Genomic DNA, 130,324 nt, shown 5'->3' with positions numbered 1-130,324 from the left:
GTCCTGTCCGGCCCGCCTGAGCTCCCGGTTGGGGAGGCTCCCCCAACCCCTCCCCCGCCTTCCCCCCTCTCGCAGAGCCCGGCACCAGCACTCTGGAGCGCTCCTAGGCAGCTCGGCAGCTCCTGCCACTTTGAGCAGCATGGTAAGGGGGTGGGGCTGCGAGCTCCAGCGGGCCGCGCGGCATCCATACACGCTGCCCTGAGCAGCATGGTAAGGGGGCCGGGCCGGGGCAGGGAGGTGGGGTTGGATATGGGGCAGGGAGCGGTTGGAGGGGGTGGAGGTTCGGGGGGGGTCAGGGGATGGGGAATGGGGGGGTTGTGTAGGCGCGGGAATTTCAGGGGTCTGTCGGGGTGGTGAATGGGGTCGGGGCAGTCAGGGGACATGGAGTTGGGTAGGGGGTGGGGCCCTGGGGAGCAGTTAGGGTAGGGAGTCTCGGGCTTGTACTCACCGGGCGGTACTTAATAACCGGTTCCCTACCGGGTCGGCAGCGGCACTTCGGCGGCGGGTCGTTCACTCGCTCCGGGTCTTCAGCGGCACTGAAGGACCCGCCGCCGAAGTGCCGGCGAAAACCCAGTAGGGAACCGATTATTAAGATTTTGGAAGCTCATCACTGTTCAGAGGTGCTGTGGACCCAGAGGCAGTTGTGGGTGGAAATCCATTGGTGGCTATGTGGGAGCTCTGAGAAGAAAAAGCTTGTGCTGGTAAGCTTCTGCCTGGGAGTGTTGATCCAATGCCATGTCTCAATCAATTTACTCATCAGTAAAATAGCGATAATACTTCTCTATAGTTCAAGAAGGGTTCTGAGACTTAGGCTATGTCTACACTATAAATAAAAGGTGTCATCTTAACTTGGGTTAGCTAAATCCTTATTAGCTAACCCAGGAATGGTGGCAAAGACACATCAACTTAGCTAATAACTTGGGTTAGTAGCTTGAGTTCAACCACAGGCTGCCCTGTAGGTCTCAATGAGTTAAAAGCTATTTTAACCTGAGTTAGCAAGCCAGGTTACATAATCTGATTTAAGAACACACCTTTTTTTGTTTTTGCAGTGTAGACATATCCCTATTTGTAACGTACTTTGAGCTCCTCTGATAGAAAGGTCTATAGAACTGCAACATATTATTAACAGTTGTTAGGTAGAGAATGGAACTATTGTGTAAACATCTTTTGGGCCTACCTTTTTTTGGTTTGTTTGTTTCCTTTTATAATGAAACAATATCCCTAAACCAAAACCAGCATCATCCCAAAATGATTAAGGGGTAAATACTGCCCCCTTCCTGCAATGCAGAGGGCCCTTGTCTGCTGCAGAACAGATGTGGTTCCATTGCACAGGGAGAGAGCATGAGAGACTTTTACACTGTAAATTCTCTCTATAACTGTTTGTACAGCACCAAGCATAAGCAGTGCTATCATATAAATATTTATTAATAATAATAACAACCTATTGTCCCCTAGTCTAAGGTTCTCATGGGTGATTTGGGAGTTATTCTAGCCCTAAGGCTGGAGTAGAAGCCAGAGAGAGCAGCTAGGGTAGGAAGAGAATCCTTTCTGCACAGTAATCCTATAAGCTGCCTTAGTGTGTGCTACCAGTAAAGGGTCCTAAAATAATTTTGTTTTAAATATCCTTACCTATGTTACAAATGGATCTTGGGATTACTGCAATTTAATCATTTAGGCAAATGTTCTCCTAAACTAAAGGCACTGGCATCCCAATAAAGGCAGAGTTGAGAGAGGTGTGAGAGTGAGAAGCAGAACTTAATGGAGCATTTCCTGGTTTCTAGAAGCTTGTGGGTGGAGTTTCTTATAAAGCCAATGTTCTTTTCAGGGATCTGTAAGGAGGCCTTTATGGAGCATTTCCTGGTTTTCTAACGTTTGAGCTGGGTGTTTTGAAATCCCACTTTCCAGAAAAATATGGGGAGGGAAAAAAGTTCTACCACAGTAACTTTAAGTCTACCCTAATTTTTTTTTTTTTTTTTTAAAGAAAATGTATATGGTACATTTAATTCCAAAGATTCCTAAAATTGTTCATTTCAGCTTTGAATTACAGGAGCTGAAGAGAACCACTGACTTCATAGGTATATAAAAAGACAAAGGAACCATCTGTTTTCCTACTGTTACATTTAAGAAATGGATTATTCTTCCAGCAAAGAAGCAATTGCTTCTTCTGCCAGCTACTCTATTATGGTAAACATAGGTATTTTCCCTTACGTAGTCAGCCAAGGTAGGTTTTTCAATTTATGTCTTCTTATAATTAATAAGTGCCATTTGTGTAGTTCCTTGCATTCCAAAAGGCTTTGTGGACCATATAAGAATCCTTTTACCTACTACTGAAATGCAGTTCAGACACGTTTAGGACTGAATGCCAAGGACATTTTATTGATCTATCTGCTAACTTAGGATCCTATCTCTGATCTTACACCAGTGTAAATTCACTAGATGAAATTCTAGCCCCCTGAAATCAGTGGCACACTGTCATTGACTTCAATAGGGCCAGGATTTCACCCATTAACTTCAATTGATTTACAGTTGATTGACATCAATGTGTGAATCAGGCCTAGAGACCAATGAGTGCATAGGGACTGATTGTGGGGAGTGGATATAATTCTCTTTTGGGGTGAGGATAAGCTACTTTTATTATTTATTACTTAGGCACTGATCCTGCAAGGACCTCTGCATGGGTGCCCATGTAACACCACATCTAAGTAAATGAGGGTCTGCTCATGCAAAGCTTCTTGCAAGACTGGGGCTTTATACAACACAAGAAGTGTTTCACACTTTATAGAGAGCGATCACTTGCCCCAGAAATACAAGTTAAAATGGGAAAAAAGGAAATAATGACGTAACACAGAGGAGCCCTGGTAAGAGACTGATCTTTGCTTTTTAACCCCAGGCACCTGACATGGGCTAGGACTACAAAAAGGTTAAATATGCCAATAGCCACTGACCAGTTACACTTGGTACTTCAAAAGACTACTTCTAATTTTTTTTTTAAAAAGCCTCACGCAAAATTTCTGTAAGCGTGCATACCTATGTATGAACAATGTTATCAGTGCTTGCTATTTGGTGCTTTTCCTAAAGCCCCCATTGCTTGAATAAAAAGAATTGCATGCGAATCTCAGCTTTCTGTTTTATTTTTTTCAAGTAAGTTTCTAGCCCTTATGGTTGCAGAGAAAATCTTGATAATGTGAAGTGAGGGTACCCTAACGGCTCAGAAATCAGAAGGCAAATAAAAAGACCTCTGAATGGTTTAAAAAGCATGAGATTTTCTTTAAAAAATCATACAATCTTGTGATTTTTTGGGGAGCCCTGACTTATGTTTTTCAACGATTGAAGTTGGCAATATTGTACACACACAGGCTTAGCTTTCCATATGGGAGTAGTTCCAGAAAACCCAGCGTGACACTGGCAGACCAGATGTCAGCTCATGCCAAAGCCCAGGTCAATTCCCTTGTGTATTAGTATAGATCAAACTAACTGTTAAATGTATATGAATGTTTTTGTTTTTAAATGTCATGAAAACTAAGGGGATGTTACTTGCATTGTTTGCACTTATCTGTATCCTGTTATAATGTAGTAGCAAACATTTACATTGTGTATATCCCTGTAACTAAATAACCCATCAAACGAGCCATCAAATGAGAAAAAAGCCTTGTGAAATGCAAATTAAGAACTTTAACAGAAAAATGTTAATGTCAAAGCAAGTGGTCACTGTGAATGATGATCGGCAATCAAAGACTCAAAATCGTCAGTCAAAATTCCTCACTCTCCATCATCAAAGGAAAAGCCCACGTGGGTAGTGACACTGTCAGCTTGTTTTCTGTGAGAAGAAGCTATAAGAATGGATTCAAGGAAAGATCCCTTATCTCTGGATTACAACGAGGAGTCCGGGTGCACCTTAAATACTAACAGATTTATTTGGGCATAAGCTTTCATGGGTAAAAAAACCCACTTCTTCAGGTGCATGGAGTGAAAATTACACATACAGGCATAAATATACTGGCACATATATCACTAATGTGATATATGCCATCATGTGCCAGCAATGCCCCTTTGCCATGTACATTGGCCAAACTGGACAGTCTCTATGTAAAAAGAATAAATGGACACAAATCAGACATCAGGAATGGTAACATACAAAAGCCAGTAGGAGAACACTTCAGTCTTCCTGGACATTCAATAACAGATTTAAAAGTAGCCATCTTTCAACAAAAAAACGTCAAAAACAGACTTCAAAGGGAAACTGCAGAGCTACAATTCATTTGCAAACTTAACACCACTAATTTGGGCTTGAATAGGGACTGGGAGTGGCTGGCTCACTACAAAAGCAATTTTCCCTCTCTTGGTATTAACACCTCCTCATCAATTATTGGGAGTGGACCACATCCACCCTGACTCAACTGGCCTTGTCAACACTGGTTCTCCACTTGTAAGGTAACTCCCTTCTCTTCATGTGCCAGTATATTTATGCCTGTATCTGTAATTTTCACTCCACGAATCTGAAGAAATGGGTTTTTTACCCACGAAAGCTTATGCCCAAATAAATCTATTAGTCTTTAAAGTGCCACCGGACTCCTCGTTGTTTTTGTGGCTACAGACTAACACGGCTACCCCTCTGATACTTGGTATCCTCGCATGATATTCTTATCGATAAACTAGGCAAATACAATTTAGATGGGGCTACTATAAGGTGGGTGCATAACTGGCTGGATAACCATACTCAGAGAGTTGTTATTAATGGTTCCCAATCCTGCTGGAAAGGCGTAACGAGTGGGGTTCCGCAGGGGTCTGTTTTGGGACCGGCTCTGTTCAATATCTTCATTAACGACTTAGATATTGGCATAGAAAGTACGCTTATTAAGTTTGCGGATGATACGAAACTGGGAGGGATTGCAACTGCTTTGGAGGACAGGGTCATAATTCAAAATGATCTGGACAAATTGGAGAAATGGTCTGAGTTAAACAGGATGAAGTTTAACAAAGACAAATGCAAAGTGCTCCACTTAGGAAGAAAAAATCAGTTTCACACATACAGAATGGGAAGAGACTGTCTAGGAAGGAGTACGGCAGAAAGGGATCTAGGGGTTATAGTGGACCACAAGCTAAATATGAGTCAACAGTGTGATGCTGTTGCAAAAAAAGCAAACATGATTCTGGGATGTATTAACAGGTGTGTTGTGAGCAAGACACGAGAAGTCATTCTTCCGCTCTACTCTGCTCTGGTTAGGCCTCAGCTGGAGTATTGCGTCCAGTTCTGGGCACCGCATTTCAAGAAAGATGTGGAGAAATTGGAAAGGGTCCAGAGAAGAGCAACAAGAATGATTAAAGGTCTTGAGAACATGACCTATGAAGGAAGGCTGAAAGAATTGGGTTTGTTTAGTTTGGAAAAGAGAAGACTGAGGGCTAGTCTACACTTACGCGGTAGTTCGACGGCTGCGGATCGAAGTTCCGAGTTCGATTTATCGCGTCTGGTGTGGACGCGATAAATCGAACCAGGAAGTGATCCCCGTCGACTGCGGTACTCCAGCTCGGCGAGAGGAGTACCGCGAAGTCGACGGGGGAGCCTGCCTGCCGCGTGTGGACCGCGGTAAATTCGAAGTAAGGTATGTCGAATTCAGCTACGTTATTCACGTAGCTGAATTTGCGTACCTTACTTCGACTTGGGGGGTAAGTGTAGACCAGGCCTGAGAGGGGACATGATAGCAGTTTTCAGGTATCTAAAAGGGTGTCATAAGGAGGAGGGAGAAAACTTGTTCACCTTAGCCTCTAAGGATAGAACAAGAAGCAATGGGCTTAAACTGCAGCAAGGGAGGTCTAGGTTGGACATTAGGAAAAAGTTCCTGTCAGGGTGGTTAAACACTGGAATAAATTGCCTAGGGAGGTTGTGGAATCTCCATCTCTGGAGATATTTAAGAGTAGGTTAGATAAATGTCTATCAGGGATGGTCTAGACAGTATTTGGTCCTGCCATGCGGGCAGGGGACTGGACTCGATGACCTCTCGAGGTCCCTTCCAGTCCTAGAATCTATGCATCTATGAATCCTGGATTGTTTGGATTCTAATAGGGCAGAATGACTGAACGAGGAGACAGATCCCCAGAGTTATTCTGGGTAGCCTTTACATCGCTGCTACCATTTGGAATTACAAACTGTGACTCACCTGTGCATATATTTTACCTGCTTTAACTTCTCAATAACACTCACTTCCTTTTCTTAGCTAATAAATCTTTAGTTAGTTTACTATAGAATTGGCTGCCAGCGTTGTCTTTGGTGTAAGAGCTAGAGTGCCAGTGGGTCTGGGGTAAGTTACTGGTCCCTTGGGACTGGAAGCAACCTAAATGTGATAAGCAACAGAGGGTCCTCTGTTGCTTTTTACAGATTCAGACTAACACGACTACCCCTCTGATATTTGACTAAATGTGATGTGATCTTTGGTGTAAGTGACCATTTATCACTAAGTCCAGTTTGTCTGGGTGGCAGGATAGACTGGAGCATCTAAGGGGACTGTCTCTGATGCCCAGGTAAGAATAGTATAGTGATCCAGGAGTTCACATTTGGTACTGGCTTGGTGAAATCTAATTATAGAACATACCACTGGTTCGGGGTGTCTGCCCTGTTTTCTGGCAGTCTTCCTTGAGCTGAGCCACTCCAGACAGCCTGACACCAACAGGACTATTTACATTTCTCAAATTATTCACAAGACAGTGCAGGTTTGGGGGCATAGTATGCATGTGTCTCTATATACATATATAGAGGAACTATCAACATGTGAACATACTAGCCAGCCTTAAGTATCTGCATGATACTATATTTTTAAACTTTGTCCATCTCTCCCTCTATTCCTACCCAATTGTTGCTATCACTAGTTGAATCTTTGTCTGTATTATAGGTCCTGATACTGCAAACATTTACACACATGCTTAAATTTATCCAGTGGAACTACGTATGTGCATAAAATCAAGAAGTGTGCCAGCATTCTCAGGATTTGATCCCTTGACTAGAAGCCCTTTGAGTCCCTGGGTCCACATCCCTTTTTATTTTCTGAAAGCTGTCTGTATGGTGTTAGCTCATCTTTGAGCATTGAGTGTATAAATAATATAAAAAATAATAATCATAACATACAGAAAAGACAGGGAGGATGAGGACTGAAGGCAAGATGATCATACAGGCACTTGGGAAGCTAATGGAGGTGACTTGAGGGGTAAGTTTATCTTTAATGTTGTAGTTATAGAATATATGTATTTTTTTTTAAATTCCGGGCACAAAGTTGCAACACTAAGTAGGTGAGTATTCCTTGAAGTCAGTGTGATCACTCTTTAATTAAGATTTGCAGGTTTGAAATATTAGTAAGCTTGATTATAAATAATTAGTGGTTAGGGCACTAATCTATGACTTGGGAGACCTGGGTTAAAGTCCCTGCTTTGCTATCTGGGCAACTCACTTAGCCTTTCTCTGCCTCAGTTCCCTATCTATAAAATGGGGATAATAATATTTCCCCATCTCACAGGGGTGTTGTGAGGATTAATTAATTAAAAATTGTGAAGTGCTTTGAGATCGACTGATCTATATACGAGCCAGGTATTATTATTTTAACTAATTTCAGAATGGATATTAAACCTCATGCTTCAGAGCTCACACCAATCTCTAATCGTAAGACACAAGGGTGAGACCTAATGTATGGGGGCAGGTTTTCCCACATCTGCCTACTGCGGGGTTCTCACACCTTCCTCTGAAGCACCTAGCACAGGCCACTATTGGAAATAGGGTACTGGACTGGACTAGACTTTAGGTCTGATCTAGTCTGGCAATTCCTATGTTCCTAATACATTTTGTATACTTTTTAGGCCCCGATTCTGCCCAACACTGAAGTCAATGGGCTTACTTATAGTTAGGTATCAGAGGGGTAGCCGTGTTAGTCTGGATCTGTAAAAAGTGACAAAGAGTCCTGTGGCACCTTATAGACTAACAGACGTATTGGAGCATAAGCTTTCGTGGGTGAATACCCACTTCGTCAGATGCATGCGATCTGACGAAGTGGGTATTCACCCACGAAAGCTTATGCTACAATACGTCTGTTAGTCTATAAGGTGCCACAGGACTCTTTGTCGCTTTTTATAGTTAGGTGTACACTTAAGTAGTTTGCTGAAGCGGGGCCTTAGTTTTCATGAGTGCACGTTGGGACTGTGAGATCATATAAACCAATAACGCCGTAAAGGGGTCTGAGATACTCAACAGCAATAATAAATAATGCAGTAAAGGAGTACTAAGAAGATACTAAGGCTTGGTCTACGCTACCAACTTACGACAGTGTAACTGCGTCACTCAGGGGTGTAGATTTTCCACACCCCGAGCAACAGCGTTACACTGATCTAACCCCCAGTGCAGACAGCCCTGTGTTGCCAGGAGAGCTCCTCCCATACCTACTGCCTCTCCAGGAGGTGGCTAAACTACACTGACAGGAGAAGCAATCCTGTAGCGCTGTAAATGTAGCCAAGCCCTGCGAGGGAGTTGTGGTTCCTCCTCCCTCCACAAGGCACTGGAGCCTGAAACAGGTGCCAGTGGGAGGCATCCCCCAGTCGGATTCGTGCCGCAGTTCATCATCATCGTCGGCCTTTGCTAGCTCCAGGGCTTGTGACTAAGAGAGGGGGAAGTGCAATGCAAAAAGGTGGGGCAGGGAAACAGGAGAACCCTTTCCACCCCCCCCCCCGCACTGTCAACAAGCTTCTCCCCGGCTGCAAGGGCCACTCCGGCCAGGCCCACGGCGGGCAGGGCGCCAGCGCGAGCCCCGCCTCCCGGCCGGCGGAGGCGGGTTGGCTGTCTGCGGCAGCCATCTTTGTTGATGTGTCAGCTCTTAGCTGCGCTCGGGAGCTGCCGCAGGAGGAGGAGGAGGAAAAAGGGGGGGACCCCGCCGCAGCCATGGAGGAGCTGCCGCCGCTGCTGCCGCCCTGGCTCCCACCCTCCTAACCAGCTGGTAAGAGGCCGCTGGCTGGGGATGGGGAGGCTTTCCAGTCAAACTCGGGAGGCTTTGGTAATAATCAATGGGCTTGAGGCACGGAGGGTTGAAATGTAGGTTGGCTCGGGGCATTTCAGTCCCCTGTCTCCCTCCCCAGCTCTCCGTAGGGTGCCGGCCCTGCCTGATCGCTACACCCCCGTTATGCTCGCTTCGCTAGTTCCCCTCCCTGGTTTGCTGCTGGAGAGTTTCAGTCCCTGATGTTTAGGGCACTATTCCCCCTCCTAACTCCCTTTCAGGAAGTGTTCACTGGGGATGCCTGGGGTGGGCAAGGGAGACAGGATCATACTGATGTGTTATGGTTGTCCAGCTTCTCTTGGCTAAGGATCTCGCAACACTTTATTAACGGGCTGGTTATTGAAGTTCCCCTCTGCCTGGGAGTTAGGGAAACCTTACTATAGCTCATCTCAATTAATTGGCCTCTTACAGTTGGTATGGCTACTTCCACCTTTTCATGTTCTCTGTATGTATACATATCTTCTTGCTGTATGTTCCAGTCTATGCATCCGATGAAGTAAGCTCTAGCCCACGAAAGCTTATGCTCAAATAAATTTGTTAGTCTCTAAGGTGCCACAAGTACTCCTGTTCTTCTTACTATAGCAACTGATCCAGGGACGCATACAAATAGAGGTCACGCAGTGACTGAGGAAGAGAGAACCTAGGAGTCCTGACTTTCTTGCTAGTCAGCATTCTAGAGATGCCTCTGTATACGTTCTTGAATAGGATCGTCACCGATGATGCTGGTGTGCAGCTGTCTACTGGGTTGTCTCACAGTTTCGTACTTTTATTCCCTTCTCCAATGTATCTAAAGTTATTAGGTAATAAACCCCTAAGGAGCTTTGATGTTTCTCTAAATACTGGTTTCAGAGTAGCAGCCGTGTTAGTCTGTATCCGCAAAAATAACAGGAGTACTTGTGGCACCTTAGAGACTAACAAATTTATTAGAGCATAAGCTTTCGTGGGCTACAACCCACTTCTTCGGATGGATTTCTCTAAATACTGAGAGCCAGAGCTGCCCCTAAATGTGCATTGAAAACTGATCATAAAATGGCAAGATTTAATTATTGCTTTAATAATAATAATAAATTATAAACTGGTTATTCTGTACAGTGGAAACTACAGCAGACAAAATTTACTTTGGGCTTTTGTGTGTGGTCTTTTCAATTGCTAGTTGCTATGAGATTTCAATGAATCTGTTGCAAAGGAATCCAGGTAGCTGTAGTTGGAGTGACATCCGTAACTTGTGGCCTGTGGGGGAGAGGGTCAAGTTTAGGAGAGGGAAAAAAGCAAAATGAAGTTGAATACAAGGAGGTTAAAGTCCTGACTAGGCAGCTTCATACCATTTCCTCATTCAGAAGCTTTAAAATGTATAGCTCCTGCTGTGTATTGTCTGCTTTTTTCCCCCCTCATATTTGTTTTTTTTCCTCTGTGGAAAATGTTGATTATATTTTTACTGTCCTAATGCATCAAGTGTACAAAGCCTTCCCATTGTTTCTGCATTTGGTGCTTCTATTATACAATTGCAGTTTTTGTGGTAAAACTATGTGAAGGCTATGGGATAGCTGACATGAAGGGATTTTTTTTTAACCTTGCAGGATTATTGCAGTACAATATGTATTTTCCGCTTTTACTTATAAGATCTGTCTGAAGTTCCAGGTTTAAAAATGGGAGGTTTTACTGCAACACAGGCGGGGAAAAATTCTGTTTGCATAGTTCCATATTTTTAGCTCTGATCCTGAGAAAGCAATCTACACAGGTGGACCCTTTAAACCCACACAGAGTTCCAGTAACCTCAGAGACATTGTGAAGACCTGGGCAGGTTGCTTTGAGGGATTGATTTTACACATGAAGATCCCAATCTGCCCTTTTGTTTATTTTTAATACAGTATGCTTATTTTTGTTGTCTTGTTTACTTTTTCTTCTAGTAAAATTTCCTTTATGAAAGGTAAAATAATACAGTATAATACTAATAATGCAGCACTCATTACAAAAATCCCAGAGTGCTTCATAATATCAAATTTACAGATGCTAACTTTAAAGGAACATTATCCAGGTGAAATCTAGTTGGCTTTATAAAAATAAAGAATTTTAAAAAGTAGTTTTATTTCCTTTGAGTCTTCCCTGCTAACTTCTGGAATAGAATACAGTCACATTTTCCTGCTTTATTTTAAAAAACAATGTATATTTCTGTGCTGTTGCTCTTTGGAAGACCCTCATGAACAGGGGAAACTGATAAACTGACTATACAGGGGGAACAGTGAAACTGGCTATACAGAAGTGTGGACAAGTGTGCACTCAGTAGTTGCTTTTAAAATGTAAAATCTCATGCGCTCGTGGGAATTAGGATCATGTTTTCTTTCATAGGTTCTTATAGTTCCTAACTCCTGGGAGCACATGAGATTTATATTTTAAAAGCGAATATTGTGTGCCCACTATACTACTCATCTTTAACAGACCTCTGTTAATGAATTTACCTTTAAAGCTTATTCACTCATCTGGGTCTCCTGAGCACTGATATTTTGGTCCCATCCGCACTTTTAAAAGTTTGCAGGGGGACCTTGTTATAATATAGTAATGCTCCAGCACAGTTAACACATGAGTCTGACTGATCAGTATATATGGAACAGTACCATATTTCAACTGTTCTGTAACTTTGGACTTGCAGGGTTGTAGCAACTTTCGGAGACTCCTTTAATTAAAAACCCATTTTAGTACACACTGGCTCAACCCATGACTTAATCCAGTGGTTTTCAACCTGGGAGTCTGCAGACCATGTCTAAGATTTCCAAAGGGGTCTGCACCTCCGTTCAAAATTTTTTAGGGGTCTGTAAATGAAAAAAGGTTGAAAACCACTGACTTAGCCAACTCAGGATGCTACAGTGTTGTAACTAGCAATGGTGGGGGGGAGCTCTCACCTAGACAGGTTACTAGGGGTTAATTGGCACTTCAACAAGCGAGTCATCCACCCCTGCCCAGAGCAGGTCTGGATGACATGGTAGCTAAAATGCTGCTACTGCAGCAAGGCTACACTAGGGCTGTTGCCAGTGAAGCTGCACTGGTTTCAGACATGGGTGGCTGAACAGTATAGAAAAGACCAGATTTGGTTAGGAATGTGTCAGTTTAGCTAGGAGGGTGCTAGGTCTTTTCTACACTGGGAAAATTAAGAAATATGTTTCTGCACTGCTGCAACTCCCCCAATGAAGGATTATTTATCTGATTGTCCCTCCCCGCCCTTTTGTATGCAAGCCCTTAGAGCTTAAAGGCTGTTTTCAAACCCTGTTTAAAGATTACTGTTTTTGGGCCCTGGGCCAGTCCCCTTTCTAGGATTGTAGGATTTCTCCCCCTCTCCCCCCCCCCCCCACCCGACAATTATGAATAGATCCACTTTGACCATCACATGTACACTAACCTTGGAACCAGATAGACTAAATATTAACAGACTCTGGTTGCCCAGTGACTTGCATTGTAATTGTAACAAATCCAGCCCCAATGGTAAACCTAAACATGTTCAAGTTTATCTTCAGGTTGAGCTGTGATTGGTTTCACTGCCAAAACATCAGTCAGATCACAATATGATGCCTTTGCAAGATATGGGGAAAAACTCAGAGGTACGTCAAAGGAATCATGTAAAAAATATACACTAAGGTAATGCACAAGTGACACAAGCAAAGAAAACCCGGTTAAAGGAGCATATCTTGTTTTCCAATTCCTTTAGAATGAGTCATAGTGCTTTGAAGATATACAGTACTGAGTTTTGCACCTCAGCACTGAAATGGAGCAACCTGCAACCATTAAAATATATATAGGATTAAAAACAATTAAATAAAAATGATAGTCTGATACTCTCAATTTCCTTGCTTTTATGTACGCTGCCAGTCTACCCTTATCCTTTCCATCTGTTGAAGCTTAGTGCTCCTAGCACAGTGAGGCCTTGTCTACACAGAGAGCTGTGTCAACTTATATTATTGTGTTTAGCGCACTGTTACAGCCTTAATATACAGTAGACTTTTCCATTCCTGTTACAAACAGAATTGTGCCCTGACCATGGTTACAATCCTCTTTGACTTTCCCTGTGTAGACAGGCAGCCTGTAACACAGTTTGGCTCTACCTCCATGAGCCAAGTAAGTGATGTTTGGAGTAACTATGATTAGGACCAGTGTCTTACAGTAGCAATTTTTGAGAAATCTCCCACTTTTGCCCTACCACTGAAGGGAATGCTAGTGTAGACAGAGCTCAGGTGGTTTTACTGCCATGTTGCCTAGACCTGCACTGTCTAAATAGTAATAATGGTAATAAACTACTTATCTCAATCAAACAGGGAAATAGAAAGTTATACTATATTAAGTAAAGACCTTTAAAACACAGATATTAAACATGGTTTAGATCAAGCCAAACCATGTTAGAAACCATCTTATCTGTAATCCTGTTGAGCCATGTTTGAGTTGAGCTCAAGCACTTTTCCTTAATGGTGCTTAAATACATGTATACCAGTGCGGAGAGGCGCATTCTACTCCTGTTCCGTGCATGGAATATATCATTCGTATCTTATTTAGTACACAGAACTAAACTACAACTTTATTTTACATGGTGTCTTTCATACAGACTCTGCTCTGAAACAATGGGATGGAACTTAGTACAGGATTGCTGGCTTTATGTTGGAAATCAGCAAGCAAAGTGAACGCTGCCAAGTGGTACAATAATATGATCAAACTAGCTGTCCTGGAAAGAATTGCATGAAGCGCAAGAGGCGTCAGAAACAATTCTTTATTTTAAACACACAGGTTCTCAGACTGCTGTTCGTGGACCAGTGACTGGTAGCTAGTTGATAACAGGGTGATGTCTCTGTATCTTGTTTCGAGCTTTGAAATTCCATTAAAACATCACTAAAATACATTAAGGACTTTTCCCCATATTATCCTTCTGTGTGAGCAATCGCTCTAATTGCCACAGGGATGTTACACAATTAGGGCTAGGAATAAGTGGTCAGTGCAGTTTTTGAGTGAGCAGGGGAAGTGGTCCATGTGGTTATAAATGGGAAAGAATAATCAGGGGAAATTCTGCGCCAAAAAATAAAAATTCTGCGCACAATACAGTATTTTAAAATTTTGCATATTTTATTTGTCAAAATAACACTCTATAATCACTCCAGTTTCAATTTATTTAAAAATAAAGTCAGCAACTATGTAACAATACAGACACACAAAAAATTGTCCCCCAGGAGTAGAGAGTTAAAGAAACCCATATAACAACCCAGTTCCTGGTTCTCTGCCACCTGTCCCCCGGAGTCTAGCTGGGGGGCCAGACAATTGCACCCCTCTTGCCTCAGAGTCCAGCGGTGGGGTCCCACCCCACTCACCCCCCCCAAAGCCCACCTGTAGGCCCCTTCTCCCCAGCCCAGATACTTGCATGCACCCCCTACACCCCTAGAGCCCAGGGAGCCAGAGGGAGAACAGTCTGATGCTGGGTCCCAGGCTTGTGTGCAGATTCCTGCATGCTGCCTCCTTCCTTCAGGGCGTGTCAGGAACTGCAGCTGCCCAGAACCCTTGCAGCTCTTACCCCGTCCCTCTGGCAGTGTCTTCTATTTGTGAACTGGGGAGCTGGGTGCTGGCCAGGTCCAATGGCCCCTAGTGGCAGCCATCCCGCCAGCAGCTCATTTCCGGGGGCGGGGGGAGTAAATTCTACACAGAACATTAATTTCTGTGCAAATTCTGCATTGTGCAGTGGCACAGAATTCCCCCAGCAGTACAAGAAGGAGTGCATGAGACTCTCTATATTATTAAGCTGTCCATGCTACAAAATGACTGGTCTGTCTAGAGCTTTATGATTTAATGAAGTTCTCAGTCAGAAATGGGTGGCTCAATCATATCTATAATAAAAATATTGTGCATTATTAGGTTAGCATATTTTATTATCTCTAGTATGTTTGGAGTTCATTATATTTTCTATAGAGCTCACTATTGTGATATCATTGGTAGCTGCATAATTTGGGTCACAGCAACTGATCTGCACTAGCAGTATTACTGAGTAGGGTTTTGTGCTTGTTTTATAAAGGGCAGAAGTGTGGGGGAGGGGGGGGAATCTTGAACCTACAAGGGAAATTTTAGACTGACAGAACATAATTTCCCCAAGATGACAATTGGCTAGAACCCTAGGAATCTGTACTGCTAAAAAGCAGTTACTACTTTTACTTAGATACTTAGGTATCTCTCTGGAATCATTCATCTATCTTACCAACCAAAATCAGTGTTGAGACTGGGGCAGATGCAAAAGTGCATGATTTTGCTGCTGAAAACGTGCAGAAAATTGAGCCATCGCACTGATGGGAGTTGCTGGCCAGTCTAAATGCAGAGTTTGTTGGTATGATAGTTAACAAGGTTAGGGCAGGTCTTCACTACGGGGGGGGGGGGGGGGGTCGATTTAAGATACGCAAATTCAGCTACGCGAATAGCATAGCTGAATTCGACGTATCGCAGCCGACTTACCCCGCTGTAAGGACGGTGGCAAAATCGACCTCCGCGGCTTCCCGTTGACGGCGCTTACTCCCACCTCCGCTGGTGGAGTAAGAGCGTCGATTCGGGGATCGATTGTCGCGTCCCGACGAGACGCGATAATTCGATCCCCGAGAGGTCGATTTCTACCCGCCGATTCAGGCGGGTAGTGTAGACCTAGCCTTACTGAAGACAAAAGCCAGTCTAACTTTTGAGAAGCCAGTTGGCAATCGAGCAAAACTCTCCTTGACTCTGACTGTCAATTTGCTTACACTTCTGTAACCTCATTGCTATTTGGTGTCTATCACCGCTACCACCACAATGATGCCTATACAAGTCACTGACTCAATTCCATCTTACCTGAAAGTATCCCTTTTTACTCCCCTCTTCTTGACTATTGCACAGTCCTTTGCCCTGGCCTCTCTGAGTCCCATCTCTCCAGATTCCACCTGCCCTTTCACATGTACCAAAACCCCTCATGATTATATGAGCATCATCCTCAAACAGTACCCACTGGCCCAATATTTATTTAAGGATCTGATTCCAACCCTCCCTTTGTTGTTAAAATCCTCCATAGACTTGTGGTAACTGACTTCATGGACCTTTGTTTCTTCTTTGAACTTCTAGCAGCAGTCTCTTCTCTGTCAATCTGCACATGCTCTGACCATAATTGTCAACTCTATAGCATGCAATATATATAAACTAGCAACAAGCATATTAGAGAGAGAATAAAATATGCTAACCTAATAATGCACAATATTAATTATAGCCATAACTGATGGACCTGTATGAGAGGCTGCTCCTCTGTATTTCTAGTCACGTAGAACACAATTTCTTTATTTCTCCAGTTAATTGATTCCCCATCTCCTTATGAATCTTGGTTAAAAACACATTTTTCTCCCTTGCCTTTACCACTTAAATTCTCTCTCAATTACCTCTGGTAGTATTGTTTAATTCAATAAAGTGTGTTGAGATGCAGCTTGTATGAAAGACACCATGCAAATTAAAGATGTGATGCATTATTGACTTGGAAATAGAACAGGAAATCTAGTTGTCTTGATCTATGCAATGAACATAAAACAGTAACTGAAGATATCCTGTTCTATTAAAAAACAAACCCACCCCCACCCCCAACTGGTGGAACTACTGAAGTACAAAGATGTGTTCAGTCCTTTTACTTTCAGCTGAGTGAATGCTTTGAGATTTGGGTAATAATGTAGCTGTCTTATAGTCTAGCTGCAAGAGCTCTCTGTTCAATTTTAATTGTTAGACTGTAGTACGTGTACAGTACATGTGTCATAAAGCCTGCTCTGATGACAAATGCATATCTATACATTTCATAGACACTGATTGGACATGCTGACCTGTTTCTTTTCCTAATTGATTATAGTTAGTGACCTTGACCCAGGAGACCCATGGTTTTAAATTAAAGTTTGATTTTTTTTTTTACCACAAATCACATAATTATATAAAAATTCAGAATATTTTGTAGTATCAAATCATTAATCCTTTAATACTACCCTAGTGTAAAACTACTACTGTGTGATGAAGTGTAGACCATGCCACATCGCATCAACATCATGTGGGTTTGTTTTTCTAATAGTAACTAAGTACACCTCTACCCCGATATAACGCCACCCGATATAACATGAATTCGGATATAACGCGGTAAAGCAGTGCTCCGGGGGGGCAGGGCTGCGCTGCGCACTCCGGTGGATCAAATAAAGTTCGATATAACGTGGTTTCACCTATCATGCGGTAAGATTTTTTGGCTCCCGAGGACAGTGTTATATCGAGGTAGCGGTGTACAATAGATTGAATTAGTAACAAAGTGACAGTTGTAATTACAAGTTTCCTTGTTTCTATCAGTTGTCAGATCCTTGATATGTATTTTAATGCAGTTTTTGTGTATTGTAGTAGAGTAACTTTTTAAAAGATAGTGGAAAATATATTTTTAATTTTACAGTAGCCTTTCTAAGGTGTTGATAACAGGATAGTGTAAAGGACATGGAATGATATTCGGTACTATGGTATTACTAGGAGAAAATTTCTACATATCTGAACAGTTATGGGCTTGCTAATAATACTTAGTGCTGTTAATGAAGGTCTTTGCACATAATTATTTCCAGTCATATTTTGAATTTTCTAGCTACTGTGTATGTTCATCATCAAATTCTAAACAATCTTATACACTTTGAATACTTTCCATCCAATTAATCTTAACAATTAACACTTCCCCCTCCCCAATAAACAAATCCTTCACCCTATTCTATATTAGGCCTGGTCTACACTGGGGGTGGGGTGGGGGGGAGGAGAGGGGAATCGATCTAAGTTATGCAACTTCAGCTATGTGAATAATGTCGGTGTCTTCACCGCGGTGAGTCAACTGCTGCCGCTCCTCCGTTGACTCTGCCTGCGCCTCACGGCGGTGGAGTACAGGAGTCGACGGAAGAGTGCTCAAGGGTTGATTTATTGCGTCTAGATTAGACGCGATAAATCGATCCTTGCTGGATCGATCGCTACAAAGACTAAATTATCTTGTCATTTGTTCATATTTCCATTTGGAGTAGGGGGGTTGATTAAATCGGTTGTACTCAAGATTTTTATTGCTCAAAATCCTTGAACATAGAAACAGCTTTATAAATAAATTATCCCATAGATACTTATATGCAGCTTTTATTTTTGGAGGAGTTGGAAACTACATTGATAGGTTTTCCTGGTGATGGAAGCTGTAGTGTAGACAGGTCGTAGGAGTTGGATGATCTGATGTGGTAAATACTTGAACCCTGTCTACCCTGCAACATCCACTCTAGATTGTATTGCAGCAGAAAAATGCTTACAAATGTTCCCAGTGTAACTAAGATCACTGTTGTTTCATTAGCTTTAACAATTGTTTCCTTGGCAGAAAAGTGCTTTGATGTAGGGGGCCCATTTGTGCAGATCGTCTTAGTAGGCCTCAATCCTGCATCAGAATGGAAGAAACGAGTGACGCTGGCAAATGATAGGGGAAAAAGAAGGTGGGAGGAAAGTAAAGGGTTAGTTATAGCAATAAGACCAGTTACTCAGTTTAGGCATGTGCACACCTTAATGGGACAAAAAAGAATTCATAAAATAATTTATAACCGGCTCTTGTTGCAGACATCACAGTAAAGAATAATTTTAAGGAGAGTTTGCAGGTTCATATAGACTTATAAAACTGACGTATTTTAACATGCGTTTTGGAGAATTAAGTCAGTAAATGTACAGATAAATTATTTTCTTAGTGGAACAATATCTTGATAATATTCAAAGTGCAGCTTGCAGACATAGATAAACTACATTCCATTTTAACAAAAAGAGGTTGAATTTCAGCTGAGGATGCATTTGGAATCTTGTGGCCTGACTTTCAGAGGTACCGAGCAACCATAACACACTGTGAAGTCAATGGGAGCACCGGGTGCGTAGTACTTTTGAAAATCAGGCCACTTAGTTCTTTTCTCTAATTAACAAAGGTGACGTTGTTTTGTTTATAACAGGTGGAGCAGAATAAGTCAAACACATCTGGTATGCTTTACAGCAATCCTCAATTTGTGGGTGGAGTTCGTTCTCTCTCTTTTTTTTTTTTTTTTTTTCATTTGGATTAGGAAATTGTCCTGCAACACCATATGACTGTAACCATGAGTTTTCAAAGTAAGTGCAGTAATGCATGCAATTTACTCATGGAAAAAGAAGTCATATTGCTTATATTTGCTAATGGAAGAGTCAGGAAAAGCCATGGATTCTTGTTGGACCAGTTGCCCACAGCTGATGAGTTCCTGTAAGAGTGAAACCAGTGACAATTGGTTTCAACTGCTTTGAAGGGTGTACTAGTCCTGCAGTACTGTGTCAGAAGCAACGACGCTGGAAAAATATTGAGAAAAGTATTTTAAAGTGTGGTGAACTGTACCATAGCCTACACATAATGCAGCTGATTTTCCTTCTTGATTCAAGTTTGCCATCTGGCTTCAGGACCAGCTTCTGTAAGTCCCATCCAAAGCAGAATTGTACCATTAATTTTACATCACAAGCCTGCCTTAAAGAATGAGTAACTTTAATTTTTGTTGGTGTGTTACTTGATTACCAAATATATCTAATAAAAGAAATCATGCAACCCACGCTCCAAGAGGGACTCTGGCTTCTGTTCTTCAGCTCAGTAAGGCTAGGTCTAGGCTAGAATTTCTTTATATTTCCTTCTACCACTGTTGCAGCTCTGCCAGTAATAATAACAGCTGGAAGCACTAGCAAGGACCAGGCACATGTCTTTTAACCACCTTCTTGTCTAACCACTAAAGGCTGATGATATACTTTTTGTACCTTATCCCAGTAGCTTGTTTTCTAAAAGTGTTTTATGCGATAACTACATCCATGCTGGGGAGGAGAGGGAGGAGGGCTTGTACCAGTTTAAGTGCACTGGTGTACTTAAAGTGGTACAACTCGTGTGGTTAGAGAATTGTGCTCTGGATTCAGCTTCGACAGTCTTTGAATGATATGCAGGTCCCATGCACCTAATATCTTTGAGTACCATTCATGATTCACGTAAGCAGCATGAAGATGCTATTCTTTCCCTGCTGGCGATTTGGGGAAAGGTGAATAACAATAACCTTATTATTGGGTGCTGCTGGCCATGTGTGCTGATGGGCAGTCTGCCTGAGTGAGTGTTATGCAGACCAAATGAGCATTACTGGAGTTGGAGGAGCAAATGGACCTGACTTTATGGGGTTCCTTTCACAGAAAGGAGAGAGAGTCTGCACCACGTAGAACAGACAACCAGTTCTTTGCTGTGGGGAAGACAGGCTGCCCCACAACCCTGGCCACTAATAATAGAGAAAGAGAAGAAAAAGTAGATCTTTTTTCCACTCATCAGTAGGAGGTAGAGGAAGAGAAAAACAGAGGGGTAACCCCCCCCATTTTTTCCAGATGCCAGTAGAGAGGAAGGACCCTACCAACCAGGAGGGAGAGAAGATGAATAGTCCCCTCTCCCGGTGACCAGCAGAGCAAGCTACACATTAATTTACTTTTATTTATTTTATGTGCAATTCAGGTTTAAAAAAAAACTCTTATAGTCTGTCCTCTAATTTCTGAGCTCGTGGGGTTGGCAATATGGAGGATTAGTGGAAGTTGCAGAGCATTTGAAGGATTACTGCTTAGAGGTGTTTGCTTCTGTATTTTATGATGAATTTTAAGGGAATTGACCTTGACAAAATGCAACCTTTAAAAGTCACAGTAACAGTACTGGAAGATTTCTACGTTGTTGGTCAACACAGATTTTGAGAAGGGACCATGAATATAAACAAAGGATCTAAATAGTTTAAGGACTTTGCTGTTTAAAATTGGAGGGTATAAATTAGTCCCTCTGAAGAAATCTTAAGGTAAGGTCTGATCTATGCACAGTTTTTGTACCACTTTAACTATTTTGGTTAGGGGTATGAAATAGTTATCAGTACAACCCCTAATGTAGATGCAGGTATTCCTTTACAGAGCATCTTTATACTGATATGATTTTATCCCTGCTGGGGGGAGTTGTACCACTTTAACCACACATAGTTAAAGCAGTACAATTTGTATTTAGACAAGGCCTAAGCGTTTCACATGAAAACCATAAACCGTCTGCTTTATTGCCATATCTAGAGTGAATAGAATATATGGAAGGGTTGCAGGGGAATGGCGTCTGTTTCCTGAGGAGTAGAACATACCTCTTACAGGAAGTGAAATAGTAATCTTGATATCTTCACATCTCCAGAGTTTGAAAGCATATTGTATTTTAGCTGACCTGTGTTCTGAAATCTGTATGGTCGTTGCATGATGGGCTAATACGTTTGGTGACAAAGAATTAAAAATAATCCTTACTTTACCATTGCAAGTTAAAGTTGAATCTCTCACAGGCTAGTATGCCATGCATTATTTTGGTTCTAGAATAATAAATTAATCAGAAGTTTAATTTGAAAACATGTTAAAACAAATGCTATCTGCATCATCTAGTCTTCAGTGAGTGAATTTCCTTAAGCTTATTATTATTTTCTGCAGACTTGAAAAATAGTTTTTAGTTCAGGTACTGACATTTAACATGTGATCACAGATACTTTCCTCGTGTAGTAATTCAGCATGATAAACGTATTACTATGATCCGTCACATGGTTGTGCAAGCATATAACTTACTCTTGTGCTCTTCCTTGTTATTTTGTAGTGAAAAATTAAATCATATTAAAAAATCAGTGTCTGACAGACATTGTATAAAAAAACCACCAAATCCTTTGCTTATTACATTTCTTAAAGTGAAGTTAACAGGGTGCTGTATAGTTGGTTGTCAGTTTGCAAGAGTATGGGAGTGAACCTTGGATAAGAACCAAAGTTGAATAATTACCATGGGGTAGATGAGACATAAACGGATAAACAAGTTAAGGGCTTGATTCTGCAGCCCAGTAGGGCTACCAACATGAGAGACTTTGCAGATCGGGTCCATACTGTGCGGATCAAGCCCCTACTGTATTAAATTATTCCAATAAATATATTAAACTTTTTTTAAAAAAATTCCCAAGTGGATTTGAGGGCACTTCAATCTCAGCAAAAGTGCTCTGGGTCAGACAAAAGACTAGCAGAAAAATAAATATTTTTACTTAAGTATTTTCTAAATCGACACCTTCAACTTGAAATGACATTGTCTGAAATTTTATACTTGGTAAAGGCGGTGGTCCTGCAAATGCAGAGATGCTTAACTTTAAAGATATTGATAGTCTAGTTAACTGTGGAAGCAGGGCCATAGTTAACAACACACCTGTAAGATTATTGACACTGAAAGACACTAGCAAAACAGTTTCAGTTTGTGCATTTCACAGTATCTTGTGTATCATCAGCTTCAGTGTTTTCCCATTTATATAGTCAGTTTCTTGCTTGCTGAAAAACCCTTTAACTTTTTTTAAAGGAAACTTAAAAAAATATTGAGCATACACTCTGCAAAAGGCAAAAAAAGCATTATTTAAATATTCATTTCCAAAATATTTAAGTTGACAGTTTTCCAGCTTTAAAAGTTTTCCAGCTGAAGATCAAAAGGTGACCCTAAGATTTTAAACCAGTTTACTCTGAATATTGTGTCAAATGCTGAATCTTAAGAGGCTATGTAAGTGGTAATCATAACATTAGTCTGTATTTTTATGATCCAATTTAAAAGGAAATAATGAAAAACAAGGTTCCTCTTCATCAACCTTCAGAGCAGAATTAATAATACACATCCATCAGCTTTCTAAGACCTTGTCATTGGCTAGATCCATCTTCCCTTCACCCACTTCCAGGTCTGCTTTTCCCCTAACATTCCTACAGCAGAGTGTGTCATGCACGCCAAAAAAGTGTTACTCATTTTAGCAGGCAATACAGAACTTATAAACGTAGGTATGATTCTTGTCTCGTGGGTGTGCACTGCTGTGTATATTGAAAAATTCAGTCCTGCACACACTTGTGTAGTAGAAATTCATATAGACCCATTTATCAGAAAACACGTCAATGAAATACAGGACTCAGTATAAACCCCTAAACTGCTAAATCTAAACCATGAGATTAAACCAAATTAGTACCTCTTTTCCTCCCCTTGCTTCCCACTCTTTGTACCCACAAGGAGTTCAGATGTCATTGTCCTCCTTGCTGCCCTCACTATGTTGCTCCTGCTGGCACATGTTACGTTGGAAGATAATACCTGGGATTACTATCAGTAACAAAAATTGTCACATTCTTGCCTGGCCATCCTCTGGTACTAACAAAACAAAAAAACTACATGTCTCCCACCTGCTGCTGAAACTGCAGTTTTACTGCCTCAAAGTACTAAGGCAATATTTAAAACATATCTGAATTGTGCTGCCCTGCAAAATTAAATTTTAAAGTTTTGGAAATACCATCAAGTGGCAGAGGAAAAATATTTGCAAGTCATCTCTGGTGCATGCAAAAGATGTTGTAGCATCCCCACGAAAGTAATAGTTTGCAACGCTGAGTTAGTAGTGTTACCAACCCTCTCAGTGGTTTTTTTACCTTAAAGCTCAAGCTCCTGGAATCATGTGATTATGAGATTCTCTGCTTTCATTTATACAAAATAAGCCAGTTTCTAGTCCTTATGCTTGGAGAGAAAAGCTTTCAATGTGAACCCTAAAATCTCAAAAACCAGAAAGCAAAATAGAAACTTAAAAATGATTAAATCATGATTTTGAAGGCCTGACTTTTATGGTTTTTGACTGCTTGGATTTGGGAATACAGAGTTAGTACTTATGGCTGTGCTATCGTCTGTCAGTATGATGGAGAGAGGGGTGTTTTACTCCTATGCAAATCTTATTCATTCTCTCTCTTGTCCTGTGCCAAACTGGTGACTATTACCTTATCAGCAGGGCTATGGTTTTGAAGTGGAAGACTTAGACTTGTCCGCACTCCACGTACCACCTATTTTATTTTATTGTAATTAGTGTCTGAAACTCTCATCTGGTCTGTTTACATCAAGTCTGGTTGAACTCTGTCCATGCAATGGTCTTCCCCTTCTCCCCCCACTGTGCAGCCCCTTTGAAAACCACATTTGTGTATCTCCACCATCCATGCTGCTTAACCCTGTATGGGCTGCAGCACAGAGGCAAAGGTGCTGGGAGGATATGCCTGGAAAGCGAAATGTTGAGACAATGCACTTTGGAATGCCCTACCCTGTAGAGAGCTGGGAGGAAGGAGAACTGGTCATACTAGTGGTACAGGCATGCTTGGAGGGTTCTGCTGGAGCACCGAAGTGTCATGGGCTAGTTACAATATCTAGGTATCTGGCAAAGTCAAAACATGGTTAGCTGCCATGGTTACTAATAGACTATTAATCATGTCGTGTGCTGACGCCAACTAGAGATTAACCACGCCACTTGCTCACACAATATATAAATAAATGCCACCTCTATCGCGGTCGATAAAATATTTTATCTTGTCATAAGTTTGTGTCAGTGTTCTGTTTTTCCATAACTACGCTGACATCTGACAACCTACATTAGGGCACAGTAGACAGCATCATAGATATTAGCCAAAATGTCAGGTTTGATTTAAGAAAACTGCTACTGCTAGGCTAAGTTTTATTGAAATTGCACAAGCTGCATCATTACCAACACACTTCAGTTGACAAAATGGTGACTCTCTCTTACCTTAATTTATAAGACCTGTAGCAAGCAATTGCTTGAATAATTGAAAGAGTATCTGGTGCATTCTGCCGTATACATGTTCAAATATGTTGCTTTGTTCTATTCATTTGCAAAAGCTATTTTACATAAATATCAAAATAGAGCTGGGATGGCCATCCATGCTTATGTAAACATATTGGATGGAAATTTCTGATATGAATCTCAGCAGTGAAATGGTGAAAAATGTTGGCATTTGTTTCTATTTAAATGTTAGCAGTTGAAATGAAAAAATTAGTTACCACATCCTATTGAGATGGATGAATTTCAGCCCCACTCCTGTCCCAAAGTCAGTCTGTTTATAAACTTAAAGGGATCGCATTTCAAACATGAAGATTCAGTACAGTCTTCACTATCAGGAAGACTAGAAACATTCTTATTTTTTAATAAGTTATGTTTTGGGAAACAAATTTGCAGGAAACCCTAAAACGTCAGAATTTGCTGTTTTTTTTTTCTCCTTTAGCATGTTTGTGTTTGTCTCTGTATAGTTTCCCTATATGTTTAATTGTTGTGAAACATCCACGGTACCCATGGTTATCATTACTCCTGGGGGAATTCTGCGCCACTGCGCATGTGCAGAATTTATGTCCCCTGCATTTTTCTCTGCTTCCCCGCAGAAAATGACTTTCTGATGGGGAAGCAAAGGGAAGCTACAAGAGTGATCATACAACCCTTCCCAGCAGTATGTTTCGGGTGACCAGGGCAGCCAGCAAAGAGGTAAATCAGTTTGGGGCAGGAGGCAGGACTGGGGAAGACCCGGCTGGTAGCTCTTATCCTGCGCCGTGCTCATCTGCTAGTCCTGGCTGGGTTGGGGAGGACGGGACTTCCTCTTTCCCTGCACGGCATCTGTTACTGTGTCAGACCCACCCCCAGATTTCTCCCCCGGCTGTAGGAAGCTCTGCAAACTGCCTCCCTCTCCCCGCACTTCCTACACCCATCGCTCCTCAGCTGCAGGTGGAGGGATCACTGTACAGGGAGCTGCTCCCCCATCCGCCCAACCCCCATGCATCCAGACTCCCTCATACCCAGACCCTCCTGCTGAGCCTCACTCCCCCCACACCCAGAACACCCCCAACAAACCCCACTCCTGCTGCACCTGGATCACCCCAACAAGCCAGCTGGATCCCCACCCTACCAAGCCCCAACCAGCTGCACCTGGATCCCCACCCCACTGAGCCCCATTCCACCAGCATCTGGACCCCCCCACTGAGCTTCCCACACCCAAACCCCCACCTGCTGAGCCCCAGCCACCTTCACTTGGACTCCCTTGCAGAGTCCAATTACCATTGCACCCAGAACCCCCCAACAAGTCCCTGTGCATCCAGATCCCCCCCCCCACATCCAGATCGCCCACACCCAGATTGCCCCACACAGAACCCTCTCAACCTACACCTGGATCCCCCCCACACTAAGCCCCTCCACACTTGGATCCTGCCTGCCCATGCCTGGTGCACCTGGCATCGAGGGGCAGGGCCCTGGGGTGTTTCTGGGGCAGTCCTTGCACTGTGTCAGGGTTGGGTGCAGCCTCACCGCTGAGTCTGTGTCCCAGGGGGAGCTGCACGGTGATCTCCCACCTCTGCGCAGCCAGTGTCCTGTGCTCCCTAATGCTATGCTGCAGCCTCCACATTTATTTGACAAATAAAATATGCAGAATTTTGAAATACTATGTGCAGAATTTTAATTTTTTTGGTGCAGAATGCCCTCAGGAGCATACCATGAGGCATAGAATAGGAGACCAAAGTTATGTGCCAAGGTGGTGGTATTTGTTGCTCTTATAAACAAAATGGATATTATTAGTCTCTCTCTTGCTTCCATTTTTTTGTAAAATAAGGACACAGACTAATGTTAAGAGAAAGTGACCCCATCAAGAGAATGAGAATCTAGAGAACCAGTGTGTGTCACAGGAAGGCTGTAGTAGCTGGAGAGTGGGTATTACTTGTTAAAGCATAGTGCTGTTTTCACATGAGGGGTGCGTGTGTGTGTGCGCACGCATGTGGACCCTGCAAGTGTGTGCTGAATGCACTAAATAGCAGGTGTCATTAGGAACACAAATTATTCTAAACCTTTTCTGTTATTTTTTCATAACTAAATGCAAAGTTTAAAAGCAAGAAAATAAAATAACAAAAATGGAAAGGAAATTCAGTTTGAACCGACACTAAATTCAAAAAAATTTCAGTGAAATGAAGAAGTTGACAAATTTCAGGACATACTAAATGGTTTGTTTGACCCGAAATGAAAAATCAAATAAAATGAGGGGTTAGATTCACTGCCAGTGCTTTGGGCACTCACCTGGGATATGGGAGATCCAAGTTCAGTTCTTCCATCCCCTCTGCCTGATGTGGAGCAGAGATTTGAACTTGGGGGGGTATGTCTGCCAGGGCCGGCTCCAGCATTTCTGCCGTCCCAAGCAAAAAAAAATAAGTCGCGATCGGTGGCGGCAATTGGAAGAAAAAAAAGAAAAAAAAAAGCCGCGATCGGCGGCGGCAGTTCAGCGGCAGGTCCTTCGCTCCTAGAGGGAGTGAGGGACCTGCCGCCCCCGAATTGCCGCAGGTGCCGCCCCTCTCCCTTGGCCGCCCCAAGCACCTGCTTGTTAAGCTGGTGCCTGGAGCCGGCCCTGCCTACAGGGCGGCTGGAGCGGAACAAACAAACAAAAAAAGCGGCCGTGCTGCCCTAGGATTGGGCAGAATGCCGCCTCGAACAATCTGCCGCCCGAAGCACCAGCTTGCTCAGCTGGTGCCTGGAGCTGGCCCTGTTGTCAACACTACAGAAAACAAAAAGAAAAAAGCCATGGCAGCAAATTTCAGAGCCTTGGTCTGCAGACTTGGGCTTGCACTCTGGTGCTAAAAATAGCAGTGTAGACGTTCCCACTTGGGCTCTGAGACCCACCCCCCTCACCAGGATTCAGAGCCTGAACAGGAATGTCTACATTTGCTATTTTTAGCTCTGTAGTGCAAGGCCTGCAAGCCTAAATCTATAGACCTGGGTTCTGAGACTCACTCACGCCTTTTTTAATTGAATTGAAATTTTTTTTTTTCTCAGTGTAGACGTAGCCACGGTTTCACACACTGCAGGAGAGTTCTTTAGCTACTGAGCTATAGAATATTCTGATGTGGGGCCTCTGTCTCTCCTGCACTAATCTGGAAGGTAGGAGACCCAAGTTCATGTCCCTTTTCCAATGACTGACTGACTATCTATCTCCACACCCACACCCACACCCACACACACCCCTTCAACAGGAGGGATTGAAAGAACCCAGGCATCCCACATGCCGGGTAAGTGCCCTAACCACTGGGCTAAAAGTTATAAGTCAGTCTGGGCAGCAGAAGCACCACCACCTTCTGTTTTGTGAATAGCGCCTAAGTCCCAAAATCTTTCTCCTGTAAGTATTCAGCAAATTTGTGTCAAATTCACAAATAGTTTCTAGTTGACTGAAACTGCATTTTTGGGGGAATGGGGGACAAAAATGCAATTTATGTAAAAAATTGTTTCCAGTTCAAATCTGAGTACATCAGATTTTCTGAATACACAATGTAAAACAACATAAAATTGCTGCAGAAGTAAAACAATGATGACGTATCAGTGCAGACTTGGAGGTAGATTTTTTGTGTTCAGATGCTGTAATGCAAGATTAATAGAAATGCAAGTGTGTTACTTTGAACACATGGCACTGCTTCATGTTCTTTTTGTTATCTCAGAACAGAAAGCATTGATAATGTTGTCTAGCAAGACGTTGCTTTCATAAAGCCAACTGTTGCACCATAAAGATGTTCCCCAGTGCAGAAGTGTGCTGAGAAAGACAGCTGAAACACATTTGTTTCTGGAGTTCATATTAAGATGTACACCAAAATGAAGAGTTCCATAGGTCTTGGGCTTTCTAACAGGTCACTTGCTGGTTTGAACTAGAATAAGTGGTGGATACTCTGAAACTTGAAGTCTTTAAATCAACATTTGAGGACTTTAAATAACTGAGCCAGAGGTTGTGGGCCTATTGCAGGGGTGGGTGTGTAAGGTTCTGTGGCCTTTGATGTTCAGGAAGTCAGACTAGATGATCATGATGGTCCCTTCTGGTGTTAAAGTCTGACTCTGAGACCTGGGTCAAGGAGTAAAACTCCTTATGTAGACTGTTATTTTGGTATGACTTCCTTTTTTAGGCCTGGTGTAAACTACCAAGTTAGATTCACGCAAGGCGACTTATGTCAACCTATTCGTACATATGTCTATGCTCAAATTTGTCTCTCGCTGATGTAAACGCCTTGCTACAGCAATGCAGTAACACCATCTCCCCAAACAGTGTTGAGCCATGGTCGACCTATTGAGGTCAATGTAATGTGAGTGTAGACACCGTGTGACCTATGTCAACCATAACAGTCCTCCAGCAGTTGTCCCACAGTGCCTGTCAGTGACCACTCTGGCCACAGTTGTGAACACCAATGCCAGGGTCATGGAGATCATAAGTCATCCCCCCCCCCCCCACACACACACGTTAATGTTTATTTTTGAAATACTTTTTCCTGATTGCCCACCTAAGTGAGCGCATCGTGCAGCTCTCCCTTGTTGTGAGCAACTGACCATGCCAGTTACATGCTTTAGATGTGCAGTTGCCTGGAGTAGACAGAGGTTCTGTCTGTGAGGTTCTGTCACAGAGGTTCTGTCACAGAGGTCTGTGGGGAGATGAGACTGTGCAGACACAGCTTCAGCCCAGTCAGAGAAATGTGAACATCTGTGAAAAGATTGCACAGGGGATACTGGTGGAAGAGTACAACAGGAATCAGCCCCAGTGCTGTGTGAAAGCAAAGGAGCTGCAGCAGGCGTAGTTCACTTTTTCATAGTGCAGACTACATGGTAATAGTGTCTTGTACACCACCTCCATTCAGTCGTGACGGCACAGATTATCTCCCCGCCTGTTCCCGATGATTTTAATCTTCAGCAGCTCCAGCGCATTGCATCTTGCGTTGAAAGTGACGAGAGGAAAGTGTTTTGCGTCTCTTTTAAAGGGCCTGAAAAGTGAGTTGTCCTTTTTGAAAACAGCTGTTGTCTTCAGTATATCTTTTCTCCTATGTGTTCTGTTCCTGTAACTTCTATTCTCCACAGGCTTCCCTATCCATGTTGCCCAGGCATCTGATGCTCTCCCTGGCATGCTCCTCCTCCGATATTGTCTCTGTCTGCCTCACTCTCTGCTCCCTTGTACGTTTTCCTCTTGTTCATGGCTGGCAGCTCCCGGGCAGCTGCTGGCTACCATCCCTGGGTGTAGTTCCTGTCTCCTCCTAGTAGAGACAGCTGGGCAGGTGGCTCCACATTGTTTCTAGCTGCATTTACATATTATAGTGGAAAGCATTAAGGGTGGCTATGGATCACAGACCTGGTAAAGTTGATGGGTGTAGTAAGCACCCTTAATTCAAGCTAAAAGAGAAACCACCTAGATGTCCTTTTGTTTAGTGATAGCTGAAGCCATACAAGCTACTGCTCAAGGTGCTGGCCAGCATGGCAAGGGCTGAACAGAAGCTAAGCCATGTGTAGCCTGAGGGGGTTCCTTGGAGACTGACTGACTGAAAATACAGTAGCTGGGCATTGATCGGTTGCAGCTGCATGTGGGGAAGAAGGTGAAAAGAACCCCTCCAGTTTGCTGGGTCTAGAGACCTCCATACGTACTCAAGGGTCACAACAAGCAAAGAACTGATCAGTCAGTACTTTGTGATGAGAAACTAGTGTACATATGTGCACTCACTGACTGTGAAAGAGGAAAAACCTGTGGACTACCTGAAGGATTGTTATGGATGGCTGGTGGTTTCCAGTCTATAGCAAGAAACCTTGTACTCTAAGGAATCATTGTTGTGAATCTTTAAATCACCTTCATTGGCAATCTTAAAATAAAACCTTTACAGTATTTTATTCTTTGGAAGCATTGTTTTTGCTATTTTTATCTAAAAGCAGGAAGTGCTTCGTTTTTGTTTTTAAAAAACACAGTAGAATGAACAAAACATTTGCCACCTCTACAGTTTCCTGCAAGAGTTATTGAAAGGGAGGAAAAAAACCTCCACTACATAAAAATTAAGTTAAATTTCAGTGTCTGATATCCTCCCCCATCCCCTGAACTTCTTTTTTTAAATAAGAGATTTATAATTGTTGAAACAGAGAATGTTAAAATGTTTAGCAGACAAAAACATTGGCTAACCATTGGCAATGTAAAACCAAATTATTCTCCTCCCTCCAGTGTCTGAACTTCCAACCAAGTATTTCCCCCCCCCCTCTTCCCCCCCCCCCATTTTAATCTTGACTTTTTGAATGTAATATATTGTCCAAGTTTTCTTTCTAGATTCCTAAAACGGAAGGATGGAAGAGCGTTTACCGGAAATGCAGAGCATATTGGAGCCAGTCAGCCTATCAAAGGAAGACAATACACCTTCCGGCTCATCAAGTAATGAGAGCACAAGCAAGACGTCTGAAGTGAAGGACTGCTCAGATGTTGGTTATACTGGTGATGAGGATTCCAGCTTGGAAAGGGAACCTAAATCGTTGGCATCAAACTACAATGTAACCGCTACTGACATAAGAAGGGAAGGAGCCATAACTGAAGCACAGGAACTGCCGCTTTCACCTGATTGTAGTGAAGGTGGGGACTGCTGTGCTAATACATGTTCTGAAAGACAAGTGGAAGACTCTGTGAATGCAGAACATTTGCCTGGTGAAGTTTTTGAACAACAGGTTTCAAGAAGTAATGGCACAGAACAATCCCTAATGGAAATACTGCAGGAGCTAAGGGAGGAGTCTGACTTCACGAAAAAATCTAGCAATAGAATCTATTCAGAAAGCCCTTATGACACAGACTGCACCAAGAAACTTATTTCCACAATACAACAATCATCAACACAGGAGGCTTTGCTAGAAGAAATAGAATCTGAACTATTATCTACAGATTTTACGAAAGAGCGTAAGCTCCCAAATGGAATGCGGAAGGGTGAACACGCCTTGGCGACGTTTGAAAAATGTGTGCAAGATAAATACCTCCAACAGGAGCAAACTATAAAGAAGTGAGTATCTAGATTAACCTCAGGACAAATAAGTGTGTACAAGAGTATCCTTACTAGGGTGACCAGATGAGAGGGAAAAAATATCAGGATACAATTGGGGGGGAGGGGGTGGTCTCCAGCGGAGCAAAAAAAAAAAAAAAAGCCGAGTGCTGCTGGCAGAGCAAAAACTCTATAAACATTCTAAATTTAATTTACAAATATGTACAGTGAGTACAGCGAGACTTCTAACTTCTTGTTGAATGTGGCAGGAACTGAACAGACATTTGCTAATCCTTAAGCTGAAATCCTTAGTCAGTTAGCCTACCATTAGTTAGAATTCCTTTTTAAGTCCATCAAAGTACTGGTGACATGAATCCTTTGTCAAATATGATAAATTAATCCGCTCTAATTTTTATTCAGTTTCATGCTTATATCTCCTCCAGAAGAATTTCATCAGCTGTCCCAATTGTTAAACCAGTTATGATTGTTAACTGGAAGTTTCCTCTGCCAGTTTGAGATGGCCGAGTTTGGATTTTAAAAAGAAGGCTTGAAAAGGAAATCTTTAATTCTGTTCTCATAAAAATAAAAGCCCTTAATTGCTTAATACTTTTATGCATACATCTTCAAGCATCAAATAACATTGAAATAACATCTGGTAACACAGTAATAAGTTACAGGAAAGCTTTTGAAAGTCATAATTTACTGTATATGTACAAAGTTTGCTACAAGAAATTTTTGCACTAGAATTGTTAACTCAGTTTTTCTGAATGAAGATTGTTCAAACTCTCTCTCAGCTCACTGTTTGAATTCTTGGTTCTCCTTTTATCTTTCATATTGCTTTCTCTGTATAACATGAGGGGTATTTGCTCACTTGAAAAACCTAACCTTCCTCTTTAAACTCTTTTCTGCTGACAGGGCTGGAAGTGAAAGTGGCTTTTATTTATCTATTATATATTTATTAACTTCTTGTGGGAGGAACTGTGTTACCACAGTAATGGCTGACCACATTTTAAAAAAAAAATCTCCCAGCGAGAACTTCCCATTCAAAGGGTGGGATTCTGGAGAGTTCTGCTATGATTTTGGTAACCTTGCTCTACTAAGTGGGGAAAAAACTGACTTTGTGAGTTTGGCATGTGTACATTATGCATAAAGCAATTACAAAGAATTTGGGAGTGTTTCGGGGAGTGGGAGTTGAAGACAGTGGGTGTCTAGATAGCAGTAATTCCAGGGTATTGTGTACAAACAAGTTAGCTGGGTTTTACCTGTTTGTTTACTGTGCCCCTCATTTGTAAATACTTGATTATAGCAGATCAGTCTTGTGTACTGATCACTGTCTTAAAGAGATGCAGACAAACCAGTGCTGCTTCTCTTCTGCCTTTTATACCCTTTCCAAAACAGTGAGCCCTGCAACTCCCTCCACTCCCTTAAGTGCCTTGGAGTTAGCTAACCTGTTTAGGTGCTTCTGAAAATCCCCCTTGGCGCCTGTCTGCATCTTTAGACTCCTACGTGCTTTGTAAATGGGGCCCTAAGGCACTTTTGAAAACTTTACCCCTGAGTTATAGGTATAACTGTCTTCTGCATCACTTCTGAAATGCTGCAGTATGTAGCCATAATCATCAACACAAATATGCTATCATTTAGGCTACAGCTTTGATTCAGCCTTCAAACTGCTATCCTGTAAAGCAGTGGCTCTCAACCTTTCCAGACTACTGTACCCCTTTCAGGAATCTGATTTGTCTTGCGTACCCCCATGTTATACCTCACTTAAACTACTTGCTTACAAAAAAATCAGACCTAAAAATACAAAAGTGTCACAGCACACTATTACTGAAGAATTGCTTACTTTCTCATTGTTTCGAATATAAATATTGTACTTACATTTCAGTGTATAGTCTATCGAGCAGTATAAACAAGTCATTGTCTGTAATGAAATTTTAGTTTGTACTGACTTCGCTAGTGCTTTTTATGTAACCCGTTGTAAAACTAGGCACATATTTAGATGAGTTGATGTGCCCTCTGGAAGACCTCTGCATACCCCCAGGGGCACATGTACCCCTGGTTGAGAACCACTGCTGTAAAGGAACAAACTATTTTAAAACATTTGAACTACCTACGAGTGGGGGAGAGAAAACGATCTTGTGGTTAAGGGACCTGACTGGGTTCGATTTCTGGCTGTGTTGCAGGCTTCCTGTGTGACCTTGGGCAAGTCCTATCACTCTGCACAACCGTAACGTGAAGATAATATCTGTATGTTTACATCCATTGTTGTGACTCTACGCTTACGGGTTGGAAGTACTGTGGTGTCATGGTGATGGAGACCATGCAAGTAATCACTTACGTTAGTGCCTGCCACATTGTTAGTGTAGCATCAATTGCTGCAGTGTAGCTAAGGCTCTGTCTGCAGTTTTGTAAAAGCCTTGCCTATAGGGGAGTGCAACAAAGCTGTTCTGGGTTAAAAAGTACCTGTGCCCAATTGTTTGGACCACTTTTCCTTGTTTTCCACACAGACACCAAAGCAAAGCAATTTTATTTCATCTTTACAGATTGATTAAAGAAAACAAAAAGCATCAGGAACTGATTTTGGATATTTGTTCAGAAAAGGACAAGTTAAAAGATGAATTGAAAAAACGAACAGAAACAGAAAAGCAGCACCTCAACATTATTAAACAGGTACAGAAAACAAAAGAGCTGACTATGCTGTCTAACCTTTCATTGACATGTACATTTAACTGTCATTGATGTTAGTAGGCGTTTCTAGACGGCATTGTGTGCGAGGGTGGGAACAAACTCCCAATGCTAATGTAGCCCAGGCATTTATTGACTCGTTCTTCCATCCCACAAAGCCTTATTAGTTTGTTGAAAGCACTTACTCCTATCTTTGGGTTCAAACCACTGAAATGTTAAGCATCTAAGTCTATTGAAGTCAATGGGAGTTGCACATGCTCAGCATCTCTGGGTATTGGGCTCCTTGGGCCCAATCCTGTAAGTGCCTTCAGTTCCCATTTGAAGATGACTGGATGACTAAACGGTAGCACAAGGTCTCATACTCAAATTGCAAAACGCAACCTTGGCATGCACTGTATATTGCATTTATCTGAAAATTATATTACTGCCAATTTTCTGTAGCGTGTGTGTGAGGCCACCTTTAAGGATTATTTATTTGTTAGTTTAAATACTGTACTATGTACAAATTGCCAGCTACAGATAACTATATATAATCTCAAGATTAAAAGCTAAAGTTATAATTGAATCTGGGCATGCTGCAGCCGTTGACCACTTAAGCAGGGGTTCTCAAACTTCACTGCACTGTGACCTCCTTCGGACAATAAAAATTACGACATGACCGGGGGCCAAAGCTGAAGCCCAAGGACTTCAGCTCCAGGCAGGGGGCCTGTAACCTGAGTCCTGATGCCCGGGGCTGAAGCCCTCAGGCTTTGGTCCCGGACCCGAGTAAGTTTAAGACAGCCCTGGCAACCCCATTAAAATGAGGTCGGTACCCACTTTGGAGTCCCGACCCACAGTTTGAGAACCGCTGACTTAAGGCATTGTTGCAATTGGTGACATTAGAAGAATCTTAACGTATTAAAGAGTTGCACTCCCTCTTAGGACCAGGTATTGTGTGTAGATAGACAGAAGGAGGAATTTTCTACAGATGTCTCCACGAATAGCTTACAGAGATTCAGAAGAAATCTAAACAGTAATCTGTCCTCTTTCCTTTTTGTTAGTGAAAATGAAAAGAAACCCCTAAAGTTGAGAGATTAATTAGAAAAAGGGAGAAAATCTCTGATATATAAATATACTCTAGAATAGACACTCTCTTCAAAAGAATGTTATTTAGGTATATATGCTCCATACAGATAAGAACAAATAATGTGTGGTACTTCAAGTTACTGTATATGACCCAGGCATTTTCAATATAATAGTTATTGAGAACTGTGTCTAACCAAATAAACGTTTACTTGGTGTTTACTGGTGCAAAATATCACTAGTGTGGCATCCTACTGAATGTCATTACACATTTATAGGATTTGTTTGCTAGTGCTACTGCTGTAAGGGTTATTTAGGCATGTGTTTATAACTTGATATTGAACTTGTTCTGTGGTGAAATAGTGTCCAAACTAATTTTTATATTTTAAAATCAATGTTAACGTTTTAGTCATGCCATAGATCTGATTATTAATTTCTATGCCACACAGATTAGCAGGAGACATTCTCAAGAGCTGTGTCAAAGCATTTTTGAATGCATTGAGGGTACAGAAGCTTTGTCTGTTTTCATTTTTGAAAGTACATAGCATGGATGGAAATGGAAATGACATTTTAAAAAACATTACAAGCTAAATGGAAACAAACTTCTGCATAAACCAACAAATGCAGCTCACTCACTGTCCCTTGCTCATATTCCCCAATATCACTCAGTGATTGCATGAGAATCTTGGCTTTGCTATGTGATATTTCATACCATATGTGCTGTAATGGAAAGTGCTAATGATAAGTGGGCCTTTCTGTTACTACTGTTTAATTCCATTTGTCAGTTAAGTCAGATCTTTAATGCTTTTACTATTGCACACTTTGGGATGATTCCAGAAGAGATTACTTTAAAGAAGTTATTCAAGTAGCTCTTTGATATTGCATCTTGAAATGGAACTTGGCAGCAACTAGATTCCTGGGTCGCAGTAACAGATTTAGGGGTGGGTTTTTGTTGTTGCTCAATACATTTGTGAACAGGAAGTCCTTAGATAAGTATTTCCTTAGCTTGTCTGACATTCGGCAGAGTAAAATCATACAGCTCTAAAATGCGTTCACAACCGCAAGCAAAACCTGCTACCGTATGTGCATGCTTACACAAGTGTATTACATGTTTGTTTGTTTTCATGCTCACAGCTTTAGAGGGCAGGACCAAGTCCTTGACATGGTGACAAAACTGTTTTGTCTGATTCTTGCCTTTTGGACATGTATATCTTTATAGGCAACAGGGGCGGCTCCAGGCACCAGCACAGCAAGGTGGAGAATGGGGGTGGGAGGTGGTCGGAGTTGTGGGGGAGGGGGGCTCCGCGAGCTGTACTTTAACTAACTGTAAAAGAGCCACATGTGGCTCACGAGCCACGGTGTGGCCACCACTGGTTTATAAGAACCTCAAAATTTGACCCATTTCTCTTTACCTTTTCACATAGTAATTTATTCTAGTCCAGAGGTTATGCTTAATACAGACGCTCCCCGACTTACACAAGCGTTCCGTTCCAGAATGCCTTGCGTAAGTCGGGAACGTATCTCCAACAATTACGCAAAAAAAAAAAAAGCTTACAGAATTTTTTCTGTAAGTGTGGAAACCTGGGGAGTGTCTGTATGGTGCAATCAGCCCTTGACAGATGATGATCTCAGTTCCTTTCATCTTTAGTATTGTAATACAAAAGCTGGGCTGTTACTAGTGATTGTTGCAGTTTGATTAGAGTTTGGCAAGTGCAGTATATATTTTAAAAACCCTGTAACATCTAATTTGTAAGAAATGTTTGTACAAAACTTGATGGAATCTTTATTGACTTTTCTGTAATTATCTGCTAATGTTTGCTTTACAGTTAGAATCAAGAATAGAAGAGCTTAAAAAAGAAGTTAAAACTGCTAAAGACAAACTTGTAACACAAGATGCTGCAGTCAAAAATACTATTCAGCAATTGCATAAAGAGATGGCATTTCGTATGGACCAGGTAATTTTGAATTCCTTTGAAGTTTTAATAATTGAATCTCTCATTAAAGAATTAGCTTGCTGTAGGAAACATTCAGCAGCCTGAGCGTTGCAGTCAGTAGGTATGTTGAAAATTGATACACCAAGGCTTCCAAAATGTTTTTTAATTAATAGGATTCAGTTACTCAGGCATTTTCAAGCTTTCAAGTATTTGTAACCTTTTGTAGAGCCACTAACACTCACATATGCTTGTCTGGCCATGCTCTTTCATTTGTGTATTTATATGTAAAATAATGAGCCCTGGAATGATAGTTTCCCTGTAAATTTTGATTTGATTAACATTTACGTTGCTTTTGAATGGAGGAACAAGTCCGCAATTATGTACACTTACCAGTGAAACCTGATCTTTTCAAGCACAGGTAAAAAGATACGAAGAAATAATATCTTCACCTCATTTTATGTTGCTGGAAGGTCATCTGTTTTCTCCTTAAGATTTTGCTAAGCCAAAGGCTTTCTCTGTTACAAGAATTTTTGAACATAATTTTTGTTTTGTTTTCTTCAATGAAACAATAATAGCAATATCTGGACCACAGAGTTTCTATGTGAGAAATGATGTACAGCTGAATAGTAATTGTTAAATTATTTGTTAAAATATTTACAATAACTGAGGAATGGAACTGGATATCTGCAAAAATATTTTTCCACTTAGGAGTTATCAAATATATATTCTCCATTTAGGAGTCATCAAATACATTCCAATAGCACCAGCCTGCTGGTTATGCAGCTAAAGTAAAATATTTAGTTTTTAGCTTGCAAATACTTAAACACATACCTGTAGTTACAACTCTGAGTAGTCCCATTTAAATCAGCGGGACTGCTCATGGTAGTAATGTTAAGCCAGTGCGTACCTTGCTTGCAGAATTGGGGACTTCAAGACTTGCCTTCAGTTATGTTTTAATTACTGTGTTGGAGTATTGTGAGTATCCATTGTTCATGTATAAAAACTATCATCAGTGAAATGTAAACTTATGGCTGAATTTAAATTTTTAAAGGCAAACAAAAAATGTGAAGAGGCACGCCAAGAAAAGGAAACTATGGTGATGAAGTATGTTCGAGGAGAAAAAGAGTCTCTAGATCTCCGAAAGGAAAAGGAGTTACTGGAGAGAAGACTAAGAGATGCAAATAAAGAAATTGAAAAGCATGTGAATAAAATCAAGCAACTTTCTCAGGAAAAAGGAAGATTGCACCAGCTCTATGAAACCAAGGTACTTTTAAAGAAATGGTTAAAAGCACTATTTAAATAATCAGAAAAGCACTTATGTGTCACCTTTCATGTAATAATTATGATATCTTATTAAGTTTCCTTTTACTGTGTGCTGCAAAAGACCCATTTTATGTCAATATTTTTTTTGGGGGGGGAGGGGGGATTGAGCTCCTATTGTCATCTTCCAGAGATTCTTGTGTGTTCTTCTGAACTGAAGTTTGTAGCGTGCTAACAGCACCATTTTTTTGCAGCCATTATATTACAGATAATCACTTTATAAATCTTCACTGCTTGTAGAAAAAACACCGTAGAATTTTGTTATATGCATTTTTTTTCTTCCCCTATGGCTGTCCATACTGGTTTTTTAAAATTGGTTTTTAGAGAATCAAGTAAATAAATAGGCCAAGTCATCAAAGCCTTCACTCCTTTTTGGAAGTCCACACACGTGCTGCAATAACTATATCAGGACCTTTCCCTTGTACTCTTCCACAGGATTGTTTGACTGAATTTGAGGCATCTGTGCAGATATGTTCCTTACAGTACTAAGGTTCAGCAAATTCTCATGACAAGTGCAGTGTCAAGGCAAGAGACAAACATTTAAACTAATCAGCAGTCTCAACATTTTAAAATGTAATAACTGTCTAAACTATTTAAAAAAACAACAACTGACTTTGTGCTCCTGAAAGATCCAGTATTCTCCTCACAACAGAGAGGGTTCAGACTACTCTGATGGATTTGATCATGATCATTGGTCCAAGCAATCATTGTTCACAAGAGGAAGATAAAAAAAAACATCTTATTGAAACTTGAGAACTTTGGTTCCTGGAGCATAGTTTTTATGTATGTCGTTGCCATTCCTGCACCTAAGAATTAAACAGATTGGAATGGACAGCGTGACCTGTTCAGGTCGGCAAAACAGACCTACCAGCTACGTTTTAACTTCTGGCTTAACAGTCAGAACAACATTGCTTGGAGACTTATATTAGAGTTCAGAGTGGTAGCCATGTTAGTCTGTATCGGCAAAAAGAACAAGGAGTACTTGTGGCACCTTAGAGACTAACAAATGTATTTGGGCATAAGCTTTCGTGGGCTAGAACCCACTTCATCGGATGCCTACAGTGGAAAATACAGTAGGAAGCTTATGCCCAAATACATTTGTTAGTCTCTAAGGTGCCACAAGTACTCCTGCTCTTTATATTAGAGTGATTCTGCTGCCCTCACATGGTGCTTTTGTAAACCTGTTTTAGTTAAGGTAGATCTGTTACTTCAGAAATACTATTTGGCTGCTGGGATTATATTATAATGCACAGGTTTTTGAATTGAAAATATTAGTTTGTAGCTGTTGGTATCTAAGGTTATCTCAGTAATATGCTTTGCTGATTAATACCACTTGATGTTCACTTGAAGAAAAATAGAGTGGTGGTTTGTGTGGTGTACATTTATTGGCCAACAATCACTGTTGCCCTTCACCTTGTGTAGTCATTTACATCAGTGCAAAATGTGTCAAACAATAGCAGTCTGATTCGATAGTGTTTTACACCCACTTTGGACTGATGTAAATGACTATATTTAGGTGCAGCCTAATGGTACCCAACCCATTATATCTGAGCAGTTGGCATCTCATTATTTGAACAATTTACACTTTTCCCCCCCAATAATTGTCCATTTAGTCAAATATCCAATTTACACAATGCTTCTGTCAGACTACCCACAAAAGTTAGTAAACCTCACATTTTCTGCTATATCTTCCTACAGTTTGACTCCCCTCCGGCCCCAAAACCTGCATCTTTCCCTTAAGCCTGCAAAAAGAAAAAGGGGCTTTGCCATTTGTCCAGAAGATCAGTATGTCTACTCTGTCACGGATCTATGCAATTCCAGTCAAAAGAGTCTTCCTGGAAAACAGTCTGCTAGAAACTGTCTCAATTAATCAAGGTTGCTTCAGCTAGAGCATCTCTGATCACAAATGTGGCAATACCGCACGCTGACAGAGAGGCAGTCTCTCACTGGGAGTCCAGACATAGACAATTAAGGCTTTAAGACCCAGTCCTGTAAACCCTTAATGTGGCTAACAGTATGCAGTTTTTTTGCAGGTTCGGGGCTTTATAGATGAAAATCTGTACTTATCACTCATGTCTGAGTCTAATTCTATAGCTGTATAAAAATCGGGATTTAAAATCAATAAAATGTAATCTGTGGATGTTTGTTTTTGTTTTTTCTTTTTTTAGGATGGTGAAGCCACTAGATTCAACCGAGAAATAGAAAAATTGAAAGAAGAAATCAGTTCTCATACCATCAAAGTAAAATGGGCCCAAAACAAATTGAAAACTGAAATGGATTCACACAAGGTTAGTAAAGCAATACCATGAAGTCAGATCGTAATGAGTCCAATATAGTTGCTATGCCATTTTCTTGCTTAGTAGCACTAAAATCGATAAAAAATCGTTGTTTATTTTTTAATTTGGTAATCTACAGATGGATTTTGGAATAGTACTTTAAAGATAGTGCTATTGAAGTGGAAAATGTGAAAGGATAGAATATATCAGTGTTTCTCAACCTGGGATGGGTTTAGGGTGCAAGTGCAGGGCCAGTGTTAGGTGGTGGCAAGCTGGGCAATTGCCTGGGGCCTCATGCCACAGGGAGCCCCGCAAAGCTAAGTAACATGCTTCAGTCCCAGGCAGCGGGGTTTGGGCTTGGGCTTAAGCCCACCACCCAGGGCTGAAGCATGTAATTTAGCTTTGCAGGGCCCCCTGTGGTGTGGGAGCCCGGGGAGTTGCCCTGCTTGCCACTTCCTAATGCTGGTTCTGAGTATTATTAATAATTTACTTAATTATATTTAAGGTAAGGGGTTACAATTTTTTCAAGTCTTAATAGTGAGGCCACTTTTATTTTATTTATTTATTTATTTTTAAATCCAAGGGGGTTTGCCAGCACAAAAGATTGAGAAACGCTGGAATATATCCAAGGTGATTTCTGCTTTACTCTGATTTGCAAGAGTGCTTTTAATTCAGTCTGTCATAACACAGTGTGAGTGACACAATCCTTGCTAAGAATTTCTTCTCTCACTTCTCCTGAACAAGTCAGTTCAGAATGTGGGCACGGTCTAAATCACAAACTGTAACAGTCTGATTGGAAAAGAGGACAGCAACTGGACATGGTTCCTTGCACTTGGTTCTCTTTAAATATGTATATTGCAGAAACAGAGAGAGCTGAATTGCCATAAGGACAGAGAGATATGACAACTAGATCCTCGCTCTGAAGAGCTTACAGCTGTGTTAGTGAATGAAGGATGGGATGGGAAGTAACAAATTGTTGTGATTGAACAGTGAAGTTTTCAGTTACATGATTTTTGTTTGGAGATAATGAGTCAGCCACTACAGGCCACTTGTTTTTTCAGTGTTACCAAAGGAGCCTTCAATTTGGCTCATGGTAATATGGCTATAGGAACACAGTGGGAAAAGCAGATTTTTCACTCAAAGTTTTTGAGATGTGGTGTTGCTGTTCTGGAGAGCCATAAACAGATGATTTAACAGTTGGTGGTGCAGCACTTTCTAAGCAAATATTATGACTCTCAATAAAATCATGAGTTGGAAACTCTATTAGAATTGAAAACATTTTGGTGATCACTCCCTTTTTTCCCTCTAATTCAGAATCTTGCTCTGTGACACTCCGTAGGTTCAAATAGTTATTCATGGTTTATTTTCTAGGAAACCAAAGATCGACTCAAAGATGCAACCACAAAGTTAACTCAAGCAAAAGAGGAGGGAGACCAAATACGGAAAAACTGCCAAGAAATGATAAAAACATATCAAGTAGGCATACTTTCTCATGAGGTGAAATTAACATGTTTAACATCTGATTTTTTTTCTTATTTTCATCTTAAATTGTAATAAAGTGAAAAATTATTGCTTGCATGCTATGTGAGATGTCATGCCATTAAATTTATAAATGTCAATGATTAGAGATAACTAAAAAAGAAATTAGGAAAAAAGTGAGATCTTGAGTCAGGTTTCGCTGGAGTGCAATGTGTTTTTATATGTTCAAAACTACTATCTATGGTAGTACAAATTACAGATAGTGATAAGAATGTGTGTCTTCTGTGTTCATAAAATACATAAAGAGGTTGTTTGTTTAAAATTAATTTGAGCTTTTTTTATTTATTTTATTTGCATTTCTTCCAATTCAACTAGGAGTCAGAAGAAATTAAATCAAATGAATTGGATGCAAAGCTCCGAGTAACAAAGGGAGAACTAGAAAAACAAATGCAGGAAAAGTCTGAGCAGCTGGAGGTAAACTGTTGTTGTTATTAATTATTATTATTATTATTATAATTATAGGCAGTACGACTAGGATCTGTTAACACTAGAGTACACTCCCTTTCAGAATCTGGCATTAAACCTAGGATTCCACAGGCCTTGTCTACACTTACCGGGGATCGATGCTGCTGCGATCGATTCAGCGGGGGGTTGATTTAGCAGGTCTAGTGAAGACCTATTAAATAGACTGCAGAGCACTCTCTGGTCGACTCCAGTGCTCCACTGGAACAAGAAGAATAAGGTAAATTGATGGGAGACTGTCTCCTGTCAATGCAGCATGGTGTAGATACCACAGTAGGTCGACCTAAGCTATGTCAACTCTAGCTATATTATTCACGTAGCTGGAGTAGTGTAACTTGGGTCGACTTATCTCAGTATTGTAGACAAGGCCTGAGTCTTAACATTCCTTTTCTGTCTAACAAATAGCTATGAAACCCTCTGACAAAATGTCTCATCCCCCTCTAGTGGCAGGTCCACCAAGCCTAACAGCTTTCAGCTGCTACCATTTACTGTTAGCTCAAGTGGTAGAGCACTGTTTGTGGATGAAGATATCCCAGTCCTGTTTGATGATGCATCTTGGAGTTCAATGTGATTCAACATGATGAAACATCTGGGGTTTTTTTTAGTTTGCCTTTTGAAAAAACCCTAAGAAATTACATCCCCAAAAAATGATGTTAAGAGAACATTAAGGTTGCAAAGTCAAGCACTCAAAAATTAGGAAATGCCAGGATTAAGGTTGTCTGTGCAACTTTAATTTGGCCTGTTGTGCACATGTATTATGATGCAGTCATTAGTTACATGATCACATACTATTTTTTGCACAGGACTCTGGGCTGATATTTATTAACTTTTGAGTGCTTGCTTTTGTAACTTTAAAGTTCTTTTAACAGAGTTATTTTGTGGATGTTACTTCTTATTCAGTTGGAGTTAATATTCTAGGCAAATTAACTAAGGATAAATACTTCTCTCCATGTGTAAGTGTGTGTATAATGTCTTACTGTTAGGGTGACCAGATGTCCCGATTTTTATAGGGACAGTTCCAGTATTTGGGGCTTTGTCTTATATAGGAGCCTATTACCTTCCACCCCCGTCCCGATTTTCCACACTTGCTATCTGATCACCCTACTCACTGTTATGAAGTATACATACTCTGATACCATGGTGATGGGCATGGTCGACAACCCAGGCAGTTAGGCAGGCAGCAAATAAGTTCTCTGTTGGTAGGTGTAGTCTTACAATGGATGAAGGCATCCTGTGCCCCCTAAAATGACAGTGTTGTGATGCTTTCTCCCTTTATAAAGGTACACTATGCCAAAATAAAAGAACTTGAGGACCTGAAGAGAACATTTAAAGAGGGTATGGATGAGCTGCGTACACTAAGAACAAAGGTAACTAAAGAGTTCTCTCTTGCCACGGTGGAACATAAGGATTTTGAAAACAGATCCTATTGTATCTGGCTAGTTTATATAAAGAGCAAGAATACATCGTGATCTGGTGTAGAGATTTGTCAGCATGAATTCAGGATGGCTGCATTACTCCTAAGTAGGGCTCCATGTCTGTCACGGAGGTTGTGGAAGTCACAGATTCCGTGACTTCCTGCGACCTCCATGACTTCTGCAGTGGCCAGTGTGGCTGACCCCAGGGCCACCCAAGCAGCTGGCCTTGGGACCAGATGCTCAGGCAGCCCTGGGGACAGCCACACCAGCTGCTGTTGGAGTTCGTGAGAAATCGGCCTTTAAACTTTCATTGGTGCAGGACTGAATAAGTAACGAATCTGGGTCTTAGAGCAGTATCCGTTGGGAGAGCATTGTACATATTGAGGCTTTGTGTTTGTTTTGTTTTTATTTTGTTTTTTAAATAGTGGCTAGTATTCTTGGAGATTTGAAATGTTAGCATTTGTCCTGGTATAGGTAGGTCAGTGTGCAGAGTATAGGTTTGGAGGCCAGAAGTGAATGATAGATAGATCACTACCATCTGTGTGGGGGTGTTTCTGTATGTACCTCTAATTGCAATATACGGATCATTGCACACAGATTTTTTTTCCCTAATGGAGCTGGCCCAGAGGTGTTCTGCCAGCACAATATATTGCCATGCAAGAGATTAGAGTACAGCTGCATTTTGGGAGTGTACTAGAGGCTGCACACTAGGCCTCTGAGAGCACGTGAGGAAGTGCCACACATCACTGATGAGCAACCTGTCTATCAATCTGTTGGCCAGTTCAAGAGCATCATGGACTAGCTCTGTAGGGAGAAGCATTCAGTTCTTAGACAGAAGCATGGTGACCATGACGTGGGTTGGCCGTGGTAACTGTAGGAAGATGAAACTGCAGCTTGGCTTGGGTCCACCCATATGTGTGGGTTTATGAATCTTTTGAAGGGGATGGTATTATCCCTATTTAAAGCTTGTATGACGTGACCATTTTTAGAAGCTAATTCTTATAGCTGTTATGTTTTTATGTGACTGAACTGCTATTTTAGCTTTTGATCTGTGAAATAGTTTTGCATCTGATTTTATACATTGTTCAAAACCAGTACTACCGTAACTGTGGTTAGAGCTTTAGACCTATTGGATGAAACTTACTATCTTCTGAAGTTTGGCAGGAAAATAACCAATTTACAATTAAGATTATGTTCCTTTGCACTTAGGTAAAGTGTCTGGAGGATGAACGGTTGAGAACAGAAGATGAATTATCAAAGTACAAAGAAATTATTAATCGGCAGAAGGCCGAGATTCAGAATTTACTGGATAGAGTGAAAATTGTAGATAAGCTGCAGGAGCAACATCAAAGGTATAAATTAAAGATTTTAAAGAATGTATTTGATCATACAGATTTCTGTTTTGGACCTGGAGCATTTCTGTGCTTTAAAAGTATTGCTGCCTTTACAACGTACTGGACCTGGGGGTGTACTCAGAGAATCTGTATCCTCTCCAAGCTGTGGCGTGTTCCTCGTAGAACCTTTATAAATTATGTAGTCTTACAGGCACCCAAGAGCAATACTTTGAAACCTGACAGTTCTAGGGTTAACTGATAGCTGTAACAAATTATCTTTGAAATAGTACGGGGCAAAATTTAATCTCTGTGGTAACTCCATTGACTTTGGTAGTGTTCCAATAGGGATGAATTCAGTTGCTGGTCCCTAATAATTTAACTAGATTTCAGTAAAAGTGACAGATATGGTGTAGGGTGGATGGTAATAGGTTGTGTAACACTGCTCATTCTACTGCTGACTCTGGACAGCCTCCATTCAGGGAAATCAGCCAATGCTCATTTTATTGAAGGGATGAGAGAAATGGAGCCAGTGTCCCCAGTATTTTGGAGATGGGAAGGGGAGAGGTTGCTGAGCTGGGAAGATCAGCCCTCTCTGAATGTGATGGATAAATTAAAGTATTATAAAAATACAAACTTAACAAATCTTCTTTAACATATGATGCATTAATTTATTATATTAACTAATACTTATGAGCATTTGTGTCAATAAAAACCCTAGCATCAGTTCAGCTGTAACAAATGCCATTGCTTCAAGGAAGTGAAGGAGCAGACAAGCTGATTCTCCTTTCACTTGCACCAGTTTGACAGTGGTGTAGTTTATTTCACTGCCATGTAGCTAATACAGATTTACACCCCTGTAAGTTAGAGGAGACCATCTGAGCAATGTCTGAGCATAATCATATTTCCATACGGTACATGTGAACTAGAGCAAAACCACATACTATCCATTTTAATGGTGTGACGAAGTGGGACTGTTCTTAATGTTTCTTCTGAATACTGTGTGGGTGCCTCAGTTTCCCCTATGCATTTCTTAAGTCTCTAGGTGTTGGGATAAAGGCCAGTATGCATAAATGGCCGGCACTCTGTCTCCTAGCAACAAATGGCTGGGGCCCTTCCTCCCTGCAAGGGGATAGCTAAAGGTGAACAAAGAGATCAGGTGACCTCCTGGCCCGGGAAAGAGACAAAGGCCAGAAAGGAGGGGCTGGAGGGGTTTTCAGTTTGGAGCTGGCTGGGGACGGGGAGTGAGTGCAGACGGGGTTGTCTGGCTCGCTGGGCCCTAGAATGGACCCAGCTGAGGGGTTCCATTCTCTGGACCTACAAGCTCTGTTTTAGACCGTGTTCCTGTCATCTAATAAACCTCTGTTTTACTGGCTGGCTAAGAGTCATGTCTGACTGCGAAGTGGGGGTGTGCAGGACCCTCTGGCTTCCCTAGGACCCCGCCTGGGCGGACTCGCTGTGGGAAGCGCACGGAGGGGCATATGCTGAATGCTCCAAGGTCAGACCCAGGAAGGTGAAGCCGTGTGAGCTTCTTGCCCTGAAGACAGTCTGCTCCAAGGGAGAGGAGGCTCCCCAAAGTCCTGACTGGCTTTGTGGGGAGCAGTTCCAGAGCATCGCCCGGGGACTCCATGACACATGGATTCTGACAATGTTGCATAAATGGAGGCAGATGACCATTGTTTAAACAGAAACACCCACTTGTGCCTGTGGAATTTGTAAGCAATTTTCATTTGAAGTTGAACAGCATTTAATCAATTATCTGCTTTCCTTACGGTTTATACAACTAAACATTTTCAGTTCCTTATATAGACCTTGGTTCCCATTAACATCATGGCATCAGTCTTTTCTAGAAAACTTCAGTCAGTCTGACACCTTCAGTTTACACCTTGAGCAATATCAGTTACTCATCAACTACAGGAGGGCTAATACATTTTCCTCCTCCTCTGCTGATGTTTGAATAAATATTTGACTAGGAATTTCATTAGGTTGGGTGGGAGGAAGAATGGAAAGCAGGGCTTTCTAATTCTTTGCATTTTAATTTACATTAATATTTAATGTATTTTATAGATACACAGGGCAAAATACATGTTGTTCGGTGCTATTAGTGCTTGATCTAGAAGAGGCCAACCCTGCAGTGACAGAAATTGCAGGCGGATGGCCAGTTGCAGGATAGGGGGCATCTGCTAGGATAAAAGTAGCTAGAGAAAGTTGTAGCTTTGCTCTAAATTTTGTTTTAATCACCTTTGCCGGTGTATGTCTGAATGGAGGTTGTATAACCACTGCTCTGTTTTGCGAGGGTAGTGTTTTAAATAACACTTGCATATTCTGTAAAATGAAGTTGCTGGATGCAGGGTATTCTACCCTAACATGCCCAAACTGCTTCCTGCTGGCTTGTGGCCTTTAGGATTTTTGTTGTTCTTGTTGTTAAGCCTAGTGAAACAACACAGTTAGAAATGTGCAATGGGAAAACAGCCTCCTCCAAAGGGTATGGGAGGAACTGGAAATATAAATGGGGTTAGTGTAAGGAAAATAGCTGACTTCAACCCAGTGTACTGCTGTAATTCATTGTACGTTTTTCTAAAAGGGCAAACAAGATACTTGGCTGTATTAGCATAGAAGAGAATGAGACCAAGGAGGCAATAAATGATTTACATTCCCTAGCTGGAATACAATGCCAACCATACTTTTTGTGGCCACCAAACTAGCAATATGGTCCCCATGCTACCAGTCACCATACTATGGCCATAGAGAGGGTGCAGCTTATATCAATGTGGATAATGCCAGGTTTCAGCTATCTAGTTTTATAAGATTTGGGCTTCATTTTCAAAATTATGAATAGGTGTGGAGAATACATTTGAGTTCATCCAAAAATGGATAAGCATGATGGCCTAGTGATTTTATTTCTTCTTTAAATGCAGTGTGACTTGAACATCTTAAAGTTACCTGCAGAGAATTTTTTTTAAAATGGGCCTGCGCCTTTTTTGCGATATAATAAGTACATGTAACTTGGTTTGGGTTTTGACTTGCTCTTTTCTCCCTTACTGGGGAGAGTGGTGGTATTTTTACATTAGTTCGGGTCTTGTCCAAGCTAGATTTCTCTATAGTGACTGGAGGACTTGTGAAATAATATCACAAGTGCAACTCAGAGGGGAAAGGGATATTTAGTATGTTCCTAAAACTTGTTTTTGGCATCACTTTAGCCTCAATGTCTAACAGGACATCTTCACTGAAGATTCAGCATCGTGCCCCTTCCATTTAAAGTGTGATTGCACGCAATACACATGACCTACTCAGGGGTAGGGACGGGGAGGACAGTGAAGTTCTCCATAAAAGGCAAGAAAGAGCAGGCGTGACATTATTCATATTTCTATGGTAGAAAACAAAACAAAAAAATCCCAAACTTTCAGGCTGCCTTTTTGTATACTAAACAAACAAAAATAAAATAAAGTAGTGCAACCCCATTTAAAAAAAAAAATCTTTTTGAGGTGTCCTTTAACATTGTGGCTTAGATGCCAGTCTCCTGTCGGGATTCTCCTGAACATTTGTATGTTGTAACCTTAAATCTAGTTTTGTAGAACTGAAAAAAAATCACAAATTGTATTTAATCTGGCGTTCTAAGAAAAGCAGCACGGGCAAAGAACGTTCCTTAATGCTGAGATCCAATTCCTGGAGGCAGGGAGAAGGAAACCAATACTCTGTTGCAGAAGTGTCATGTTATAATTCTCTCCGTGCCAACCTCCTTCCTACCAGCAGAGGCCTTTGTACTCTCATGCTTGAGGAAGTCTTCATTGAGTATGGTGGCGGTTTCTTCCCTTCTTTTTGTAAGGGAAGTAAGTATGTGCTGCTGACTGATGAGAAATCTGCCCTAGTAACCTGGAAAGACAACTCTGCCTTGTTTGAGGTAACTACATCAGAAATAGAGGTCACACTTTACATTAAGATTCCATTTATAAATATTTTAAGTATAGTACATACCGGAGTAATGTGTGTCATAGGTGGCTTTATAAATGCATCACTAGAAGGTATTCGATAGTTATAAGCACCCTTTTGGACTCTAAAATAGTCTGACAATTAACCATGTATTAACACATCTAATCATTCATTAACCTTCTGTAAACTATTTATAAATCAAACCTTTGTAGAAAATGTGATCAGAATAGAAAAGTGACTTCTCCTGTGAGAAAGCAAAGGTGTTTCTATTAAATATACCTCTTAAGAGCAAGTTTTTTCATCCCCTTTATATCAAAGAAGAAAGAAGTTATCAATTTGGGACAGGATGATATAGTGCTGTGACTTTTCTCCATAGAGGTTAACTGGAATTTGGAAACTCTTGACTAATCTACCGGATGGAAGGAAAGCTGTCTGCTTTGAAAAATCATAATTCACTGTTAGATTTTTGCTTTAGTTGGGATTAGAATGAAATGAAATACTTGACCATGTAATAGTCGGTGACCTAAAATTAGGTCTATCCTAATGAAGAGAACAGCTGATGTCTTAACTAGGTTATTGTGGAGGATTGTTATGGTAATACCTGGGTCTAAAAGAATTGTCAAATACCATATGAACGTGTGGCAACAAATCACTTAGGTAGGATTTAGATGTATTTGCGGTAGCAAAAAAAGCATGAAAAGATTAGGGTTTTTTTATTTACTGAGGATGCATTTATGTAGTTACTAATATTTCCCGAAAGTTTGTGAAGAAGTTTTGTTACCCATTGATTACAAAGTAATGTGACAAAATGGATTATACTGACATGGCAGGCAAAGTATTGAATTGATATAAATCAGAATAGCCCTGTTCCTAATACAGGTTCTCTGCTTCCATAAGGAGAAAGTATGAAAACATTCCTGTAGAAAATTCAAGCTAGTTAACTGGGAAAGACTGGCAAAAGTAGTAGTTTATGGGGCTAATTCTGCAAGTTGCTAAATGCCTCCTGCAAAATTCAGAGTGGTTTCACTTCATATTGACTTTAGATCAAGCCCTATGACTTCACACAAGTTTTCAAATAGATCTTCTCATGCTATGCTTTTTATTAATGGCGATTGATGGGTACTCAACCAGCTAGCAGTTGACATCTTCATTACAAATGAAAATTAAATGATTAAAATTGATAATGAACAATTAAAGAAAAATGCACCACACCATAGTCCCCAAAGACTCTAAAGTTAAGCCCAATAAATTGGTTAGAATTGAAGTGAGCTACAAAATTTGGATCCAGATTTTTTTGAACCCACCCTTCCAGACTTCACAAGACACTCAGATCTGGGATTTTGGCATAGTCTTTATAAAGAATAGGGGTCAGTTGCAAAACTTGGATCTGAATTCAGATTCTAAATCTCCCCAAAGTTTGGGATATCCCGTTCTAAGGTTTTGGTTTAGACATGTGCACGCAAACCTTGCTGTGCTGTGGCCTACATAATAGGCAAGGCTAGTCATGGGAGCTAGGCTAGGGGTCATGGAGAATGCACTGGCTTCATCTTATCTTCCAGGCATCCTCCACCATGTTTCTTATGGAGCCCCTGCGGTGCTTTGAAACTGGTAGATCACTTTGGCAGGGGGAGGCAGCCACTTGAACTCTGATGGGGTGAATCCCCCATCAGGGTCGACTTAGTATTGTATTACTGTTATGAAATGGAATTTTCAAATTCATATAGCATTCAGACTCCTATATTTACTAGTTATTATCAGGAATATTATACTCCTGAGGGCATTCTGCGCCAAAAAATTAAAAATTCTGTGCTCAATATTTTAAAATTCTGCAAGTTTTATTTGTCAATAAATTAAATGCAGAGGCTCCAGCATGGCAGTGGGGAGCACAGACCACTGGCTGCCCTCTGCGCCAGGCGCACAAGGTGTGGGGCAGGCAGGCTCAACCAGACAGGATCTAAGTGTGTGGGGGGCTCAGTGTGGGAGAGCCAGGTGTGGAGTGAGAGGATTCTGTGTGGGACAATCTGGATGCAGGCAGCATAGTGGGGAGTCTAGGTGTGGGAGGATCTGGATGCACAGAGGCTCTTGGGGGGAGGGGGGGAGTCCAAATGCAGGTGCAATGGGACTCTGCAGGGGCTTCCAGGCAAAAGTGGTTGGGGCTCAGAGGAGGGGTCTGGGTGTGGGGGTCTCAGCAGGGGAGTCTGGATGTGGGGGCTCAGGGGGGTGGGGCTCATCAAGGTTGGGGTTTGAGTGCAGGGAGCTCAGTGGGGGGTGATCTGGGTGCACGGGGTTGAGGGTACAGTGCGGTGGGGTTCGAGTATGGAGGGCTAAGGGGGTTCTGGGTGTACGGGGTGAGGCTTGGCAGGGGTGTCTGGGTATGGGAGGTCTGGATGCATGGGGGTTGGGCGGATGGGGGAGCAGCTCCGCGTACAGTGACACCCCCCTCCCCCCCCGCAGCTGAGGAGTGATGGGGGCAGGAAGCAGGGGAGGATGCTGAGCTTCCTGCAGTTGGGGGAGGTTTCTGGGGGTGGGTCTGACACAGGCCCAGCTGCTTCTTGCAGGGGAAGAGGAAGTCCCAACTTCTGCCTCCAGCCCAGCCGTGACCAGCAGCTGATCCCGGCTCAGGGTAAGAGCCACTGGCTGGGGTGCCCCAAACTTGCAGTGATTTACCTCTCCACCGGCTGCTCCAGGTGCCTGAAATGATGTACCTGTTGAGCTAGGGAGTGGTGCGTGACTGCTCTTTCAGCTTCTCTTTGCTTCCCTGTTAGAAAATCATTTTTCTGCAGGAAAGCAAAGAAATTTGTGGCGCAGAATTCCCCCAGCAGTAATATGGTTGGGATCACTAACAGCTTGGAGATAAGAAATATCTTTCAGATGATGTGACATATATGAAATGGCTTGGAGTTTGAAAGCCATTTCATATCTGTGATAAAGATTTAGTATTTTCACAGTTGATGTATTTAAGCTCAAGTCACCCCTAAAACATACACTTGTTTTGGTAGAGATGAACAAGAAATCGACACCTTGAAGGAAGAACTGGACAGTCTGAACTCTCTGATTACTGATCTCCAAAAGGACATTGAAGGCAGTCGGAAAAGGGAATCTGAGCTGCTTGTATTCACTGAAAAACTAACTAGTAAGAATGCACAGCTGCAGTCTGAAACCAACTTCTTACAGACCCAGCTCGATAAGCTTACCTACAGTGAAAGAGAGTTACAGAATCAGCTGGAACATGTGAGACAGACTAAAGAGGATCTGGTGAGTACGACATGCAGATGGATTTTGTACTAATAGGTTATCTGATCAGGACTGGATTAATGCAAAGGCTCTAAGGTCTGTGCCGAGGCTCCAGCTCCTGCTGTGTCATAGTGAGTGCAGAATTTCAGCTTTCGTTTAAAAAGTTAGTTTCTAGCCCTTGTGGTTGTGAATAAAAGCTTGGAAATGTGATCTGAATGTAACCAAAAACTTCTGCCTGAGCCTGCAGACTCCATAGAACCATAGCTCTGATGTGTGAACTGCCCTATATGTGTCAATGGAAGACCCCTGCTCTTGGAGAGGGACCCTGCTGCTTCTCCTGCCTTTCTAGGAGGCGAGAGTTGACTTCAGCCCTCGTCATTTAGGTAGATGAAGGATGGGGTCTCAGCACAGAAGTAGGGCAGTGGGGGGTGGAGTCATAGCAGGGGGCCAATGTCACAGCACGCCTAGAGCCCTGGACTGCCATAATCCAGTTTTTATACCCAGCAGGATTTAATTTACATGTGAAACTGACTTCTGCAAATCCATTCATGTTTAAAGAACTTGTTTGTCATATGGAAGACTAGAATTATTTTAGGCTCCTCCCATTGTCCAGAGGTACTCCTGTAATATTTAACAGTGTAATTTAAATAGCCCCACTTTGACTTCAATAGGACTACTCACTTGTGTAAGCATTTGCAGGATTGCAGCTTGATTTTGTGTATCAAGTGTGCCACAACTGGAGGTCCTTTCGTAAAATGACTTTTTAAAATCAACCTGGAGCAGCCTTTGTGCTTGTATCTGCTTTCTCCCATCAATTGTAAGAATAATTTTGTGGCTATAATAAAAATTATTACTAATAGCCTCATCATGATGATTCTATTACACTATGTTCAGATAGGTTGTTTTCACATATATTTTGAAAAGTTACAAACTGGATTATTTTTGAAGCTTAAATCTTATTCTGTACTGTGCTAAATTCTGGAATAAGTAGTACACCCTGTTTACTGCCTTGGGCTATCCCGCACTGGTGGTATTGGGCTTAATTAATGGTTCATAAAACGCTGTGAGATTCTCAGATGAAGGGCAGGTGCAAAGCGCTGGTGATGTTGATGTTCAGCATATGGTTATGTCTAGTGACTTTAGATGTTGTTGTTTTTTTATTGTAAATTTAGGCAAACAAACTGCAAAAGGAGGAAGAGCTACGCAAACATGAAGTCCAGACCCTGCAGACAGAGTTGGCTTCTCAACAGAAAGTACAAACAGCACTGAACACCCAAGTAGACGAATTAAAAGACGAGTTAGTTACTCAAAAGCGTAAACATGTGGCAAATCTTAAAGACCTCACCAAGCAACTTCAGCAAGGTTGAAACTTTTTCCCCCCCCTCAGATCTAGTCCTGTGTCCACTAGAGTAGTTGTTCTCAATCAGGTGTCCGGGGGCACCCTGGGGGACCGCAAGGAGGTTTCAGGGGGTCTGCCAATCAGGGCCAGTGTTAGACTCGCTGGAGCCCAGGGCAGAAAGCCGAAGCACCACCTCATGGGTCTGGAGCCCAGGACCCCGAGTCCCGCCACCCGGAGCTGAAGACGAAGCCTGAGCAACTTAGCTTTGCAGGGCCCCCTGTGGCGTGTGACCCCAGGCAATTGTCTTGCTTGCTACCTCCTAATGCCAGCCCTGGCTTTTATATGCAGAAAACTAGTTGTTGTTCGTATAGCATGTTGGGGTGGGAGGCTCAGAAAGAAAAAGATTGAGAACCCCTGCGCTAGAGTGTACTAACGTAGTCTTCACTCCCAGCATACACTGTTAGAGAAGGATTCCTGCCTGCATCCGTATATTCTCTTAGGGTGCAATCCTTGCAGGCCTTCTTTGTATCAAATAGGAGACTTGTGGATGGAGGGCTTGCCGGATTGGGCCATTAATTGAATCTCATAGGCACTAAATTGCTTGCATGTTACGTGTGTAATTTTCAAATGTTGACTTGATTAAAATGTAAAAGTACTGGAAGGGATCTACACATTCTTGGTATTCAGCTAAAAGGATATTCTATAAAGTCAAATGGCATCTGACAATTGAGACTTCATCCATGGTAACCAGATACATGTGATTCCTGATCACTACACAGAAGGCTATTCAAGACGCATCAGAAGCTTTCTAAATGCCTTCTGTAGTCAGAATTGTCGGTGGTGGCATTTGTTATTTAATTTTAAGGAAGTGCTTTATCTTTTTTAATATATATATATATTTAAAAATATTTATATATATAAATGCATACAGAGACTGATTATTAATTTTGTAGTTTTGGGAAGTTAACATTTATAATTCAAAAGTGCACGTGCTCTGAATTTAGAGTGCAGTTTGGCTTAATGAGGTGTTTGGAATTTATGTGAAAACATAACTGTTGTGTACTATTCATATATTGGGAGAGGAAGTTCTGTTTACCTTCTTATACAGGTATGAACACATGTGCTCATACTTCTTCTCCCAGCACTATTCAACATCTGGGCACAGACACTGCTGTCGGCTCCCAGTAGTGATAGCAGTCACGGAATAACTGATTTCCAGAGAGCAGAGCTGTTACACGTCACTCATTAGCTATTTAAATAGCATGCCATATCAATACTAAAGCATGGCTTAAATATTAGTCTCAAGACAACCCAGCACATGGAGTTACCTCTTCACTTGAGGACTGGTCCAAAGCCCATGGACTTCAATGGGCATTAGACCAAGCACTTAGTGATGTTCACATGGTTTGTTAGTCACTAGTATTCTCACATGTATGATTTGGCAATTAAAGAAAACTGTCTCAGTTCCTGGTGGATTGGGGTGGTATGTATGTGTGGGTTCCATTTCCTTAAGATTTTTCCCCCCATTTTGGTAACCCTCCTCCTATTTTCTTGTTAGCACGAAGGAAATTGGATCATATTGAAAATGGCGGCTGTGATAAAGAAGTTAGCAGTATGGGGAGTCGTTCCAGCTCATCAGGTAACATAACAAATAACAATTGTGCCTTCACTGTTCAGTTTTCAATAACTCACTTATTTTACTGGCATGGATTTAGGGTGGTTTTTTGTTTTGTTTTGTTTTTTAATAGTTATTGGTTATTTCTGTGGGTTATGTACTTCTGAACAATGTTCTTGTTAACACTTCAACAAAACTTTCTCCTGTCCTATTCCATATTCTCTTATGGAATATTGTCAGTCTTGACAATATTGGCAGAAGTCCTGGGGTCCATTTTCGTTTGCTATCCCCCTTTTCTTTGAGTCTCGAGATACATAGACCTGATAACTGCAGTGTTTGCCCATATGAGTAATCCTTAACTGAAAGTCAATGTATGTATAACTGAGAGAAAGGAATATCTTTCTCATGTTGCAAAGTCTGGGGAATTCATTGAGGTTCAAGAACTTAATATAGATATAGGGGTTTCAGGTCTAATAATGGCACTTGTTAATGTAATTGAAGCCATGTGTTCTTATTATAGACAGTCTAGTTTTTTTACTCCTATCTTTTTGAACTTGCTGCTTTTAGGTTCAGAGGTACCTTAGATGACACTTTTAAATGTAGCCAAAGGCAAAACAAAAATCAGTAGTTGCCTCCATTATTGTTTGTTTAATTGCACTAATTGACAATTGGCACTGTGTAAATGGTAAATCAATTGGCATATTTACAAGCATCAGTGTGCTTGTGTAAAATGTATTCCTTTATTCTACCATGAAGAAAAATGATTTTTTTTTCTGCAGTATCATTGGCATTTATTTACCTGATCAATATCATATAGTTTTAAATTAGGTTAATTATATCAGAGTTGATGTACCTTTAGTCCATAAGGTTGTGTTTGAGATATGCAGCCCTTTCTTTTCCCTTCGTAATCCCTCTCCACCCCGTCACTTTTAAAATTGCTTCCAGAGCTTCTCGGTACTTTTCCTGCCATCAACCTGAAAGGGGTTCACCCTGCAGCACTCTTGTATTTAATAGTTTCACTGGTCTATACACAGTTTTTTGGTAAAGGTTTAACTATGTCCGTTTAGAACACAATACGATTAAGCTGATCCAAGTCACTAGCGTGGGCAGAGTTATATCAGTATAAAGGTTCTTGTACAGAAATAGGCTATAGCTGGATGGAAGCACCTTTATTTGAGTAAAGCTGTGTTCACACTGAGGGGTTTACCATTGTCTGAACCTATACAGTGAAAATGGTACTGTAGCTATGTGTAGCCACTCCATGAGTAGCTAAACGAGATCAACATTTTATTAAGAAAATATTTGGGCACAGTCTGGAGCTATTGATTTTGTGATGAGATGGAATAGTGTACATAGCAACTGTGTATGTTCTAATAAACATGTGACTGTTTGGTAGGGTCCCTTAACGCTCGAAGCAGCAACGAAGATCGCTCGCCTGAGAATACTGGATCTTCAGGAGCTGTGGATAGCTTCCCAGAAGTGGACAAGGCTGTCCTGATTGAGAGAATAGTAAGACTACAGAAGGCTCATGCTCGGAAAAATGAAAAGATGGAATTCATGGAAGATCACATTAAGCAACTGGTGGAGGAAATCAGGAAAAAAACCAAGTATGTATGACATTTGGATCACGTAGTCTACTGCCCTGCACCAGAACACTCTGACTCTTACATAACACACAAAATTAACTTGAGATAGAAAAATGTTAAATGATAAAACAACTGCAACCACAGCAGACCTCAGATTTTTATTTTCACCTTATTTTCTGTGAACAGCTACTAGACTACGCAACATCAAATGGAAGGCCCTGGATCTGTGGCTTAGTCCCATTTGCTCCTTGAAATTGATGCCGAGTGTAATAAAATATCTGAGCCAAAGCCTGTCCATCTTTAGTATACGATATAAGATTTCTCTTCTCCATGCTGTGCAGGCTATAGGATCTCCTGTCACTTAGCCACCGGCTAGGTTCCTGTCTAAGGTCTGCTCGTTCAGTATTGCTGGGGGTCATGGGGAGGAAGAAGTTGGAGTATACGCTCCTTTTTTGAAGGCATGTTTGCTATTAAATCTAACCATTATCACATGCACTCATCTATTATGGTGATGCCATCTCATGAGATGGTGTCTCATAAAAGATCATAGCTTGTGAGTTCCCTGGGGTAGGGACCGTCTGTAGTGCTAGTACCGTGCCTTGTAACACAGGGCCTTGATCCCTCACTGGGTTCCTTAGGCACCACTACAATAGAAATGCTAAACAAGCTGTCTCGTTCAGACTGTAACAAAGCCAAACAATTAATAATACATTTGGTACTTCAAAAACATACTAAAAACAAGTAATGTGTTTGGTGTCTCATGTATAAAAACACAGGCTGTTCTGAAAAGCAGCCATGGTATAAAAGTGACTAATTTGAAAAAAAACTTTCAGAAACCTAATGCAATTTTTGAACTCTCAGTAATTACTGCCTTTCATGTAAATTGAATCAGCGCAGATTCATTCTGAGCAAGATGGACAGTGCTCACCCAATAAGCAGCTATTCAGTATTTTATTTTATCCTCTCTGTTCAGTGAGTGGCCCTACGCCTTATTTACTGCACACTACTCAAACCCTGCTCTGAGGACACAATTGTTAATTTCCTCATGAGCGTTTCTAAGGGGCTCATCCCTATAGTAGCTGGATACTTCATAAGCGCCAGTGTATTTTTACAATATCCCTGTGAGAAGAGGGGATATTATCCCCCTTTTACAGATGGGAATTGAGGCACAGAGAGTAAGGTTGAAAGTGCCTACCGGTCTTAATGTCCAATTTGAAAAGCTAGGCCTGAGTGTTTGAGTACTTAGCATTATATAGCACTTTATACATTCAAAACACAGCTACTAGTGACTTCAGTTGCAGCGATGAGTGCTCAACATTTCTGCAAATCAACTTCAAAGGTCTCACATAGAGTATCCAGGAAATGAGGAACACACAATTAGTAACCAGCTGTGAAAATTGTGATTAAATGATTTGCGCACCATCACAAAAGAACTCTGTGGCAGAGGTAGGGATAGAATCCAGTTATCCAGGATAGAATTCAGCTGCCTTACCTATGACACCATTCTTTATCTTCCTGTCATCCCTTGCCTCATTCACTGCACACCTTCCAACTTCACCAGATGAGGCAGGGATCTCCTTAACTACACAGCTCTTATTCATCTCCAGAACAGCTCCATCCTGTGCACACAATGAGGCAGGGGACTGTGGAAAAGGCTTGTGATCATGTAATTAAAAACATTATAATGCATAGGCAGAACAGGGTTGAATTAAATTTGCACAGCTTGCAACTTTTTGGAATTTGTGCTTTTGAGTCACTCAGATGCTTAGCAGAAAAATTGAAGGGTGGGATTTTGCATTAGTCCTTTGCTAAAGTTGTGGCCTTCAATACTGGGGTTGTTTTTTGTCACTAAGTGTACTCTTGGGGTGAAATCCCAACCCCACTGAAGTCAGTGGGAGCTTTGTTATTGACTTCAGTGGGGTTGGGATTTCACCCTTGGTCTCTCCTTATGGGTGGACCCTGGAAATCTTTATTTTGGGTGATGTTTGCTGTTAATGTGTGAAAAAGGAGATGAATCTGTGTGGGGCAAGAAATGGCTTCAGCCATCTGATTACACCCTTCTAAGTCTTGGAGTTTTGTATCCCGTTCTTGCTCTTGAGATCATGCATGTGAAGATCTATTTTGTTGTAACCCAAATATAGTATAAATACCTCCCACAAAGAATCCTGTACCATAACTCAACACCTGCAGTTTCACTCTGATTTCTCTTCTTTTTCCAGAATTATTCAGAGTTACATTTTGCGGGAAGAAGCTGGCACGCTGTCCTCAGAAGCCTCGGACTTTAACAAAGTCCATTTGAGCAGGCGCGGTGGCATTATGGCATCCCTGTATACATCGCATCCCGCAGACAGTGGGCTCACATTAGAACTCTCTCTGGAGATAAATAGGAAGCTACAGGCTGTGCTAGAGGATACGTTATTAAAAAATATTACACTGAAAGTGAGTACCTATGATAGCCTTTCATTCTATGAGTCAAATTTTTTTGCTCTTCTCAAAAAAATACTGCCCTGAACACAACTACTAAAGAAGAGGTCTCTTTAGAGATTAAGTCACTATGGTTTGTCTCGTAATATCGATAGCACTCAGTGAGAGCAAAAATATGGTCAAGAGACATGTTCTGATTTCTGTACAGGGTGTGTGTGTGTGTGTGTGTGTGTGTGTGTGTGTGTGTGTGTGTGACAATTAGTAAGGAATGTATCTATAAGCTGCTCTGATTCCCTGTCTGTATCTTTGTATATTTATTAGTTTTGAGTTTTGAACTGAAGCAGCATAAGTTTTCGGCATGCTCAGTAGAATCCTAAAATCTATAAGAAAGCTACTCTCCTTTAGAGCATCACATTCACTATTAATGCAGGGAGAGAAGGGTTGTGCCCCCACCTTTTCACTGCAAAGTGAGCATGCTATTTTCAGGTTGCAATCCACTCATATTGATGGCAAGTGGTAATTTAAATTCAATATTTTATGTTGCATCTACTGATGTTTCCCTCTTGTTGCCCCTCCTCTTTTCTTCAAAGGAAAATCTGCAGACACTAGGAACAGAAATAGAACGGCTTATTAAGCACCAGCATGAATTGGAACAGAGGATGAAGAAAGTGTAAAACTATGGAACAGTCAGAACAAAGAAACAGGTGCTGCAGACCGTCATTTTGAAGTTTCTCCTGTAAACTGAGTGTCAACCAATGGCAGAGCCTAATCCTGCAGACCTTTAACCACACCAATTGTCCTTCCGGACATGAGAGGCTCTGTAGGATCAAGCGTGAAGTTTGTTTTGCCTCAGCCATTGATGAACTTTACTATAGGCTACATTCTTAGAACTCTTCTCTGAAATTAAGGCATCCAGAGGCTTTGCAGTGTGCGCTGCATGTAGAGTCCATTTCAGTGAGATTTTAATTTCTGCACTGTGCAATTAAGCAGCCTGCTAATGGTAAAGCTTGTGGGGGGGGAAACCAAATTGATTTGCTGTGGAACATATCCAGTGCTACTGAGCTTCCAGGGCTTTCAGAATCTTCTTCCCTACTCTATAAGTGTTTGATATATTTAAGTTGATCAAGCAATTAACATATGCATGGGAAAGGGGCTTTATAATTAACTTTTGTAAAAATAATTAAGGACATGATGCATATTTTACCATTGGACAAAAGCTTAATGGCTTCCCTAGAAACGTAATATGAATAGACTTTTTTGGGGGGGTAAGGGGTGGGTAAACTAGCAAGAAATTAGAATGAGAAACTTCTGCTGTTGATACAGTCTGATAGAACTGAAAATGCCTAGTATCAACTCACCAAGTTTTTCATAAAATCCAGTTCTCGAGACACATGAATCTGAATAACTGAACTCAGGTAGATTTTGTAAAATAAGTTTGATTTTTCAATATAAATTAACACAATTTTTAAAGTATGTGAGTTAAGTTGTCCATTATTTATATACGTACTCCCTTATTCCAAGATATTCCAATCCATTAACCCCCTCCCCCCCATTATGTTTAGTCATCTTAATTGTAAGTATAGTAAAACCAGGTAGTAAAACTGACCATAAGGTATATTTAAATGGTGAATTGCAATGTATTGGTGGAACTGTAGAAGCTGTACAAAAATCAGACTCAACTTTACTAATATGAATTAAAGTCTGTCAAAATGATGCAATTGTGACCATAATTTAAAATTTCAGTTAATATCCCCACCCTTCATTCACAAAGTGATGGGGAAATAACAAGAATGGTGTCGCCTTGAGGCTGAGTCACAATATTTTCTAGAGTTTAATACTAGAAAAAGGTAACTGAGATGGACTGGAATGGTTCCACTCCTACAGTAAATGCATATTTTATGGAATTAGTGCCCATGTAACTAAAATGCCTCAGTCAGACCAGTTCATCTTGTAAATATATGTTTAGGGTTTATACTGTATTTATTAAATGTTTGCACTTCCTCTTCTCATGAAAAGTATTTAGTGCACATGTACAAACACTCCACAATTTAACATTAGCCATTTTAATTTGAAAGGCCACTTATTTAAAACCTTATTGCAGTGTTGTCCATTAATCTTTTAAATGTTTCTCATACGACTCACCTCCTACCCACTTACTTCATGTGCAAACTGAGCTCTGATCTGCAAACACAGGGTAAAAGTTACCAAGGGATCTAAGTTACATAGGTGCCTACATATTGTCAAAAGCCCCTAAGTCACTTTAGCCCCTCTGAAAGTTTTACCCATGAGTGCTTAACTTGATCTATGAGAATAATTCTGATTGTCAGGGAGATTTATTCCTCCCTGTAAAGTTAAGCAATGTGTGTAAGTGGTTGTAGGATCAAGGCCTGGTCTGCTTAGAGTTCCTTATGAGTCCTGAATAACTCATCTTTATTTTATTTTATTTTAAATTGAGTATTTATTTGGAAGAAGGTAAAAGGTATTGATTTAAAACTTGGAGGAGAGTTGGGGAAAATGTGCCCCAACTGTGGCTCAACCTTATTACAGTTTCTTTTTTAAATACTTTTTTCCCCCAAGACCTAAAGAACAAATGAGGCCAGTCCTGCAACCTTGTGATGAAAGCTTAGCCAGCCTGGTTCAGGATTACCTCGCCTTCATTCCTATGAGGGGAAGTGGATAGGAAACTTTGTTAACCTCTTAAGGAGAAAATCCTAGTTCCATTGATTTCAATGGGAGTTGTGCCAGTGGGTGAAATTCTGGCCCCTCTTGAAGTCAGTGGATTAGTAAGTTTGTCTGACTGAATTAGACCCCAAAGTGTTCAGGAACAAAGGTCACATTTCCAAATAACAGAACTTAGGTATGAAAACTAAGTGTACCAGATCTGTTTTCATGCTTTCAAAAAAAATACAAGAAACTGAATGTTTCCACTATTTAGAATCGGAAACCAAGCTTACTCCAGCAAATAGAGAAATGGTATTTAATATTAATGTAACCTTTTAATGTGGTGTTCTGCAGCTGTTTAATGTGAACGTAGTAAAGAAATGTGATGCAGATGGGATAAGTGCAATGATATTGTGAAAATTCTTATTGCTTTATGGCATTGTGTCATTCCAGCTCTTAAATGATTTTAGAGCACCCAGTTATCCTTTTGTCTTGCTGAAAAGTGCTGCTTCCTCTCTGTTAAACACTACACCAGGGGTCGGCAACGTTTGGCATGCGGCTCGCCAGGGTAAGCATCCTGGCGGGCCGGGCCAGTTTATTTACCTGCTGACGCGGCAGGTTCGGCCGATCGCGGCCCCCATTGGCCGCGGTTCGCCGGCCCGGGCCAATGGGGGCGGCGGGAAGCCGCGGGCAGCACATCCCGTGCCGCTTCCCGCCGCCCCCATTGGCCCGGGATGGCGAAGCGCGGCCAGTGGGGGCCGCAATCGGCCGAACCTGCCGCGTCAGCAGGTACGTAAACTGGCCCGGCCCGCCAGGGTGCTTACCCTGGCGAGCCGCGTGCCAAAGGTTGCCGACCCCCGCACTACACATTTGCAGGATTTTTTTCCTTGGTTGTATAAAGTGTATATGTAGTGTCCAGGACCTCCTAGTGTTCATTATATTCTAGTCAGATGTTTTGTATAGGCTTTTTCTTTAATGCCCCTATCACAGATGGAAATGGCACTTCAGTATTTACATTAGCTCCTCTACACGTCGTTGCATCATGTCAAAAGTATGATGGCAGATTGTTGTAGGAATAATTTGTTAGAGTAGTTTTGCTTGACTTTACTGATGTCAGTTTTCTCATATGCAAGATGATGCTGCAAATTAAAAGAGGCTGGTATTTTACTTATGAATATTCGTCTGACTAATATGCTAGTGTTTTCATGGTATACAGCAAGAGTCAGAATGATATTTCTTTGGTGGAGGTAAAACATTTTTGTTAAAAACAGCCTCTTTTCTAGGGGAATAGCTTTAAATCAAAGAGAAATCCAGCCCTCTATGGAATCAGCACAAGGCCTATGCAACAATTGTAGCCACTTTCCTTGTTTGGGTAACTTAAGTGTTGCATAAGCTTTGTGCTGGCCACTGCACACAGTGATAAATATCAGTCAGGCTCTCAAATATGGAAGGAGGAAATGTTTTTTTTGTTTGTTTTAAATAAAATCAGTATGTTGAACTATGGGAAGTATAGTATCCCCATAGGCTGGTGTTTTCAGAAGGAGGCACAGGCTATTAGGTGCCCACTGTCCAGTGAAATGTTGTGATAATAGGTAGTTAGTTGCCTCAAGCTCCTTCTGAAAATACCCATTTAAACCTTTAGCCAGTTGCATCTATGGGCTGAAGTAGAATTTGCAATTTTTTTTTTGGATAACACACACCACCCATCCAGGCTGATTGTGGTTTCAGGTCCTAAAGAAAATCTGCTTCTGACTGCCTAACTGGGGTGGTCTTTCCACACCATGGACTATCCTATTTCAGATTATAAAGTCAGACCCATGTATCTGAATAGTACCCTGTATGCCAGACATCAGCTGTGCTTTCCCTTTTAAATCCATTTAAGTGTATGTAAGTTTAGTTTTTGTGGATAGACTTCTAAAGGCAATGGGATCTGGTTTGTGTTCCCAAAACGTTTTCTGTTCTGCAGTTGCTTACTGATCCTCTTTGCTTGTTGCTGGCAACACATGCTGAAAAAAGTAACTTTTGAAACTGGTTCTGCACTGCAGTATAACTGCTTTGTGTTCTTACCTAAAACTTTACACCCACTACTTACTTTGGGAGCAGCGAGGCAGTTCAGATGTACAGGCCTGTCCATAAACCGTCAATAATAGGCAATACTTTCATTCATGACTTTTTTTACTATTGACACACACGACTGTTTGATATTAACTATTAGTAACAGTAGGTGGCGCAAGAAATCCAACTTTTCATGCCCATCAAAAAGATAACTGAAAATGTTGCCAAATATAAAGAATTTTCAGCTATGATACAAAATGATAGATATAGTTATGAGATTCTCCCCTCCCTCCCCCCCCAAAAGGTTTTTATTTACTTACCCATTCTCTGTTGGTGAAAATGATGTTCAATCTTTCAATATGTACATATGTGTATTGACAAGATACTCTGACTATTGATTTGATTGTTAATTTTGTAGATATGTTTCTGTATAAAATGAAGTTTTTCAAGACATGACTATACATTATGTATATAGTGTACTTTGAAATAATAAACATGCAAATGTCTGAATGCTTGTTTTCGCATGTGTCACAGCTGGGAAATACTTCACATGAGCAATGAGGAAGACCCAAGGCCCAGATCCCCAAAAGAGGAGGCTCCCTAATTCCAATCTTTGCTTTTGTAGCATGTTTCTTTAGAAGATGTGTGACTTGGAGTAACATATTTTGGGGATGGAACCTATGATGTGGGTATGAGGGTTCAAGTTGTGCAGGAGAATCTAAACATGGTTTTAAATCAAGTGATTTTTGGATGTTTGAGATTTGCTTATATGCCCAGAGCACAGATATTTCCAATTACATCCTAATTTCTTAATTAAGAAGGTGGAGAGAGAGTATTTGGAAGCTCAGACAGTTATATGGTTACAGAAGCCTGTATTTTGTACCTCCCTGGAGCACCTCCAATATCCTTTTATTTACAAGTGGCTTATTAATACCACCTACCTGTTATAGCTACTATATTTCAGAGAGGCCATGCAATATCCTTGCAAAGGGTAGCCTACATCCTGGGCTATGCCCAGTCCTCTTTCTCCAGAGTGGGAGTGCAAATCTGCCCTAAATGGGTAACTGATGATGTGAGTTATTGAGAACAAAATTGATCGAGGAACCAAAGGACATGGAAAGAAATTACTGAATTGCCTCTACACAATTGCTGGGAGCCTAGGTAACAAACAAGAGAATTGCTCATCGTTGAGCATAAAGTGGATTGCATTGCTATTACTGAACCTGGGGAAGATGACTGGTACCACTAAATGTTAAAAATCAATGGTATCTTATTTTTAGGCAGGATTGAGTGGGCAAAGTGGGAGAAGGAGCAGCACTGTCAAAAATGGCATTAGCTGTTTGCAAGTCACTGACAAGCATTCAAAACCACTTTCTTACAAGGCTAAGGATGAATGACCTAAGAGATAAAGCTCAAGACGTTGTATCAGTGTCTGCGACAGACCACCAAATCATAGTTTGGAAAAGGATGACCACCTCCTTACACACCTGTCTGTAACACAGGAAAAAAAATGCATGATCACAAGAGGGGACTTCAAGTGAAGTGACTTATGCTGGAGGTCTCATGCTGCCAGTACTAAAGACATCCTTGGAATTTCTAAACATAGATGACAACTTCCTAACTCAAAAAGTGTAGCCAATATGGGGGAATTCTACATTAGACCTTGTTCTAACAGATTAAGAAGAACTGATCACCCAACTAAAAGTGAACCACAGCTTTGGTACAAGTGATCATGACTTGGTTATGCAAGCAGAATAGAGTCCAGACCAGTAATCCAGTAAAATATATATATATATATATATATATATATATATATATATATATATATATATATATATATATATATATATATATATATATATATATATATATATATATATATATATATATATATATATATATATATATATATATATATATATATATATATATATATATATATATATATATATATATATATATATATATATATATATATATATATATATATATATATATATATATATATATATATATATATATATATATATATATATATATATATATATATATATATATATATATATATATATATATATATATATATATTAGTGCTTTAATAGGGCCAATTTCAAAGCTTAAAACAATTATGAGCCAAATGAACCAGGAGGAAGTATTTAAATAAAAAATGTGAATGATAATTGGGAATTATCTAAGAATTTAGTAGATGCCCAAAAAAGCCACAATCCCACAAATGTCATACTGGTTAAAAAACTCACCTGGTTTAGAGGCAAAGTGAAGGCAATCAAACAATTTAAAAAATAGCAAATGAAAGAGGGGAAGTTGATAGTGAATATAAATTAGAAGTTAGGAATTGTAGAAAATAGATAGGGGAAGACAAAAGACACAAGGAGAAATCTATGGCCAGCAGAGCTGAGGAAAAGATGTGGGTTGTTTGTTTTGTTTTAAACATAGGATTTTTTGTTCCTAATGTGACAATGGTATTGGTCCATTACTCGATGGAAAGGGTAGAATTATCAATACTAATGCAGAAAAAGCAGAAGTATTCAATAATTATTTCTTTTCTGTATTTGGGGAAAACAAATTATATAGTTTCATCATATGGTGAAGATAACTCTTTCCATTCCACTAGAATCTCTGAATAATGTGAGACAAACTATTAAAATTTAGACTTTAAAAATCAGCAGGTCCAGATAAGTTGCATTTAAGAGTTTAAAAAGAACTGGCTGAGGAAGTCACTGGACTTCTGCTGGTTTTCAGTAAGTCTTGACACACCAGGGAAGTTCCAGAAGACTGGAAGAAAGCTAATCTTGTGCCAATATTTCAAAAGGGTAAAACAGGATGATTTACTGGGTAAGTATAAGCCTGTCAACCTGACAATTGATCCCGGGCAATATAACGGAGTGGCTTATATGGGGCTTGATTAATAAAGTAGTAAAGGAGGGCAATATAATTAATGCAAATCAACATGGGCTTATGGTGACTTCTGCAAGACATTTGACTTGGTACCATGTCATATTTGGATTAAAAAAAAAGAAAAAGGAAATAAAATTAACATAGCACACATTAAAAGGATTAAAAACTGGCTACTTGCTAAGTCTCAAAACAAATGGAAAATACTCATTGAGCAGCTGTGTTTCCAGTGGGGTCCTGTGGGAATCTGGTTTTGACCCTACACTATAACATTTTTATCAATGACCTGGAAGAAAGTCATCACTGAAAGTCTGCAGCTGTCACAAAAATTGGAAGAACAGTAAATAATGAAGGAGACAGGTCACTGATTCAGATAATCTAGATCAGTTGGTAAATTAGGAGCAAGCAAACAAAATGGTTTTAATACCACCAAATGTAAACATACACATCTAGGAATAAAGAATGTAGGCCATACTTACAGGATGAGGGACTATCCTGGGAAGCAGTGACTGAGAAACATTTGGGGGCGGAGAAGGCAAATAGCTCAACATAAGCTCCTACTGTGACACTGCAGCTAAAAGAGCTAATGAGATCCTGGGATGTCTAAACAGGGGAATCTTGAGTAGTGGTAGAGAAGTTGTTAGTTGTCCAGCACTAGTGGAATGATTGCTGCAAAACTATGTCCAATTTCTGCTGTATAGAATTCAAGAAGGATGTTGATAACTTGGAGAGGGTTCAGCAAAGAGCAATGAAAATGATTAAAGGATTAGAAAACATGTCTTAGAGAGAGAAACTCAAAGAGCTTAATCTATTTAGCTTAAAAACAAAGAAGTTTGAGGGATGACTTATTACAGTCTAATGGGTAGCTACATGGGAACAAACGTTTAATAATGGGCTCTTCACTCTAATGGAGAAAGTAGTAACACCATCCAATGGCTTAAAGTTGAAGCTAGATAAATTCAGACTGGAAATTAAATGGTGAGTAATTAATCCCTGGGAGAATTTACCCAGGGTCATGGGGGATTCTCCATCACTGAATTTTTTAAATTAAGATGGGATGTTTCTCTAAAAGATATGATCTAGGAATTATTTGGGGGAAGTTTATGGCCTGTAGTATACCGGAGGTCAGACTAGATGATCAAAATGGTCCCTTTGGCCTTGGAATCTATGAATCTACTATGGTGATGAGGCTTCATTTCCTGGGGCAACAGCTGAAACTGAGTAATTACTCAAACTATACAATAGAGAATATTTTAACAAGAGAAATCATACCTAACAATGGTTTATACCCAAATCTGTTCATAAGTGATCAGAACAAAATTCAGAATTTGTCCAAATACAAACCTGGACCACTAGTATCTAGGATTATAAAACTGAATAAAAAATGGGGATGAGTTGGCATATATTTAACTGCTTGTCTGTCTAGAAATGTAGTGGTCAGATTAAATGTTACAGTGCCAATAGTTTCTAATTAACCATTGTTACAGAAGCTGAGACTGGGCCTGGTAAATCTTGTTACTGTAAGTAGAACTTGCTATTGCACTGCATAAACAAAAGATGGCAGTACATCATTGTGATTGTATACTGAGATACACTTGCAGTAACAGTAAAACTGATTTCAGAATTGTGCACATTCTGTATTGTACTGAAACTTTTAGAAACTAGAATCAGATTTTTTCTGATCCTATAACTGGCAGTAGATCTGACCTATGGTGAGCTTTTGTATTATTTTGACTATAGTGTTGTAGCCATGTTAGTCCCAGGATATTAGAGAGACCAATGGAAGTTGGTCCAATAAAGGCATTCCCCTCATCCACTTTGTCTCTCTTTAATTTTAATCTGCTCCAACAACTGGGCCTTACCATTAAAATATCCTTTTTCCTCCAATACAAACTTGAAAATCCAATATTCACTAACGCGGGCCAGATCAATTGCTGCTGTCAGATTATTGCAAGAACAGCATCTTAACGGATCAGCTGCTTTTATAAGTACAAGCCATAACTGCTTGCTTTCTGACAGCGAGGTGAATATAGTAGAGCCACTGGAGCAGTAGCAAACTGGGTTCCATTTTGCTTCACTTCTCAACCAAAGGGCTGGATTCTGCCAACAGATCTGCATGAATTGATTCAATTATAGGATGTGGGCTTGAGTTTTTGAAGTATATTTATTAGGGATAAGTGAGCTCAGATTTTCTCGCTCCTGAAGTGATGGCAGGAAACAAGACAGAAAGGTCCATTTTTATTCTCATTGGAATTAATGAGAGACTCCGACTGGTTTCAATAGGAACAGGATAAGGATCTGAAGGAGAACATTTTCTTACCGTCAGCTCTATAGACTAGCTCAGTCTAGCTTTGTTCTTTTTGCCTCTTACATCCCCTCCACCAGTACGAAGGAAACTGCACAAGCCATGCTGCCAAAGTAACATGTTTCAGGTATTCCATATGTGGTTTCATTTTTCCACTAACCTCCTAGAATGATCTAGACCTTTGTAGAATCTTGTGGAACCTTCCAGACTTAGGATTTTGAATCTGTATTTATAGAAATTCTATCATGCAAATTTATCATCTTATATGACCGATATAAATCATTCTACAAATGCAATTAAAAATAAGTTAATCAAAAGTTTAACAAATGGGGGGAGGACGCCGAAGACGCTCCTTGCCTGGGGCGCCATTTGGTCTAGGGCTGGCCCTGACAGTAGCAGCCTAACTGAGCAGGGAAGCCAATTCTCTAGTACTAATCCTAGCTCTGCCATTTGCTATGCAATGGTTGGCAAGTAACATCTCACCCCTGTTCTACACATAGGGGAGAGGGAGCAAAGACACATTCCTGTTTTAAAGGGATATTGTAAGGCTGTGTTTGTAAAGAGCTTTACAGGTGTAAAGTGGTAGATAAGTACTAAGTCTTAAACTGAGCCAATCTGATATTAAATTGGTAATAAATATGGAATTTATTGGAATTCCACACAGTTACTTTTCTGGCTAGAACCACTTTTCTGGCTAGAACCACATTCTAATGGCACCCAGCCCAGGGAGGCTGAAAAGCTCTAGACATGATCTTTTCCTTGTTTTCAGAGGTTTGTAACAGAGGTAGAGTCAGGGCCGGTTCCAGCTTTTTTGCCACCCCAAGCGGCAAAAAAAAAAAAAAAAAAAAAAAAAAGACAAACCCGATTGAGCTGTCGCCGCCGTGCCACCGAAGAGGAACAGAGGGACTGAAGGACCCGCCGCCGAAGACCCGGACATGCCGCCCCAGCAACGGACGGAGTGCCGCCCCTTTCTATTGGCCACCCCAGGCACCTGCTTCCTTCACTGGTGCCTGGAGCCGGCCCTGGGTAGAGTGTTTTTGCAAAGTAAAATTGAAAAAAGAAAAAAAAAAATGGACCTTTGCTGGATGTGGTAAGACTTTTGCATGCATAAGTGGATAACCGTTATACCAGAGCATCTCTGAACAAGTTCTTCTTAGCTGATGTGTAAATACGACGTACATCTTTCAGTATGTTTATGAATGTTCTGGTCTGCTGGGAAGTCTTAATGAGCAAAGTAGTTTAAATACGTTAATATTCCTACTTAAAATCAATGGGGCTACTCATGTGCTTATAGCTAGGCACATGCTTAAGTACCTTCCTGAATCAGGGTTGTACCTGGAAAACTTGATTAGTTGTGGTCTGAAGGCACATGGATTATTTATGACATTCCGGTGTACTGTATTCCTGGGACTTATTTTTTAAAGCAAGGGAAAAATCATTACAAGATTAGAACTAACTAAAGTAAGAAAATTCTAAAACTAAATTTCATTCTTAATTTACACTATCGACAAGAGGTTAGCCAGGCACAGTGGTTGGAGTGGATAGCTCAGGGGACTGATAATGGAATGCAAAACCTTTCCCCTCCAGCTCACTTTCGATTTTAACCCTGGCCAGTAACTGGTTATCTGAAGTTGTTCCCTTTAGACAGCTGTTCACTAGCTTGTATTAAGCTGTTGGTCTCATCTCATTCTATTGATTACAATTGCTGGAGGGGGAGGGGGGGGGGAAAAAGAGAAGAGAACTATCAAAATTGGCACTAAAATTACCCCTAGTAGATGGTTTTTGGAAAGGGCTTAAAGGATTGAATCAGTATAAGAGTAACAATATTCAGACCTGACCTGTCAGAGAAAGTAATTAAAAAGAAAGTGACTTGTTTTCTTGTAAGAATCTGTAGGACAAGCCAGGAGAAAATTTCTCTCAACTCTGCTGTGCAGAGTGGAACTGGAATGGTTTTGTATCAAAATGAGCCCAAATCCAAGCAGCCAATTCAAAGGCGAGATGTGTAGACTGATCCGTACTTCAGTGACTATATGACGGCAGAGTACTTAGGAATTTGGTGACAATGATAGTTGCAAGCCCTCTTGTTTTAGCCCCCACTATCGCAGCACCTTTCTAAGCTGGGTCACAGCCCCTGGGCAGTGCAAACACCCACTGAAGTCAAATAAGTTTTGCATATGTTAGGACTGGAGGCATGGATAGCTGGTCAAAGGCCATAGCAGACAAAGCCTCCCCTGACCCAAGCTGTGGCCCTGCCCATGTTCCCCTGGGAGGCCTCTACCCTGAAACTAGCAGGGGCTCAGCTCAAGCCAGTGGCCTGGAGCTTGGGCCAGCCGGCAGCCAGGCTGGCGCAGGGGGAGGGCTGGCTTGGCTAGGGCAGGCAGGCTGGCCGGGGTTCCTTTGGCCATGGGGGCTTGGCCTAGCCTCCCCGACGGAAGGGTTCACCTGCTGCCCGTAACTAGAGAATTCAGGCCCTGGTGGTTTTTTTTGGGGGGCAAGCCAGCTGGGATAGACAACTAGAAATGACGGAGAAACCATACACTTAGGGAGTTGTGTGGCTAAATCCTGTGCAATTCTGAAGCCTTGGTCTGAGGGACACAGAAGGAAGAGCTACCGAGCACACAAAGCTCTTAAATAAGAAAGCATGGATAAAAATAGGCTAGCTGAATTGGTTTCTGACAAATGGAGATAGACCTTCCAACCACTTCCTGGAAAAATCATAACATTCACCTTAAACTGAGTTTTCCTCGTTTCTTCTGGGATAACTGAAGCTTGCAGGACCAAGGGGTGATGAATTGGTAAATGTGTCAGTAAGCAAGGCTACCAGATTACATTTTTATGAGAGGATGTTAAACAATTTCCTTTTCTCAGGTTCTCATTTTTGTTTTCCAAGCCTGCTCTCTCAGTGAAGCACCATTCAGCTTTGCAAGATGGATTATGTCTAGTTTATTTGTTTGAAAAATAAATAAGAACTCCTGTATGGACCATACTGCTCATTTTCTGATACCATTATTCATGGTATTATGGTGGAGGTCACATGGCTCCCAGCAAGCATCTCATATCTCGGGGCAATTACAAATCTCATTGAAGCAGATGGGTGAGCTAGGTAAAACCAGGGAACAATGACATGCTCCTTTGTTTTGGCTATCATCAAACAGTGGAAGCCACCACCCAAGACTAGACGCAAGGCTTGGGCATTGGCTAAGCCATGCAGGCAGAGGGGTTTTCCTGGGAACAGATAAACACAGGAGCTGGGGGATTAGTTGGTGGAGCTGCATGTCTGTGTTAGAAGCAAGCCATAAGCTAGCAAACAGTGAGAAAACTACTGGTAGTATGTCCTTGAGAGGTAGCTCAGGAAGCTTTTTGGGCAAATTGCTGGTTGGAAGGACAGGCTTGGAATGTGAGCAAGGAACCTGCCTCCTATTTGATCCTACTGTGTTCCAGGAAATAGGACTTGGCACATTCTTTGTAAATAAACAGGATTGCACCAATCCTTTTTTTGTTCTTTCAAAAGTTTACAGCTGACCGTTGACTTAATATAGCTTTGAAACTTTTCTATGCAGAACAAAAATGCTGCTTTTAACCATCTTACTTTAAATGAAAAAGCAGAGAAACCGTTTCCTTAGCTTGTCAAATCTTTTTTTAAACTTTCCCTTTAATATTTTAGTACTGTAGTTTATGTTCAGCACCATACTATATTTGCTTTTTCTTTTTGGTCTCCGCTGCAGTCTGATTGCATACTTCTGGTTCTAAATGAGGTGTGTGGTTGACTGGTCAGTTTGTAACTTGGAGGTTCTACTGCATCAGATCTGACAAGATGAACTAATTTGAGATATGTAGTAGAGGTGAGAGATGCATGAGCCCTCACTAATTCTACCAGGAGCTCTAAACACATACAAAGCTAGTGGAACGCTAACCCATCCAAATGGGGACCATGAGTGGAGCAGACAAATAATTTCCTGAATAGCAGAGAAAGCATGATAAATAAAAAAAAGGGGGAAATATATACTAAACTTTTGGGAAAAAGCAAGTGCACAAATACAAAACAGAGGAGACAAACAAAACCTGAGTCCCCCTACAGATACTGTGGAGAAAGTCATAATGGGAAGGGCACCACATATGTAATAATTGTGGGGTCATATGTAATGGTGGCAAGGGAAAGAAAAGTGATATGTCCAAGCTTGCAGACAATAAAAGCAAAGAGAGGCAGGGAAATAAATCTAAAATTCAATAAAACCAAATGAAATTATTACTGCTCTCCAGTCCAAGGCACATTTCAACAAAGCATTTAAGCACATGTTTAGTCCCATGGAGGTCAGTGGGACTCCTCACATGCTGAGTGCTTTGCTGAATTGTCTCATCCTGCATGAGATTTTTGTTTTACTGCAGTACTGTATACTGTGGGGCAGGCTTGGGGGGATGGCACAAAGGCCTCAGAGACCTGTTTCATAGAATCATAGAAGATAGGGTTGGCAGAGACCCATGGCCAGCTCCACGCACCAGCAAAAGAAGCAGGTGCTTGGGGCGGCAAACGGGAAGGGGCGGCACATCCAGGTCTTCACGGCAAGTCTCTCAGTCCCTCTCGCAGTGAAGGACCCGCTGCCGAATTGCCGCTGCAGAATGAAGCGGCGTGGTTGAGCTGCCGTTGAAGTGCTGCCAATCGCGGCTTCCTCTCCCCCCCCCCTCGCCGCTTGGGGCAGCAAAAAAGCCTGAGCCAGCCCTGCAGAGACCTCAGGAGGTCATCTGGTTCAACCCCCCTGCTCAAAGCAGGACCAATCCCCAGCTAAATCATCCCAGCCAGGGTTTTGTCAAGCTGGGCCTTAAAAACCTCTACAGATGGAGGTTCCACTACCTCCCTAGGTAACCCATTCCAGTGCTTCACCACCCTCCTAGTGAAATAGTGTTTCCTGATATCCAACCTAGACCTCCCCCACTGCAACTTGAGACCATTACTCCTTGTTCTGTCATCTGCCACCACTGAGAACAGCAGAGCTCCATCCTCTTTGGAACCTTTCCAGTGTTAATCCCGGATTACTAGACCTGCTCTCTCACCTGTTGCAGAGTGGAGCCCCTTGCTATCTGGTTCTGCTAGATAGAAAATATTTCATGAGCAATTGCCCTTTTTTCCCCCGCAGCCTCTTGTTTTCTTCTTTGTCATGAGGGTGGTGGTAGAAGGGACTCTTCCCAGGTATTATTTTTACTGTGCTCTTTGCAAAGGGGGTGGCTGTTAGGATTATTATTCATAATTGAGTGGGAGGAAGTGACCCCCAGAGGTTGAGGTGGGGAGGATGATGATCTCATTCTTTCCCCAGACACAAGCCTAGGCAGTCGCACCTACTTTCCTCTGATGTAACATTGGCTACAAGCCACACCCAGAGGTGGAGGAGAAACCAGACCCTCGTAGGGCTGGTCTACACTGGGAACTTGCATGTAGCTATGCCAATGTATCAGGGGTGTGAAAAATCCACACCCCGGCAGACCTAACCCCCGGAATAGACAGTAGTAGGTTGATAGAATCCTTCTATCAACCTAGCTACCGTCTCTCGGAGAGATGGATTACCGATGCTGACAGGAGAACCCCCTGCTGTCGGCCTGTGTAGGGGCTACACTGAAGCACTACAGTACTGCTGTAGTGTTATGTGTAGACATACCCTAAGTCTGCTTTTCAGGCTCAGGATCCCCTCTGGCCTGACAGAGGCTCCTGCGAGATGAAACAACAGCCGCCACCTCTTTCATGGGATACACAGAAGATATTACACTGCAACTTTTGTATCTACTACTTCAGTTCTTAGAATTCAGAATGGTAACATACAAGAACACAAAAATAGAGAGAGAGAGAGAGAGCCCGACCACCTTCCTCCAGCCAACCCCCACCCCTTCTCTCCTACCCGACACACTTAAAAAGGATAGCTAGTCCCCAATAAATCACAGTCCTCAATAAACCACAGCAGCTAGATCTGGTATGAGATGTTCTTGGACTTGGGGGCCAGGCTATTAGCCAGGACATAGTGAAGGAGATGAATAAATATCATTTTTCTTTTTTAGTGGACGGATTTCTAAGGAGCATCCTGCCTGCCTCCAAATGCAGTTCACACAGCAGATGTTTTGCCAACAATTAAACTAAAGGCTCAGTCCCTTGAAGTGGAATATTTACAATCTCACAGCAAGGTGCCATGACACCAGCAGGATGAAAAAGTAGAGCTGATGGAAAAGTTTGGCGGGAAACTGTTCCCTCCAAAAAAATGGCAGTTTCATCAAAACAGACATTTCACAGGTGTCAATTTTGACAAAAATTATGGGGAAAAAACATCAAAACAAATAGATCTTCATTTTGACAATGTTGAAGTGTTTCAACTTTGCTATTAAACATTAACGCAGGCTGGATAAAATAAACTTTTAAAAAAATAAAACTAACCTTGAAAATCCAATTTTAAACCATTTCCTTCAAAAAATAAATCTGTTTAGAATTGACAATTTATGTTAAGTCCTAAACCAGTGGCTCTCAAACTTGTGTTGGTGACCCCTTTCACATAGCAAACCTCTGAGTGTGACCCCCCACTTATAAATTAAAAAAACACTTAAAAAAATATTTAACACTATTACAAATGGTGGAAGTGAAGCAGGCTTGGGGGTGGATGCTGACAGCTTCTGATCCCCCCCCCACATAATAACCTCGCAACCCTCTGAGGGTCATGACCCTCAGTTTGAGAACCCCTGTCATTCATATTTATTATATATATAAATTAAATAAAAATCTCAGACAATTCATGTTTGCTGTCAAAGTTTCCAAGAAAAGTCAAACCACTGAACTGGTGGAAGTCACTGGCTGAGCACCTGGAACAAGAGTTTGTCGAAGTGTTAAAACAGCTCTGGACAGCAGTAGCTTCTTCTGCAAGTGCAGAGAGAGAGAGAGAGAGAGAGAGAGAGAGAGAGAGAGAGAGAGAGAGAGAGAGAGAGAATGTTTTCTTCAACTAGTTCAATTCAACAACGATGTTGTTCAAAGAGAAACCAATTGGAAAATGAAAGCAGGACAGCTTGTTTTTCCTCTTCCAATCTATGAATAAAAAAGTTACTGGAGACTCTTATGAGCTAGGTGAAACCTTGTTATGGGTTGAGTTGGATATGTTAATAAAAGGGTGAGTTCACACTTAAGTGTAAGCAAAATACACTTCCTCCCATAAGAAGGGACGTGTGAAGCCACCCTGGAGCTTTTGGTTGACTGTTATTTTAGCTAAGTGCGTGTGTGCACCCATGAGGGCTAAAAGGCTGCACAGAAACTGAGAACAGACCAGAGCGAGGAGAGCCGAGAAAGTCGAACAGGAGCCTGTGAGCACAGCGACCCTGGTCTGGTATTGGCTAAAATTGGGACTATAAATTAAGAAACTTCTCATTTCTTTTGTGTTCAGAGAGATGGGACTATGTACATTCCTTGGAAATAAACAAGGTTGCATCAGAGAAAATACCAGAATCCATCAATTTCTACTTCCAGCTGGAACATCCCCATGGTTCCAAACTTTGACTAGCTGCTCAGGTCAAAAAGGGGCAATAATATCTATTAGTTCTCAAGTCTTGAATGACACAGGCCCAAATCCCAAAAGGTTCTTAGGATTAAGGCAGCTTTGCGAATGCCAACCAGTGAAAATTCAGGTGCTTAGGGATTCAATTCACTAAATAGAGTGAAAGCTTCCATTGATTAATAAATCAATTTGCAATACAGAACAAACACAGATATAGTGTATCCTCCTGGTTAGGAAGGACCAAATTATACCGATGAGAGTCAACTTTTCTGTAGGAAAACAGCTAAAAGGGTAAAAAAAATGCAAAACAAGATTAAAATCAACAATTTAAAATCAAGGTTTCCTGATTTAAATCATGATTAGAATCAATGATTTAAAAATCAAACCCTCCTGATACTGTAATAATTATAAACATTTGAACATTAAACACGTTTACCTTATTAAAACAAAGTAATTTGATCATTTGAAAAGATTTTTTTTGAATTTTCATTTTATGGGAAGTCTCGGGTTTTAATTCTGATTTGAATTAAACAAAAATTTCAGGATGTTGAAATTTGAGTGACAGATTCCTGCTTCTGGCCAGCTCTAATAAACAGGACCAAGGCTTTGTCCACACACAAGTTGCACTGGTTTAACTAAAGTCAGTTAAAGAAGAGGGTTTGTTGAACTGGTGCAAGCCCATTTGGGCCCACCGACATCAGTTGAAAAACTGGTTATGCTGGTTTAACCTTACCCCTGGAAGCTTACCGATGTAAGTAGGTTTATACCTATTGGAGCATGCACAGAAGGATTTGCATCAGTTTAACTAAGTTGGTTTAAAAACCACATTCTTTTGTTAAGCCAGTGCAACCTTCTGAGCAGTCAGACACCAGGAAGTCACTAAACAGCTGTTAGCATGACTGATTGTTAAGGAAGGGATCAGGCACCAGGCCCTTTAAAAATAAAATTAAAAAGTAGTATGCTTCAAGTATTTTAACACCCTTGGATGAGTGACACTGTGCATAAGATATTTTAGGGAGCTGCACAACAGGGGAGTTAGAAATACAGCCTGATAGAACAGACTCAAATGGATTTTCTGATCTTTTGCCTCTTGCTCTTTCTGGGATGGGGAAATTAGCTGCGTCACTGCTATGCTTAGCATCTTTCAGTAGTAATGTGTTCAAGCCAAAAGCCTTGTTGGGCACTGGTGAACTGTTGATTCAGTTCCACATACACAGCTGAAGTTAAGGGCTCAGACCCATCCTCACGTCTTACTAAAATCAAAGACAATAAAGATGTGGTGTTCATCCATTTCAACAGGGGGAGCATTTTATCCAAGCTCCAGCTCTTTGTTAACTCAAGTATCCCGGTATCTGCCAATTAATGACATTCTTTCCCTTTTGATTCATGAGTCTCTTAAGGTTTAATTCATGTGACATGATACAATGCCTGATAATGCGGAGAAGTAAGAAGGAAATGAATGCAGACAAAACAAACAAAAAAAGTGTTTATACCAAATCTCAGTTCCTCTTAAATGCAAAGCAAGCCTACTGCGGACAGTGTTACTCAAACTCAGGCAGAAGAATTATCTCCCACTTCTCCAGCACTTCGCAAATCATTTTGACAGATATTGAAAAACTGTTTCCAGAGTAGTTATCAGTGGTTCACATTCATGCTGGAAGGACATAAGTGGGGTCCCATAGGGACCAGTTCTGGTCTGGTTCTGTTCAATATTTTCATCAATGATTTAGAGAATAGCATAGAGAGTACACTTATAAAGTTTGTGGATGATACCAAGCTGGGAGGGGTTGCAAGAGCTTTGGAGGATAGGATTAAAATTCAGACCTGGAGAAATGGTCTGAAGTAAATAGGATGACATTCAATATGCACAAATGCAAAGTACTCCACTTAGGAAGGAACAATCAGCTGCACACATACAAAATGGGAAATGACTGCCTAGGAAGGTGTACTGCAGAAAGTACAGTCATAGTGGACCACAAGCTAAATATGAGTCAACAGTTAATGCTGTTGCAAAAAAGTGATCATTTTGGGATGCATTAGCAGGAGTGTTGTAAGCAAGACATGAGAAGTAATTCTTCTGCTCTACTCTGCACTCATTAGGCCTTAACTGGAGGATGGTGTCCTGTTCTGGGTGCCACATTTCAGAAAAGATGTGGACAAATTGGAGAGAGTCCAGAGAAAAGCAGCAAAAAAATTATTAAAGGTCTAGAAAACATGTCCTATGAGGGAAGATTAAAAAAATTGGGTTTGTTTAGTCTCAAAAAGAGAAGACAGAGGGGACATAACACTTTCCAAGTACGTAAAAAGTTGCTATAAGGAGGATGGAGAAAAATTGTTTTTCTTAACCTCGGAGGATAGGACAAGAAGCAATGGGCTTAAATTGCAGCAAGGGAGGTTTAGGTTGGGCATTAGGAACAACTTCCTAACTGTCAGGGTGGTTAAGCACTGGAATAAATTGCCTAGGAAGGTTGTGGAATCTCTATCATTGAAGATTTTTTAAGAGCAGGTTAGACAAACACCTGTCAGGGATGGTCTAGAGAATACTTAGTCCTGCCATGAGTGCAGGGGACTGGACTAGATGACCTCTCGAGGTCCCTTCCAGTCCTATGATATTAATGAGCCATATCCCAATACCCCAGAGACACAGTCATCCTAATTTGAAAGAGGAGGACACAGAGGTACCTATGATAACTTGTTCAAGGTTATATTGGGGTGGGGTGGGGAGGAGAGTCTGTGGCAGACCTCAGGTCTTCTGCCTCCCATAGTCCTGTGCTTTGGTTACCAGGCTGCCCTTTCCCTTGTGTGTATTCTAGAACTAATAGAGTTGACCTGAACGGAAGGATGATTGGCCAAGATTTTCAAATGCGGGTATTTAAAATTAGGCTAAATCCCTTGGGTAAGTCATTTCACTGCCCTTGGTTTCCCCCAATCTGTAAAATGGGGATAATATTTACCTCTTTTGAGATCCATGGATAAAGAGTGCTAGCTCTTATATAGCAAGTCACCGGGACTTACTGAGTGCTCAGCACTGCTGAAAGTCTAGGCACCTAGATAAATGGCCTAACAAGAACATAACAGCCTAACTTTAGTTTCCCAGTTTTGAATCTTGGCCCTTAACTCAGGAATTCTTCACTTATGCACACAAGGAAACAGCTGGAAGTCAAGGAAGCATTTTGACCTTAATTGGTGTTCTGGGAATCAACTTGTCATGTTCAGTTTACTCAAACGCTACGGACACCAAAAAAAAACAACCAAACAAACCAAGCATGGTACACAGGGGATGTGTCAGGTATTATACCATAGGAAGTCTTAGACTTATCTAGATGCAATTAACATTTTATTAGCAATGTTGAACCATATATAAACATTTTCTTTAGCAAAGGGACACCGCCAACTGAATTTGATGCCTGTGAGAGGTCTTCTCTCCATCAACAGATCAAGCAAAGTCCATGACCCAGCAGTTTAAACTCCCCCCACAGTAACCCAAACACACTACTGAGGATTTTGAAACTGAAAATATGAAGTGTTTGTCCTCTGGTACCAGGATCTACTTTGATCAAGGCGCTGAAAACCACAGTCATGCGTGTACTGAGCGCACAATCCTGTTGAAGTCAACGGTAAAGCTTCCATGGGAGGGAGATCAGGACCTCTGATATTCAATGCTCTATGAACTCCCAGCAGCCTGTTGCAGCACACACAGTTGCTCACTGTAAGCCAGAGGAATGTCTTTGGGACCACCAAAAAGGAGGCTGGCTCCAACGTTCCATTGAGGAACTTGGAGGGGATGTGCCCAGGATGTAATAGTAAGTTCCATTTTTAGATTGACGTACTCAGGGGCAGACGATAGCACCTGCATATGCTGTGCAGTGCTGAGAATGCTGCCAACATGCAAAAAGTAATAAAACAATTCACCTAGCCGGTGGGCTCACTCCTGTCACTTCAAATGCAGAAAGGTCTCTTCCCCAGACCTACTCATGCCGTGGGTACTCAAATTCCAATAAGCCTCCATGGGAGTCGAAACACTCCAGGGATTTAGGATCAGGCCCCAAGTTAAATCAGGTTCACTAAGGAACAGCCAAGCAAGATGGCAGAAGACATCGGTTCTAGTCAAGAGTCTTGCTACATATGCAGAGTGGCGGTACTTTGTAGACAAACCCGAACTTAAATCCACTCAGTTATGGAAAATTTCCATTCTGGAAAAGCTACTTTAGTATAAAAGTTGCCAGGTGGACACCTATTCTAAAATAAAAGCCTTTCTTCATTTTAGCTTAATTCATTTCCAAAGTGAAATCTGAAAAAGGCACTCTTATTCCAGAATAAAGGTGTCCACACAGCAGTTTATACTGAAATAGCTATTCCAGAATAATTACTCTAGAATAGCTATTTGGGGAAATTTTGTAGTGTAGACAAGCCCTATTTGTTTTGATTACAGCAGTGCTAGAAACCTCAATTGAGGATCAGTGCCCCATTGTGCTGGACACAGCAAAGAAAGCCTCCCCAGCCCCACATGGCTCACTCCCTAGATGTCAGACAGGCTGCAACATGTGGATAAAAGACAAATGGGATGACAAGAGAGTTTGGCAATGGAAGCCAAAGTCTTAACTCACTGCTTGCCCAACTAATGGCAGATGGCATTACCGCCTAGTTTGCCTTAATGGGAGCATCGGCCCTGCTTTTATCTTTTTCAGCACTAGTACTTAGAGATGGACACTAACTCTATTTGTCTTCCAATCCCTGCAGACCTCTTCCTCAAACTTTGGGAGTTAAGAAGTCCAAATCAACCCTGGCTAGGGTTTTGCCAAACCCTGTCGGTTCAGAGCTTGGGTTTTTACATAACTCAAACTAGTTTTAACAAATAATTCCAAAGATATGTTGTTCCTTTGGGATCAAGGGACAAACCTAGCAGAGACACAGACCCAAGAAAAACCTAGCTGGGTTGCCAGAGCAAAATTCTCACAAGCAGCAACTGCACCCTGGCTGTCAATCATCCTGTCAGATGGAGCTGGGTTTCTTATTTTAATTATTTTCAGCACTGATCACAATAGAGATAATTCAATTATTCAAGCAATTTTCTGTGGGACAGATTTAATATTAAATAAATACTAATTCAGAAATTTTTTTTACCCACGAAAGTTTATGCCCAAATAAATCTATTAGTCTTTAAGGTGCCACCAGACTCCTCGTTGTTTTGTGGATACAGACTAACACAGCTACCCCTCTGATACTCTGAATTAGTGTCAAGTATCTCATGGATAGTCTAGGTTGCTCTGATTGATTGCCATTCACTGGAGAATCAACCAATAGGCCACATTTCCAAAGGGGGTGATGGAGGTTTCACGTATTTGAAATACAAAACCCAAGCACGGCATATGCCAAGGATCATGCCACCCTATTGGATGTTTCTATTGTGCTTCTACAGTCTGTAATAAAAAACAAGAGGAAAGTCGTTACTGTTCATATCAATCCACTGGGAAATCCCATGTCATTGGAGGAACTTTACAGAAAGACTACTGGAGAAACTGGGCCAACCCAGAACAGAGCTCAATTAATCAATGTATTTGTATGTTGAATTTCACCCAGTATTCACTCTGTAGCCTTCTCAGGAGCAAGCCTGGCCTCAGTGAACTCAGAGGGAGCTAGCTGTTACTCTGTCAGTTAGTGGGAGCAGGATTGCCCCATTGTGACCTGCAGGCATGAGATGAGGGTCCAGTGTTGTGACTTTTTACATCCCTATTAAATCTAAAATGACTTTGCCTAAGTAAAACTCCAGGATTGAGACTTGAAGTGCTGCCTCTCGTGAATGAGGAAAAGAAAGTAAGATCTATCATATAGGCATGGTGTTCCAGTCTAGTCTGTACACAGGAAAAGGTTACTCTGACATACAACCACAAGTCACAATCCATTCATGCATCATAGTCCCATGGAGGTAAAGCTCTGTGCCTACAGGACGTTTTCCTACAGCTAACTGTAAAGTTATAGCTACTGCACTGGGAGCATGTTTGCAGGGAGTCTGAGCCACTTTGGTCACATGATTACAAAGTTGCTGGATCAGATATGTATTTGATATTTCACATTTTGGATTCCTTGATTACTTGCTTTAAATGAGTCATTAAGCAAATCTCAGTCTGTTTAAAAATAGTTACTTGCCTCATAAGGCATTAGTGTAGTACTGTCGACTGCAAAACGTTCTGCACTTCCAAAAAAAAAAGAGTGAAAAATTAGAGTGCACTTTCACACATCATTACTTCTCATGCTTAGAGCTGTAGAGCTCATTCCAAACCTATCAAGTGAATGTAGCAGAGCTTGGAAGGCCAACAAGCAACATCTTATTCTTGTTATTTTAGCACAGCAGGTTCTCGTAAAGCATTGTCCTATGCACAATAGCAACTGCAGTGGCGGTTCAGTCTGTTTCCCCAAAATAAAAACCACATTGATTATAACTTATTTATTTGATTTCTGGAGTACCTCACTGGCTTAGCCTTAGGCATCCTGACGTCAACTAGAAAGCTCACACAAGTGTTTAAAGAGCTTTTATCTTTAATCCAGTTAACAAGACCACATTCTACAGTCAATCCATATCAGCAGGGCTAGAGAGCAATAGATTTCCCCAGCATCCCTGATAGACTCCCTTCTTCCATCTGCCCACATCTAGAGTAGTTTCAGGGAATGAGATGGCTTGTGAGGTTAGCAGAGCTGCCACCCAAAACCACTTGACTTCTACAGCAATATGGGTTAGGTCAGTAGGAGTAGTCTAGAGATGCGACAGGAAGGCAGGGTAGTCAGGGCCGGCTCCAGGCACCAGCTGAGCAAGCAGGTGCTTGGGGCGGCCAAGGGGAAGGGGCGGCACGTCGGGCTCTTCGGCGGCAATTTGGCAGAGGGTCCCTGTCCCTCTTGGAGGGAAGCAGGGCCGGCTCCAGGCACCAGCTTACCAAGCAAGTGCTTGGGGCGGCCACTCCGGAGAGGGGCAGCACATCCAGCTGTTTGGCAGCAATTCGGCGGACGGTCCCTCACTCCTGCTCGGAGCGAAGGACCTTCCGCCGAATTGCCGCCGCAGATCGCGATTGCGATCGCAGCTTTTTTTGTTTTGTTTTGTTTTTTGTTTGGCTGCTTGGGGCGGCCAAAACCCTGGAGCCGGCCGTGGAGGGAAGGACCTGCCGCTGAATTGCTGCTGAAGAAGAAAGCAGCATGGTGGAGCTGCTGCCAATCATGATCGCGGCTTTTTTTTTTTTTCCCCCTCGCCGCTTGGGGCGGCAAAAACCCTGGAGCCGGCCCTGAGGGTAGTCTTTTGGTTAAGGCACAGGACAGGGAGGCAAGAGGTGCAAGTTCGGTTTCTGGATTTCCATAAGCTACTTAATGGATCTTGAACAAGTGCCTGATCCCAGTTGCATTTAAGATTTGCTAGAGAGAGTTCAGTGTATCTGGATGGGGTCCTTAATCTTAGATATAAGCTAAGGGGCGTTGCAAGACTTAATTCATTAGTGTTAGCAAAGCACCTTGGATGCCAGGCACTACAGAAGTTCCCACTCAGTGGGCTACAGTGAGATGCTGTCCATGAGGTGATGAACTTTCCACCTCACCAGGGCATCCCTCTATTGCTACACCCGTTTATGGCCCCTCCTAACAAAGCAGCCAAGGATTGTGCAGTTGGGAAGGGTGAACTCTCCTTTTATCCCTTACTGGTCACACCTCCAGATCAGAATGGAGGCGCATTTCCAGTGAACAATGCAGAAATTCTCATTTTAGAACTGCGAAGGCACGTGCAGAGAGAGCTAACTTCTGTCTCGGTGGTGTTCGCCTGGTTCCTTTGGCCAACACTGAAGTCATTTTAGATGCTCCATCCATGTTTTTAAGTGCAGGCTTCACAGTACTGAACAATTTAAAGAACTACATTCTGGAATTGATGCTTTGTGAATAGCAGCGTGAATTCATTCTCCATGAAGGATTACCTACACTGTAGGTACAAAACTCCTCTGCTAACCTTACTGTGAGGGGAAGGGCTGCATCCTCACCCCACTCAACTCTATCCCTCCCTCGGGGGGAGGGATAGCTCAGTGGTTTGAGCGTTGGCCTGCTAAACCCAGGGTTGTGAGTTCAATCCTTGAGGGGGCCACTTAGGGATCTGGGGCAAAATTAGTACTTGGTCCTGCTAGTGAAGGTAGGGGGCTGGACTTTATGACCTTTCAAGGTCCCTTCTAGTTCTAGGAGATAGGATATCTCCATTAATTTATTTATTTAATTTATTACAATTGACTGAGGTGGAGTCTGATTCTATGCCCAAGTGACATTTGTAGGTACTGATGGGACTCTGCATTGCTCAGCAAGAGCCTAGCATCACACAGAGTGAAAACCTGGCCCTATTGGCTTTTGGGCCATGATTTCACCACAAGGTAAGGCCTCCTCTGGAGGTTTAACTGGGCTGAACATTATGGCTCGTTCCTGAGATGTTCCAAGCACCTATAATCACCAACGAGCAGCACCCAACAGCATCACTGCACTTAAAGGTCTATAAACATATCAGTCATAAAGCCCGGTCTTATTTTTTTTATAATAATTCAGACAAATATTTGATGTGCATCAAATCATGGCAATATAAGGGCTGAGCCCAGAAATGATTCACTGTTACAGTAAAGAGTAACCAGTAGTTCTTCTGTTTTTAGTAAAAGGAGTGCAAAAGAGTGTCCAAGTTTACAAACTTGAAATGCCTGCTTGCATGCCAGACAGAGAAATAGTTCTGTTATGGGCAGTGACTTTTTTAGGCCAAACTTTTAATATGATTCTCCCCATCACCACCACCTTTTAAAGTTAAATATTTTTAGAAGATCAAGTTTGAAGTGTGGCTTTTGTTCATGAACAATACATTTTCCGTAATATCTTCGCTATGCAGAAAGATGTTTTGTTTGCGTGTCTGGGATGGAGGAGGCCAGCAGACTACAGAAGCCCCATAGGAGAAAGGAGAACTGCCTGCTGGCCCCTTGGGCAGTAGACAATGCTCCACCCCCCATCATCGCAGTCAAGAGCCAGTATGCTACACTAGCAACAGGAGGTGAAGAACAGATCCCCAATAGCTGAGAAGCAGCAGCCAGTTGCCCCAAAGACCAGGAAGCTTATGGCCATTCCGGCAGCAGTGGTAGCATAGGGGGCTGGTGGTCAAGGTGGATGGATGCATCCATCTACCAACCTGACATGATGTCCCAGCAAGTGTGCTTCCTGCTTGCAGCTTGCCTCCAAGGGTTTATGGAAAGGTTACTGAGGCTCATCCCTCTGACCACTACCCCACGCTGCTCAGCCATGTGGGCACAAATGATACTGCCAGGTATGAACCTGAGCAAAATCAGCAGAGACTACAGGGCCCTGGGAGCAAGGTTGTGTATGCAGCCATCCTCCCAGTTGAGGGTAAAGACCCAGGGCAGGAACATGTGCATCCTAGAGACAAATTCGTGGCTGGCACAGATGGTGTCAATAGGAGGGCTTCTGCTTCCTTGACCATGGGATGCTGTTCCTTAACTAGGTTCACAGGTGACAAAAGCACACGGTAAGTACAAAAAAGGTGACCTTAATTGAGAGCTAGAGGTTTGGGGTGGGGAAGGAGAACACAGAAAATTACAATAGGGTGATCAGAGCAACAAGAGTGAAATTGGTGCTCAACCTCTTAAATGTCTGCACAAAAATGCAAGGAGTATGGGGAATAAAGGAAGAAGTGTAAGAATTAGTACATAAACTAAATTATGACTTAACTGGCATCACAGACTTGGTGGGAACATCTCATGAATATTGAGAGAGGTATAGCTTGTTCAAGAAGGGGAAAAAAGAGGGAGGTGGTGTCTCTGGGTATAGATAAAAGGGGGAAAAACAGGAAAAGGAGGTGGATGAGGCATTTCTAGAAAAAATAGAAATAAATATCCATAATCCACAAGACTGGTAAGTAATGGGGGGGACTTCATCTAGACAGCTGTTGGAAAAGTAATATGGCAAAACAAAAATTTCCAATATGTAAGTGGAATTTATTGGGGACAACATTTTGTTTCAGAAAGTGGAGCAAGTAACTGGGGGAGGGAAGCAGCCATTTTAGACTTTATTCTAACTAACTAACAGGCCACCGTTGGTTGTGAACCTGAAGGTGGAAACCAGTTTAAGTGAAAGTCTAAGAAAATCTAAGGAAAGGAATGAGTGAGAACAGAATAAGGATAATGCAGAGTACTGTGTCCACTTCTGACTGCCACATATTATGAAGGATGTGGATAAATGAGAGAGTCCAGAGAAGAACAGAAACGATAAAAGGTTTAGAAAACCTGATCTATGGAGGAAAGATTAAAAACCTGGGCATGTTTAGTCTTGAGAAAAGACTGAGCGGAGACCCAATAGAAGTCTTCAAATATGTTAAGGGGTGTTATAAAGAGGACTGTAATCAATTGTTCTCCATGTCCCCTGAACAAATGGGCTTAATCTGTAGGATGAGAGATTTAAGTTAGATGTTAGGGAAAACACCACTAAGGATAGTTCAGCTCCAGAAGAGACTTGGAAGGGAGGTTGTAGAATCCCCAGCACTGGAGGTGTTTAAGAACAGATTGGACAAACACCTGTCAGGGATGGTCTAGGTTTACTTGGTCCTACCTCAGCACAGGGGGCTGGACTTGACCTTTTGAGGTCCCTTCCAGCCCTACATTTCTGATTTTATGTGAGGCCTGATTCAAATCCCATTTAAGTCAATGAGAGTCCTTCCATTAACTTGAATGGGAGTTGGATATCTAGGTAGGAGAATGCTGGCATATTGCAGGCGTCTAGGCACGGTGACCTTCTCTAGAGACTTGCAGTAGCCTGGAAGAGTCTATGCTACTCAACAAATAACCCTAGGCTAAGATACATTATTTCTACAGCACTCAAGTGTGCTTAGTGCTTTGTAGAACAAGTGAAAAAAGTAAGGTTCATGCCCTAGAGAGCTTACAATGATACATGAGATGCTCCTGGACAAATCAATAGCAACTGGGTTTGAACCACAGGACCTCTGGATCTAAAATGATGAGCCTCTACTGACTAACCTAGAGAACCCACCTCCCTTAACTCACAGGCTATAGCAGACTCATCAGCCTCTTTGGGTATGTCCACACAACCAGCAGCAGCAAGCCTAGATCGACAGACTCAGACTCAGGCTACTGCACTAAAAATAGCTACATAGACAGCACTTATGTTGGGGCTCAGCCCAGAGGTTGGGCTCTGACGCTTCAGAGCCTGAGCCACATCTACCCAGCTATTTTTACTGCTGTCCGGTGAGCCCAAGTCTGCTGACCCAGGTTCAGAGGATGGCTGCTGTGTAGACATACCCTAGTAGACTGCCTAGCCACTAGAGTGAGACAAGGCACACCACTGCATTAGCAGGTCTGGTTCTGGTCAATATCTTCAATGATTTAGATAATGGCATGCAGAGTACACTTATAAAGTTTGTGGACGATACCAAGCTGGGAGGGGTTGCAAGTACTTTGGAGGATAGTGGTAAAATTCAAAATGATCTGGACAAACTGTAGAAATGGTCTGAAATAAATAGGATGAAATTCAATAAGGACAAATGCAAAGTACTTAGGAAGGAACAATCAGTTGCACATACACAAAATGGGAAATGACTGCCTAGGAAGGAGTACTGCGGAAAGGGATCCAAGGGTCACAGTGGATCACAAGCTAAATATGAGTCAGTGTAACACTGTTGCAAATAAAGCAAACATTCTGGGAGGTATTAGCAGGAGTGTTGTAAGCAAGACAAGTAGTAATTCTTCAGCTCTACTCTGCACTGATTAGGCCTCCCGCTGGAGTATTGTGTCTAGTGTCTGTCTGGGCGCCACATTTCAGGAAAGATGTGGACAAATTGGAGAAAATCCAGAGAAGAGCAACAAAAATTATTAAAGGTCTAGAAAACATGACCTATGAGGCAAAATAGAAAAAAACCTGGGTTTGTTTAGTCTGGAGAAGAGAAGACTGAGTGGGGACACGATAACAGTTTTCAAGTGCATAAAAGGTTGTTACAAGAAGGAGAGAGAAAAATTGTTCTTAACCTCTGAGGATAGGACAAGAAGCAAGGGGCTTAAATTGAAGCAAAGGAGGTTTAGGTTGAACATTAGGAAAAACTTCCTAACTGCCAGGAAGGTTAAGCACTGGAATAAATTGCCTATGGAGGTTGTGGAATCTCCATCATTGGAGATTTTTGAGAGCAGGTTAGACAAACACCTGTCAGGGATGGTCTAGATCAGGGGTCGGCAACCTTTCAGATGTGGTGTGCCGAGTCTTCATTTATTCACTCTAATTTAAGGTTTCGCGTGCCAGTAATACATTAACATTTTTAGAAGGTCTCTATAAGTCTATATTATATAACTAAACTATTGTTGTATGTAAAGTAAACAAGGTTTTTAAAATGTTTAAGAAGCTTCATTTAAAATTAAATTAAAATGCAGATCTTAGTTTAGTGCAGTGGTTCTTTCTGGGAGTGCGAGACATGCGAGATTTTTTTTAGAAGGTAAATCATCGAAAACACAAATTAAGCACAGGCACATAAGTACAACTACTTTGTTTCATCAAGCCTATGTATTTAATAACATTATACATTTTTTAACTATTACTGTAATATACAAACCAAGTTTTCAAGTTTTTAAGCTAATTGTAGTGCAATTTTTTGATAAGAGGTGCGTGAACATAGTGAGAACTCCAGACTGTCAGCGGGCTGAGCGGGGCCATGTGTAGTGTATTAAATTGCTCCCCATAGGAATGTGCTACTTACTGCTGCCAGTCCTGATGCTCTGAGCGGCATGGTAAGGGGATGGGGAACAGGGGTGGTTGGATAGGTGTGGGAGTCCTGGGGGACCGGTCAGGGGTCGGGAGTGTGGATAGGGGCAGGGGCAGTCAGGGGAAAGGGAGCAGGGGGGCTTGGATGGGGGGGTGGGGTCCTGGGGGGGCGTGGATAGGGGTGGAGAGTCCCGGGAGGGGGTGGTCAGGAGACAAGGAGCAGGGGGGGTTGGATGGGTCGGGGGTTCTGAGGAGAGCAGTCAGGGGGCGGGAATGGGAGGGGGCAGATAGGGGGTGGGGGCAGGCTGTTTGGGGAGGCACAGCCTTCCCTACCCGGGAGTAGTGTATTAAAATTTCTTCCCGTAGGAATGTGCTACTTACGGTGTACTACTTATGGCTGCCAGTCCTGATGCTCTGCAAGTAGCACATTCCTATGGGGAGAAATGTAATACACTACACTGTCGGACAGAACCCCAGACCGGCGGTGGGCTGAGTGGTTCAGCCCGCCGCCGGCCTGGGGTTCCGTCCGCTGGCTCCTGCCAACTGGGCTCCCGGCCGCCGGCCCCGCTCAGCCCGCTGCCGGCCTGGGGTTCCGTTCACTCAGGCCGGCAGTGGGCTGAGCGGGGGCAGTGGCTGGGACCTTGGCTGGCCGCAGCATGCCAGTAAAAATCGGCTCGTGTGCCATCTTTTACACGCGTGCCGCAGGTTGCCGACCCCTGGTCTAGATAATACTTAGTCCTACCATGAGTGCAAGGGACCTCTTGAGGTCCCTTCCAGTCCTACTATTCTATGTTAGAAGGACTTGGTTTTGCAAATGCTGCCAAGAAAATAGGCCTTAAGGATCTGATCCATCTCCGACTGAAATCAATGGCCAAACTCCCATTGATTTTAAAAGGTGCAAAATCAAGCTTCATGCACAGTGCTAGCAGGACTGGGCTTTAGCAAGGACTTGAGTGATGGCAAATGACGTGACTATAAGAAGGGATGAAAGAAGATGATTTGCAATAATTGGCTCCTGCTGTTACGTTCAGGCATGTGTACACCTTGAGGGTGACTAATTGTGGCTTCTTAAAAATGAGAATTCATTTTTGTAGGCAAGATCGCAGATGTGAAGTTTTAGGAGGCACAAAGCCCCCCCCCCCATTCAGCAAGACCCTTGGACACATCCTTAATTAGGGTTACCATACGTCCGTTTTTTCCCCGGACATGTCCGGCTTTTCGGCAATCAAACCCCCGTCCAGGGGGAATTGCCAAAAAGCCGAACATGTCCGGGAAAAATGCCGGCCGGGCACTTCCCCTCCCGCGGCTACTCTGCTCCTCCCCTGACTCTTCGGCTCTGTTTAAGAGCCGAGCGCTACGGGCTTCAGGCAGCCCCCATGCCTCCGGACCCTGCGCCGCCGGAGCCCGGGAGGGGAAGTGCCCGGCCGGGGGCGCAGGCATGGGGGCTGCCCGAAGCCCGAGCGCTACCGGCTTCACAGTTTGCCGGGCAGCCTCCAGACCCTGCGCCCCCGGCTGGGCGCTTCCCCTCCTGGGCTCCGCTGCACTGGGGAAGCGCCGGCCGGGGGCGCAGGGTCTGGGGGCTGCCTGGCAAACCATGAAGCCGGTAGCGCTTGGGCAGCCCTTTTCGCGTGGCTGGGAGTGGGAGGGAGGAGGGGGCGGAGTTAGGGCAGGGTTGGGGCGGGGCTGGGGGTGGAAAATGGGCGGGGCCAGGGCCCCGTGGAGGGTCCTCTTTTTTTATTTGTTAAATATGGTAACCCTATCCTTAATTCAACTGCTGGTTTCAGAGAAGCATCCTTAATCACCACATGCTTTCCTAAATTGGGACCACCAGGAGGTAAGCACATGCTTTGGTGATCAGGGATGGGCTTACGTGCTTTGCTGAACCAGGTCCCAAGTAAGTAGCATTATCTAAACAGGAGTAGGCCCATGAAGTTGTTCTAATGTGGGCTTCCATTGAAATGACATGAGCACTTTACACCTCAATAGCTTCATTGTCTTCTAATAGCTAATCGTGTATGTTTAGGTACAACAGTTCTTAGCAGAAATATGACAAGTTTAACAATTTTGAAGTTTGTTACATAATAGAGTATCGGAGATAGCATCAGGCTTACTGGCAGAGATCTAGACAACGAGCTGCTTCTGTAGGCAGCAGTCTTCTTGTAGACTAGGGTTGCAAGCTTTAATTGCACAAAACCGAACGCACTAGCCCTGCACTCACCCTGAGGCCCTGCCCCTGCCCCGCCCCTTCCCAAGGCCCCATCCCCACTCACTACATTTCCCTCTCCCTTGGTGGCTCACTCTCCCCCACCCTCACTCACTTTCACTGGGCTGGGGCAGGGGATTGGGGTGCAGGAGGGGATGAGGGCTCTAACTGGGGGTGCAAGCTCTGGGGTGGGGCCAGGGATGAGGGGTTCAGGGTGTGGGAGGGGGCTCCAGGCTGGGGGATGGGGCCGAGGGATTCGGAATGCGGGAGGGGGCTGCAGGTTGAGTCAGGGGGTTGGAGTGCAGGAGGGGGTATGGCTCTGGGCTGGGAGTGTGGGCTCAGGGTTGGGGCATGGGCTTACCTTTAGCGGCTCCCAGTCAGCAGTGCAGTGGGGCTAAGGCAGGCTCCCTGCCTGTCCTGGCTCTGTGCTGCGTCCCAGAAGCGGCCAGAGGGTCCAGCTCCTAGGCGGGAAGGCCAGGAGGCTCCACGCACTGCTCTTGCCCACAGGCATTGCCCCCCAACTCCCATTGGCTGCAGTTCCTGGCCAATGGGAGTGCGGAGCCGGTGCTTGGGCGGGGCAGCATGCGGAGCCCTGTGGGCCCCCTGCCTAGGAGCCGGACCTGCTGGCTGCCTCCTGGTGTGCAGCGTGGAGCCAGGACAGGCAGGAGCCTGCCTTAGCCCTGCAGCACCACCGACGGGACCTTTAACGGCCCAGCGGTGGTGGCTGGAGCCGCCAGGGTCCCTTTTCGACTGGGCATTCCATTCAAAAACCAGACACCTGGCAACCCTACGGTAGACCAGTGCCAGAAAGCCCGTCTTGTTTTTCTTAATATCACTCTAAGAAAGCCACTAGGATGGTTAGAGTCAAAGTCAGCATTGCATTACTGCATTTACATGACTAAGTACTATTAAATAGAACTATGTGGTTAGTACATGGTTTGGAAATTAAGCAAGGTGGTTCTAGTTAGAACATTGAAATGGAGGCTGATTAAACAAATTCAACTGACTTGTTTTGATTTTAAGAATGAACATAGATATTTACATCACAGACTCTGGGGACTCCAGAGCACACCCCAGTCTGTTGTGTCAACTCTCATAACACCTGCAGGAGTTTATTTGGGAAGAAAAAAATATCACCATTGAACTAAGTCAAAACAAGTCAGTTGAATTTGTTTAATCAGCCTCCATTTCAATGTTCTAACTAGAACCATCTAGAACGTGGCTAGTCAGGCTTTAGGATGTTATGGAATTGAGGAAAAGATTATTACTCATGGCAAAGGTGGTTTTCCTGAGTGAGTTTAGTGTGTTGGTGAAAGTTATCAGCAAAGTGAGCTTAGAAGGTGACTGCCTCCATTCACAGAACAGGAGGAATAGGGAGACATGATATGCCAGTGGTTTGAGTGCTGACTTGGGGGATCTGGGTTCAGTGCCACGCTTTGACTTTTCCCCCATGTCCTGTTGGAAGTCTTTTAGTCTCTGTGCATCAGTGGAGAAAACACCACTTCTCCCTCTCTCACAAGGGTGTTGTGAAATTCAGCTCTATAACTGACTGTGAGGTGCCCAGATACAGATGGGGCCACACAAGTGCCATAGCTAGAACAGGTTAAGCAAGATACATCTCTCACTGAAACTCAGGGTAATTTATCTTGGCCTGTCTAAGCTTACCAACAAACACTGATTTGTGCCAGTTGTGGTGGCGGCAGTTCTTCTGATGTAGATGCCTGTCCAAAAACTACGCAGACAATCAAGGCTGTTTCCGTAAACCACCACTTCTAGCACAGGCTGGATACGAAAGAGCAGCCTAGAGGTGAAATGACTAATAGCCCACTGAAAGTCTTCGGAACTACCTAGACCACAAACACTGCAGCAATGTAATCAAACACTTTCAGGTCATGAATGAGAGCTAACACAAGAACACCCAAGCCACACAAAGGAAGTCTTTTGTAGCGCTAGATCACATGTCACTAGAGTTACAAAATACATTTTTAAATACAGGTGTGTTTATTTTTTTTTCTTTGTAGGAGTTTGACTCTAAGATCTCCAATTCAAAAACAGGACTCTAAAATCCTTGTCTTCCTTATAAGAAATTGAAACCTAATTCAGGAGGCTGTTTTGACTTACCTTGTGTGTAAGAGGACACCAAGGCTTGGTCTAAAGAGACAGTTTCTGCAGCATAAGGGTTGGGCAGTTTCTTGGAAAATGCCTTATCAGTGTCACTACAAGCTGGAAGGGGATTAGGGGCTTGTTAATGCTCTCTAATCTTGCTGCACTCCCCCTCCCCTATTCCTATACAATGTGATATTGGCCAATGAAACAATACACTATTTCTTAATTTCAATGAGAGTTAATATTATTCCATACCAGGTTATCAGACTGAGATGGCTGCAGAACCACAGAGTTGGGAAAAGCTTAATCATTGTGATAGTACTGTACTTCAGCCTGGACAGACTCCTGAACCTAACGTGAGAAACTGTGTAAAGGGAACATGGGAAAGAGCGCTCATTAGCAGGAAATAATGGATATTATGATGCCAAGAAAGTTATGTTTCCTCCGCCTTGCTAATGGAAAAAGGAATTGTTTGCAGTGGTTCAAAGAGCTATACAGCTAGGAGTAACAAGATAAAGCTAGACAAAGGAAAGTTGTGTGTGACCAGCAAAGAAACATGCTTTAATGGCAATGGGGACCTATTAGACAGTGAAGCAGTCTTCCAAGAGAATGGTGGAAGTGTATTAATTAGGAGTGGATTAGAGTGAGACTGGACAATAAGTTACAAAACCTATTGTAAGGGACAATGCTGTGGGAGGTGGAGAGGGGGGCAGGGATGGACAACCTCTGAAGTCGCACCAAGCCAGAATGGGCTGGTGCATTTTCTGGTGGCCCTATCAGTGTCTGCAGAACTTTAGCACTCAACTGGATATTTGCATTGCTGGCGCTTCTGGTTGAGAAAGAGTTCTCGCTATGAACAGGTGCAATGCTAACTTTGAGAGTCCTCAGACAGACAGATCTAAGATGTTTGAAGTGCCCTTGCTTGTCTCAATTTGGTGTTCACTCTTAAACCTAATGACAACACAAAATGCCAGGATTGTTTACTATTTCATTGCTTGACATTTTAGCAACTGTCCTCTGTCTTTTGTATTTGCAACTTCTAGGATAGTTAAGTGAACTGTCCTCCAGTAGCACTCTTTGTGGAAGTGTTATTTCCATCTTATGGATGTGTGGAAGCTCTATGGAGCATGGTGTTTCATATTAAAAATGAATCCATATTTCCTTCCCACAAGTTACTCGATCCTGTATTGATAAGCAAGATAAGGGGATGATCCAGCTAGAAAGCTTGTTTACTGCAAAATGCCAACCGCCCAACCTCTCCCGTCTGCTGCCAAAATTAAGGCAGATTGTTAAACAAAGCAAGAGTCTACATTATAGTCAAGTGTCCATAGACATCTCTGGTAACTTATCCTCGTAAATCATTCACTGCTAAAGTGATCCTGTTTGCCCAACGTCAATGATAGAAATGGACCATGACCAAGAAAAACAGAGCAGGATTATCCCATGGCACCTGTTTCAACCAAAAATATTGTAATGAGCTGGCTGGTTAAGGCAACATCCCCTAATGTGCTCTCACTATCGTCATGGAAACACCTTCTGCTCAGGGTCCTTCATGACAAACTGTCCCTAGCAAACCCTACTTCCTCTTCTGCTACACCTGCTGCTTCCAACGTATTTCCAGCTGCTTTGCCAGAAACCTGAGATCCAGCAGTGACTGAGTTTGGTCATCTCGGTTGCTGGCACCAGCAGTTGTGCATCTCAAACATGCACTGTTGCTACGTTGATTTTTCCTAACCAAAGAGGCAAAGAGCGGGGAGCCCCAGAATAATTCCTAGTGCTCATTAAAGGTGCCAGCTGAACTGCCTTGAAGATTGAAGTCTTCTGGTTAGCCACAAAACATTTTCATTTCAGCAAGTGAAATCTTTCCTACACAACTCACTCAGTGGTGTCCACATGGGACCACCTCTGGGGTGGAGGTTAGGTCAGTTTCCACAAGCCACTGAGTTTGTTGAATTGTGATGTGGGCTGGCAAACATGCCTAAGTATATAGACTATCAGTATTTCTCCCCCTCCCCCCCAAAATAAAGACTTTCATAGAGGCTGATGGCCTCCATTTTGGTTGGCAGACCAGGGTTGCTTCAACCTCAGAGTCAAGGCTCTCCAGCTGCAGCCTAAAATATCCTCTGTGGATTGAGCACAGAGAATATGTCTACACAGCTGACTTGGGCTTGTGGGTAGATGTCTGGTCTTGGGTGGGAGCCTGGGCTCTAGGACCCTGCAAGGTGGGAGGGTCCCCAAGCTCAGATTCCAGCCCAAGCACAGAAGTCTACAGCAGTGAAACAGCCCCATGAGCCTAAGTCAGCTGGCACAGGCCAGTTGGAGGTTCTTCTTTGCTGGGTAGATATACCCAAAGTGGGACCTGTAAAACACACAGTGGGTTACATTAATGCATTGTTTTCAGTGCAGCAAATGCATGTCCAATTGGATGACATGCAACAGCCATGTTAAAAATCAGGCATCATTGAGTAGCAAGGTGGCATTACAGCTAGGATGGCGATAGAGCAAGTATGCTTTCACTGTGCTCCCAGAAGACAATGTGCCCCTATGCTCTTTCTGGGCATGGTGGTTCCATACTGCTCCCAGTGGAAGCCACTTTAACTCCAGGTACCCCTGTGAGTTAGATATGTTGTCCCATTCTCTTTTACAGGCAGAGAAAGAGGTACAGAGGTGAAGCAGAACCAAGAATAAAAGCTAGGTCTCCTAGAGTTTCAGCCACCAGATTACACTCCCTCTTCCAGCAGGATTGCAAGGTTTGAGTAACAAATTCCGATAGCTACAGAACAACTATTTCAATACTGGAATGCAGTGTTAAACACAACACAAAACAGTAATAAATTCAGGACAAACAGTACGGAAATTGGGATGGGGGAAAATGAAAATAGCTCTTAAGCTTCTAAGGAATGTCTCAAAACATTTGCAGAGTTAGGTTTCTACTGGAACAAAACAGGGGGGGAGGGATAGCTCAGTGGTTTGCACATGGGCCTGCTAAACCCAGGGTTCTGAGTTCAATCCTTGAGGGGGCCATTTAGGGAACTGGAGTAAAAATCTGTCTGAGGATTGGTCCTGTTTTGAGCAGGGGGTTGGACTAGATGACCTCCTGCAGTCCCTTCCAACCCTGATAGTCTATGATTTTTGTCACATCTGCTAGTAGTGAGTGGTTTTGTACAGGCCAAGACTTCACTGCTTTTCATTTTAAACCTGAAGAAGGTCTTCTAGGAATACAGACAGAGGACATAGGATTTGTAAGTAGCTTTACAATCTTATCACAACATAGACGTAATTAGAGCGTTATTGGGTCTAATTCTTACAACTGAGAGTGGGAGGAGTAGTAATTCCATCCAATACAACTGAATAATGCCAATGTGAAACTAGTGTAAGTGAAAGGAAAATGTGGCCCATTGGCTGTGGAAGAAAGTTTGTCTAAGAAAAATGTTGGTGTACATAAAAAATAAGGTACATCTTGTTGCTGTTGACTAAAATCAAGTGGGCTGAGTGCTGTTTGGTTGTCTATGGATCACCAAATAGTAGTAACTTTAAATCACTATCAGCTTGGGCAGGATTTGAACCTACAATCTGTTGGAAGGCAGTTACCAAACCCTGACGCTGCTGCTCCCCCACTGCAACTCAGCTTTACTGTAAATCAGTGGCCTTTGGGGAAATATTCACCCTAGTTATTTCTGGCAAAAGTGTTGACATAATGACTGGATCAGAGACTATTTTTGTGCCAGCTCCACATCAAAGTAAGAACTTGGCTGCAGCCCTGATACCAAATACAAAGCATGGAACAGGCTCTTGAGGAGACTGAGTAACATATTGTCTGAATTCTGCACTTGAGTAATCATGCAATCCTTTTGCATGGCCAAGACACTGGGGCGTGAACCTTTAAACTGCTGAAGTTGATCACCTCACCAATGAGTTTGCCATGCTTTTATTGTGTCTATGCCACCCAGGATCTTCAAGAGTGATGTTGGATTCAACTGCAAACACTTTAAAGGGCTTGGTTTTCAGGAAAGGCCAAAGCACCTGCCCTCTGAAAAGATTCAGGCCCTTTAAAGCAACTCAGGCAGGACTCAAAAAAAACCCCAAAACTCACTGGCCACTTCAGAATATATATCTATCTATCTATCTCTTCACCCTCACCTTTTAAAGTATCTTACAAGATACCACATGTCCTTAAAGCACTTCAAGAAGGGACAAATACCTAGCTTTTATTTAAGGCTTTTCCTCAGTAGAGCTCAAAGTACTTTACAAAGAAGGTCAGTATCATTATACCTATTTTACAGATGGGGAAACTGAGGGAGAGATGAAGTGACTTGCCCAAGGTCACCCAGCAGGCCATTGGCAGAGCCAGAAATAGCCCTCAAGTTTCCTGAGACCCAGTCCAGTGCTCCTTTCACTAGGCATATTTCAGTTAGGGCCTATGACCATATTGGTGGGCTCCCCCCACACTGGTATAGAATAGTGGAAATTCAGGGATCTGAAGTTTTAGACTGGATGGGTCAGCCTTTGAACTTCACTCATAAGTGACTGGACCCTTTATTTATTCAGCCTTTTTTATTTATCACTTTATTAAAACAAACTTCATCCTTCTCTAGAGCCAAATAGATATGACCTTACCAGGGTGCTGTATCTATAAGCCAGATGGCTGCTTTTCCACACATCCTGAATGGAGAAGACTGGCAATGATAGAATGTCACAATAACATCCTCACAGCCTGCAAGCAGGTTTTAAATCAAGCTGCAAGTCAGACCTGCCATTCCCGTGTACATACAGATGGCCAGACAGATGACCTTGAAAAGCAGGCCAGAATAGAAAGATTATGGAAAATTTGTCTGAGAGATCTTCATTCCACATGTACTATCACATGTGGGAAGGGTTTGAATTGCCGTGGCAAGGAGTTCTGTGGTGACATGTGTAAGATAGGACTAGTGATGGCTGGAACTCAAAAGATTTTTGTTCTGTTTGGCTAAGCAGTTAAAAATTAAGATGCATTTCTGAAACTTATATGAATGACCTGAACTTCCTGGGTCTGAAAAGCAGGCTGACCAAGGTCCATTCGTCATCAGAACCAGGAAGAACAGAAGTGCCTGTGGGAAAGAAAAGATTGCCAGCAACAGCTTTAACTGCAAGACTCTTACTAAGCCTCAGATATTCAGCTGCAGTTACATTTCAGTTCTGCCTGACTGTTTGGGGGTTGGTTTCTTATTTTATTCCAAGTAGCTTGCCACTCTATGGTGATACCCTAAACTTCGTATCCTGAGTGGTCTATAGACTGAGCCAATTTAACTATATTGTTAATATACAGTAGAACCTCAGAGTTACAAACACCAGAGTTACAAACTGACCCGGTCAACCAACACACCTCATTTGGAACTGGAAGTACACAATCAGGCAGCAGCAGAAAAAAAAGCGCAAATACAGTACAATACTGTATTAAACGTAAACTACTAAAAATATAAAGGGAAAGTTTAAAAAACAGATTTGACAAGGTAAGAAAACTTAATTTAAATGAAACAAGCACAGAAACAGATGGTGAAAAGCAGCATTTTTGTTCTGCGTAGTAAAGTTTCAAAACTGCCTTAATTCAATGTTCAGCTGTAAACTTTTGAAAGAACCACCATAATGTTTTGTTCGGAGTTACAAATATTTCAGTTACGAACAACCTCCGTTCTTGAGATGTTCATAACTCTGAGGTTCTACTGTAGTTGGTTTAATAACTATATTAACGATATAGTTAAATTGGTGCCACCTCTACCAATAGAAAGTACCTTTAAACCAATATAACTACATCCACACTAAGGGAAGACGCTAGTTTATCAGTTTTAAACTAGTACCGTTAAATCAGTACAAAATACCTTGTTTAGACAAGGCCTTAATCTGAAGTAAGATCTTCCTCAGTTACAGAGTCCTGGAGATTTGATGGCAGGAACACCCAACAACTTTAATCCTTGAACATAGAGGTTATCCAGGTTTTCAGCCATAGGCACAGGAAGTAGAGGTGTGGGGGTGCTGCAGCACCCCCAGGTTTTGTGCCCAGTGTCCCAGCCACCAGCCCTGCGTCCCTGCTGCCCAGGGTCCTGGCGGCTGGGCCCGCTGCCGGCTCCGGGGGCTCCGCTGCTGGCCCCAGCTCTAGGGGGCAGTGAGGGGCACGGACAGGGGTAAGGGGGGGGTGCAGTTCAGCACCCCCACTCCAAAAACTGTTCCAGCACCACTGTTTTCAGCCAAAACCCACATACAAGATACATTCCACAAACAAAACTGGAGCTTGTACAGTGGATGGAGTGATCACATGTGATTGTATGGCAGCAGAGAACTTGCTGGCCCATTCACTGTCCTTTTCCGGACAATCTAATGTTTGAGTTCTACAGAAGACATCAAAGCGATCACAGTGAGATCCCTTCTAGCTTATGTTCCTTTAGACTGTTTTTCATGCAAGTTTCACATTTAAAAAACCCAGCATTGAAAGCTCAAATCCAGGGGGCATATAAAGCCCACAGGAAGGGAGTCCGGCTCTTACAGATCCTATGAGCCCCCCCAACCCAGAACCCCTTCCTGCACCTCAAACCCCTCATCCCCAGCCCCACCCCAGAGCCTGCACCCCCAGCCCAGAGCCCTGACCCCCTCCCTCACACCCCAACCCCCTTCCCCAGCCCAAAGCCCCCTCCCACACCTTGAGCCCCTCATTCCCAACCCTGCCCCACAGCCCTCACCCCCATACCCCAACCCTCTTCCCCAGCCCTGAGCCCCTCCCACACCCCAAATCCCTCATCCCCAGCTCTGTTGGGTCACGGGCATCAACAATTTTCTTTAACTGGGTCCCCAGAAAAAAAGTTTGAAAACCACTGCATTAAGGAACACACATATTGTTTCTACACCTTAGTCCAACACAGAGTCAAAAATGAGGCCTCAACCTAGGCCAAAACAAAAGACCAAAGAAACCTTTACTTACCTAGCAAGGTGAGAAGTTCCCTCCATACCTGGTTATTACTTCCACTTCCTCCAGAGCCCCTCCCCTGACTTCCTGTGCCTTCTATTTATAGCCCTGTTCTAAGGACCCACTAGTTAACCCCTTTCTTGCCTACCCTGGTTAGGTGTTTATATGGAAAGCTCTTTATATTACATAGCTTTGCAATAATTCCCCCACTAACACCACCACCCCTCCCTCCCCAATACCAAATACTAAACTGCATTGCTCAATGAGGCTAATAAAACAAATCTGGAGTTTGTAGGCCAAGACCTTTTGGAGATGTAATAGGAATATTTTTAACCAGTCAAATACAAAGATGTTTTCAAACATCACAAATGTAAATAACTTTTCTGAATTTTGTTTTCAAACTTCCTAGAACAATTCTACTCTGGTACGAGATGTGGCAGACAAAGTCTCTTTGGCGGGGAATGAAAATTGAAAAATAGGAAACTAACTTCAACCTTAACTATGGAGTGGTTATTGATGCTATAGTAAATAAAATAAAAGACTACATAGAAAAGCGTAAATTAACCTGTCAAACTTCAGAGGGTTAACTTGGCAAACTTTCTTCTGTCAATCGGAGTGGAGTCCCTGTTGCCATCCAGAGTTAAAACAGAAGAGGTGAAAACTGATACTTCACCTACTAGGTTAGGATACTAAACAGTGTAAGAAGGGAGCCAGGAAATGAAAGAAAAAGAGTCATCAGCATTTTCTTATCTCTAATGAATAGGAGCAACACAGAAGACAATGCAAATCCCTTACTTCTGTGTTCCCTCTAGAAGAATTACAGGCACATAAAATTCTGTTCATTATTTTCTTCCTTTTTTGATGCTAAATAAGTCATTGAACTTTGTCATGTAAGCTATCCACTTTCTTTATTACCAGGGCAAAAAAAAAATCCCCCTCCTCGAGAGGTTTTCACTTTTCTACCAGATTTTATACAATCATGTTTGGAATATATGAGTTAAAAAAAACCCTGTGTTTCAAAACTGCCTAAGCAATACAGATAATGGTTATTTTTCTCTTGCAAAGCTCAAAATTGAAGAAAAGAAGTCATGATGAGTTCAGAGAATCGTTGTTCTACTTCCAGAGGTTTTATCTGCAGAGTCAGGCATTCTGATAGACACTACAGAGGTCATGGAGAGGATTATCTCCCTGAAGTGTTAATGGCATGCATCTGACAACATCAAACATTTAATTTACGAGGTGCCTTATAACGTAAAGACAAAGCATTTGATCGAAGTCCAGCCAATTTTAAAATGAAGATATATTAATTATGGATACCTACAAACTTCATACATTTATCTACCCAACGGGGATGTTTACTAAAAATTGTGCACTGATGGAACTGTTACATAATATATTAATGGAAGCAACACCTCACTGAAATGATTTCAGTCTTTTTATCACTGCATTCTTTACTTGTGAATAAGTGTTAATGCTACTCTGGCTTCTGGTTCCCCCAAAGCTGATTTTAATATGTAAAATTGTGAATGCCTTACATATTGCTATCAGTTTAGTGGGGTCCATCAATGCTGTAATGGGCACACTGGTATTTGTGAAAACAGCCTAACTGTCAGATGGAAATAATTCTCATAGTTTTGCATTGCTCATTGTTTTCAAATTACCTTAGCTTAGCCTCAGTGTGTCATGTTGCTGGAGGATAACAGCCTATTACTGTGACCAGATAGAGTTACTCCTTCTATTCAGAGTAGTAGCCATGTTAGTCTGTATCCGCAAAAAGAACAGGAGTATTTGTGGCACCTTAGAGACTAAATTTGTTAGTCTCTAGGGGTACGTCCAGACGGATCGGCAGGTAGCAATCGATCTATCAGGGATCGATATATCGCGCCTCATCTAGACGCGATATATCGATCCCCGAATGCGCTCCCGTCGACTCCAGAACTCCACCAGGGCGAGCGGTGGTAGCGGAGTTGACGGGAAAGCCGCGGCCGTCGATCCCGCGCCGTGAGGACGCGAGGTAAGTCGATCTAAGATACGTCGACTTCAGCTACGCTATTCCCGTAGCTGAAGTTGCGTATCTTACATCGACCCCCCCCCCCCAGTGTAGACCAGGACTAAGGTGCCACAAGTACTCCTGTTCCTTTTATTCAAATGGTAGAAGCCTGGGCTGAAGGTCTCCTGTTCTCTTCCCACTGCTAACTCGCTGAGGAATAATTACACAGGTAATAATAATACGTAAATGGTGCTTTTCATATGTTACTCTCCAAGCATTCAACAAAGGTACATATTATTTTTTTTCACTTTACAAATGCACTGAGAGGGTGTCTAACATGCCCAAGGTCAGACAGTAAATCAGTGACCACTGGGAATAGAACTCAGACCTCCTAAGGTCACCCTAGCTACTGAACGCCCTTGCTTGTGTATGCTTTCCTATGTACCTTATGCAATCCCTAGTCACTCAAAATTTTCATTGGGTCAAATTCTGCACAGATTTGTAGTTGTATTCAGTGGAATCATGGAGGGTTTAAGTCGGTGCAAAATCTGGTCCAATGGCGTTTTTGCTTTTGTCTCTTTAAGGTGACAGAAACGATTGTTGCCAATGTACACTGAGAACAATACAATATACAATATAAAGTATACTGAGTATCAAACCAGTGGCTGGCTAGACGGGAGTTTTTGCTCCTATTTTAATTTGAGTTAACTGATTGCCAACCACCTTGAGTTAACTTAGGTAACATATTCGTCGAAAACACTCCTCAAACGTCGGCAGTTTACCCTAGAGCACAGCATCTGTGGAATGGCTAGACTAACATTTATAAATACACTAGCTACCTCAGGTTAATTGGCAATCAACTCAAGTGAAAACAGGAACAAAAATCTCTACTCTAGACACACCCTGTAAAGCGTGAACCAGTGTTACAACTCCTCTTGCATCCGTTACTATTACTATTCGCTGTACTGCAGCAATGCCTAGGAGATCCATCAAGCTGAGCATTGTATAAACACAGAGGATATGTCTACACGTCAAGTGGGAGGTGTCAATTTCAGCCCAAGCAGATATATCCACGCTAGCATTGATTGAGCTAACGTGAAAAAAATAAGAATGTAATGTGGCAGTGTGAGGGGTTAGCCACCCGAGTACATGCCTAGCATCTCAGATGGGTACATACGTGGGGCAGCTAGACCCTCCACCTGCTCAAGCGCAGCAGCTACACTGTAGTTTTTTGTGCTCCTAGTTAGATCAGAACTAGTGCAGGTCTGTCTCCTCAAGCTGGTAATTATCCCTCCAGCTCAAAGTGTAGCCAGAGAGAGAGACAGTGCCTGCTCCAAAAGCCTGCCCTGGATCTATTTTAGGTCATTCTATTGCCGCAATTACCATAATATCTGAGCACCTCACTCTCTTTAACGTATTTATCCTCACAATGCCTCTGTGAGGTAGAGCAGTGCCATTATCCCCATTTTACAGATGGGGAACTGAGGCATGGAGAGGCAGAGACTGTGTCTATACTGCACAGTTAACCCAGGAGATTGGTCCCTGGGTCTGAGCATCCAGGAGGTTAACCTAATCCACCTGTGAGCTTCCTCACAGCAAAGCCCTACCCACATTATTGTGCCCTCACTGTTTCTGCGCTCGCCGGTGTGTATCTGGGAGCATATCCCCTGGTTCTCTGTGCTGAGACCCTCTAGCATTCTTTCCCCATCACTTGTGTCAATTGTGGGAGAACTTGTCTGTCCTTCTGTGGGAAGGGCACTGGAGGACTATCAGTACTTGTGTGATTTAGCCTGCATTCTCACTGCAGAGGGGATGGGTTCCAGCCCAAATTAAATCAGAGCCTATGCTCTAACCTAAATCCCCAGCTAAAGGACCTCCAAACCCAGGTCAGGTGAGAGGTTTTTATATGTTGATGGTAGGAGATGTAAAGACTGGTAAGAGCCTGAGTTAACTGTGCTGTGTGGATATACCCTAAGTGATTTGTCTGAGGTCACACTGGAAGTCTGTGGTAAAGCTGGGACTTGACCCCTGCTCACCCATGTCCTGGTTAAATAGAAAATAGAAAGACAATGTAAATAGACAAGGCAATGAAAGGGAACCAAAGAGATGAAGTGCTTGTCCAAGATCACAAAGCAGGTCCCTGACGTAGCAAGGAAGGGAATACAGGTCTCCTGGCGCCCGGTCCAGGGCCTTAGCATCTAGTTCACACTGCCTTGTGTTACACATAGCTGCCATTTAAAGAACTTGTCTTTAAACTAATTTTGTCTCGCTCAACAACAACATGATCTCACTAACATTTTAAATCAAGCTTCACAAGTGGATACTTAGGGAAAGTCCAAACCAAACCAAACCCTTGGGTCTACGCAAGTGTTAGACAATGGAAGCTTTGTGGGACTTCTCCAAAGTTACTTGCACCACGGCAAGAAGGAAGTACTTCTTTTTATACCACACAATTGTGGTTTTATTAATCCTACACTATGGGCGTGGCTTGCCAGATACCTTTGACTCCCGATTGTCCTCAGCTGCTACGGATCTGGTCCTATGATTCTGCCTATTTTAATCACTCTTTCACAAGGACAAATTCTTCATCAAAGGATGATTCAGTGTTCATCAGCTAGGGAAAAATAGGAAAAGACTAAAAGGGCCAAAGCAATGGCCTTCCTGGGATTGTCCTATCTATGTATGGAAGCCAGGCTACCCAGGGCCATGGAGTTTGCCCCTCTATTCTTCCAAAGATCCTCTGATGATGGAGGCTCCCAGCCCAAGTGCAGTTGGTGTGGCAGGCTTCCTATCTACCACATAGCAAGGCAAGGGTGAAGCAGAGAAGCAAGCCCCTTCCTAGAACATCTAACACCAGCAACACCCCATACTCCCACCAGGTTCCAGGCAGACTGGAGTAATCTCAGCAGAGCTGTGCAATATGGGAAGGATGACTGAGCTGAGGGTAGCAGAGCGCTGGAGCTCGCCTCCACCAGCCAGCTCTATAACTCCTGATAGGGAGATGGTTTGTTACTTGTCTTCCAGGACAGTGGTTGACCTCTGCTGTGTGGGGCTCAGCCTGCCACAGAGATAGTATCTACTACAGACTTCACTGGGAGCAGGATCTGTCCCAGGACACATGCTTTTGTAGCTGATTTCACAAACTGTTGGACAATCCATACCTAGAGTTTAGAATAACAGGACAGATGCTGATTGTTACACAACAGCTCTTATAATTACTTAAAATGCGTTTACGAGGATTAACAATTATATAACGATTGCCCAAGTGTTACAAACAATAATCGTTAAACCTCAGCTATATTCCAAACAGTAAATTAAATGACAGTTTGGTTTGTTACCAACTGTGGGTGAGCTGAAATGGCTCTGCACAGATGGGTAATTAGAAGTGAGGTAGAGGGACCTGAATGCAAAACCTTGGGAGCATTAGTGCTACCAGCATTAGTGTCAGCCATTCCAAGGGGGCATAGAATGGGAACTTGGGTCCAGAGGCTCAAAGGTAATTGGGCTCCTAACTTCACATTAATTTCAATGGCTGTTAGGTGCCTAGATAGCTTGAGGATGTGGGCCCAGGCTGCATTCTTTACCAGTTGATGGAATGAAGCTGGTATGTGGGGGCAGAAAAGAGTGCATTATACACCCCAAAAAGGAAGTGTGGGGGTACCTCTTTGAGCACTAGCTATGTATTCCACAGACAGAACTGTCACCATAGACTGGCACTGACACCACCCTACCCTTCAGCATGACTGGCGTTTGCAGAGCCAAGCTACTGTCAGAAATATACATCGAACTCTTACCGACTTTAGGAACTTGGGGGTGTGACTGAGGGGCAGAACTGTGTCCATTATGTGTATTTAGAAACCTTCATCTAAAGTGTCACACTCGGTTCCATGCCAGAAAGTCTCACCGGGGTTCTCTTTGACTGGCTTGTTCTTAAAAGAAGCATTGTGATAGTGACAACACTGATAATCTGCTGTAGTCAGCTGTTTTCGTTGTTTTCCCTTTAATTTTTTGTGGCATTTGTCCCCCTTGAGTAACTAGCATAGCAGGAGCATTACTAGACTGTACTTTAAAAAAAGCAAGTGAAAAGTAATTGCTTTAACATCTACAAATGGTGACTCCTGTTCACAGTCCTGGCACTATACAGTGACTTTCTGGAATTCTCACAGCATATTCTGTCTGCCACCTTGTAAAAGAAGGATATCTTAGAGTCTTCAGTGTGCCTGAAAGTGAAATAAAACTAACACTCGCTGCTCCAACCAAGTGACTTGTTTTAACTCTTTGACATTTAATGGAGGCACTTTTTACTTTCATCCTGTGTTTAGATTGTGAGCTTTCTGGGTCAGGGACTGTCTTTTTATTACATGTACCTACAATGCCTACCACATCAAGGCCACCTTACCCCCTAGGCTTGAGAGCCTGAGGGCCAGCCAGCGCAACAACCTCCAGGCTGCTACTTTTAGCTTGTTAGCTCACGCTCCGTTAGTGGGCGGCTGTCTACCCAGGCAGGAAGACTCACTCCCAGCTGCAGTACAGATGTACCCTTGAGGGCCAGATTTGTAAAGGGATTTAGGTGCCTAAAGATGCAGATTGGGGGGATTTACAGTACCTAAAGTACCTAAGCAGGTTAGGCACCTAAGTCTCATTTTGTCTCTGTCAGTATGTCTACACTGCAGAGAAAACCCTGTGGCTGGGTCGTGCCAGCTGACTCGGGCTCCCAGGGCTCAGGGGCTGTTTCATTGAAGTGTTGACTTCCTGGCTCCTGCAGCCTGATCTCTGGGACCTTCCCACTTGCCAGGGTCCTAGAGCCTGGGCTCCAGCCCAAGCCTGGAAGTCTACACTGCAGTTAAACAGCCCCTTAGCCTGAGCCAGCTAGCACGGGCCATCCGCAGGTTTCTAGTTGCTGTGTAGACATATCCAGTGAGGACTGTAGTGTTGGGTCCAACATAGTGGATGAAGAGAAAAGAAAAAAGGCTGTCCCACATCCTTATGTCTCGGGTACACAGATGCCATGATGAGGACAGGATTGTGTTGCTGTTTTCTGTGTCAGACTGTAAACTCTTTGAGCATAGGACTCTTGTCTTACTTGTTTTGGAAAATGCTGTGTCCGTTCAAGCAGAACTGAATGGCAGCCCTCCATCTCGAAAGATGATGGATGAACACCCAAAGCAGTAAAAACAACGAGGAGTCCTTGTGGCACCCTAGAGACTAACAAATTTATTTGGGCATAAGCTTTTGTGGGCTAGAACCCACTTCATCGGATGCATGAAGTGAAAAATACAGGAGCAGGTATAAATACATGAAAGGATGGGGCTTGCTTTACCAAGTGTGAGGTCAGTCTAACGAGATAAATCAATTACCAGCAGGATATCAAGGGAGGAAAAATAACTTTTGAAGTGGTAAGAGAGTGGCCCATCACAGACAGTTGACAAAAAGTGTGAATAACAGTAGGGAGAAATTAGTATTGGGGAAATTAAGTTTAGGTTTTGTAATGACCCAACCACTCCCAGTCTTTATTCAGGCCTAATCTGATGGTATCACATTTGCAAATTAATTCCAATTCTGCAGTTTCACGTTGGAGTCTGTTTTTGAAGGTTTTTTGTTGAAGAATTGCCACTTTTAGGTCTGTTATTGAGTGACCAGAGAGACTGAAGTGTTCTCCTACTGGTTTTTGAATGTTATGATTCCTGATGTCAGATTTGCGTCCATTTATTCTTTTGCATAGAGACTGTCCGGTTTGGCCAATGTACATGGTAGAGGGGCATTGCTGGCACATGATGGCATATATCACATTAGTAGATGTGCAGGTAAATGAGCCCTGGATGGTGTGGCTGATGTGGTTAGGTCCTATGATGGTGTCTCTTGAATAGATATGTGGACAGAGTTGGCACCAGGGTTTGTAGCAGGGTTTGGTTCCTGGGTTGGTGTTTTTGTTGTGTGGTGTGTAGTTGCTGGTGAGTATTTGCTTCAGGTTGGGGGGCTGTCTGTAAGCGAGGACTGGCCTGTCTCCCAAGGTCTGTGAGAGTGAGGGATCGTCCTTCAGGATAGGGTGTAGATCCTTGATGATGCACTGGAGAGGTTTTAGTTGGGGGCTGTAGGTGTCATGCTGCAGCACTGCGAGTGGCTAAAAAGTCCACTTCTTAAGTGACTGTCCTTGCCACAGACAGTGCAGGCATAAGGTGCAGGGCCGGAGGATGAAGCTGGCCTGCTGGGTTTTCCTCTTCGCTCGCTACAGTTCTAGGTACATAATTATTAACAATGAGTATCAAACTAATTAGAAATGCGCCTAAACCAACCCCCTGGATCTGAACCTCCCAAAGCTCTGCCAATGTTCAGATCCCAAGTCAGACTCTGCAGGCTGGCTCTATCTGTAAAACTTAATATGGCCAAAGAGCCAGCTAGCCAAATGTTGGTTTGCAAAGTGAGTCTGTATGTTCAGTTGTCAGTTCAATAATATGAATCAGGAACATGTGTGAGAGTTTACATGACAAACCCAAACATGATACAATTCTAGGCAAGCCCAATTCTGCTGCTTGTGTTAGCAGTAAGTAGCTATAACTCCTAGAAGTCTTACAAAAGTACCTGATTCTCACCTGCCCTGTAACCCGTGTAATCATTTATACCTGGCAAAGCAGGTGTAAAACATTAGCTGGTCAGAATTCTCCACTGAGTTACACTGGCCGCATCACTTATACATCCTCATTGCACAGGTATAAATGACAACACAAGGCGAAAGGCACTGGAGAATTGGGCCCGTTTACTTTAGCGGGACTATGCAAAGTGAGTAATGGCTTCAGAGTCAGGCCCAGTGTGAGGTATTATCCAACTCCCATGAAATTCAATAGAAAGACTCCCTTAGGTTTCATAAGCATGAGCCACTCTTGCTTTTAGGAGGAACAATGTAAATATCCAGAGGCAGTGGAAATTAAAGGCTTTGTTGAAACAGTTTGCTTAATGAGATAACGTGTATGCTCACAGCCGCGGCTCTGAGAGCCTAATGGCTGAAGAAGGGGGTTGTCCGTGTCATTCTAGTTCACGGAAGTGAAACGAGCTCCAGTGATTTACACTAGCTGAGGATCTGGCTCAGATATTTTTCTTTCAATGTGCATTAGAGGTGGGGAACATTTAAGAAGTGTTGGAGTTTGCTCCAACTGTTTATCTCCTTATGGCAAAGTGCTTAACCAGCCTAGAGAATATAGAAGAGATAAAATCCTCTAGGTTTTTAGAGTCATTTCTATAGAAGGCTATTTTATTTCTATTGAGCATCTGACAGATTCATCCCTATTAAAATCTATTGGACTTTTTCATAACGGGCATTATGTTGGAAAGAAAATGTAACATCTAGCCCTGTTATCATGTCCTCTGTTACTGTTACTTGAGAGGTTCCCCCTCCGGCTTTGCCGCCCGATATCATCTTGTTTATTCTTTTTTCCCCCTACTCTGTCACTTTCTCTGACACAGTTTAGCAGCCTAAGGTTATTGAATTATGTCAGCGAAGCTCCTGTTGTTATCATGGCTGTTTCTGTTTAGACTAACAGATAGACGGACATCTATGTAAAAAAAAAAATTTGATCTCTTGTGTAAGGCAATCATAGCAATTCTACTGTTGATCTTACGTTATCCATGATTATTTACAGAAAGACAAAGAATACTTACTTCCTCCTTAGACATTTTGGAATTTGGCACCCTCTGAATGCGAATCAGTGATGCATACCAAAAATAATCCTGTGGGACAGTGTGCTTAACCTTATTTCAGGAGTTTGCATTACTGTTTTTTCAATCAAACCGAAAACTTTGACTGACAAGAGTGAAACTGAAATAACATAGAGGATGTGTATATGGGAATTAACTTCATGCCAGTTGCTGATGTGGCTGATGTAGCAGAACTATTTTTAGGTATAATCCTTCAAACAGAACATGTCTTCTCCTTTTTCAATAATAGAAAGCTGGCTGCTAGTCAAAGGATAATTATTTTCCATCGTATCACCTAACAGAGACCAACAAACAAAACACCCATTATTTGAGGTATACAGCACTAACCATGGTTTAACAGTTAACATTTTCCTTGAATGCTTTTAATGGGACTAATTGCTCCAGCTTCATTAGTAAATGCCAATTACTGCTGGTGACAATGGACCTTTCTGGAGCCATTGCTTAGTAGCTCTCATAAAAGATTAGATTATAAAGGCCAAATTCTGACTCCAGTAGCATATCACGAGCATAGCTGAGGATAGAATTTGGCCTGAAGAATGTCTGTGCTGTTAGTTCATGACTGCACTGTTTCCATCACTGATATATTACAGGGGAAGAAGTAAGTACATTCCACCACATGGGAAATAATAAATTGGGAAAGTGTGCAGAGCAAGGGAGGTTTGCACAATAACAGCTTAAAAGTTATTAATAAAATTTCAACTTCAGATAAGGCTTGGAAAAAAAAGATAAGGAAGTTGTCTTCTATATTTGAATACACTTGCATGCCAAATGAAAGAGATGGTGTTTGCAGCAGAAATAGTGCATGCTATCAGAAACAAACTACTTATCGTGTTGAATTCTTTGCACGCTGTGGGCGATGCAAAGATCTAATTCTAAGCATTTTAGGCCACACTTACTGTATCGGATTTAGTCAGTTGCAATTGTTGCTTACTAATGGTTTGTACAGGTACCAGATCTATATGTAATTCATGGATGAAAGTGTAATATAGGTGCACACTTTGGGCCAGATTTTTAAAGATATTTAGGTGCCTAAAGATGTAGATAGGTGCCTAGTGGAATTTTCAAAAGTGGCTAGGCACCTAACTCCCATTAGTGGCACCTGTGAACTTTTGGAAATTCCATTAGATGCCTACCTTTAGGGACCTGACTACTTTTAAAAAATCCAACTCCTCTCCTAACTTGTCTGCAATGCTGGATTCACAAGAAATGCAGGATCTGGTTTCCTTATGCTTTTTACCTGCAAAGAGCAACTACACTCAGGCCCAAATTTTCAAACCCATATGCCTAAAGTTAGGCTCCTAGACTTACATTTACATACCTATAGAGAAGTAGCTCAATTTTCAAAAGTATTGAGCTCCCAAGGAAGTCAATGGGGGCTGCAGGCACTCAGCATCTTTGGCAAACAGGCCACTTCTATTTTAGTGCCTGAAGTTTAGAAGCCTGTTTAGACATCCTGGCCCGACAATTTGAGCCATAACGGATGCAGTCCGTATTCTTACAGTAGATTTTCTGTTTTATCTGCTTCTCCCTTTCCTTTGGGTCTCTATTCTTCTATTACTTAACTTTTCAGTGCAAGTGTGTGTGTGGCTGCGAGTCGAATGTTTGTACTCTCTTACTGCAGCTCCTACTGTTAATCCCTGTCTGGTTTGCTTCAAAGAAATATTCATCATGGATGTTTGACTCATTGCCTCCAGAGTATCTCAGCTGTGCTGTAACTCTTCTCAGAGCATATTCCTTCTTAAATCCTAAGAACCGGCTGTACTAAGACAGCAATCCATAGTCTTCCCTTCTTCACACACATGCACACCCCATATGTCTCGCTCGGTCTCTAAGGTTAGTGTGCCACTGCCTTTTTTACACTGGACTAGGTGAGTCAGGTATCAGCCATTCAGGTTGTGGGATGGATTATCTTTATTGACTGTTTAAACCTTCAGCCAATTAGAGACCTTCCTGTTTTTAAAACTGCTGCATCTACCTATAGCCTACCTATCAGGTCATTTCTGATTGTCCAAAACACAATGACCAAATCCTGATCACTTTACTCACACAAGTGGTCCCATTGAAGTCAATGGCAACATTCATCCTACATGAAACTCCAGTGACTTTGAGGGTATTACATTAATCAAGGATGAGTGTGGCCCAATGTATGTTCCCAGGGAGAGCGAGCTGAGCAGGTTTGGATCCTAAATCTGATCTAAGGCCGCCAGTTCAGCAAAGCACTTCATCATGCGCTTAACTTTAAGTGCATGAGCAGACCCATTGACTTCAGTGAGATTACTTGGATGCTTAAAGTTAAGCATGTGCTAAACTGCTTTTGCTGGATCAGGGTCTAAGTCCATTAGACTCAATCTTTTCTGCAATGGTAGAGTAGCAAATAGTCATGTATAAAATCATCACATCCTATATTAGTCAGCTGGAATCAAATTGTGCCCTCAGTTACATCTTTGCAATTCTACTGACTTTTCTGGAATAGCAGGGGTACAAATGAAGGCAGAACTGAATTCTTGGATTTAAATACACGTTTTTAGACCATGATGATAGAATGTATGTTTCATCTGGCAGCTAACCTAGCTTCACTTTGGCATTTAGGTAGCCCATTTCACTTGTTACGCGGGAATTATTAACTGTAGTTCAAGTCTTAACCCCCATGAAATCAATGTCAAAACTTCCTTCTAAAGGCCCTTTAATTTAGTCCTGCATAAAAAAGCATGATCTTCTTGTAATATTAAAAGCACTTTGTATAAAAGATAGTTCCTGAAATTTTAAACATTAGGGCTTGGCTTGTTTCCTGAAGAACTGACTTTCAAAAACATTCTCCCAGGTTGCTGATTGCTAACTTCAGTATACCTCGGAGTGTTATAGCACTAAAAACGGCTTCACTTTAATTCTGCACATCACATTAGAGAGGCGTTTTACAATATCGAGCAGTCTGTCTTTTTGTTCCTCTATTTGCCACGGCAATTTCTAGTAATTGAGTATTTATTAAGCTACCTGAATGAAATGCACCATTATGAAACAATGTAAAAAATGTTGGGCTATGACGGAGTTCTATGTTCAAGACACACATTAAAGATCTGACTCTGCCACTTTTCCCCTCTCAGCACAACTGTGCTCATATGCAGAGTTCTGCTGAAGTTCACAGCGATACCAGCGTGACTAGGACACTACTCAATGTGAGTAAGGGTAGCAGAATCTGGCCCCAAATGAATCCACTACTAAGAGTAACATACCATCACAAAATAAGGGCCACATATGCTTTCCTTTATTCAAAATATATACTTGTTTAAGCTACAGAAAGTCTAATTTTTTTTAAATCAGTCACCTATCTTGTGTGATATAGGGCCTGATCCAAAGCCCATTGAAGTCAACAGAAAAGATCTCCACTAACTTCAACAGTCTTTAGATCTGATTCACTGAGCGGGCCTGATCCTGCAATCATTAAAGACATGGGCAATACTCCCATTGATTCCAGTGTGTGCAGGGTCAAACTCATAGTGAATTTTGCTTGAAAGTCTTTTTACAGTGCAGTAGAACAAAAGTCCAGAATTGTTTCAGATCATTACAGCCTGCAAATTAGATCTCCAGTTAGATACCCTGAACTCAGTGGAGACCTCCACAGACTTCAGTGGGAGTAGGTTCTGGCCCATATAGAACAGGGACTTGACCCTGCTCTCCCTGAAGTCACCGGCAAAAGTCCTTGAGAGTTCAGGCCCCATCCGTGTGAAGTGAAATTATTCTAAGAGTATCATTGACTTCATGATGGAGTACAATGCATAAGCTTTCTAACAGACAGACAATTTTCAGCTTTCAAACCAAATCGAATGAAATAGTTTTGTACTTTTGAATAGTAGGTATCCTGACTCCCAGTCCAGTACACTTAACAATAATGATTAGTTCAGCTAATTTGGCATCATTAAAGAAAACTAATGTTTTCAAAATTAGGCTGGAAACACTAATGTTTTGGCCATTACTTTAAGGGAAGTAGGCAGCTCTCACTGTAACAGGAACACCACCTTATTTGGTCTAGGAAGGGTTTTTTTGTTTTCTTTCTTTCTTTCTTTCTTTCTTACAATATTGTGTCAGGAAAAGCCATTAGACAGGACTGTATCGTTAACCCGATCCATATTTCCAAGCAAAACAAACTCTGTTCTTTCATTCTAGCTGGGTATCGTTTCTGAACCTATAGAGAAACACTGAACATAACCTGCTTGTGATGCAATGACATTTATTGCACATTGACCGATTACTTACACAGTAGTAAATTGCACCAGAGTATAAATACGTTATAAAACACACACACAGAAGAGGAAAATGGAAATGAGACACAAGTGCTAAAATAACAGCAGATTCACGTGGGCACCTGGACATAAAAAATAAAAATAAAAAGACCCTTAAGATACTTTAATTTATAATATCGATACATTTACAGTACCTTGATAAAATAATATTTAAAAAGTAACTCTCAGTAAAATTGTAACATAGCAGACAAGAACAGAAATAGATCTGGGGTTTGATGTTATTTAACCCCCGTTTTATTTGTAATTCGACTTTTTGTGCAAGTAACATCTTCAATTCACTTTACAATTCTTGACACTGTGCAAAAAATGGCTATGTTGTCATTTTTTAAAAATGTGCAGTAATTTTTTTGATACAAGGAATTCATTTTTACTGTTCATCTGTAATTACAATGAACAAACTGCAGAAGGCTCAATGACTGGGGTGGTTTTTTTTTTTTAGAAAATACTAATAGTGATACATAAATAAGCTGTTTAATATAAACACGTCTCTTTTATTTCCCCTGTACAATATGCACAGTTTGAGGTAGAAGTTTCTCAGCCTGATTGCTATTGTCTGGCAAGGGAAGATAAGCACAAAAAGTCACCAGTTTGCTGGTGCTGAAGAAAAAAGCAGAAGAGGTTTGTTCAAAATACAAGTATATCAATGTTCAACATTATTTATTTTTTATTCTTGTCTACTTTAGAGAACGGGGGAGCCCAGCTACCAAGAGCTTAAAATAAAACTCACCAGAACACAAATACACTTTCAAAAGTGACTTTTAGCCTGATTTGCAAAAATACTGAACACCTGCAGCTCCCACGGACTTCAATGAGATTTTTCGGCAGTCAGCACTTATTAAAATCAGGCTCTTTTCCTCTGTGTGGGGCTACTGCTGCAGCTCCCAGAAGTAAGGACAGGGATAACCGACAGTCCTAAACTTTGAAGCAAGGTTAATAACAGCTTGACCCTGCCTACACTGACGGCAACGGCAAAATCCCAATACTTCAATGTTTCAGGATCAGGCCCCTCTGCAACTGTAGCTCTCAGAAAAACTTAACCTATTTTCTTATTTCCTTTTCAAATTATTTCCCCTAACCGCCAACATCGAACTCCCCACAGAAAGATAATAATCCAAATGGTTTTGAGACAGTTGGTTAATTTCCTTTGTTCAGTGGTCAGTGGCCTCCCGTTTGCTTTAGCTTCAGATGAGGTATGCTGCATACAAGTTCACCTGCTTTTAATTTTAAGTAAACACAGATTCTCTCCACAGCGAGAGATCAGTTTGGTCTGGTGTTTATTAACCCGACTCCTGGTGGTTTTTACCCCCCTTTTTGCTCCTGTTCATTTCCCTTCCTGTCTTTCTTTATGCTCAGTGTCCAGTGCACACACTCCTCTGCCCCCAAACCCAACACCCCCCCTATCCTTATACCTTGGATTCCGAATAGGAAATTTTGCTATTCCTCTCCTCCAGACTCGAGTCACTGCCTCCCTGTGTGCCCCCATTGCAATCAGACCATGTCCCTCCTAGGCTGCGCTCGGGGGTGCCCAAAGTATTGATGAAGTTCCCTGGGTACCGGGAGAGCTCCCCAGTGCTGGCGTGCAGCCTCCGGTCAGCTTTCCTGGGGCAGCAGAGCAGCCTCTTGAAGGCCTTGCGGAAGTCGGGGCTGCGGCAGTAGATGATGGGGTTGAAAGCCGAGTTGGCATAGCCCAGCCAGTTGAAGAAGACGAAGAGCTGGTCTGGCACCAGGTCCCTGCTGAAGACCTTGACCACGTTGACCAGGAAGAAAGGGAGCCAGCAGAGGGTGAAGACACCCATGATGATGCCTAAGGTCTTGAGGGCTTTTTGCTCCTTCAAGGCCAGGATCCTGGAGGTCCTTCTCCTGCTGGTTCTGCCATTGCCCAGGATGGGCTGATGGGATTGGGCTGCGGCAGGAGGCTGGGGGTGGCTGCAGTAAAACCTGCCCTCGCACCTGTCTATCTTCCTCATCTGCTCCTTGGCCTCCCGGTAGACTCTGATGTACACGAAGATCATGATGAGCAGGGGGATGTAGAAGGAGATAATGGAGGAGGCGATGGCATAGGCCCTGTTGGTGACAAAGTCGCAGCAGTTGGGGTTCTGGTAGCAATCCAGAGCCTGGGGATCTCCATCCCGCCACCAATGCATCATGATGGGCAGGAAGGAGACGAGGGCAGAGATGGCCCAGACCGTGCAGATGATGCCCTTGGCCCGGCCCTTGGTCATGAGGCTCTGGTAGCGGAAAGGCGAGGTGATGGCCAGGTAGCGGTCGATGGCAATAACGCACAGGGTCTCGATGCTGGCCGTCACGCACAGCACGTCCAGCGAGGTCCAGCACTCGCACAGGAAAGAGCCCCAGACCCAGTGGCCCCGTACCACCAGCGTGGCCCCGAAGGGCACCACCAGCGAGCCCATCACCAGGTCGGCGCAGGCCAGCGAGGTGATGAAGAGGTTGGTGAGGGTCTGCAGCCGCTGCGTGCGCCCGATGGCCGCGATCACCAGCGCGTTGCCCACCACGATCAGCAGCACCATCAGGGCCATCAGCATGCCCACCGCCCACTGGTGGGAGGGCAGCTCCCTGCTGCCCGGCGGGTAGGGCAGGGTGGAGGCGCTGCTGGGGGGGACGGGCGGCGGGGAGCTGGATCGGTTGGGCGGGTTGCAATCTGGGGCGAGCCAGCCATCTCCCATGGCTGGGGCGGCTCAGGGCAGCCGGCTGCGGCGCCGGGCTGGAGGCATGAAGGCGAGGCGGGGCGCCCTCCCTGCAGCAGCAGCCGGAGCGATCTCCCGGCCGCTGCCACCGCTCCGGGGCTGCAGCATGCTTCTGAGCGCCCCGCGGCGGGCTCCGGCGCCCCGCCCCGTCCCCTGCGCGTCACGGGCCGCGCGGCCAATGGCGCGGGGCAGCGGCCACACCCACCCGGCCTCCCCCGGCTCCGCGCGGCTCAGTCCTCCGGGCTCGGCTCGGAGCGGCGGGCAGAGTCTGTGTCTGCCCGGGGCTCGCTTCAAAGCTCGCTCCCATCCCATCGCCCCGGTGCATCGGCCTGCCCCAGCCGGAGGCGGGCTTTCAGGGTGCTAGAGGCACCGACTGCGAGCGAGAAGTGGTGCCAGTGTCAGCAACTTGTTGCAAAGATTTTCCCCCAGCACCTGTTCCTCCCTCTTGTCCTGTGTTGCTCTGGTATAGGAGACCCACTAGCTACAGAGGGTCTCCTATACCTACCCTAGGGCGGGGGTACACCAAGGGGTAGGTATAGGAGACTCTCTGTCAGGGCCGGCTCCAGGCACCAGGCAACCAAGCACATGCTTGGGGCGGCACCTGGTAAGGGGCGGCCAATCTTTGGGGGGGCAGCGCGGCGCGGCATTCTGCGGGGCGGGGGGCGCTCCGGCGGCGCGGCGCTCGGCGGGGGGGGCGGCACGGGGCGTGGCGCTCGGGGGGAGGTTCCGGCGGCGCGGTGCTCGGCGGGGGGGGGGGCGGCGCGGGGCGCGGCGCTCGGCGGGGGGGCTTGGCGGGGCGGGGCTTTTTTTTGCTGCTTGGGGCAGCAAAAAAGTTAGAGCCGGCCCTGCCCTCTGTAGCTAGTGCCCACTAGGGTGACCAGACAGCAAGTGTGAAAAATCGGGACAGGGGGTGAGGGGTAATAGGAGCCTATATAAGAAAAAGACCCAAAAATCGGGACTGTCCCTATAAAATCGGGACATCTGGTCTTCCTACGCGGCACCCACAATCCCAGCGAGCTAATTGTGATGCAATAATATGTTAATAAGAGAAGGAAAGGCTCCAGGCAAGCTTGCAAAGTAACTGACACGTTAATAAAGGATCATATGTAATTGCTGGGCTTCCATTCCCGCACTTTAGAATTGAACCACTGAAAGTAGCGTAATTCGATAGCATAATTCAGGAGCACCTTTGTTTGGTTTTATTTATCCACCATTGCTTTACATGAAGCCAGGCTAGAAGAAAAGTGCTGTCTGTGTTTAGCTATCAGACATGGCTGGTTAGATCCTCATGATTAGGGGGCTGGGGCACGTGACTTGCGAGGAGAGGCTGAGGGAACTGGGGTTATTTAGTTTGCAGAAGAGAAGAGTGAGGGGGGATTTGATATCAGCCTTCAACTCCCTGAAGGGCGGGGTTCCAAAGAGGATGGCGCTCGGCTGTTCTCAGTGGTGGCAGATGATAGAATAAGGAGTAATGGTCTCATGTTGCAGTGGGGGAGGTCTAGGTTGGATATTAGGAAACACTATTTCACTAGGAGGGTGAAGCACTGGAATGGGTTACCTAGGGAGGTGATGGAATCTCCTTCCTTAGAGGTTTTTAAGGGCCAACTTGACAAAGCCCAGGCTGGGATGATTTAGTTGGGGTTGGTCCTGCTTTGAGCAGGGGGTTGAACTAGATGACCCCCTGAGGTCTCTTCCAACCCTAATCTTTTATGATTCTAGGAATAAACGTATTAAAACAAAATATTCACTTTGGATGTTGTACCTGATCCAAATTCCGTTGAAGTCAATGAGAGGCTTTCTATTGTCTTCTTTGGGCTTTGGATCAGGTCCTTTATCACTTACCTCCCAAGCTCTGAGTTGAGTGGTCTCTGATTCCCCAGGAATGGCTGATAACATCATCAACACCTATAGCTGCAGCAGGAATGCAATTCCCTCCACTGTTTTTGCTTTTAAGTGATGGCACCAACCCTTGTGGAGGAAACACAGACCTCAGAATCTGTGTCTCAAGGCTCCTGACATGGGCTGGCTGCACTTTGCACATTTCAGTATTAAATAGCTGTTCAATGCTCTGGAAATTTAGCTCACTGAGAGTGTCAAGTATTTTTATCATTAAATAATAATAAAATCCTTTGCTAAAAACAGAGATCCTTTTGTCTCCCCCAAATATTGTATTTTGATTTTAGTTTTAAGTGACAAGTACGGTAGCAGCAAAGTACAGAATAACAAATAGGGAGCAATCCGTCCAGCCATGGCAGATGTATCAAAGACCTTTCAAACCTGTGCAATCTACACTGCTCTGCAACGTAGTGTGACTAAGAGATGGCACAAGCGGACTCAGCACCACTGTTTCATAGCAGCCCTCAGCACAGCAACAGGGAGGGCAGGATGGCATGGGGTGGAGGGTCTGAATACAAAGGTTTGCTCACCTGGTTGCTATAGCCCACAGTTACTGTGTGAGTGTCCTACTGCCTGGTGTGTGATAGGAGATGGTTCTGTCCTTTCCAAGCCCTGCATAGCTCTCCATCACAAGTCTTGTTTATTCTGGCTTTGTGAAGGGCTCCCAGATTCAACCACTGTATCATTTCTAAGCCTGGGTGTTGGAAGGCTTGGGTTCGATTTCTAGAGCCCTGCGTGGATACAACATTTGTATCCCCATCTGATCCGCAAACATGGTCTGTGGAGATCCACATCCGTGGATATAAAGTGGATATCTGCAGATTTGCAGGGCTCTATTTCGGGCTTTGCTCTTGTACTTTGGGCAAGTCTCTCTGTGGGGGCTAACATGGAGCTAATAGTACCACTGAGATGCACAGATGAAATAAGACACAACTGCACACTATTCTTCTTCTTCATTAATAATCACTAAAACACTTTACATGGGTGGTATGTGTGTTATCCCAGTGAGAGACTATCTGGATAACAGATTATATTCAAACTCCAGTCTTATCCACAGCAACATCCCCTGAAACTGCTACCACTATCACAAATAAAGGCTCATTGGGCCTGATTCTCATTTATATGTACACCCCTCTACACTGCTTTGATGTTGGAAAATAGCCTGAAAAGGGGGGTAAATATTATTGACTTCCCCTTGGCGTCTCCTTGGCACTGCCAGCACAGTGGAAATGAGAATCAGGCCTATTTGTTTTTTTAATCACCAGTGTGTATTACATTATTGCCTGGGACTTTTACACTTTACTCCACCCGGCACAAGAGCAATCGGAGTCTTTATTTCCCCCCATTTCTATTTATTCAGCTCAGGCTGTGTCATTGTTCTTCGAGCTCAGCCATTAAAAATCCCCTCCAGGCTCAGAGGTGGTTGCAACCTGAGGGTGAATTATTTATGTATTTATTTACACACTATTTAACCCTGACTAAACGGCCAGGCCAGCTCAGACCTGCTCACTACTCCCCAGCGCTCCGGTGAACTTTGGCTCACTGCTCAGCCAGTCCAGCTCTGGGCCTTGAAGGGTGGAGGGAGCACCTTACCCCAAACGTAGAGCAAATAGCGTCAGAAAGGATTGTGGCTAACCACCCGGGACAAGGTTCTGCTCATCTGTGTCAGGAGACGAGGACTGTCAATAACTGCCAATCCATTCCCTCCCTGCCTCTTCCCCTCTCCTCCACCCGGCACCCCCATAATTACAGGAATAGATGGTGCCTGCCTGTCCTCCTCCTGAGTCCCTCTAGCAGGAAGAGCCCATTACAGTGGGAGATAAGGATGAAGTTCTACTGTAAACATGACCTGCAAAGGGTTTTATTGTTAACTGGTGAGTTAACCCTAGCAAGTTATGTGCTGACTGCCACAAATAGCGAGGAGCGGAGCAGGATTCAGCATATCAGTCAGTCTAAAGCTATCTGTTTAGGTTCCCTGAAACCAGGCTGGCTGGATCCCCTTTCAAAACTATCCTACAATCTGGAAGCATTTCTAAGGAGGTCATTGTCGTATTGTCTGAGCACCTCACAAACACGGATGAATTTAGCCTCACGCATGGATTGTCCCGGTTTTACAGGTGGGGAAAGCATGATGCAGAGGGGTTAAAGCCAAATATTTCAAAGTTTCCAGTGATTTTGGCCCAGTCTGCGACACCTGGGATGTGATTTCCATCTGCAGCTCCCATTTACTTCATGGGAGTTGTGGGTGCTCAGCCCTTTAGAAAAGCAGGCCCTAGATGTCTCAAACACCCACCAATTGAGAGATCCCAAAGTAGTGGACAGGATAGAAAATTTGAGCCTTAATGAGCTGGCCAAGATCACACAGGTAGGGATACAGCCTAGGTCTCCTGGCTGCCACTCCTGTGTTTTAGGTACACAAGACACTCATCCACCCATCTGTCATTCATACCCATTGTCCTGATAGTACCTTTATATCATTAATAAATGACCTTACCTGACTAATCAAATACTAATTATTATTATAATCCTTTGCAGTTCTATATGTCTTAGATGCTTTGCAAAGGTAGGTAAGTTCAAGGCCCAGAGAAATTAAGTGACTCTGGCCACACAAGAAGTCAGAAGGTCCGTAGACCCTCGGGTTTCCTGGTATCGTTGTTGTGCCAGCAGACATAATTCTGGAATGTCACACGAGAGCTGGAGCCAGCATAGCTTTGGGGTTGTCTCAAAAGGAAAAACCAAAGGTACATTTAGAATTTATGTGCTGGCCACCCCTCTGCCCCTTGCTTTTTAGCGCATTTTGCTGATAACTGGAGGGTTAACTCATTTTCAGAACGATACCTTTGCAGGTCACCTTTAACTCTAAATTTCCTGGCTTTTGTGAGTTTCAGACGAGATGCTTAGCATGATTTTAATATAGCTCTTTGTGTGCAAATTATTTAAGGATGTCAGGTCAAGAGGAGTGAGTTCAAAACTCTTGGATAGATTGTTTCTGCCTGCACTTCAGGTCACAGTTTTTAATGAATAACTAATCTATTTTTTTCCTGGAAGTATTTTATTTTAAATAATTAGGCTGGGTCAGTTCTAGCAACATACCCATTGCACAGTGGATAACAAATGGACCCCGAGGGAATATAAAATAGTATATCAATTGAGGGCCTCTGTTCACACAAACTATATGAGTGAAGGTTGAATGTCCCAGGAACTGCAGGATAAAATTTCTGTCCAGACAAACTAAACATATATCTGTCATTCACTCTTCTTTCTTGCTACATAAACCCCTTCTAAATGTATCGTACTTCTGATGAACCATTTCACACAGGTTGCCTAAACATTTCCAGCAAAATCAGAAATATCCCAAAAGGCCTTTGATACAAAGTAATCAGACTTCACCCTATCAAGACTGTGCCAATGAAAAACTGCCACTTGCTTGACTGTATCAATATCCAGTCATATTAGACATTTGTTACTAGAGAAATACAGACATGGTGGAATGTTACCACAAGATCCACATCTATTGTTTTTTAAAATAAACAGCTCTGCTTTTCTTGACGATTATTTTCCATAAATGCCTCAGCTTCATTTTGGCATTTCTCTAGCAGCAGGAGACGGTTATCCTGTGACAACATGCAATTCCATTGACATTATCTCTTGATTATACATGACAACGTGCCAGATACTGCATATGGTTGTTCTGTGTCAAACAATGCAATGAAAATATAAAACAAATGTGTTAAATAACAGAAGGGCTGGTTGCACAATAGTACACATTCAGGAGATGACACCATAAAAACAGAGATAAACTGCCACGTATTGTATGTGATTTCAATAGAGTTATCACTTTGAGTTTGAGTGGATGGGCCCAGTCCTGTGAGATACTGAGCACTTATCAACTCCTATTGACTTCAGAGCTGAGAGTGCTTAGAACTGTGGGATTAGGTCCTAAAAAAGCAAAATTAACTTGCAGATGTCCGCACGCACACCTGTCCACACACACACAGTAAAAAACAACAACAACCGTGCTTCAATATTCTCTAACAATGCAGCTGTTTTCTTACTAAAAGCAATTTTTCATGACACCTGTTAGCAGGCATATAGCTGGTTGAAAAATTTTTGACATTTTTTTTCCCTCCAGAAAATGCCATTTCATCAAAATCAAAATGTTTTGCAGAACCTGATCAGTTTTTACAAAATTCTCCGGTCAGCTCAGAGTCAGTTTTCCTTTTGCTCAATCTCTTTTGTTGAAGCTGTTCCACTATGTATAAATAATTAGATAGTCTTTGGGCCAGAAAGAGAGAGAGAGGGAGACTGACTATAGCTTGATGGTTAGCAGTTGGGGACTCTTCTACTTGAGAATTTCTTTGGTCACATAATTACTAATTTGTTAATGGTTCCCACATTTATATTTTAACACTTTCCAGGGCCTCTAGGCTCTTTCAAAGTTCTCTGGATGAGACAGGTGCCCACTATTGATCTAAGCCTGGTGCTTGATTTATAAGCTGCAACACCTATTTGCTCAGACCTTACCTTTCCACCCATCACATTAAGAAAAACAGATCGTAAAATGCAAACAGGAAACTGATGAAATGAAGTGACTGGTTTTAGTTAAACAGCTGATTTGGGGGTTGTGTTGTTTTTAATGTCTTCAAATAAAGCTCCCCAACGGTGGGTTTTGTGTCTGCCCTTTGCTCTTTACAGTCACTGATATGCCAAGTGTAACCCTTCTCAAACCCTGCCAGAATTATGTCATGGTAAGGAAAGAGAAATGGAGGACTCTGGACCCTGGAGTTCAGAAACGGACCCTGGATTTCAGAAAAGCAGACTTTGACTCTCTCAGGGAACTGATGGGCAGGATCCCCTGGGGGAATAACATGAGGGGGAAAGGAGTCCAGGAGAGCTGGCTGTATTTTAAAGAATCCTTATTGAGGTTGCAGGAACAAACCATCCCGATGTGCTAAAGTTGTGCCAAACTCTTTACAACTTTAGCTTTCTTCTAGCCTTCTGGACCTTTGTCAGGTTCCAAGACTTATTCAAAATCAATAAAAACAGTCCAGCAAGTTTCTGAGCCAGCTCTTTTGAAACTGTTGGATGAAAGTTATCTGGATTTGCCGATTTAATAATGTCTAGTGTTAGTAGCTGGTGTTTAACATGCTCCCAAGATAGTAGTGGAATGTATAGTGTGACCTGAAGAGGGATGAAGCAGTAGGATCCATCAGTGTTAGCCATGTGGCTTGTAGAGCCCCATAAGATTGCTGTTATTTAATCCAAAAAGCCAATAATTACCCTGAAAAATCCCAGCATGGAAATGTATGTAGCAATTTTGAGCTAATGTCAATTTCCTTCCTAATCTGATGATTCAAACCAATTCTCTTTGATAAATGTCTAATAACTTTTTAATTTGATGCTCCAGTGCTGGAAATGATTGAGAAATTTAAACCTCAGTGACATCACTTTAGATAGTGTCTATAAATGTCATTGATTGAAAATTCATAGGGTTAAATTTCCAGGGAAATGCTCCTGAGTTGCATATGTCAATATAATGACAGCATGAACGCAGCCCTGTCTCTTGATGAAATCAGCACTGCGATCAGTGCCATGAAGAAGTGCAGGGCTCCTGGATCTGATAGCATTCCTGCAGAAATAGTCAAGTGTGGAGGTGAGATCTTGCTGAGGTGACTACATGGGCTATTTCTCAATATATGGAGTACTACCTGTGACGCGTTTGATCACAGAAACCCCCTTGGGACTGTCACCTGACGTGCTGAGACTACCTCTGAGCCCGTTTTCCCTGCCAGCTTGGGACTTCAGAACCCTGTCTTGTTAAGCCAGATATGCTAACCTGCTGCAACACAGACCCAGGGTCTGAACTACGTCCCCAAAGCTGCAGACTTAACTGAAAACAGCTCAGCAGATCACCTGTCTCCAGCACTCAGCTACCCAACTCCCAATGGGATCCAAACCCCAAATAAATCCGTTTTACTCTGTATAAAGCTGATACAGGGTAAACTCATAAATTGTCCGCCCTTTATAACACTGATAGAGAGATATGCACAGCTGTCTGCTCCCCCAAGTATTAATCACTTACTCTGGGTTAATTAATATACAAAAGTGAATTTATTAAGTATAAAAAGTAGGATTTAAGTGGTTTCAAGTAATAACAGACCGAACAAAGTAAGTTAGCAAGCAAAATAAAACAAAACACGCAAGTCTAAGCCTAATACATAAAGAACCTGTTTACAAGTAAAATCTCACCCTCAGAGATGTTCCAATAAGCTGCTTTCACGGACTAGACTCCTTCCTAGTCTGGGCCCAATCCTTTCCCCTGGTACAGCCCTTGTTAATTCCAGCTCAGGTGGTAACTTGGGGATTTCTCATGACTGGCAGCAGCCTTTGTTCTGTTCCACCCCCTTTTATAGCTTTGGCACAAGGTGGGAATCCTTTGTCTCTCCCTGGGTTCCCACCCCTCCTTCTAAATGGAAAAGCACCAGGTTTAAGATGGATTCCAGTTCAGGTGACATGATCACATGTCACTGTAAGACTTCATTATCCACTCACTGGTACACAGGTATACAGGAAGGCTTACAAGAAAACAGAGCCATTTACAACCAATTGTCCTAGTTAATGGGAGCCATCAAGATTCCAAGCCACCATTAATGGCCCACACTTTGCATAATTACAATAGGACCTCAGAGTAATACTTCATATTTCTAGCTTCAGATACAAGAATGATACATTCATACAAATAGGATGAACACACTCAGTAGATTATAAGCTTTGTAATGATACCTTACAAAAGACCTTTTGCATAAAGCATATTCCAGTAACATCATATTCACATTTATAAACATATATTTATAAAGCATATGGAGTGCAACGTCACACTACCATCACTGTCACCATATACAAGAAGAAAGGTAAAATATCTGACTGGTAACTATCACTGTATCTTGTTAACCTCCATCATCAGAAAGGTTCTGACTAGAGTACTCTTTGATCATCTGCTATGCAACATTGTTAATCACATGCTGCCAGAGTCATAATGTGGTTTTAGGCCAACATGGGGAACAGCAGACATGATATTTGTAGCCTGTCAGATGCAGGAAAAATGCAGAGAACAACAACAAGACCTCTACACTGACTTTATTGATTTGGCCAAAACATTTGATGCCATCAGTAGACCTGGGCTTTGGCAATTCCGACGTAAATCTGGTTGTCAAGAAAAATTCACCAACATGATGGCGATTTCATGATGGAATGCTTGGACGAGTCTGCGTAGATGGTGTTCTGTCGGACCCATTTCTATCACTAATCATGTTAAGCAGGGCTGCATAATTGGTCCACCCTTCTTCAATCTCTTTTGTGCAGTGATGCTTGATGAGACTACACAAGACCCAAATGCCAGCATCAGGATATGTTTCTGATCCTCTGGGAAATTATTTATTCTCAACAGGCTGTTATCTTCCACCAAAGTCTTTAAGGCAATTGTTCATGAGCTGCTGTATGCTGATGACTCTGCTCTACAGGCACTACTGTAGAAGAGACAATTTATTATGGACAGATTCGCAGAGTCTGCAGAAAGGTATGGACTGACAATCAATCTGAACAAGACAGGTATCAGCCTGCCCCGGGGAAACCTTACATGAAACCAGAAGTTACCGTCAGCAACCCACAGCTGAATGCTGTTACAGACTTCTGCTATCTTGATAGTATATTGTCAAATGTTACTATAGCCAAGGAGCTGACAAGTCATATCGATAAAGCCGGTTCATCATTTGGCAGACTACCAGGCAGAGTCTGGCAGCAACATAGCATTACGCTTCAAACCAAGTCTATAAAGCAGTTGTGCTGTGAAACGTGTTGCATGGGTGTGAGACCTGGACCTGCTCCAGGCATCACATTAAGTTGCTAGATAAGTTCCATTTATGACACCTGCGTGCCATCACATGGCAGGATAAAGTGACCACTGATGAGGTTCTGGAATGTAGTCACTCCACAGGGGTTGGAGCCAGGCTTGTCACATCACAGGCTGGGCTGGTGGTCATATGCTGAGGATGGATGACACCAGAATACCAAAACAGTTGCTGTATGGCGAACTGAAAGTGGGCAACCAACTGCATATGAGTTGGCCAGAAGAAACACTTCAAGGATGCTCTGAAGCATAACTTGAAACAGTGCAACACTGATGCTGACTGCTGGGAGTTGTCAGCAACAGATCACACTGGCAATCAGTAGTCAACGATGCAGTTTCCTAGTTCGAGATTAACTGCTTTACGGATCCGGAGGCATAGAGGCTGATTCATAAACCACAGCAGACTCTCAGGCACAGACTGTAATCTCTTTCGCTGCATCGAGCTACCTGGGCATTTCATGTAGAAAGGACTGCCACTTGCACATCAGCCTTTATAGCCCCAACCGTACTCACCAGACATAATACTGTCACCAGCGTCATCTTCGGTCAGGAAGGACAAAAAAACCATGGAACTATGAGTTATTGTGAATCTCTCTGTTCAAATGCTTTGCTCACGATTTCCTGCAAGTCTATTTCCTGAGGGTTATATTTGATAGTGACCATATGAAGAAAAAAAATTGTGTGTGTGGACTTTGTTTTATTTCTTATTTTTGGATTAAGGTGGCACAAAATTAAGATGTCCACCACAAACCTCAGAACCAACTGTGACAAGATGCATAAATCAAAATGAAACAAATGGAAAGAGACAGGGTTTTCATGGTTTTGCATTATTTCACATTAACTAAAACGCAGCTATAATAGAAGCCCTTTATCTCTGTCTGGTCTGCTAACATAATTATTCATGCAAATTTAGGATGAAATTCACCCCTCTGCAGAGGGCCAGCACTAGGTCTATGCACCCTTGAAAGTTAAGTGAAAAATCTCTGCTCACCTGATAGTGGTTGAAGCCAATGATTCTACTCATGGAAGTAAGGACACAGGATCAGGCCCATAGATTGCAAAACTATTATTTAGAAGTGTGAGTAGAGCCATAAACACAGGCCTTATCTCACCAGGCTTCCAGCAGCGGCTCAAACTCCAGCTGTCCAGGCAAGAGCCTCATGTTAAAAAAGGAGCAAATTTCTGAGATTCACCTCAACCAACAAGACTCAAAGTAATAAAGTGAAATACTAGCAGGTTGTGCTGTGAAGGGACTAAAAATAACTGTAATAACATCACTGGCAAATCAGCTTATCAAAATTTCATTTGTTTGCCTGGCTCTGAAGCGGCCACTGCAATAGAGAGAGCATTCCTATAATCCAAGAGCAAGAGTTTATTGATATTCTGAATGAAAACCTCAGAGCCAAAAGTTTAATTTAGTGCACCTGCTCTGACTAGCCTTCCCTTTGCCAGAGAAAGATGCTCTGTATTAGCGGTCACCTCCTTGTGGCAATGGCGTGCTCTCTTCTGCCTATAGTCTGCCATCTGCATGTGTTTTGCTTTGGTGAGTGTCTTAATCTGTCATAAAAACCATATTGCACAATAAGAAGTCATTTTTAAATCCATTGGTCTGTTTATCTATTTGGAATAATTTAGTATTTAGGCTGATGCATAAGTTCATGTAAGTACATAATAATTTAGGGCTGTCGATTAATCGCAGTTAACTCACGTGATTAACTCACAAAAAGTAATCACGATTGAAAAAATTAATTGCAATTAATCGCACTGTTAAACAATAGAATGCCAACTGAAATTTATTAAATATTGTGGATGTTTTTCTACATTTTCAGATATATCTATTTCAATTACAACACAGAATACAAAGTGTATAGTGCTCACTTTATATTATTTTTTATTACAAATACTTGCACTGTAAAAATGATAAACAAAAGAAATAGTATTTTTCAATTCACCTCAGACAAGGACTGTAGTGCAATCTCTTTATCATGAAAGTGCAACTTAAAAATGTAGATATTTTGTTGCATAACTTCACTCAAAAACAAAACAATGTAAAACTTTAGAGTCTACAAGTCCACTCAGTCCTACTTCTTGTTCAGCCAATCGCTAAGAGAAATGAGTTTGTTTACATTTACAGGAGATAATGTTGCCCACTTCTTAATTACAATGTCACCTGAATGTGAGAACCGGCATTCACATGGCACTGTTGTAGCTGGCATCGCAAGATAGTTATATGCCAGATATGCTAAAGATTCATATGCCTCTTCATGCTTTGGACATCATTCCAGAGGACATGCTTCCATGCTGATGACGCTTGTTAAAAAAATAATGTGTTAATTAAATTTGTGACTGAACTCCTTGGGGGAGAATTGTATGTCTTCTGCTCTGTTTTACCCGCATTCTGCCATATATTTCATGTTATAGCAGTCTCAGATGATGACCCATGCAAGGAAGATACCAATGTGAAATTTCTAAGGATAACTACAGCACTCGACCCAAGATTTAAGAATCTGAAGTGC

General features: G+C 42.5%; 2 protein-coding genes across 2 annotated transcripts; one reads left to right on the top strand and one right to left on the bottom strand.

Moving 5' to 3' along the window:
- Positions 1-8,836: 8,836 nt before the first annotated feature.
- CCDC186 (coiled-coil domain containing 186) lies at positions 8,837-60,521 on the top strand. Its single transcript, XM_065407727.1, has 16 exons — positions 8,837-8,966; positions 30,990-31,716; positions 34,239-34,365; positions 37,269-37,397; positions 38,428-38,640; positions 40,865-40,984; positions 42,344-42,469; positions 42,827-42,925; positions 44,254-44,340; positions 45,598-45,740; positions 52,649-52,904; positions 54,056-54,245; positions 55,781-55,861; positions 57,234-57,444; positions 59,643-59,862; positions 60,438-60,521. The coding sequence occupies exons 2-16, from the start codon at positions 31,019-31,021 to the stop codon at positions 60,519-60,521; spliced, it is 2,784 nt and encodes a 927-aa protein (XP_065263799.1). The 5' UTR covers positions 8,837-8,966; positions 30,990-31,018.
- A 48,850-nt stretch (positions 60,522-109,371) lies between these two features.
- ADRB1 (adrenoceptor beta 1) lies at positions 109,372-117,985 on the bottom strand. The gene is made up of 2 exons (XM_065408141.1): positions 116,711-117,985; positions 109,372-109,527 (listed from the first exon to the last, which is right to left on the bottom strand). The coding sequence occupies exons 1-2, from the start codon at positions 117,983-117,985 to the stop codon at positions 109,372-109,374; spliced, it is 1,431 nt and encodes a 476-aa protein (XP_065264213.1).
- Between the last annotated feature and the right edge of the window lie 12,339 nt (positions 117,986-130,324).

This window comes from Emys orbicularis, chromosome 7 (genome assembly GCF_028017835.1).
Source record: "Emys orbicularis isolate rEmyOrb1 chromosome 7, rEmyOrb1.hap1, whole genome shotgun sequence".
NCBI lineage: Eukaryota > Metazoa > Chordata > Testudines > Emydidae > Emys > Emys orbicularis.
Note: the sequence above shows the minus strand (reverse complement) of the source record. Positions and strands in the feature narration are given on the sequence as shown.

Bases quoted from the DNA above. Each gene is read 5' to 3' on its own strand.
- CCDC186 (XM_065407727.1), top strand. From the start codon at position 31,019: ATGGAAGAGCGTTTACCGGAAATGCAGAGCATATTGGAGCCAGTCAGC. The intron at 31,717-34,238 runs GTGAGTATCTAG...TCATCTTTACAG, and splicing joins CAGGAGCAAACTATAAAGAA to ATTGATTAAAGAAAACAAAA. The intron at 59,863-60,437 runs GTGAGTACCTAT...TTTTCTTCAAAG, and splicing joins TAAAAAATATTACACTGAAA to GAAAATCTGCAGACACTAGG.
- ADRB1 (XM_065408141.1), bottom strand. From the start codon at position 117,985: ATGGGAGATGGCTGGCTCGCCCCAGATTGCAACCCGCCCAACCGATCC. The intron at 109,528-116,710 runs GTATAAGGATAG...TTATGTACCTAG, and splicing joins TTTCCTATTCGGAATCCAAG to AACTGTAGCGAGCGAAGAGG.